The 121455-nt window shown below is 51.6% G+C and overlaps 2 protein-coding genes and 2 long non-coding RNA genes across 8 annotated transcripts; 1 reads left to right on the plus strand and 3 right to left on the minus strand.

Moving 5' to 3' along the window:
* Positions 1–4580: 4580 nt before the first annotated feature.
* Positions 4581–7723, minus strand: LOC137445797 (uncharacterized). Its single transcript, XR_010988491.1, has 3 exons — positions 7540–7723; positions 5459–5665; positions 4581–4900 (listed from the first exon to the last, which is right to left on the minus strand). It is a non-coding gene; the product is annotated as an uncharacterized lncRNA (long non-coding RNA).
* Positions 7724–12990: 5267 nt separating this feature from the next.
* On the plus strand, positions 12991–21035 carry IRF1 (interferon regulatory factor 1). 2 transcript variants are annotated; one of them, XM_068158014.1, is made up of 10 exons: positions 12991–13154; positions 14651–14737; positions 16009–16108; positions 16316–16492; positions 17122–17171; positions 17297–17432; positions 17608–17733; positions 18773–18816; positions 19375–19510; positions 19961–21035. In XM_068158014.1, exons 2-10 carry the CDS (start codon positions 14651–14653, stop codon positions 20059–20061), a joined length of 957 nt encoding a protein of 318 aa, XP_068014115.1. In that variant the 5' UTR covers positions 12991–13154; the 3' UTR covers positions 20062–21035. The 2 variants fall into 2 exon arrangements, with proteins under 2 accessions (XP_068014115.1, XP_068014107.1); XM_068158006.1 differs by having other exon boundaries at positions 13014–13154; positions 14646–14737.
* Positions 21036–40025: 18990 nt separating this feature from the next.
* Positions 40026–74639, minus strand: LOC137450973 (uncharacterized). Of its 3 annotated transcripts, none has more exons than XR_010989688.1 (3): positions 74533–74639; positions 44100–44452; positions 40026–41699 (listed from the first exon to the last, which is right to left on the minus strand). It is a non-coding gene; the product is annotated as an uncharacterized lncRNA (long non-coding RNA). The 3 variants fall into 3 exon arrangements; XR_010989689.1 differs by lacking the exon at positions 74533–74639 and adding an exon at positions 44540–46966; XR_010989690.1 differs by having other exon boundaries at positions 40027–41699; positions 44161–44452.
* A 10228-nt stretch (positions 74640–84867) lies between these two features.
* On the minus strand, positions 84868–120078 carry LOC137450980 (organic cation/carnitine transporter 2-like). 2 transcript variants are annotated; one of them, XM_068158053.1, is made up of 10 exons: positions 119454–120078; positions 106341–106444; positions 104036–104190; positions 102611–102782; positions 100169–100295; positions 94269–94369; positions 90546–90760; positions 88099–88281; positions 86658–86793; positions 84868–85669 (listed from the first exon to the last, which is right to left on the minus strand). In XM_068158053.1, the coding sequence occupies exons 1-10, from the start codon at positions 119844–119846 to the stop codon at positions 85651–85653; spliced, it is 1605 nt and encodes a 534-aa protein (XP_068014154.1). In that variant the 5' UTR covers positions 119847–120078; the 3' UTR covers positions 84868–85650. The 2 variants fall into 2 exon arrangements, with proteins under 2 accessions (XP_068014154.1, XP_068014147.1); XM_068158046.1 differs by having other exon boundaries at positions 84868–85674; positions 119454–120077.
* Between the last annotated feature and the right edge of the window lie 1377 nt (positions 120079–121455).

The following is a 121455-nucleotide window of genomic DNA, read 5'->3' on the forward strand; positions in this document are numbered from 1 at the left end:
GAGGCCTGAACTGAATGATGTCCAGAGGTCCCTTCCAGTTGCCACCATGCTGGGATTGTCTTCCTGCTACCTCTTCTTCAATGCTCTATCCTGTGAGACAGATATACTCCATTCCAGCCCTGACCCTGACAGCTCAAAGCAGAAGTCAGCAGAGTGCTTGGCTCAGTCTCTTCATCTCCAGATGTTGGACCACACCTGCCTCCACGACCAGGCATTTCCATCAGAGATGGCCGAGATGGTCCTCAATGTGGTGCCCAGGCACATCATGAGGGATGAGTCCAGCAGTTAGGTTTGTTAAAACTAAGAAGAGAAGGAGAAAGAAGGAAGAAGAGAAGGAGAAAGAAGGAAGAAGAGAAGGAGAAAGAAGGAAGAAGGGAAGGAGAAAGAAGGAAGAAGGGAAGGAGAAAGAAGGAAGAAGGGAAGGAGAAAGAAGGAAGAAGGGAAGGAGAAAGAAGGAAGAAGGGAAGGAGAAAGAAGGAAGAAGGGAAGGAGAAAGAAGGAAGAAGGGAAGGAGAAAGAAGGAAGAAGGGAAGGAGAAAGAAGGAAGAAGGGAAGGAGAAAGAAGGAAGAAGGGAAGGAGAAAGAAGGAAGAAGGGAAGGAGAAAGAAGGAAGAAGGGAAGGAGAAAGAAGGAAGAAGGGAAGGAGAAAGAAGGAAGAAGAGAAGGAGAAAGGAAGAAGAGAAGGAGAAAAGCTTTTTCGTCCTTTACCTACATTTTCATTGTATGAAAGCTTTGTGGCCCTTAACTCTAAGGACACGAGGTGCTGGAGCATGCCCAGAGAAGGGCCACAAAGCTGCTGAAGGGTCCAGAGCCCAACCATTCAGTGCTTCCATGTCCACGCTTTCCTTGTACCATCTCCTGGCCGGGGAGACAGACACACGGATCCTGCCCTGCCCACCCCCGGGTGCTTTTGCCCCCATTTCAACACCACTTTAATCTCTGAAGTAGAGCTCTGTGGGGCAAATTAGGGACTAGACCCACGTGCTGTAGACTGCAGGGTGCCAACTAACACCCTGCAATTAAGGGCAGAGCGGGGTCCGCTCCCCAGCACCAGGGGCTCGTTCGGTTGGTTGGTTTTGGGGTTGTTTGGGGCTGGGGTTTTTTTGGCTCCCCAGTACGGGGAATGGGGTGCGTGCCTCCGGATGCAGACGGGGCCAGTACCCTTCCGCACCCTCCTGGCCGCGGGGGTCACCGCACCAGCATACTGCCCCTCCGGAGGGGTTTTTCCCGGCGCGGGCGGGTTTTCCCATGGGGCGGCTGGAAGTCCCAGCGCATTCCAAACTCTGACTCATTACCGTGCTTGGGCTTCCCCTGGCCAACCCCAGGCCCCCCACCTCCCTCCGGAATCGTGACCCCCTGCGTCCTCTCTGCTCACCCCAGGCCCCTCCAAGACCCCCCAGCATCCTTCTTCCAGCACCGAGATCCCTCTGCACCCTTCTGCCTACTTCGGGATCACCCCTCCCAGGAACCCCCCCGGATCGCTCTCCCGTCCCCGGGACCTCTCCGGGACCCCTACCCTCGGGCCCGCTCTGCCCGCCGCAGGCCCCCTGCAACTTCTCCGGGACCCTCACCCTCGGGATCCCGCTGCTCGCCCCAGACCCTTGCGGGCCCCCCACCCGCTGGAATCCTTCTACCTTTCCCGAGATTCCCTCCGGGCCCACCCCCTGCAGGGACTGCCCAGGCCCCGCCCCTCACGGCTCCCCCGATTCCCGGAAGCGGCTGGTGCCGCTCGCGCCGGCGCGCCGGCGGGAAACCGAAACTCGGGGGCGGGGCGCGGCAGGACCCTCACCCGGGGGACAGCGCCGCAGCCGTGGTCCCGCGTCCAGGGGAGCGGTTCGGGGAGGGACGGTGGGGGCTGGTGCTGCGGGGGTGGAGGGAGGATGGGAGCAAAGTGAAGGGAGAATTGACAAAGGGGGGGGGGGACGCCAAAAAAAAGGGGGGGGAGGGAGGGAAGGAAGGCCAAATAAAGGCAAAAAAGGAAAAAACCCAAACAAACCAAAAAGAGGTCAAGAGGGCGAAATAAAGGCCAAAAATAGGCAAAAGTGGGGTGTTACAGTTTGAAATTGGATAATTTCAACCCACCACAGAGGTAGGAGGGGAAGGAAAGAAATTATAAAGTAAAAAAAGGCTAAAAAAACCCAAAATAGTAGGAAAAAGAAGGGGGGGGGGAATGTACAAAAAGGGGCAAGAAAAGAGCAAGGAAAAAACAGTCCTAAAGAAAAAGGAGGGGAAGAGGCAAAAAAATATAGTGGGGGAGGGAAAAAAAAAAGGGGGGGGGGGAGGAAAGAACAAACAAAAGCCCACAAAAATGGTGAAAAGGGCTGATAAGGGGGGAGGGGGAAGGGGAAAGTAGGGGACAAGAGAAAATGGGAAAAGAAAAGAAAAAAAAGACCAAAACAGGTAAGAAAATGGTGCAGCAAAATGGGGGGAAATGAAAAAAAGAAAAATAAAGGAAAGAGGAAATGAAAGGAAAAAAGAAAAGGGAATAAAAATATTTAAAAATCAAGGAAAAGGGGAGGAAAAAAAAAAAGATCATAAAAGAGACCAAAAAAAAGAGGTATAAAATGGACAAAAAGGGGATGAAAAGAGCCAGAAGGGGTGGGGGGGAGAAAAATCCAAAGAGGCAAGGGGAAAGGAAAAAAAAAAAAAAAGGTAAAAGCCTGAAGGAAAAAAGAAGGAAAAAGAAAGAGGCAAAGATGATCAAGAGAAAAGAAAAGGCTAAAAACGGGGCCCAAAAAGGAAAAATCAAAGCCAAAAAGCAAAAAGGTCCCTAAGCCCCTGCTGGTTGTGCTTCCCCAGGCAGGTTTGTATCCCGTGTGGCTGTTCCCATGCCTGCTGTCACCTGGGACAAGGGACCTTGTCCTCGGCATGGCCCTGGCTGCTGTCTCAAAAGTGCTGACTGCACACCGCCCCCACGAAAGGGCAACTTCTCCTTTCCTGCCCAGAAGCCAGCCACCAGACCCCTGGCGGTGGCAAATGTGGGCTGGGTGTCACCTGCTGCTCTCCCCAAGGTGAGGGAGGCTGTGGGGCAGGGATGGCCACCTTGCTCCGAGGTGCTTGCTGTAGAAGGGGAGGTGGTGGCCTCTAGGAGATGTTAAAAAACAAACCAAATCTGTGCTTCCTCACACCTGGCTGAGAGGGGAAGGTGACATGTTTGGAGAGGAGTCCCCTCCTCTTGGGATCCCTCCTGGCTGGCAGGTGCTGCTCAGGAGGGTCTCCTCATTCCTTCCTGGGGAGGAGGACATAAGGGATCCTTCCCCTTGTGGCAGCCCCAGCACTGTGCCTTCAGCAGCTCATCAGAACGGTGCTGTGCTCTCCAGTGCCCACCTGGGCACCTCACTTAGCTTTGCTCCTCTTCGGGGCTGCTCTTCTCACCTCTGGTCTGTTTGGACAGAGACCATAGAACCATTTTGATTGAAGAAACCTTTGAGATCATCCAGTCCAACTGTTAACCCAGCACTGCCAGGTCACCACTAAACCATGGCCCTCACCACATCTACACAGCTTTGAAACCCCTCCAGGGATGGAGACTCCACCCCTGCCCTGGGCATCCTGTGCCAGGGGGATGAAATTGTTCCTCATGTCCAACCTAAACCTCCCCTGGTACAAACTGAGGCTGTTTTCTCTCATCCTGTCACTCGTTCCTTTGGAGAACAGACCAACCCCCATATCACTCCAGCCTTCTTTTTGGATAGCTGTGGAGAGCCAGAAGGTCTCCCCTCAGCCTCCTTTTCTCCAGGCTGAATGACCCCAGTCCCCTCAGCTGCTCCTCACCAGACCCCTCACCAGCTTTGCTGCCCTTCTCTGGACATGCTCTGGCCCCTCAGTGACATCTGTGGTCTCTGCTTGAGGGTTAACAGGCAGTAAATAAGAAATAGGAACAAGACTCAGATGCTTCATTATCTGTCACTTGCAGCATGTGGTTCTCACTCATTGAACCTTGTGGGGTTCTCACTACCAGTCCCCTCCCAGCTCCTGGGACATACTAGGAGAAACTGCCCTGGCCCTAGCTCTGACTGGGTTTGAGCTGCCTTCCCAGTGCTTTCCTGCCTCTGCTGTCCTCCTCTTTGGCCCCTTAAGGCACTAACGTGACAAGCCCTGCAGTACTTGCAGGCATCTCCAAGAGCTTCCTTTTTGGCAGCCTCTTTGCTCAAAGATGCAACCAAACATTTCAAACAAAGCTGGGATTATTGATGTCCTTCCTGGGGCTGAGCAGAGGTCACTTGCACTGCAGCCTTCAGGCCAAGATGTCTTCTTCTGGAGAGCGACAGTAAGTTCCCAGGGTCTCCATGCCACCATCCTTATAGGTACACTGGCCTGCTCCAGCTGCTGGTGGGCAACAGGAGGGTGCAGGAGATGGGTGGTAGCTCTAGCAAGTCCCCAGCCTGAGAACTGCAGGACATGGGCTGGAGACACAGCACCATGGGGGCCAATGGCTTGTCCTTCCCATTCCAACATCTGGAAGTTTGACACTTTTTCTGCTCAGTCCAGGAAAGTGGAAGCCCTCCCAGCATGGAGCCAGGCAAGAGGCACCACCAGCCATGCCCAGGACATAGAATCATAGAATTGTTTTGGGGGAAAACAGCTTTAAGATGATTGAGTTCAACCATTAACCCAGCACAGCCAGGTCACCACTAAACCATGGCCCTCAGCACCACATCTACACAGCTTTGAAACCCTTCCAGGGGTGGTGGCTCCACCACTGCCCCGGGCAGCCTGGGCCAGGGCTTGACAACCCTTTTGGGGAAGAAATTGTTCCTCATGTCCAACCTAAATCTCCCTTGGGGTGACTTGAGGCCATTTCTTCTCCTGTCATGCTGCTTAGACTGCAGGCTGCAGCTGCCTTTGGTCCAGCTCCTGGTCTTCAGATGGTCAGTGAGGCAAGTGGGTTCCTTCACACCTGTGACATTCAGGTGGACGCTCTAAGGGCATGGCAAACCAAATCTTTGTTACAAAGCTCACCTTTTATTCACCTGAGGTTAGCCCCAGGTGCATTGGTGGGATGTCAGGAGCATTAAAGGAATGGACTCCCCATTTGACTTCACATGGGTCAGCTGCTGGGATGCCAGGACCCAGGCCAGCCCAGCCCAGCAGCTCGGGCAGGGTGGTTGTACCTCCCAGCTCCTGCCTCTCCCAGGTGCACTGGGAACAACCCAAGTTTCTGTGACCTTTGGCAGACAGGCTCAGGCTGCTGCACGTCTGCACCTCCATCAAGCAAACCCATCACAGCTGCCAGGTGCTGCAGCTCACGGGGTTGGTAAACTCAGGAAAGGTCCCCATCCTCCTGCAAGGCTGGAGGAAAAATCAGGAGCAGGGGAAATCCAGGGACACAAACTGAATTCTTGGAATTTCCTTTCTTTCCCCCTTCCCCCCACCTTCCTGCCTCCCTACCCATCATCCCACCCACACCCCCCCCCCCAGCCCTGAGTCTGCTTTTTGGTCGAGTTTAACATTTCACCTTCCAGTGAGGAGAACTGCCCTGATTTCAGGTCTGAGCTGAGGCTCTCCAATTCCAGGAAACCACGAGCAGCCCATCCCAGGATACGGTTGTTGTCGCCGCGGATCCCAGCGTGCTCTCTGCGATTACCTCATGCCATCTGGGCAAGGGTTTCAGCGCTGCTGGCACCATGCCCTCTCCTGCCTGTGCTTCAACCAAGCTTCCTTTCTGTAAGAGAAGCATTTATAAGAAATGGAAGCAGCTTGCAGCAAGCCCTCTCTTCTCAGGGCCACTGGCTGAGAAGCAGAGCAGGATTTTGCTGGTTTGCTGGGTTGTTATTTTTGCAGCTTTTGAGGCTGATATTCCAGATTCTGCTCCCTCGGAGTCTCCTCTGCATTAACCCTTTGCAGCCCAGAGAGCCTGTAGGAGGGGCAAGAGCTAACTTTAAATTTGAGGAGGGCAGATTTAGACTGGGTACTTGGGAAAGATTCTTTCCAGTGAGGGTGGTGAGAGGCTGGAACAGGTTGCCCAGGGAGGCTGTGGATGCCTTCTCCCTGGAGGTGTTCAAGGCCAGGCTGGATAAGGCTTTGAGCAACCTGGGCTGGTGGAGGGTGTCTCTGCCCACAGCAGGGGGGTTGGAACTGAATGCACTTAAAGGTCCCTTCCAACCCAATCCATTCTATGATACCTGGCCACAGCTGACCCAGGGTATGATAATGTGATGGTTGTTGGGTACTCATCAGTGCATTCCTCAGATGACAGTGAAGGTTCTGCACCTGTTTTGTATGGCCCAGTTAGCTGCTCCAAAAAGCAAGGCTTGCTTCTGAGTGTGATGGGGAAAGAGGGGGAAGGCAAATGGAGGAGAATAGGAGAAAGTATCTGCCTGACAGCTGATTTCTCCTAGAACAGGTAGAAAGGAGGAACAAACCTTCACAGAGCAGGGTCTGGAAGGGTTGCTGAGCTCTGATGGGCATGGAAAGGTCACAGTGCAGCGACGGAAGGAAGCAGCCAAAGCCCCGAGGAAGCAGATAAGAGGCTTTCTCTTGCCATGCTCTTGCTCTTCCCCTCCATGAACCTCTGCTCCATCCTGTGGTTTTTCACACCCTTCACCCAAATACTGTCCCCCAAATACTGTGCAGACCTCAGGCTCTGCTTCCTTCTGGGGCTTGTGGCCAGTCACCAGAGGCAGAATTCTGTGGCAGCTCCTGTCGCCACCTTCCCATCTCCTCAACTCTCCATCTACACTCGATTGAAGGAAGAAATGTTTTGCACTGAGGGTGGTGAGACCCTGTCCCAGGTTGCCCTGAGAAGTGGTAGATGTCCCATTCCTGGAACCATTCCAAGTCAGGTTGGTTGGGGCTCTGAGCAAGCTGCTCTGGTTGCAGGAGGTTGCACTAGATGTCCTTGAAAGGTTCCTCCCCACCTAAACCGTGTTCTGATTGTATGATCTTCTCATCTCCCAATCTCCTGCCACAGATTCCCCAGTGTCAACTTTCTCCCCTGGTTGGATTCAGAGTGCTAAGGAGGGAAAATCTTCCAAGCAAAACCTGCCACCAGCACTTGGTGCAGTGCTCATGCTCTTTCCCCCCAAAGACAATCAGAGATTTAAAACCTGAGAGTCATCTGCCCCATCCACACTTCATGCACAGCACCAGCTGAGCACAAGCCAATGCTCTGCCTGCTCTAAGGTACATGCCCTAAACTAGATGCTGTGGGGTAGCCCTGTCCTGCTGCACCCACACATGGTCCTGCAGCATGGCCTTCCGTGAGGGGAGGACAATCTGCTGCTTGCTCAGCTTGGAAGGGAGCCCAGGGCTGGGGAATTATCAGAGGTGATAGACTTCTATGCTGCTGCTCCAGCATGTGTGCTTATCTGGAGGTGAATGTAGATCTGGGGTTTGCAGCCAGTTCTGCAACTCTCTGTGCACCAGAGTGTGCTGGGTTTCTTCAACTTCCCAGCTCCTCAAAAAGGGGTTCAGGATGTTCTGGGTTTGCTTGGGGGTGAGGCATGGAAGGTCTTGTCTCCATGCAGGGGTAAAGCAAGAAGGGAAAAACACTGCAGAGATAAAAAGATGCTCCTCTTGTACTGCAAGAAAACCAACCTGCTCCATGCAGCCCTGGCACCAAGTTGGGTACCCACAGATGTGAAAGCCTGTGCCACTTGTCACCAGTGAGGAGACAGCAAGGCCTTCACCTGGAGGCAGCAGCTTTGGCTGGCTGGCATACAGAGCCACTGGCTGGAAGCTGCCTGTTGCATGGCATCTTGAACCATCTTGAGCTGCTCAGTGAAGCCTAGCAGTGAAGAAGGAACAAAGAACCATGTTAGAACCTGTATGCCTAGCTCATGGCCCTCACATCTTGTAGGCTCCACCAGGAGCTCTGTGGTTGACACCACACTGTTGATGCTTTCTGGCACTCCATGCAATAGACCCTTCCTAGGAGCACCTGATTCCAGGGCACCACTGACCAAGCTGGAGAGGTCCATGTTAGAGGATAACAAACACCACTTTCTGGAGCATCAGTGTGGGATATGAGGAGCAGCTGAGGGAACTGGGGTTGTCCAGCCTGGAGAAAAGGAGGCTGAAGGAAAGCCACCTGGCTCTCTATACCTCCCTGAAAGGAGGTTGGAGTGAGGTGGGGGTGGGTCTCTTCTCCCAAGTAACAAGTGACAGGATGAGAGGAAACAGCCTCAGGTTGTGCCAGGGGAGGTTTAGGTTGGACATTAGAAGAAACTTCTTCATTGAAAGGGTTCTCAAAGGCTGCCCAAGGAGGTGGTTGAATCCCCATCCCCAGAGGGGTTTCAAAGAGGCAGAGGTGTGGTGCTGAGGGCCATGGTTTAGCACCAGACTCAGTAGAGTTAGAGAATGGTTGGACTTAATGATCTTAAAGGTCTTCTCCAACTAAAATGGTTCTGTGATTTGGTTTGCTTTGAAGTGAAAAGATGAACATTTCCTCTGCCTTGGGAACTCCCTGTGTGAGGTAGCTGTGATAAAATATTTTGGGGACCTCTTTCTCTGAGCTTCAGTTTACCATTGAATGAAGAGACCTGGCATGGGGGAGAGATGGAAAAGGGGGAACACAGAGGGTGTTCAGAGCCAAAATGCCAAGCACGTGCCCAAGACTGCCCCAAAGTAAAGCCAGAGCAGGGCTGAAGCTCTCTGGAGCATCAGAAGCGTTCACAGGAGCTCTGGGTGGAGCAGAAGGGTTTTGTAACCAACCATTTATTGACTCTTAGAGGCATGTGAGTTATTTCTTCTCCATTTGACTGTATATGCCAAATTCAAGCTCGTGCTCTTGCTACATTAAGCAAGCTGCTGGGAGGATTGGTGGTGTGGTGGTGTGAATGGGAGGCAGGAGCTGGGTTTGGAAGGAGAAGGCTTTCTAACTATGGTGTGAGGAGAGCCTGACACAAAATAACATCAGGGAGAGTCAAGTTGTTATTTCCTTGTTTCAGCAGAGAGATAACAAAGCAGCAAACAAACACAAGGCATCCCAGCTCGGGCAGGTCCTGCTCCATGGAAACTGGGTGTGCAGATATGGGACAGGACACAGAGAGAAAGGTCAATCCAGTCCCACCAAGCAGGATCTGAGCAGGTTTAAACAAGAGGGAAAAACTGGAGATTCAGGGCCAGGACTCTTAAAACTTCCATCATGCATTTCTATTCAAGGTTTATATAGTTGGTGCCTGCTGCCAATTCCTGACTATGACAGGGACTAAAAATAGCCAGTGAAGATCATAAGAGTGCTGAAGTCACAACATCAAGCAACTGTCTGCTCAAAAGGTAGTCACTGAAAGTATGTCAGACACATTCAGTGACCTCACATGGTGGTCCCTCAGCCCAGAAAGCTCAGAGGTCATTTTTCTCAGAGCTAACTTGTGGGGTTCTGTAGCTTTTGCTCAAAGCTAAGCTGTGGCTGGGAGGTTAACCAATGACATGATTGCTCTCTTTGGCCAACATTTCAGTTGTAGAAGGGGTGCTGTGACTATTTTTGTAGATGACATTCACAGTGGACCCTCAAATACCTTCTGCCATCTCTTTTGGGGGCTATTTTTTATGTTACCTCTTACTACTCACAATATCTGGACATGTTCTACTGAGGAATGAACCTGCACCCTCTGACAGAGCATGAAGTATGGATGTCCTAGTGCTCTCCCTACATTGTTTCTGTACCACTCTCTTTCTCTGATTTTTTGGTTAATTTACCTGATATGTGATATCTTTACTGTGGTGAAATCTTACTGGTGAGCAGGGCCTGACCCAGCACAAAGACCCTACCAGATACAACCCCAAGTATCAAGGAGATTGAGACTTTAAGATCATCCAGTCCAATCATTCTCTAACTCTGCCAACTCTGCTGAATGTCCCTCAGCACCACATCTCTGCATCTTTTAAACACCTCCATGGATGGGGATTCAACCACCTCCCTGGGCAGCCTGTTCCAGTGGTTGAAAACCCTTTCAGTGAAGAAGTTTCTTCTGATGTCCAACCTAAACCTCCTCTGGTGCATGTTGAGGCTGTTTCCTTTCTTGTTCCTCTTGAGTATGACTTCAAAGATACCCTGAGAGGGCTGAAAAGGAAACAACTAAAAACACTCTGGTGTTCTGCTGGATTGAAGGTACTCTGAAGACACTGGGTGCAAATCTAAACTCACCATCATCCAGATCCAGTGGACTGGGGAGAAATTCTGATGTTCTCCACAGCCTGATGCTTTCCAGCAGTAGAGAAAAAGCATTCCTAGGTTTTGCAGCATGCTTGGATCGCTCTGCCTCCCACCCTTGCTGACCATGGATGGTTATGCAAGCTATCCCTCACTACAAGCTGTTGCACCACTGTGAAATCACAGCATATGTAAGGCTTGAACCCCTACTGTGAAGTGGCTGAGACTGGACCTACTGCTGGGAGCTTTATGGAGAAAACCACCAAACCCAGTCAAGGTCTGACTGTTGAAGGCTTCAAACCAAGGGCAGAGAAAGTCCAGGCAGTGTCCAGAGTATCATTTTTTACTGGGAAAATGGTGTGGAGGACAGGTGAGAACCTGTTTCACACACTGGTCCCCTAGCTCAGGTGCACTGTGGTGTGCACAGGAATTGCTCTGGTCACTCCACCAACCACCACTGAATGAATGCTCAGCCCTGGAATGCAGCAGCACACCCCTTGCATGAAAGCCCAAGCACAGAGGAGATGCTTCAGGATCATCACTCACAACCTTCACCTGTTTTCCTTTCCTACTGACCTTCTTTCTACCACCCACAAGCGTCCTTATTACTCCAGGTCCTGCTACATCCCTTCTCCAATGCCAAAGAATAAAATCTGTGTGCAGTTTTGGTCTTTCCTGTTCATTAGTCCTGCTGGCAACAGCAAAGCTGTGCCCTTTGGAGCTGGTGCCAACCTAGAGTTCCTCAGCAGTGCTCAGAGGAGCTGGGCTGCTCAGAGGTAGTCTGGGGCTGATTACTCAACACAACACCAGTGAGCTGACCGGTAGCAGCCCGACTGCTGGCCCAGCTCCCACCCAGCTCAAAATAGCCTCATCTAGACCCTGCCTTTCAGGCACTTCCTTTCCCAACTTACGAGGGTGACTGTGGCTGGTGGAAAGTCTGGGAGGCTGCAAGTAAGCTGGGATTTATGGACTCAGTGGGATAGGTGCTGGATCTCTCCATGAGGGTGGGATGCAGTTTCCTCCAAAGAATGAAGGCTGAATCTCTTGGTGGCTGGATTTCTTGGTGGGACAGGGGCTACATCCCTCCATGGGGATGGGGTATGGATCCCTTGGTGGGACAGGGGCTTGATCCCTCCCTGGGATGAAAGCTGGATCTCAGCAGTAGGACAAGTGGCTGCATCCCTCCATGGGGACAGGGGCTGCAACCCACCACAGGATGAAGGCTGGGTTTCTTTGTGGGGACAGGGACTGGATTTGCCCATGGGATGAAAGCTGTATCTTTTGGTGAAACAGGGACTGGATCCCTCCCTGGGGATAATGGCTGTCTCTCTCAGTGGGTCAGGGCTGCCTCTCTTGGTGGGTCAGGGTCAGGCTCTGTGGATGGGACAGGAGCTGTCTCTCTCAGTGGGTCAGGGTCAGGCTCTCTGGATGGGACAGGAGCTGTCTCTCACTGGGTCAGGGCTGTCTCTCTCGGTGGGTCAGGGTCAGGCTCTGTGGATGGGTCAGGAGCTGCCTGTCTCGCTGGGTCAGGAGCTGCCTGTCTCGGTGGGTCAGGGTCAGGCTCTCTGGATGGGACAAGAGCTGTCTCTCTCGGTGGGTCAGGGTCAGGCTCTGTGGATGGGTCAGGGCTGTCTCTCTCAGTGGGTCAGGGTCAGGCTCTGTGGATGGGACAGGAGCTGCCTGTCTCGCTGGGTCAGGGTCAGGCTCTCTGGATGGGACAAGAGCTGTCTCTCTCGGTGGGTCAGGGTCAGGCTCTGTGGATGGGACAGGAGTGCCTGTCTCGGTGCGTCCGGGCTGTCTCTCTCGGCCGGTCGGGAGCTGCCTGTCTCGGTGGGTCAGGGCCAGGCTTTCTGGATGGGACAGGAGCTGTCTCTCACTGGGTCAGGGCTGTCTCTCTCGGTGGGTCAGGGTCAGGCTCTGTAGATGGGTCAGGAGCTGCCTGTCTCGCTGGGTCAGGGTCAGGCTCTGTGGATGGGACAGGAGCTGTCTGTCTCGGTGCGCCCGGGCTGTCTCTCTCGGCCGGTCATGGGCTGCCTGTCTCGGTGGGTCAGGGCCAGGCTCTCTGGATGGGACAAGAGCTGTCTCTCTCGGTGGGTCAGGGCTGTGGATGGGACAGGAGCTGTCTCGCTGGGTCAGGAACTGCCTGTCTCGGTGCGTCCGGGCTGTCTTTCTCGGCCGGTCATGGGCTGCCTGTCTCGGTGGGTCAGAGTCAGGCTTTCTGGATGGGACAGGAGCTGTCTCTCTCGGTGGGTCAGGGCTGTGGATGGGACAGGAGCTGTCTCGGTGGGTCAGGAGCTGCCTGTCTCGCTGGGTCAGGGCCAGGCTGTGTGGATGGGACAAGAGCTGTCTCTCTCGGCGGGTCAGGCTCTGTGGATGGGACAGGAGCTACCTGTCTCGGTGCGCCCGGGCTGTCTCTCTCGGCCGGCCAGGGGCTGCCTGTCTCGGTGGGTCAGAGTCAGGCTTTCTGGATGGGACAGGAGCTGTCTCGCTGGGTCAGGAGCTGTCTGTCTCGCTGGGTCAGGGCCAGGCTGTGTGGATGGGACAAGAGCTGTCTCTCTCGGCGGGTCAGGCTCTGTGGATGGGACAGGAGCTACCTGTCTCGGTGCGCCCGAGCTGTCTCTCTCGGCCGGCCAGGGGCTGCCTGTCTCGGCGGGGTCGGGGCCAGGCCCCGCCCTGCCCCTCTCCCACCGCCCCTCCCTGGCGGGTCCGGCAGCCGCGGGCGGGGCGCGAGGCGGGGCGCGCGGGGCGCCTCGCGGCGGGGGGCGGCGCTCCCCCCGTGCCGCTGGTGCTACAAGAGCGTGATTTCCCCGAAGTGATGCCTGCCGGCCGGGCACCCAATGGGCGGTGCGGCCTGCGCCTCGCACGCCGCTGATTGGCTGAAGCTCAGCGGGGCGCGGGGCGGCGGGGAATCCCGGGCGCCGCTGCGTTATAACCGAGGGCGCGTACCCGTGGGCGGCAGAGGAGGGTTGGCTGGCAGCGGATATCTTCGCTCGGTTTGGTTCAGTTCGGCCCAGCCCACTGCTGCACGGACTTGCTCGGCTCTGCACGGCACAGCAAGGTGGGTCACGGTGCTTCCCGTCCCATCGCGGAGCTCGTCCCCTGCTTTGCATATCGCGGGGGCTCCGTGTGAAGCGCATCGCAGGTTCTATATGAGGGGCTCCGGGGGCACGGCGCTGCTGGTCAAGAGGCACTTTGAGGGCGCTGTCAGCCGTCGGGTGGGCATACCTCCGGACCCTTACCCGACTAACTCCCGTCCCGTTGGTCCGGGCCGGGCCAGGCTGGGCTGTGCTGTCCTCTAGCCGCACCGCGGGGCTGGGCATGTCCGGGCGCGGCTGCGGTTCTGCGGGTTCAGCCGGAGGCTTCGCTCCGCTCTTGAGCGGGTGCCAGCGCCGAGCCCCGAGGCTGGATGCCGCGGCGTAGTGGGGGAGCAAGCCCTGGCTGCCTTCCTCCTCCTGCTGTTGCTCCCCGGGGCGGGCAGGCTCCCGACCCTCGTCGCGCCGCCGTTATGCGTTGCTGGGGATAGTTAGAAACGGCTCGTTTGGAAAATCTTGGCCTGTTTGCCTTGAAAGAAAGGAAAAAAAAAATCACAACCCAAAACACAACAAGCTCGCAAACAGGAAATTATTTCTGCAGAGGAAGGGCTGGGAGGGCCGGGCCGGCTCCGCAGCGGTGCTGCCGGGGCTGGGGGTGTTGCTCATTTGGGATCCCCCTTTGCGGCAGGGCTGGGGGTCCCCCCACTTTTGCACAGTTGAATCAATAACAAACTTTTAAGAAGGAGACTCTTCACTTAGAGGCGCTTTGTGGTAGCACGGTGGGGGGACTCACACCCAGCAACACCACAGTGGGTGAGGGTCAGGGACCTTCCTGGGCTGTCCTGTGCCCCTACAAAGCTCCCTCCGTGCCCAAGCAAACAACCCAAACACCTCCAGGTTTAGAATGCGCCCCTATCATCCAGAAGCAGGTGGAGGAGACTGAAAGAGCATTCAGATCATAGAATGGTAGCGGTTGGAAGGGACCTCTGGAGATCACCTAGTCCAACTCTCCTGATAGAGCAGGGGTACCTAGAGCAGGTTGCACAGGATGATGGCCAGGCTGGCTCTGAATGACTCCAGAGAAGGAGACCTCGCCACCTCTTCGGGCAGCCTGCTCCAGGGCTCCACCATCCTCAAAGTACAGAAGTTCCTTTTCATGTTTAGATGGAACTTCTTATGTTCAAGTTTGTGCTCATTACCAATTGTGTTGTTGCTGGAGACCACTGAGAAGAGTCTGGCCCTCCCTTCCTGACACCCACCCCCTAGATATTTGTAAGCATTAATAAGATCCCCCCTCAGCCTCCTCTTCTCCATGCTGAACAGCCACAGCTCTCTCAGCCTTTCCTCATGAGAGATGTTCCAGTCCTCTAATCATCTCCAGATCCTAGAAATGTTTGAGTGATAACACCCATAATGCAGAGGAGAGGAGAGGGGAGGCGGGGAGATGGGAGGGGCTGAACTGCAGGGCGGTAAAAGTAGCGCTGAGGTTTTTTACTGACCTCTTCCTTCCTTCACAGAGAAGATGCCAGTGTCAAGACTGCGCATGAGGCCCTGGCTGGAAATGCAGATCGATTCCAATCAAATCCCTGGGCTGATATGGATTAACAAGGTGAGGGTCACTAATTACTATTATTATAATTGTTGTTCTGTCATTAACCAGCCTTAGATGACACTAAACATAAGCCAAGCTCTTGAAAGGAGGACATGGAGAAAACTTACAGTCACAGGCAAGGATGGGTTGGCAGGGACCTTTGAGGGCTATCTAGTTTGACCTCCCTGCAGCAAGCAACCCTTATGTTTCAAAGCCAGCTGGTTTTGTTTTCAGCAGAGGTAGCTCTGCTTGCTACAGAGTAGAATATCTCAAATTTTTTTCTCCCAGATGGTAAATAGAAAAAGACAATCTGAGCATGATGGAGAAACAAGACAACACCAACACCTTCTAACTCCTTCTGCCCACTTGAGCACCTCTCGTCTCAGTTGGAGTAGCTACTGTTACATTTCCAGTTTTAAGGTTTAGCCTCAAAGAAATACTGTGTTTTCTGCACCTGATGGTACATCCCTGTACCTGGGATAGCACAGGGTGAGATCACTGGGCTTGTTGCACCAGGTCTCTTTGAAGTCTCTACATCCATCCCAAGGTGATACATAAGCTAGGACAGGAACATTTTTCCCCAGGAAAACAGACATTGGAATCATCTCCCAAGGGAAGCAGTGGATCCCCTGCATTGGGCAGTTTTAAGACTCATCTTGATAGAGTGCTAGGCTAGCTCATTTCACCTCCACTATTACCTAAAAAGATGATCCTTGGGGTCCTTTCCAAGCTGGCATTCTGTGATTCTCTGATCCTATGGGCTGTGATCCCTTCAAAGAGGGATTCTCTGCCACAGTGCACCTGGAATATGTGGTAGTTTATGACATACTAATAGATTAGATTGGATGTACTTGAATGCTTTGGGATAAAATTGCCAATGGTGCTTACTTCTATTTTACCCTGTTGTTGATTTTTTTTCCAATTTTCAAAAATCATAAAGAGCCTTAAATGCTTTGATCCAAATGGATGGAACAATGGATCTTAGTTAAGATACTGGAACAAGTTGCCCAGGGATGTGGTTGAGGCCCCATCCCTGGAGATATTTGAAGTCAAACTGCCCTGAGCAAGCTGATCCAATTGGAGGAATCCCTGCTCACTGCAGGGGTGTTGCACTAGTTGGCTTTGAAAAGTCCTTCCCAACTCAAACCAGTGAGTGATTCTGTGAAGATGGAGAGCAAAGGGATTCTAACCGTTCTGAGCTGCTCCTGAGATCTCTGATTAAATCCACCCTTCCACACTCGCATGAGATGCTGCTTGTTTAATTCAAATGTCTTCTGCTTTAACTTCAGGATAAGAGAATGTTCCAAATCCCCTGGAAACACGCAGCTAAGCATGGCTGGGACATGGAGAAGGATGCCTGCCTTTTCAGGAACTGGGCCATTCATACAGGTGTGTGTGCTTTTACATTGCCATCCCTCACAGAAGATCTCAGACATTAACACCTCAAGGTATTTCCTTGTCTTGACTTGCACTCAGGTCATTGCATTAACCACTACTATATGTAGGTCAGAAGAAAGAGAAAACTGATTTTGATTTTTTTCTTGGCAAGAACTAGCACTGACAAATCTGAAGACTCACCTCATCTCTTCTTTATAGGGCGATATAAAGTAGGGGAGAAGGACCCTGATCCCAAAACCTGGAAGGCAAACTTCCGCTGCGCCATGAATTCCCTGCCTGACATCGAAGAGGTGAAGGATAAAAGCATCAACAAAGGCTCCAGTGCTGTCAGGGTGTACAGGATGTTGCCACCCTTGACAAAGGACCAGAAGAAAGGTGAGAAGTTACACAGCTTTTTCTACTGCTTCCGTTTCCTGCTTTGTCTAGGCAGAGGTGTAACAGACCTGTTGCTAGCACGGGTGCTGCTGGGGTTACTCACTGGTTATTGACATTGGTGACAAAGGATTCACAGAATCCCAGCATGGTAGGATTGGAAGGGACCTCAGTCCAACCCTCCTGCTAAAGCAGGGGCATCTACAGCAGCTTGCCCAGGATCACAATGGCCAGCTGGGTTGGGAATCTCTCCAGACAAGGAGAATCCACAACCTCTCTGGGCAGCCTGCTCCAGGGCTTCAGCACCTTCACAGAGAAATTCTTATTTATGTTTAGGTGGAGCCTCCTGGCTTCCACTTTGTGCCCCTTGCTCCTTATCCTGTTGGTGGGCACCACTGAAAGAGTCTGGCCCCATCCTCTTGTCCCCAGCCCTTTGGATACTGAACAGCTCTGATAAGATCTCCTCAGTCTGCTCTTCATTTTATCCCAAATTCTTTAAAGGTGCCTGAGGGCATCCTCAGAAGGTGACCAGGACCTCTTGACAGTGGTGGCAGAGCTTGCTGAGCAGGTGTCAAAGCTGCAGGAGCTCATGCAAACCACTTTCTCACACCAATCTTACTTTTATTTAACAGAAAGGAAGTCAAAATCTTCAAGAGAAGCAAGAAGCAGGAGCAAGAGAAAGGTCAGTGTCTGCAGAGGCAGCTGAAGAAGCTGGAGGTCTGGGTGGTTTTCATGCTGAATTATTTTGTTTATGGGGGAACTTGTGTGTTCTTGGAAATCTTTCATGCTTTGCCCTTACTTTTGTAGTTGCATGAAGATGTGAAGATAGAGGAGTCAGCAGAAACGCTAACCAACACTTCTCTGCCAGATGACCACAGCAGCTACACTGTTCATGACTACACAGGACAGGAAGTGGAGGTGGACAGCGGCTCCATCAACCTAGGTGAGACTCCGCTTTTGGGGTGGAAAGCTGCGGTGGTGCTAAACCCACAGTCCCTCTGCCTAAACAGAGACATGGCTCTTGGGGCTGGGCCTGGCCAGGCCAGCAGATGGGCAGGGGGGAGATGGAGGTGGTTGTCTCTCCTGGGGGTGCCAACTGCTCCTGGTTCATCCCACAGACCTCTCCTCGTGCGAGGTGAGCGGCTCCTTGACTGACTGGAGGCCATCGATGGAAATCACCATGGCTGACAGCACCAACGACCTCTACCACCTCCAGGTGTCTCCTCTGGCTTCGTCCTCAGAAGGTGGGCATTTCTTCTATCCTAACCTGAGCTTCTCATCCATCTGTTGGAGGCAGGTTGGAGGCCAGGCAGCAGGAGGAAGGAGTGCCTTGAGGCAACAGGAGAAACAAGAGTTGTTTTGGAGAAAGAGGTCACTGGTTCTCTATCTGATGGGTTTGGGCTACTAGAGCTACCAAATGCAAGCTGGCCAGGTTGGAGATGGGCACATGCCACCTGCAGACAGGGCAGAGGGTGATGAGTTTAAACAGAAAGAAGGGAGGATTCAGAATGGATATAAGGAAGAAAATCTTTATGATGAGGATGCTGAGACGCTGGAGCAAGTTGCCCAGAGAGGTGGGAGATGCCTCATCCCTGGAGCCATTCCAGGTCAGGTTGTTTTGGGCTCTGAACAACTTGCTCTAGTTGCACATGTCCCTGCTGACTGCAGGGGGGTTGGACTAGATAACCTTTAAAGGTCCCTTCCCACCCAAACCATTCCATGCTGATGGGTGAAAGGCTCTGAACCACCACTTGACTCTGCAGACATGGGCAAAGGGGCAAGCTTTAGCTTGCAGACTCAATGTGATCACACAGACAGGTCAGCCCATGAAGAGGAGAAATTTCTGAGCTAGGAGGGTGGGACTGGGGGTTCCTAAGGCAGCTGGAAGGAGGCAATGCCACAAGCAAGACAGAGTTGGGTACAGTAGTGAGAGTGGAGCTGGTCATGCTTCCCAGTGAGGAAAAGGAATAATTCACATGGATATAGCCAAGAGATCTCTGCTTTGAATCTTGGGGAGGTGTCAGAACTGCCTCAGAAGGGACAGTTCTTGAAGGATGAAGGGCTGTGGGGTGTCTGGGGCACAGAGCTGCTGATGGGCCTGCTCTCCTGAAACCCATGAGGCCCTTCTTGGTGTCACCCAAGAGGGGAAGGAAAAGATAGTGGTGGGTGTGACATGAGAACATGAAGCATGTTGTGTGGCGAAGAAGCAAAAGTGTGAAGGCCAACGTGCAGGAAGTTGACATCTCTGTCCTATTTCTTCTCTTTTCTGTGCTTACAAAACAGTCACAGATGAAGATGAGGAGGAAATGAAATCAGAGATCTTTCAGGTAAAACCATCTCTTCTGGTCAGAATAAATTTGGCCCAAATGGCTGTTTGCACCAGCAGAGGAAGGGAAGCAGCTGTCTCATCCAGTCTGATATGAACTGAGCAGCCAAGACCCTTTAATTAATGAGGGAGCCTGAAAAGAAATTAAATATCAAGGGGAGGCTGCTTTGGAAACATGATCTGGAGAGGACAGAGCCATGGAAATGTTTATTCCTCACGTGAAAGAGAAAGAGAAAGCTACTGAGTGCTGTTAGCAGCAGAGGTTGTTGGATTAGAGCCTGCAGAGGTTCTCCAGGCTGTTTTATTTTGCCCTTCTCTCCTCCACTGACGTCCTTAATCTGTGGTTGCAGACGTGCCACACATCCCACTGATAAGACAGGGCTTGAATCACCAGAAGTGCTCCAGCCCTCCCTGTTTCTATTAGCTTTAACTGGGGCTTAGAGAAAACTTGAAATCAAATTTGATCTTTCTTGCTTACCTGTCCCTAATGAAGGGAAAGGAATAAAATGTTGCACCCACAACAGAGAAGCAGTTTTAACCTTCTCTTCTCCTCCTACAGCTGCTTGAGCCAGCCCAAGACTGGCATGCCACCAGTGTTGGGGGGAAAGGCTTCCTCATCAACGAGCTGGGCACGCAGAGCATGTGCAGCACCTACAGCTACAAGGAGCAGGATGGGGAGATCGACACAACTTCAGGTACAGGCTCAGCCCTCACTTAGTAACATCCTTTAGTGATGCAGACAAGGGGGTTTCAGGCACAAGAGTCATTTAGAGAGAGCAAAACAAACAGAGGGATTCCCACACCCCTGTATTCTGAGATTTCCAAGCCTGTTGAAAGGTAGAAGGGATTTGTTCATGCAAGGACTGGGAGAAAGATGCCTCCAGTAAGTCTGCTACAGATTTGGCTGAGGGTTATACACATGGAAGCTCTGCCAGCTTTCAGGAGCTCCCTGCAATGCCACTGAAGAATTAGCCATAGCTGAAGTGGGACAATGCAATAATGTTTAGAGTATTTTAGCACAATATTAGTCTAAGGTATTTACTCACATCTGAGGAGTCTTTCATTTTTGGATATATTTATATCTATACACACTCCCCATTTTGCTGCTGTGCTTCAGTACTCACTCTTTGTTTTCCTTTGCTTAGGAGAGCTGGAGTTAAGGCTCCTCGACCAGAAAAACATCCTAGACTTCTCCTGGTTCGAGACAGTGAGACCTACCATGCAAGTCATTCCCTGTGGCTTGTAAAGCTTACTCCAGCCATGAACTGCTCTTAGGTAGAAACTTGGCCAAGCCTGAAGGGAATGGAGGAAGTTGTTTGTTACTGACCCAAGGAAGAAAGTAGCTTTTATGTTCCGTTTTAACTCCTATGCCTGGAAAGGTTAGGCGGAAAGAAAACTCCATTGTGAACCCAGACCAGGCCTCCCACCTCACTAGCAGGACTCCTGGCTCTGAAGATGTTCAAGCTGCACCTTGTCAGCGCTGTGGAGGTGAAGTTCTTGCTGGAAGGTTGTTACTGGGATCTGACCTGGTTGGGGTACTGCTGGATGGCATCACCTGCTGGAGATCTGAGGAGGATGATGGAGCCTTCTTCTCCTCCTCCTGCAAGATGTGATGAGCACTTTAGCCACGGAGTGCTTGGGAGAGACACGGCAGAGGAGTCTCTGTTAGTTGTGGTTGCTGCTTATCTGTGCAACACTGGTGATGTTGAGCTTGATGACTATCTTACACTTAGGAAAATTGCACTAATTGGCCCTCTCTCCTTTGATTTACTCCATCACTTAGTTCATCTTCTGACTTCAAGCCCTGTAAATACTTCAGACTAATAAAATGTGAAAATTCAGTTTAGGCTTTGCTTCCACCTTGCACACTTACCCTCTCCTGGCCTTGCCACCTCTCTTGCCTTGTGCTAGCTGAAGGGCTGCTGCCTGCCATCCTTTTTGCACTGATAGGAGCAGAGCTCTCTTCTGCTTGTACCCTGCCTTTTGGAGACCCTTCCTCACCCTCTGCCAGGACACCCCCAGTACTATACCCATCAAACTGCATGGCCCACGGGAGCCTGCCTGGGGGGGGGAGGGGGAGGGTGTGGGGTGGAAGAGGTTCTGCTCGCTGTGTAAGATGTAAGAATCAAATCACTAAGCTGTAACAGACCTATTTTCTTGTACATTTTATTTTTGTATATAACTTGTATATTTGTTTTAATAAAAGTGTTTTGTATATGACATGTTTACTTTTTCTCATGGGAGAGCTCCCGGAGCGCATTCCAGCTCCCTTGAAATTACCCAAACAGATGTGCTGCTGACAGAGACACTTGGAGGGTTGGGTTTTTTGATGAGTCTTGAAAGCATACAGACTGTAGCACAGTTTGCTGCCCTTTTTCACAGAATCACCAAGGTTGGAAGAGACCTCAAGGATCATCGAGTCCAACCTGGCACCACAGACCTCATGACTAAACCATGGCACCAAGTGCCATGTCCAATCCCCTCTTGAACACCTCCAGGGATGGTGACTCCACCACCTCCCTGGGCAGCACATTCCAAGGGCTAATGACTCTCTCAGTGAAGAGCTTTCTCCTCACCTCCAGCCTAAACTTCCCCTGGTGCAGCTTGAGACTGTGTCTGCTTGTTCTGGTGCTGGTTGCTAGAGAGAAGAGACCAACCCCTTCCTGGCTACAACCACCCTTCAGGTAGTTGTAGAGATCAATAAGGTCTCCCCTGAGCCTCCTCTTCTCCAGGCTAAACAACCCCAGCTCCCTCAGCCTCTCCTCACAGGGCTGTGCTCAAGGCCTCTCCCCAGCCTCCTTGCCCTTCTCTGGACACATTCAAGTGTCTCAATATTTCACCCCCCTCCCCCTCCACACTTCTTCCCAGTGCAGCTGATGGGTGGAATCTTGCTTGCCCAGGGAAGGAAAGCTGAGGAGCTGTGTACATGGGGGATAGCTGATTTCTATCTGCCATTATCTGCAAGGCAGGGTTGCAGGCTCATGGATTCACAGAATGGTTTGGGTTGGATTGGACCTCAAAGGTCATCTAGTTCCAACCCTGTTGAGGAATGGCTTGAATTGCAGGGACATGGTTCTATGGAACAGCTGTTTGAACAGAGTGTGTAGGCCAGACGCCATCTTGTTTACTGCTCACAGCTTAGCTGGTATGCTGATGCAGCAAGGCCACCACAGCTTTGTGACTGTGCTTGCAGATAGCACCATGTGAAATAGTTACTTAGAAGATAGTAGTATGTGATACAAAGTATTTGTGAAACAAAGAACTACTGAGAAAGGAGGTTGTGGAGTTGCACGTCGGCCTAACCGCAAGTAGGCTGGATATTATGCTGTGACCCTGGACTAATAGCCAACAGAATAATGACACTTATGCATATTTAGCTGAGATGCTTTATAAGCCGTGCTTTCAAACAATAAAGTTGAAGCTTAATTACCAATCATATTGGTTGCCTGGTCAATGCTTCCTGCACCGCGACACAACCCCTCTGCCAGGGGCAGGGGCAACTTCCACTAGTCCAGCTTGCTCAAGGCCTCATCCCACCTGGCCTTGAACATCTCCAGGGAGGGGGCATCCGCAGCCTCCCCGGGCAGCCTCTCCCAGTGTCTCCTTACTCTCAAGGTTATGTCATTAAAAAAACCCCACACAAGTCCTGCTACTGGTGTCCCTACCAGCAGCACCATCAGCTGCTTGAGCACAAGCCCTGTGAGGAGAGGCTGAGCAAGATGGGATTGTTTAGCCTGGAGAAGAGGAGGCTCAGGGGTGACCTCATTGCTCTCTACAACTACCTGAAAGGTGGTTGTAGCCAGGAAGGGTTTGGTCTCTTCTCCCAGGCAACCAGCACCAGAAAAAGGGGACACAGTCTCAAGCTGCGCCAGGGGAGGTTTAGACTCAAGGTGAGGAGGAAGTTCTTCACCCAGCGAGTCATTCATCATTGGAATGTGCTGCCCAGGGAGGTGGTGGAGTCACCATCCCTGGAGGAGTTCAAGAGGGGATTGGACGTGGCACTTCGTGCCATGGTCTAGTCATGGGGTCTGTGTTGATAGGTTGGACTCGATGATCCTTGAGGTCCTTTCCAACCTAAGTTATACTGTGATACTGTGATCATCAGCAGTGCAGACCCAGCTAAACAACTCATGTTTGCCAAAAAAGAAAGCACCTGCACAATTCAAAAGGTGAGGGGAAAGCAGGCTGGGCTTGGTGCTGGGTTGTCACTGTGTGTTTATTCATTTGCCATGCTTCTAGGCTGGAAAGGTCTGACAGAGAATCATAGAATAGTTTGGGTTGGAAAAGATCTTTCCAGTCCAGCCATTAACCCAGCACTGCCAGGTCACCACTAAACCATGGCCCTCAAGGTGCTCAAGAGGGGATTGGACGTGGCACTTGGTGCCATGGTCTAGTAGTCATGATGTCTTGGGTGACAGATTGGACTTGATGATCTTTGAGGTCTTTTCCAACCTTGCTGATTCTATGATTCAGCACCACTTCTACACAGCTTTGAAACCCCTCCAGAGATGGTCACTCCACCACTGCTCTGGGCAGCCTGGATCAGGCCTTGACAACCCTTCTGGGAAAGAAATTGTTCCTCCTGTCCAGCCTAAACTTCCGATGGTGCAACTTGAAGCTACTTCCTCTTGTCCTATTGTCTTTCCTTGGGAGGAAACCAGCCCCCACCTGGCCCAGCCAGGGAGTTGTAGAGAGCCAGGAGGTCTCCTGCCAGCCTATTCTTCTCCAGGCTGAACATCCCCAGCTCCCTCAGCTGCTCCTCACTAGATTTGTTTTCTAAACACTTCACCAGCTCCATTGCCCTTCCCCAGGACACGCTGCAGATGCTACTGCATTGTCTGGGCTGGGAGACAAGAGCCAAGTGTGGCTGACTCAATGCTGTCTCCAGCTGCAGCCACCAGCATCTGACACTGGCTGGAAAATCCCCATGCAGAATAAAGCTGTGCTGTGGTGGCCCTTGGGGAATAATTTCATTCACTGAGCAAGGGAGGACAGAGGAGAATATCAGCCTGCAGTAGAGGCAGACCAGACCCAGAGGTCTGAAACAAAGTGGACATTTCGCACTGCCTTTGGCACATGCTCTGCTGTGACTCAGCCTGCAGGCACCACGGGGACAGATGTGGGGCTTTCCAAGGGAAGAAGGGGAAAAGAAGTGCTGTAGGAAGCAGGTGCTGGTGGTGGGTCTCAAATCATTCACTCAAATCACATTTGGGTACTGCACAGCAAGCTGGATGGGCAGCCCAGAGAGGGAAAGGCTGGGTTAGTGCAGTGCCTGTTAGTCATTGACTGGCCCTGGCACTGAGACAGCCCAAAGTGGGTGTAGATAGCACCCTTCCAGGATGCACCAGGCACTCAGCAGCTTCTTACAGCCTCATCCTGGCTCTATGTGAGTGGCAGTGACCTTTCTGTCCCCCTCCTCAGCAGTCACACTCCCTGGCAGGGCATCTGGCTTGAGTTTACTCCTCCCAGGCTATGATCATGGAATCACAGAATGGTTTGGGTGTGAAAGGACCTCTAAAGCTCATCTAGCCCACCTCCTCTGCAGCCAGCAGGGACATCTGCAACTAGAGCAGGTTGTTCAGAGCCCCAGGTAACCTGGTTCCAGGGACGGGGCATCTCTCACCTCTCTGGGAAACCTGGGACATGATCTCACCACCCTCAGTGTCAAACATTTCTTCCTCCTCTGAAGTCTAAATTTCCTTCTTTGAATTTCAAACCATCTCCCCTTGTCCTGTTACATCAAGCCCTGCTCAAAAGTCTCTCCCCAGCTTTCTGAGCAGCCCTTTAAGAACTGAAAGGCCACCAGAAGGTCTCCCTGGAGCCCTCTCTTCTCCAGGCTGAACAAGCCCAACTCTCTCAGCCTGGCCTCACAGCAGAGGGCTTCCAGCCCTGCCAGCATTGCTGTGGCCTCCTCTGGTCCTGCTCCAGCAGGTCCATGTCTGTGCTGAGGACTCCAGAGCTGCTCCAGCACTGCAGGTGGGGATCTCAGCAGAGTGCAGCAGGGGGGCAGAATCCCCTCCAGCAATGAGCTGCTGGAGCAGAGACCACAGCTGCCTCTGACCACAGGCAGGTAAAATCCTGCACTTCTACCCAACACAGATATAGAGCAGGAAGATTTTATGCATGAGCCAAGAAACCCCCCTGCAGCTCAGGTCTGTGCCCTGACCTATGGGAGCCAGGGAGCCAGCACAGGGCTGGTGGATTTGGAGCCACCTCTGCACACCCAGGAAGGGTGTCACCAACATAACCAGAGGAAATGGGGGTTGTTTAGGAACTGCTGCAGCTTTGTCACACATGGGGAGGGGGGAGGGGGTTGGAAGACTTTTTCTGTGATGCAAAACGTGCTAAAAACAAGGCAGAGGTGAATTTGCCCATTCATGCAGCAACTGTGAGAAACCTGCTCCTTTCTATGCTCAGATACCAATAACCCAGCACTCACATTCTTCACAGAACAGGTTTGACCAAGATGTGAGGACAGAAGAGAACAGCAGCTAGTGCTTCACACCCAGGAACCACAGGCACACTCCAAGTTTCTTTTGACCAGGACAGAGGAGATGCTTTCCTTCATCCTCTGCCAAGGTACCTCCCCAGAGGTGTTAAAGGCCAGGTTGGACAGATCCTTGAGTGACCTGATCTAGTGGCAGGTGTCCCTGCCCATGGCAGGGGGTTGGAACCAGATGATCCTTAAGATCCCTTCCAACCCAAACCATTCTATGACTCTACCTGAGCGACCAACTGCACATTAGGTATTTTGCCAGTGAAAAGTGGTGGAGTCCCATGATGGGGTGGAATTTGTCTGGCTAGTTGCTCTGCTGGGTGAAGAACAGCCACATTCACAGTGTTTTGGTGTTGGTTTTGTTGTTTTGAACTCTTTGGAAGAGGAAAGAAAACAACCCAAACCCAACAGGGTGGAGCTCTGTGGCTGTTGAGCCTGGAGAGGAGCAGCCCCAGAGGGCATCTGATCAATGCTCAGCAAGAGAGAAAGGGTGGGGGGCAAGAGGCTGGGGCCAGTGGTTCCCAGTGACAGGGCAAGGGGCAACGAACACTAACTGGAAGCCAGGAGGCAGAGCTCTCCATCACTTACACCACACTTAAAACCATTGCTGGCTGCAGCTTGCTTGCAAACACTGAAGCCACTTTCAAACAACCCCAGATTTTTCTTATTTAGAGCTTTAGGATGTCAACAGGACGAAACCTCCTGAAAAGAACAGGACAGCCTCACAAACAGTCCCACCACCTGAACCTGGGAAAGCCCTAGAATGGCTCAGGTGGCTACATCAAGCTGGCAGAAGACCTTGGTTCATGCCCACAGAGGTGAGGATGAGGATTCATAGAATGGTTTGGATTGGAAGGCACCTCTAGTCCCAGCCCTCCCTGTCATGAGCAGGGACACTTTCCACTAGACCAGGTTGCTCAAGGGCTCATGCTGCTGAGAATATCACAGATCAAAGAGTCATAGAATAGTTTGGGCTGGAAGGGACCTCCAAAGCTCATCTAGTCCAACCCCTCATCAGTCAGCAGGGGCATCCTCAACTACAGCAGGTTGCCCAGAGCTCTGCTGAGCCTGACATTGAATATCTCCAGGGAAGAGTCCTCAGCCACCTCCATGGGCAAGCTGTTCCAGTCTTCCACCACCCTCATAGTATAGAACTCGTTCCTAACATCCAGTCTACATCTGCTCTTCAGATGGGTTAACTGAAGCTTTTTCTAGGAACCCCCTTGCCTGAGAAATCAAGAGCTGATCTCCCCTGATCTTTGTCCAAAGGGATTGTTGAGACACCCTTCCACGGATGGGAGCATGACTTCCTCCTCTGTGGTCACAGAATGTAGGGGCTGGAAGGGACCTCGAGGGATCATCCAGTCCAACCTCTCTGCCAGAGCAGGAGCACCTAGAGCAATCACACAGGAACACATCCAGGCAGGTCTTGAACATCTCCAGAGAGGGAGACTCCACAAGCCCCCTGGCAGCCTGTTCCTGTGTTGTGTCACCCTCACAGTGAAATAATTCTTCCTCCTGTTTCCATGGAACTTCCTCTGCCTCAGCTTCCACCACTGCCCCTTGTGCTGGCATTGGGCATCCCCCAGCAGAGCCTGGCACTCACCCTGCACATCTTTATCAACAGCAACGAGGTCACCCTCGGGCTCCTCTTCTCCAAGCTACAGAGCCCTCAGCTCCCTCAGGCTCTCCTCATAAGGAAGATGTTCCACTCCCTGAACCATTTTCATGGCTCTGCCCTGGACTCTCTCAAGCAGTTCCCTGAGGTCCTTCTTGAACTGAGGGGCCCAGAACTGGAAACAATATTGCAGATGTGGCCTCAGCAGGGCAGAGTAGAGAGGGAGGAGAACCTCTCTCGACCTACTGCCCACACCCTTTCTAATACACCCCAGGATACCATTGGCCATCTTGGCCACAAGAGCACGTTGCTCCTCATTGCTCATCGATGAGCTCAGAAGCCCTTTCCAACCAGAATGACTCCATGATTTAATCACTCATTAGGAGCAACGTGAGCAGCTCCAGGCTGCACTGGGGAAGCCTTTAGCTGCTGGTTCCCCAGAGCAGTGGCACCTGCAGTGAGCTTTGCCCGCCAGGCAGAGCCAGCAATTATCATCTCACCTTTATTTGCCATGGATCCTGATAGCTGGACACATTGCCAAGTAGTCACCTGATTTATGGTGTCACACCTATGATGGACAGCAGTGCTTCAGACCAAAGGTATGAATTTATAACTGCAAAGCAGAGAGTGGAGAATTTGTTTGTGGTGCAAAGGCAAACTACTGCTTAGATAGCAGCCCATGTCCTGGCCTGCTGGCATTCTCTGCCCCTGTGCTGGATCATTCCTCCCCTCTGGATCCCCAGGGGTCCATTTATTTTTCTCCCCATGTTTCTACACACAACACAAGAAACTTCTGCAGGACAGAAGCAGCTCCCAGAGGCTTTGGAAGACCAAAGGAAGAAGTGAAAAGTCAGTTTTAGAGCTCAGATGAGGAAAAAGCTTCCCCAGAAAGGCAAGAAAGTCACATTTTTCATGTACTTCTTGTGTCTAAGTTGTGTTTTCTCACACACCAAGACCTTCAGTCCACCCCATATCCCTTCCACTGCAGCACCACACTTGAGAGTTCCTTTTCCTCCCACATTTTTCCATCCCCTTCAATAGTTCTCCCACTGTTAAACTCATCCCTGTCCCCTCCCAGCCTTCCCACACACGAAGGAAAACAAGGCAACAATAAAAGAGCTCAGCATGGTGTGGCTTCCAGATAACTTTTGGCCATATTACCATCTCTAACCCTTGGTCTTATCTCTTCTGATAACATTAGGGTGCAAATTCAGCTGGAGTGGCTCCCTGCCACATGGAGTTCAGGCTTGCCACCCTAGCACAGCTCCACTGGCAGGGAAAGCGTCTCAAGACGCTGACGTTGAGTCCAGAGAAGAACGTGGAATGCAGTGCTGCCAAGATGAGCACTCACAGGCCACGTGAACCCAAGCCAGCAGAAACCATAAATCATCTAAAAACCTAGAAAGCCTGCACTTCCTGCTGGCAGAGGCTCTTGGTCACCAGCTGGAGGCAAGCAGAGGTGTCCCAGAACTGCCAGGCATGGACAATCATGCCCTCATCCCACTAACTGCCCGGCTGACCAAGGTGAAGAGCCACCAAATCACAGGCAGCAAGGCAGGAGTCCCAAGGAGGATGGAGTAGCCAGGAGGACCTGTAGCCTTGGGGCTGGGAGGTGGTGAGGGTCAGGGAGTGGGCATAGGAGGCAGATCTCATCACCCACCCATCCAAAACCACCATGGGCTGGAACTTGGGTGCTAGAAGTTACCAGGGTCTGCTTCTGCACAAAGACAAGGCAGTGAAGGCACCCCTTCTGCTACACCAGCCTGGTAAAGAAAGTCAAGACAAAGGGATGGATGGAACAGACATTGGAAAACAGTTATCAGAAGATTTCCAGGAATAAGGAATTTGCAAGGAGCAGACAGGACAGCAGACCTAGCCTCCCTCTAGGAGCCAACACAAGTGATTGGGCTCTCTTCAGCTCCTTCAGAATGATCCACCCCAGTCATTTCACTCATGATTCATAGAGAAACATCACTGTGAAGCCTGTGAAAAGCCTGACAGTGGGTACTGAGCCAGGATGGGCATGGATGTCACCTGTGACTGCAGCCACCAGCAAGGGACATCAGGGGTGAGATGCTGTCAGGGCCCATGCAGTACAGACCTGCCTCTGACAGCTCACCAGCTGCTCCTCAGATGCCAGGAACCAGCAAGTAGCAGAGGGTGCACCAAGCAGATGGAGGGAGGTTCTCCCCTTCTACTCTGCCCTAGTCAGGCCACAGATGCAGGATTTGGTCCAGTACTCCCAGTTCAAAAGAGACAGGAAACTGCTGGAGAGAACAGCAGAGGCTGTGAAGATCCTGAGGGGCTTGGAGCATCTCTGTGAAGAGGAAAGGCTGACAGCCCTGGGTGTGCTGAGCCAGGAGAAGAGCAGCCTGAGAGGAGAGCTGATCAAAGTTCAGCAAGAACTAAAGGGTGGGGGGCAAGAGCCTGGGACCAGACTCTTGCCAGTGGTGCCCAGGGACAGGACAAGGGGCAATGGGCACAAACTGGCACCCAGGAAGCTCTAGCTAAACAGGAGGGGAATATTCTTTGGTATGAGGGTGCTGGAGCCCTGGAGCAGGCTGCCCAGGGAGGTTGTGGAGTCTCCTTGTCTGGAGAGATTCCAAACCCAGCTGGCCAATGTGTTCCTGGGCAAGTTGCTGTGGGCGCCCTGCCTTAGCAGGGAGGTTGGACTGGGTGATCTCCAGAGGTCCCTTGCAACCCTCACCACACTGGGAGGGGGTGAGCAGGCTGCTGGCACATTAGGTTGCTGGGATCCCATCTTTAGCAAGCAGCAGCCAGCCCCTGGCCAGAGCAGTAGCAACAACACCTGCTGCTTATATAGCACAAGTAAGGAGCAGTGTCAATGACACTCAGGTGTCACAGATAAACCCACAGCCTGTTTGGGGATGGGTAAAGTCCCAGCTCAACCCAGAGCTGCTGCTGCCTGTGCACTGTCCCCCTTTCTCAGCTGCAGGCACCCGCCCATGGCTGCAGAGCAGAGAAACGCTGTAGCCAGATGAGATGTGAGCAGCAGCTTCTGGGGAGCTTCCAGGGGAATTCAACCTCAGCAGCTTCACACCACTGCCTTAGCAGAAGCAGCTGCCTTGCCAGGCTCTGGGAAAGGGAAAGGCTTTGTTTGCTTGCACGGAACAATGGTCAGAAAAACATAAGCAAGGGAGCGGTTAGAAGCCAGGTTCTGCTGGGAGGAGCAGGCTGGGAAGCTCCGTGCAACCAGAGGGCAGATGGAGGTTTTGCTCCTTTGAAAGCATGAGGTGGTTGAGTAGTGAGAGGACAAGGAAATGAAGGGTGGAAACCAGCATGAGGATGCTGGCCCTGGTCCAGAGGGAAGCCACCGTTGTGCAGAGTCATTGTTTGCAAGCAGGGCCATTAAATACTGAGACCCAGAGCAGCCACAGGCAGACACTGAATGGACCCAGTTTAGGATCTGCAGAGCAGGACAACATTTCACAGAGTCACACACTGGTTTGGGTGGGAAGGGACCTTTTGAGGTCATCTAGTGCACCCCCCTGCAGACAGGCTGCTCAGAGCCTGAAACAACCTGACCTGGAATGGTTCCAGGCTGGGACATCTCCCACCTCTCAGGGCAATCTGGGCCAGGGTCTCACCACCCTCAGTGTGTAAGAATTCTTCCTTCTACCCAATCTGAATCTCCATTTTGTAGTTTAAAATCATCACCCCTTGTCATCAATCATCACTCCCTGATAAAGGGTTGCCTCTCCTTCCATCTTGTAGGCACCTTCAAGTACTGAAAGGTCACAACGAGCTGCTCCTGTCTTGAGCTAAACACTGTAAAGATGTCCCAGTGCAGACAGCCCCAATATTCTCTTCAGCAACTTTATTGCTGAAGAAAGAAGGAGCAGAAGGCAGAGTGGAGTTAGACTAGATGGCCTTTGAAGGTCCCTTCCAACCCAATGCATTCTCTGATTCTAGGACTATGCTGGCCTAGTCCCAGCCTTGTAGCTGGATTTTGGGATAGTTTAAGAAAGTCCTGGAAGGATATGGCATAGGTTACCAGTAGCATTGCTTACAATCAGCAAGTGAACCATGTTAGCACATCTATACAACACAGAAACAGTAATTCAGTGCTTTCCTTAGCAGCTGCCATTGCTGCCCTGAGCAATCCTTTGCTATCATCAGCTGTGGAAGAGCCTCGCCAGGGTTCCTACAGCTCCCTGTGAAGCACCTCGTGTCAGGTGACAGAATGAGAGGAAATGGCCTGAAATTGCATCAGGGGAGGTGTGGGCTGGAGATTAGGAGTAATGTCTTTGCTGCAAGAGTGGTCAGGGATTGGAACGGGCTGCCCAGGGAGGTGGTGGAGTCCCCATCCCTGGAGGTATTCAAGAAACCTGTGGCCATGGCACTTGGGGACATGGTTTGGGGGCCATGGGTTGAAGGTTGGGTTTGATCTTAGAGGGCTTTTCAACCTTGATGATTCTCTGATTCTATGCAATGGCACTTGGGGCACAGGGCTGGAGCTTTAGTGGCCGTGATGATGTTGGGTTGATGGTGGAACTGGATGATCTTTGAGGGCTTTTCCAACCCCAACAATCCTCTGATTCTGCCTGACAACTCTGGATGCCCACAGACTTTCCCAGGGTGTACCAAGGTGACCTGCCCTAGTGTGAATGATTCAGTTCACCATCTAGTGTGGGGTGTCCCTGCCCATGGCAGGGGGGTTGGAACTGGATGATCCTTGTGGTCCCTTCCAACCCTGAATGATACTATGATACTATGATTTGCCTCCCACCTTCACCCCACAGCAAGGTCTCAGCTCACCTGGTGCAGGCTCAGTCCACAGCCAAGCTCTGCTTCATTTGCCTAATGTTCATGTGATGGCTGCATCATCTTGCATCTTGTGTGCCAAACCCAAAGCACAAGCTGAAGCATATCAAGAAGCCTGGTGCAGTTTGTATCTGCTAATGCATAACCTACATCAAGCTCATGCCAGCAATCAACAGCTGCAGCTGAACCATACCAAAAGCATCTCAGATGGTGCCTACAGAAAGCTATCAGAGCAAAACTAGAAGTGGGGAGATTCAGATTGGATGTTAGGAAGAAATTCTTCCCCATGAGGCTGGTGAGACACTGGCACAGGTTGCCCAGAGAGGTGGTGGAAGCTCCAATCCTGGAGGCTTTTAAAGCCAGGCTGGATGTGGCTCTGGGCAACCTGCGGTAGTGTGAGGTGTCCCTGCCTATGGCAGGGGAGGTTGGAACTGGATGATCCTTGAGGTCACTTCTAACCCTGACAATTCTCTGATTCTCCCTGAACCAGGAGAGCTGCAAATGTCTTACAATGGCCAGCTGCTTCCCAGCTGCTGCTCGAAATGCTACCAGCCTGGTCAAGGGGACTAGATAAGGCTCAGTGCTCCCAGACTAGATAGAAGGAAGACATTTTTAACACTGAGGGTGGTGAGGCACTGGGCTCAGGCTGCCCAGAGGCATGGTAGATGCCCCAGTCCCTGGAAGTGTTCAAAGCCTGGTTGGATGGGGCTCACCAAACCCACGCAAAGCGCTGTAGAAATGAGAAGGTCTCTGCAGCCACAGAAGATGTGAGACCATCAAGGCTCCCTGGGGCTCTTGGCTGGAAGGAGCTGCTCCACCATTGCCCTAACCTTCTCACAGGACCCTTGTAAAGGCAAGGAGGAAGATGCTGGTCATCCAGCTTGTTTCTTTTTGCTTTCAGTAGAGAACCTGGTGAGCTGTGAGACAGAGGACCTAGATGTTGTCCTTACCACGGCTCTCTCGTTACAGCCAAGGGATGGTGCAGGATGGCTACTGCTGCCCACCCAGGGCATGGGCACAGCATCTTCTCAGCAAGGCTCTGTGCTTACCTCCTGCCTTCTTGGAAAGGACCTGGGTGGAGCCTGACTTCACCCTGCTTTACAGGGCTGCTGGAGCCATGTTGGTGGCACAGTTTCACAATGAACTCACTGTGGTTCAGCAAACCACAGGCACCTTGAGTCTGAGGAACAGTAACCTCAGTGACTGAGGTCTGCCAGGACACCAGCCCAGCTCTGCAGGGAAGCAAACTCATTAAGCTGTCCAAAAACCTCAACACCACATTGGAGAACCTGGCCCTTGGGACATGTCTTCTGCTGCAGGTGCCCCAAGCTTGTGTGTGCTACCTGGGCCACACCATCATCCCTTGGCAGAGCCCAGTCCCGCTTTCTGCTCTGGCAAACCACCTCAGTAAGTCGAGAAACAGCTAGGTGAAAGACCAGTGTTGTACTTGATAACAACTTGCTGCCTGCTGCACCTCTGCTGAGCAAACCACCATTTCCTGAGCCGAGGTGTCAGGCATGAAATATTTCACAGGCTGGAACAACCACCAGCAGCTGCGAGGTGACAAACAGACCTTCAGCCCTTCCTGGTCTTGAAGACATAAATCAGGGGGGGGGGTCCTGTGTGACTGCTGGAGAGCCCAGGGCTGAACACTCCCTCTTCTACTTGGGGCAGGAAAAAGTGCTGGAAAGCCAGGGGAAATGGAGGCTGAACCATCTTCTTTCTACATTGTAGAATACATTGGCCCAAGCCAAGGAACCCTTAAAGGTCTTGTCCAGCCCCACTGCAGTCCACAGGGACTTACCCCAACTAGAGCAGGTTGTTCAGGGATGCATCAAGTTTGACCTTGAATGTCAAATGTGACCTGTTCTATTGTCTCACCACCTTCATTGTGAAGAGCTTCCTCCTAATTCCCAGCCTAAATCTACCCTGCTCCAGTTTCAAATCATTGCCCATCATCCTATCCCCACAGGCCCTTCTAACACAGTCCCTCCCCAGCCTTCCTGTAGGTCCCCTTCAGATGTTGAAATGCAGCTCTAAGGTCTCCTCAGAGCCTTCTCTTCTCCAGACTGAACAGCCTCAACTCCCCCTGTCTGTCCTTGCTGGAGAGGTGCTCCAGCACCATCATCATCATGGCCTCACTTCAAACCCACACCATTAGGTCCATGTCCTTCCTGTGTTGGAAGTCCCAGAGCTGGACACAGGACTGCTGGTGAGGTCTCACCAGAGCAGAGTGGCAGAATCCCCTCTTGACCTGCTGGCCACACATCACTTGATGCATCCCAGGGCATGACTTGCCTTCAGGGCTTCAAGTGCTACTTGCTGGCTCATGTCCAGCTTCTCATCCAGCTTCACCATGACTACCTGGAGCCTGCAGCCTACAGCTTCACTGCCATTCTTTGGACCTGCTCCAGCACCTCAATGTCCTTTTTGGAGTGAGTGGCCTGAAACTGAACCCAGCATTTGAGGTGTGGCCTCAGCAGTGCCCAGTGCAGGGGTGGTGGTGGTTATCCCTGCCCTGGTCCTGATGGTTATAAAATTCAAACTGAGCTGAAGGGCTGCAGCTGCTGGCTGTAAAATTCAAATGCAGACAGAAACAGAAAAATACTCAGAAGGTAAAGAGCAACATGTTGGAGGTCCCCAGAAGCCAGCAGCCTACAAAATGCATTACAGCAGCTCAACTTCCTATTTCCTTTTCCTTACAGCTCTGAAAATATTCACTGCAAAGGTCAGGGTTTGGGGGTTTTTTTTGGCCAGTTGCTCATTATCAGGCAGCCAAGGCTGCTGCTGCTGCAGGACCAGGCACCCTCAGGAGTCAGAACCCAAACCTCCCCTATTCTCCCCCTGACCTTTCCTGCTGGGTTCTTACCTGCTTTACCATCAGGGTGCAAAGCATGATGATGCAGAATCTGCTTTGGAAGAGAGTCTTTGGTGACAGCAAGACCTGGCAGTGAGACATGGGGATTGCCAGGGTGGGGAGGGACCAGCTTGGGTCTGAATCTGCTCCTCTCTGGTGATGTCTGATGAAGGGTCTCTTGGAAACAAGCCAATTCTTATTGGATGTTAAGGCTGGAGCAGTACCAAGGCTCCTGGCCAGCATTAACATGGAACTGTGGCAGTTTCTCCACAGACACATGATGTATAGGTATAGAAGTTGAGTATGTGCCACTGTGTGCCCAGGTGACCAAGAAGGTCAACAGCATCCTGGTCTGGATCAGTGTGGCCAGCAGGGCTAGAAAGGTGATTCTCCCTCTGTACTCAGCACTGGTGAGGCTGAAACTCAAATACTGAGATCAGTTTTGGGCCCCTCACTCCCAGAAGGACAGTGAGGTGCTGGATCAAGTCCAGAGAAGGGTAACAAAGCTGGAGAAGGGTCTGGAGAACAGGACTGGTGAGGAGCAGTTGAGTTCAGCCTGGAGAAAAGGAGGCTGAGGGGAGACCTCCTGGCTCTCTACCACTCCCTGAAAGGAGGTTGGAGTGAGGTAGAGCTTGGTCTCTTCTCCTAAGGAAGAAGTGACAGGATGAGAGGAAATAGCTTCAAGTTGCATTGGGGATGTTTAGGTTGGACATGAGGATCAGTTCCTGAACTGAAAGAGTGGATAAGCCCCGGAAGAGGCTACCCAGGGGAGCAGTGGAGTCCCCGTCCCTGGAGGAGTTTGGAAGCCATGGAGATATGGTGCTGAGGGGCATGGGTTAGTGGTGACCTGGCAGTGCTGGGTTAATGGTTGGACTGGATGATTTTACAGGCCTCTTCCCACCAAAATGGTTCACTGTTTCTGTGACTGTATTTTCAGTCTAGCAGCCTGAGGGAGATCAAGCACAAGCCCCACAGGAGCAAGAGGTACCACCCACACCCAGGTGCATGTTGCACCATCAGGAGATCCACTCTCCTCCCTCTGCACACCATTGTGCACTGTGATCCCAAAACAGCAGCACCATCATGGGTGGAAAAGGAGGCCCCTGGGCACTGTAGTGGAACCAGCACTAAGTAGATATCCACAAAGCTACAGACTGACAGAAGCAGCAGCACTGGTGATGAGATGACTGCAAGTTTCACTCAGCCAGCTCCAGCCTGAGTCACTGCAGGGACCTGAACAACTTCTTAATGGTCTGAGACAACAAATTTCTCAGGGTACAGGAAGCAGCAGGTGGTGTTGGCTTTGATTTACTATGAGACAGGGAAATGGCACGAGGTTTGACAGAAGAGAAGGCTGGCTGAAGGTCTAGCTAAAAGGAAGAGTGAGGAAAAGTCAGGTGTGGGCAAGAGGAGAGGAGGACAGAGCTTTATTTCTGGGGCCAGAGCCCTGCAGGGAGGGTGGTGTAAGTATCTTACTCAGCTTGTATTGTTCATAGTGCCAAAAGAGGGGAAAATGGAGTAGAAAGGATGCTAAGTGCCCATGGGATGACAAAGTGCAATGGGGACAATGAAGACTTCATTTAAATTAGCTAAAATAAGCCTTGGTTCTTGGCAAGCAACTTGGTGCCAAAGGGCTGAAGCCAGTGAAAGAGGCAATGTTAGGAAATGGGAACTGAGGCAACATCTACTGATGGGAAAAGGGAAGTGGCTGGGATCTTTCTCAGCTGGTTTCACATCCAGGCACCTCCTTCCATGCACAATCACTGCTGCTTCATCATGGGTGGAAAAGGGAGAGGTCCAAGCCAGGCTCTAGATTGCTGAGGGTACCAAAGTCCCCACCATGTGACTGCTTCAAGGGGAGATTCCTGCCCAAGACACCATTTTCCCAGAAGCTGCAATAGAAAAAGCAACCTCTTGGTTCCAAAGGCTGCTTCACTGCTGCCAGCCTTGACTTCCAAGCCCTGTCAGGAGTGGCTGGAAGAGCTGGGATTGTTTAGCCTGGAGAAGAGGAGGCTCAGGGGAGACCTCATTGCTGTCTACAACTACCTGAAGGGAGGTTGTAGCCAGGTGGGGGTTGGTCTCTTCTCCCAGGCAACCAGCACCAGAGCAAGAGGACACAGTCTCAAGCTGTGCCAGGGGAAGTTTAGGCTGGAGGTGAGGAGAAAGTTCTTCTCTGAGAGAGTCATTCGTCATTGGAATGTGCTGCCCAGGGAGGTGGTGGAGTCACCATCCCTAGAGGTGTTCAGAAAAGGATTGGATGTGGCACTTGGAGCCATGGTTTGGCTGTCAGGAGGTATTAGGTAATAGGTTGGACTCAATGATCTCTGAGGTCTCTTCCAACCTGGTTGATTCTATTCTATGATTCTATGACTTGGTTTCTACCCAGGAGACAAAGCACCCAAAGTGAAAGGATTTACTACTTGTGCTAGGTTTTAGGGACTGCTTTGGTGAAGTACATGAGGGCATCATTTAGAAGGAAAACTCAGACTAAAGAGCATTGCAGCTCCAGGTGACAGTGTGGTGCCCAAGCACACATGGATGCCAGGAAGAGTCACCAAAGTGCTGGGACAAATTCCCACCAAACTCCTACTCTGACATTCCTCCTAAAGCACCAGGAGCTGTTTGAGGATGTGGGCACATGGAGATCATAAGGACACCCCCAGAACAACAACCTCTCCACCACCTGGTACCCACAGGGACAGCTCTGGCCAGAGCTTTGCACTGGTGGTGGCTGTAGCATCTCCCTCAAAATACATGGCTCTGTGTGTGGGGGGGTTATTTCACAACAGCCAAGACCCCAGCAGGGGTTATGTTGTTGCTTTCTTATATTTACAGACAAATAAAACACATCAATACGTCCCAGCACCTCAACAACCAACCGGTGCAACCAGCCAGCAGACACAGCCCTGGCTGTACCCAAAGACTTGGTTGGATTTCTGCACTGTAGCTTTGCCAAACTGGGACCTCCCACTCCTTCCTCAAGGAGCTCCAGGTGAGTTATGTGGTTTAGAGGCACACATGGAGACATTGCTGTGTCGCAAGTGGTTCTTCAGCACAGATTGCACACAGTCCTAGAATGCTAGGGCTTGGAAGGGAAGGCTGGAGAGATCATCCAGCCCAACCCCCCTGCCAAAGCAGGATCACCCAGGGCAGAACACATCCAGATGGGTTTGAAAGGCTCCAGAGAAGGAGATTTCAGAACCACTCTGGGCTGCCTGCTCCAGTGCTCTGCAACCCTCACAATAAAGGTTTCTCCTTGTGTTGAGGTGGAACTCCCTGGGTTCCAGTTTGCATCCATTAGCCCTTATCCTGTCACAGGACACCACTGAAAAGAGCCTGGCCCCTTCCTCTTGCCCCCCCACCCTTCAGATATATTTATGAGCATTAATAAGATCCCCTCTCAGTCTTCTCCAGGCTGAGCAGCCCCAGGGCTCAGCCTTTGTAACTCATTGTCACATACCACCTGCTTCATCTCGAATATGCTTGTGATTTTGGCAAGGAGGAGGTGAAAGCCACACCTCTCAAAGCTTGAGAAAGGAAAAGCTCTTTGTATTTGGGAAATAAAGGGGGTTGAAGAGCAGCTGCACAATTTAGGGCCAGAAGAAGTGAGAAAAGTGAAGTACTCTTCTAGGATTCCTCAGCTCAGACCAGTCTCACACCAGTCGAACGCTGGTAGCTGACACGGTTCTGTGCACCGTGGCTGGGGACTTGCACCCAGAGCAGCATTTTATCTTTCATCAGTGAGAACTCTGGTGGCACCATGACCACTAGCTAATGCACACCACCAGGAGACCCACAGCATCAGCAGAATGTGCAGCTGTGCAACTAATTCACTCAATCCCAGAGTCCCAGTGTGATGAGGGTTGGAAGGAACCTCTGGAGATCATCCAGTGCAATGCCCCTGCTAAAGCAGGCCACCCACAGCAGCTTGCCCAGGATCATAGAATTGGAAGGGATCTTGAAAATCATCTAATTCCAACCCCCCTGCCATGGGCAGGGACACCTCCCACTAGCCCAGGTTGCTCAAGGCTTTATCCAGCCTGGCCTTGAACACTTCCAGGGAGGGGACAGAGGATCACAATGGCCAGGTGGGTTTGGAATCTCTCCAGAGAAGGAGACTCCACAACCTCTCTGGGCAGCCTGCTCCAGGGCTCCAGCACCCTCACACCAAAGAAGTTTCACAGCAGAATGCAGCAGGTTTGGAGGGGCAGAAGGGGGCAGGGAAAAGCTGAGTGTGACCCTGACACCCAGCTTGGCGCTGTGGCCCCATCTTAAACTGCACAGGCAGGATGATGCAATTTACCACAGCTCCATTTGTCACCATCTTTTCTCAGAGTCATTTAGAAAGAGCCACAGCAGCGGTGGGAGGACTGAACTCACTCTCACCTCTGAGCAGCCTGGGAAGCATTAACCACAGCCTTGAAGTGAACATATCCAAGGCCACAGGGCTTCTTCTTGTTGTGCTGGTTTTCTTTTTTTTAACCTCTTCTTTGCCCTTTTTGTTCATCCTAGCTCATCAGCCACGGCATTTTTATTGAGGCAGTTGTAACACTGCAGGAAAGGAGAACTGAAAATTCCAGAGGTGCATTTTATGCAGTCTGAAATTTGGTCTCCTCCAGTTTCAGATCTTAAATTGGGCTTTTGCTGCCTTCCAGTAGAACCCTCAGCTTGAAAGGAGCTGTGGCATGGCGGCCACGAGCAAATGGGTTACGTGCACAAAAGAGAAATGAACCTTTCCAACCTGGTTAATCCTATTCTGTTCTTTCCAACAACCACAATTGGTACCTCCAAAGATTCTTCTCCCTGAAATCTGGGTTTTTTTAAACTCCTCTTCAATACCCTTCATTTAATTTTCTGTGCAGCAGATGCTACCTACCTAAATACTTTCTAACTAATCCCAGCATGGTGGGGTTGGAATGGACCTCTGGAGATCATCCAGTCCAACCCTCCTGCCAAAGCAGGGCACCCACAGCAGCTTGCCCAGGAGCACAATGGCCAGGGGGGGTTGGAAGCTCTCCAGGGAAGGAGACTCCACAACCTCTCCAGGCAAAGAGACTCCACAACCTCTCCAGGCAGCCTGCTCCAGGCCTCCAGCACCTCCACACCAAAGAAGCTGCTCCTTAAGTTCAGGAGGAACCTCCTGGTCTCCAGTTTGTGCACACTGCCCCTTGTCCCATCAATGGAAAGGGCTCAGCCACATCTTCATGACCTCCAGCCTTCAGATTAGTGCTAGGATGACAAATATATGAGGTTGACAGAGTTGGTTGAAGATCCAATGCCTGGTGTGAGATAGTATCATAGTATCAGTCAGGGTTGGAAGGGACCGCAAGGATCATCTAGTTCCAACCCCCCTGCCATGGGCAGGGACACCCCACACTAGATCAGGCTGGACAGAGCCTCATCCAGCCTGCTCTTAAACACCCCCAGGGACGGGGCCTCGACCACCTCCCTGGACAACCCATTCCAAGGCTTCACCACTCTCATGGTGAAGAACTTCCTCCTCACATCCAGCCTGAATCTCCCCACCTCCAGCTTCATTCCATTCCCCCTAGTCCTATCACGACCTGAGGTCCTGAGAAGTCCTTCCCCAGCCTTCCTGTAGACCCCCTTCAGATACTGGAAGGCCACAATTAGGTCACCTCAGATAAACCTTTATTTAGAATAAACCAAACCAGGTTGGAAGAGACCTTCAAGATCATTGCATCCAACCCATCAACCAATCCAACCCACCTAATCAACTAACCCATGGCACCAAGCACCCCATCAAGTCTCCTCCTGAACACCTCCAATGACGGCAACTCCACCACCTCCCCGGGCAGCACATTCCAATGGGCAATCACTCTCTCTGTATAGAACTTCTTCCTAATATCCAACCTGAACCTTCACTGGTGCAGCCTGAGGAGATAACTGCTCCCTGTTTCAAATCTCCCTCAAAAAGTCTGCCAACACCAGAAGACTTGGTTATTAAGGTACCATCTGTACAGTCATTCCACCCCATCCCAACATCCCTGTGAGAATAAGAGCTCTACATTTCTAACACACTCAGAAGCCAAGTTCTCATGGACCAGGTTGTTCCAGGAAAGCAGAGACACCTCCTGAAGAGAAGGAGTAAAGTGGGATGAATTAGTTCAGCAGAGGATGGTCTTTATTTGGTGTCAGGCAGAGGAAGTCCTTGCTGGGGGGCTCCTGCTTTTGGGTATTTGGCTATTGAAATCCAAACCTGGTCTGATCGTGACCTTGGTACAGTCTGAGTGTTGTAGGAGGTTGTAGTCAGTCTCTTCTGGTACCAGGTGATGGAATGAAAGGAAATGGCCTGAAGTCGTGCCAGGGGAGATTTATGTTGGAGGTTAGGAACAATTTTTGTCCTGCAAGGGTGGTCTGGCACTGGAACAGGCTGCTCAGGGAGGTGGTGGAGTCACCATCCCTGGAGCTGTTCAAGAAACCCGTGGCCATGGCAGTTGAGGACATGGTTTGATGGTCATGGTGGTGTTCAACTGATGGTTGGCCTGGATGATTTGGAGGTTTCTTCCAGCTGAAACAATCCCATGATTTTTGTGAATATCAGTGAAAATAAATCAAGCAGCAGCAGCAGATGGAAGAGCAAGGCCAAAACTTCCAGCAGCGAGCAGATGTGAGGTGGAAATCATCCTTCATCCCCATCACAACACAACTAAGTGCCAAGGAGAGTGGCTGGTTCCTCTGAAATGAATCCACTTCTCTGGAAGTGACCTGAAAACTCACACCTAGCATGCAAGCATTCCTGAGGCTCCTCCACAGAGCAGGCAGAGGCCAAGTCCTGGCTGCAGAGAGCTCAGGAAATGCCAAAATCCAGATCTTTATCTTTACCAGTTGCAAAGCACTTGGCTGAGAACCTGAATTCAGAGTCAGAAATAACTCAACTGTCCTTCTCCCAGGTTTCCCTGTAGTGTCCTCTCGTCACATCACACACCCAACAGCTGCTGGATGGTGAGAGCTTTCCCAGGGCTATCACCCAACCACAGTCCCAGCTGCTGGCTCTGCAGGCCATCAGCTGCTGCTCCATGACATCCTCATCCCTGCTTCTAGGAGGGAGGTTTCCCGGCCTTGGCTTCATCCCGTGTCTTCTGGGTGTAGGCCATGTGTGAAGGGCTGTGAGGAAAGGGACAAAGTTAAGAGCTCCAATGTTGCTGTGTTTGTAGGTCAGCTGAGAAAAGAATCATACACTAGTCTGTGTGGGAATGGACCTTTAAAGCCCACCGGGTCCAACCTCCCCTGCAGTCAGCAGGGACATCCCCAACTAGAGCAGGTTGCTCAGAGCCCTCAAAAACCTGACCTGGATTGGTTCTAGGGATGGAGCACCTCCCACCTCTCTGGGCAACCTGGGACAGGGTCTCAACACCCTCAGTAGAAAAGATTTCTTTTTTCTCTCAAGTCTGAATCTCCCTTTTTCAGTTCAAACCATCACCCCTTGTCCTATCACAACAGGCCCTGCTCAAAAGCCTCTCCCCAGCTTTCTGATCAGCCCCTGAAGCACTGAAAGGCCACCAGAAGGTCTCCCTGGAGCCTTCTCCAGGCTGAAGAAGCCCAACTCTCTCAGCCTGGCCTCACAGCAGAGAGCTTCCAGCCCTGGCAGCATTGCTGTGGCCCTAAAGCTCAGGACAGCTGACAGGGCGTTACCTTTGCTATGTTCTCTAAATCTCTTTTCCAAACAGTGTCACTGGAGCAACCTTGGGCAGCTCTGCATACACCCTGCCAACCACCCTCCCATCTCACCACCTCATTCTGCCTGCATTCCCTTACAGCAGGAATGTGCTGTCACCTTCCTCAACCTAGAACCCATCCCATGTGAGGTGGAAAGCAGGATCTTGCACTGCCAAAAGCTTCAGCATGGCAAGAAGTGAAGCTGCAGGACAGCATTCCTCTAATGCTCCTACCCCGAAGTCACTTCCAAGGCAAAGATTCTCTCCTTGCAGTCCAACTGGAAAATGAAAACTTAGATTGAGGAACCTTGAACTGTTATAGCCCTTCACCAACAGCTGCAGGAGCCATAGGCTCATGGAATCATCAAATCATTTTGGTTGGAAGAGACCTTTAAGATCATCAAGTCCAACCTTTAACCCAGCACTGCCAGGTCACCACTAAACCACATCCCTCAGCACCACAGCTCCATGGGTTTCAAACCCCTCCAGGGATGGGGACTCCACCCCTGCCCTGAGCAGGCTGTTGTCCTGAGTCCTGGGCACAGTCTCTGCCTCCCAAAAGTTTCTCCTTTCCATCCCACCCAGCTCACCAGGAAAAAGAAATTCCCACCATCCTCACCAATCTTAATGTGCTTTGACTGTCTAAAATTTGCTTTCTTCATGACTTGAGGTAATATTTAAAAGCCTGGACAGGATTCATCATCCAGCTTGTAATGAGAACCATCTGGAAGCTATTTGACCATGCTGGGACTTGCAGGCTTTTCACTGCCTTCTCCTGAGTGATGCTTTGGAACTTCACCAAGTGACTAGGGCAGCACTTGCTGCTGGCTGGACAGAGTGAGGAGGGATCTGAAGCTCTGCCTAAGCAATGAAACTCAAGCAAGTTGTGTATGATGAGAAATATGAACCAAGATGGGGAGTTTGGTGTCACTGAAGAGCCATTGATGGCTCTGGGGATCATCCAGTCCAACCCCACTACTAGAGCAGGGTCATCCACAGCAGCTTGCCCAGGGTCACAATGGCCAGGGGGGTTGGGATCTCTGCAGAGAAGGAGACTCCACAACCTCTCTGGGCAGCCTGCTCCAGGGCTCCAGCAGCCTCACACCAAAGAAGTTTCTCCTCATGAAATAAACTGAGGGTGTCAGTGCCAAAGGGATGGAGATGGTGTCTCCCAAAGCCCAAGTCCCACCAGGAGCTGCATCTTCCCACCCCCCTGCAGCATTGTCCAAGCTCAGGACCACATCTGAACCTTCCCTTTCAAGCTCTTGAAGCAATATCTCTATCTCTAGTGTAGGAAGCAGAACCAGAGGAAAATCTGACATTTAATGGCAGAAGTCACCATAGACTGCACACTATCTACAGAGAGAAGTCTTGGCCTCAGAACAACCCCTTCTAGCACAGTCATCAAACAGCTGTGTGCCAGATCAGATGGCCTGACCTTCACGACCACAAGATCTGATCAATCACATTTCTGGTAGTCTTGCAAACGAAGGGTAATCAGTTTCAGCCTGAGCCTCCCTGCTGTCTGAGTCACTCATGCTGTCAAAACAAAATCAGCTCAGCAGTGGCCTATTTTCTTTTCTTCTCATGTAAGTGAGAATTCCTTCAAGTGATGTAATGAATCAGTGTCCAGGGAGGAAAAAAAGAACATGTCATCAGGATCCCAAGGTCTGTCCTCGTGTCATAACAAATACTGTGATGATGGATAGCTAGACCCAAACCCAGGACCCACATCTGCCCAGAAGGTAAATCACATCCTAGGCTGCATCAAAAGCTGAGCATCTTTAGAATTTCCACAGAACCTCATCTAAAGTGGTGTAGTTGCTGGAAGAAAAGCCCAGGTTCATACCTGCATCCTCTCCAGCCCATGGGACCATCAAAACAACCAGGCAGATGGACCAGCTCCTTACCAGCACTGTTCAAGAAGCTCCACACAGCCACAGATGCACCTCCTAAAACTCATTGACAGGAATCTGATGTCTGAAAGAGAAGTCCTGGTGACCCACCAGATCGTGAGGACTCAGGGAACTGGTTCCAGTATTGGCTGCTCCCTGTGACACCAGCTGAGCAGGTATGTCCCATCCCCACCATCACCAGTGGCCTCTTCTGGAGGCAGATGTCTACCAAGCTGAAAGTCAAGCTGTAGAACTGCTGGGAATTGTGCAAAGTAGTTCCTTCTCCTCTATTTCTGGCATCTTCACTCTGGAAAAGACAATGGAAATAACAAGGAGTGAGTTACATTGTGCAGGTACCAAATTCCTTGGCCAATATTAAGGAGCAACAACTCACAGAGTCACAGAATGGTAGGAGTTGGAAGGGACATCTGAAGCCAAACACCCCTGCCAAGGCAGGTTGACCTAAAGAAGGTCACAGAGGAACATGTCCAGGTGAGGTTTGAATATCTCTATCTCCAGAGCTGGAGAAGATCAGGCAGAGTAATAGAGATAAATGCAAGCACAAACTTCCTCATCTCCAGTCTCAATCTGCCCTTTGGTACTGAGGAGACCACAGTGGGTGAGCAGGGCTCAATGGAGACTCTTCTGCTGCTGTAGTTGGAAAGAGTGACTGAAAAAGTCTGCAGGTTTGGATTTTCAGTAAAGTTCATGCAAACACCTGGTGAGCCCACCTAAAACCAAGCCAGTAAACACAAGCTGACCTCCAATTGTGCAAGATGCTAAAGCAGGTGAATTCCCCAAGCCAAACCGAGTCACAGAGTCACCAAATGTTGAGGGTTGGAAGGGACCTTGAAAGCTCATCCAGTGCAACCCCCCTGCCAGGGCAGGATCACCCAGAGCAGATCACACAGGAAAGCACCCAGGAGAGTTTGGAATGTCTCCAGAGAAGGAGACTCCACCACCTCTCTGGGCAGCCTGCCCCAGTGTTTTGCACCCTCACAGTGAAAAAGTTGCTCCCATGGTGCCTCCAGCTTGCCCCTGTTGCCCCTTGCCCTGTCACTGGACATCACTGAGCAGAGCCTGGCTGTGTCCTCCCAGCACTGCCCTGCACATCTGTAGTCCTTGCCAGGAGAAGTGGCATCCTCCTCCTCCTCCTGCTGCTGCCTCCTCAGGCTTCAGCAGAAGCTCTCTGCAGCTCTGCTCCCCATGGTTTCTGCAGCTATTTTGGGCAGCAGGCACTGCAGCCAACTTCACAGGCGTGCTTGTGGGATTTTTTTCATAGCTTCCTCCAAGTAGGTCTCTCTCTTTTTTTTTTGGGTTTTTTTTTTTTTGTTTTTCCCTACTGCACTCAACATTTTTACCCTTCCTAGGTCAACCAAAAGGCAGTTTGCCTTGGCTTTGTGCCTATCTGCCTGCCCCAGTCACTGCAGCTCTTGTGCATGGTGCCAGCTCCCAAGGTGGGTGGAGCAAGCTGGGAGGGGGAAACCCCAATTTGTTTACTGAGAGCCCATCAAAAACTATCTCTGTGGAGCAGAGTCAGCCCCTTCAGAGCTCAAAGGACAGGGATTTGGGTGCTTCCCCAAGGAAAGGCAGTTCCCAGGCAGCTTCCTGCTGGGCTCACACTGTAGGGGCTGAAGGCAATGCTATTTTCCTTCCATTATTACACCCATTGTTCACCTAGTGCTGGGCTCCCCGTCCTGCTGGCGACCTCACCCAGCACCTGGTACATGCCAAAGCTCTGAGCTCCTGCCCTGCTTGAAGGTGGAGGAAATGGCAGTGGCAGGGTATTGGTGCAGAAGTGGTGGTGGAGCAGACACACTCCGGACATAGGCTGACAACATCCTGTTGAGCACAGAAAGCTCCTCGTGCTGACAGCCCTGCAGATCCCAGAATCAAACCCTCTGGTTGCCAAGGTCCACACGTCAAGAGTCTTGGATACACATCAAGTGGAGGTGTTGTGCTTACACTTGGCAGTTTGCAGCAGCAGAGAATCATTTTGAGATCTGTAAGGTCATCCAGTCCAACCATTAACCCTGCACTGCCAGCTCACCACCAAACCAGGTCCCTCAGCACCACAGCTATACAGCTTTGAAACCCCTCCAGGGACGGTCACTGCACCACTACCCCAGGCAGCTTGTTCCAGCCCTTGTACAACCCTTTTGAGGAAGAAATTCATCCTCATATCCACCCTAAACCTCCCTTGGTGCAGCTTGAGGCCACTTCCTATCATTCTGTCTCTCACTACTTGTGAGAATAGATCATCCTGCACCTAGCTCCAACCTCTTTTCAGGGAGCTGTAGAGAGCCAGAAGGTCTCTCTTCAGCCTCCTTTTCTGCAGGCTGAACAACCCCAGTGCCCTCAGCTGCTCCTCACAGCCCTGTTCTCCAGACCCTTCCCCAGCTTTGCTGCTGATACAGGCCAGGATGCTTTCACAGAATCACAGAATCCACCGAGTTGGAAGGGATCTTTAAAGGTCATCTAGTCCAACCCCCTTGCAGTCGGCAGGGACATCCTTAAAACCTATCCAATTTAAATCACCACCCTTTGTCCTGTCACAACAGGCCCTGCTAAAAGGTCTGTCCCCCTCTGTCTAGTCAGCCACTTTATGTACTGGAAGGCAGCAATAAGGTCTCCTTGGAATCTTGGGGCACTTAGTGGATGGATCAAAAAGCTCAAGAATCCCCAGCCTGGTAGCAGTCCTGGGGTATCTCCAACTTCCTAAGAGGTGCACTGGGCAGAGCTTTGGCACTCCCTGACCATCTCCTTCCAGCTCTGGGTGGCTCAGACTCAATATTCAGCCATGTAATTGAATTTTGGGCACTCAGACTCAGCCCTGGCTGAAGTCCTGCTGTCCCTTGGCAGCACTCACCAACGACTGCAAAGTCAGTGCAGGGCTGCAGGAGGGCCTGGCAGCAGCAGCAGCAGCTGCGTGAGCCCCAAGCGAGCTGAGTCAGCCCAAGGCTCTACAAACCTTTGACTCATATTTTCAGTTTCTTTTACATTCCATCAGAAACATCCCTGCTGTGCACCCACTTGGTGCAATGTCCTCCCAAGAACCCTCCCCAGATGGATTTTCTTCATTGGGAGGACACCCCATCCCCCCTGCCTTATTACCCAATGACCCCCAAACCGCTCCCTGTAGCATTTCTCAACAGCAAACACTCTTCCTGAGGCTGTGTTAGTGTGCAGATGTTGAGGAGGATGAGCTAAAGCCATTGTCCAACAGTTCTGGCAGACAGAGCATCCCACGAGCAGAGGGCCTCTGTTGTGGTTCTGAGGGACAGAAGAAAGCCAGAAGTGATTCAGAGGATCATTGCCTGGTTAGCAACGGCCAGGTGGATTTGGAATCTCTCCAGAGAAGAGAGAGCAGCCTGCTCCAGGGCACCAGCACCCTCAGAGCAATAAAATGTCTCCTCCTGTTCAGATGGAACCTCCTGGGTTCCAGTTTATGCCCATTGTTCCTTGTCCTGTGCCTGGGCACCACTGTGAAGAGTCTGTCTTTGTCCTCTTGCGCCTCCCCCCTTCCCCTTTCTCTCCTGCTGAGCATTGCCCCTCTGGGGCTGCTCTTCTCCAGGCTCAACAGCCCCAGGGCTCTCAGCCTTTCCTCCTCACAGAGATGCTCCAGTCCTTGCAGCATCTTTGTAGCCTTTGCTGGACTTTCTCCAGTAGTTCACTGTCTTGATCTGGGCAGCCCAAAAGTGGACAAAATGCTCCAGCTGTGGCATCAGTAGGACAGAGAAGAGAGACAGGAGGACCTCCCTTGACCTCACAGTAAACAAATCTCTCCTTCTGTTCAGATGGAACCTCCTGGATCCCAGTTTGTGCCCATTGCCCCTTATGCTGTCACTGGGTACCCCTGAGAAGAGTCTGGCCTCATCCTTTTGCTCCCCACCCTTTAGCTCTTGCTGAGCACTGAGAAGCATTGTCTGAGGGGTCCTGTAGGAGCCCTGCTCCATCCTGCATATCTAATGATCGCCTTCATCAAACTTTCAGTCATTCCAGCAGCTGAACAAAAGCAACAAAGAAAAACCAGGGGTATGGCCACATCCAGGCTGCCTGACTCTGCAGCTAAGTAGCTCCCACAAATTAATTCACCCAAATCAACAACATCATGAAGGTCATCAACCGTTCTGCATCAACAGGAAGCACGAAGCGACGCTCAAAGCAGGAGATTATGATCAGGAAACCTGCCACTATTTGCTTTTCCTCTCTATTCTAGGCTTTCAACATCTCCAAACCAGGAATCCTGACATTTTTCCTACCCTGCAGATGCACATTAAACCACTTGGTGAATGTTTATGGGGCAGCTGGAGAGGTTTGGATGACAGAAATCTCTGCTTGTCATAGAATCGTAGAGTGGTTTGAGTCGGAAGGAACCCTTCAGGGTCACCTAGCCTGAACCCCCTGCAGTCAGCAGGATCATCTGCAATTACATCAGGTTGCTGAGAGCCCCAAACAACCTGACCTGGAATGGTTCCAGGGATGGGGCATCTCCCACCTCTCTGGGAAACCTGGGACAGGATCCCACCACCCTCAGTGAAAAACATTTCTATGTAGTCTAAATCTCCCTCTTTTAGTTCAAACCACCATCCCTTGGCCTGTCACAACAAGCCCTGCTCAAAAGTCTGTCCCCAGCTTTCTGATCAGCCTCTTGAAGCACTGAAAGGCCACCAGAAGGTCTCCCTGCAGCCTTCTCTTCTCCAGGCTGAACAAGCCCAACTCTCTCACTCAGCCTGGCCTCACAGCAGAGGGCTTCCAGCCCTGCCAGCATTGCTGTGGCCTCCTCTGGCCCTGCTCCAGCAGGTCCCTGTCTGTGTTGTGCTGAGGACCCCAGAGCTGCCCCAGCACTGCAGGGGAGGTCTCAGCAGAGCACAGCAGAGGGACAGAATCCCCTCCCTGCCCCTGCCCACACTGCAGGGGATCAGCTCAGGACAGGCTGGGGTTGGGCTGGCAGCACTCAATGCTGGCTCACATCCAGCTTTGCACACATATTTACTGACCAGCTTCAAGTCAACATTAAAGCCAACACAGAGCACTGCTTTATCCTCATTTCCCCCCATTTATTTTTCTTTCTTCCTTTTTCTCTCCTCTTCTCTTTTCCTCTCCTTTCCTCTCCATCTCCCCTCTTTACCTCTCCTCTCTTATTTTTTTCTTGTCTTTTTTTCTTCTCTTCTATTTTTCTTTTTCCCTTTCCCTACCAAGGTGTCCTTTCCAAGATCTTACCACCACCACAGAAAGCTTCTGCTAACCCAGACATGGCCATCAGGGCTGTCTCCCTGTTGCAACACAATCAGTTCTCAGAAACAGCAGTGCTGAGAGGAAACCAGACACGTTCACAAACACGTGTCCAAACCAAACATGTCCACATTACAAGCCCTAACAGACCAAAATAAAACTTCACTTGAAAGCTCTGATCCTTCCTGCTCAGGGTCATAACACAATCATCTTCCTGGGTTCACCTTCATCAGCCTCAAAATAGCCTGAAACTCCCCAGCTCACCACAGCCCATCCCAGCGCCCAGCATGCACCAGCAGCAGCAGCCTGGCTCCCAGGGTGGGACCACACAGCACACTGGGAAGGCAAAACCCATCTTGGGGCATGCACATGGTCAGAACCATGGCTGTGAGGTCTGCAGAGTCAGCCAGCCCTCAAGATGAGTGGATTTATGAGGTGGTCTGGCACGCCTGGCTCTGCTTCTCCAGCTGTCTCCATTCAGATGGAGACATGGATGCTCCAATCCAGCCCAAATATGCAGCATCGAGTCATTAAGGTTGGAAAAGACCTCTAAGATCACCAGATTGCCTCTAAGGGGAAGCAGAGCATGGGGAAAAAGGAGACAGGGCAGTGGTGAACATCTTACTTCAAGGGTGGGTGTCAGGAGGCTGAGACCAGCCCCTTCGCCGTGGCACCCAGGTGACAGGACAAGGGGTAACGGGCACAAACTGGGACACAAGAAGTTCCATCTAAACATGAGGAGGAACTTCTTTCATTTAAGGGTGACAGAGCCTTGGAGCAGGCCCTCCAGAGAGATGATGGGGTCTCCTTCTCTGCAGACATTCAAAACCTGCCTGGACATGTTCTGGGTGACATTCTCTAGGTGAACTTGCCTTGGAGGGGCTTGGACTGGATGATCTCCAGAGGTCCCTTTCAACCCCTACCATTGTGTGGTTCTGTGATTTCTGCCTGGACATGAAGGAATCCCAGGAGCCTCACAACTCAGAGCACACAGCAAGCAGCAGCTGCAGACATGACTCCAAATTCAAAGCTCATCCATGCTCCAGCTGTATCACTGACAGAGCAAAAATTGTCTTGGCCACCAAGGTTCATTTTTTTTTCTTCTTCCCATCATATAAGGCAAGAGAACAGACATCATCCAGAGGTTTGCTGACTACAACAGAGGAAAAAAATCACACTGTTGAATGCTCACACACAGAATCAGAGGGGTTGTAAGGGATCATCCAGTCCAACCCCCCACTGCCATAGCAGGATCACCTAAGGCAGGTCACACAGGAACACACCCAGGTGGGTTTGGGTTCGGGTTCTCTGCAGAGCAGGAGACTCCACAACCTCTCTGGGCAGCCTGCTCCAGGGCTCCAGCCCCCTCACAGCAGAGAATTTTCTCCTCACATTGAGATGAAACTTCCTGTGTCACAGTTTGTATCCACTGCCCCTTATGCTATCATAGGATGTCACTGAAGAGAGCCTGGCCCCCTCTTCTTGACACCCTCCCTTCTTGGTTCTAAACAAAGGAGAAGAGACAAGATAATTTCAAGGGGAAGATGTACTTCTAGCTTTCCTTATTTGTTTTTTGCCCCCCTCCCCTCCCCTAAAACTGTCTCTGTTTATCCTGGCCAGGAGACAGCACCCTCTCCATTCTTCTCCAACATACCAAACATAACCCAAGCTAATGACTTGATTCCCGCAGTCGAGGTCACAGCCCTGGCTGAACTGGAGCCTGCAGCTGAATGTTCAACCCAGGGTGGAACTCAAACCTTCATTTCAAATGAGCTGGGGATCAACCACTGAAAAAAATCACTTTAAGAGGAGGAAAAGCACTTAGGGAATGCTTTTGTTTCAGAAGGAAAGCTGGAAAGCTTGTGGTTCCTCTCGAGTGCTTCATCTGGGGGAAGCCATGGGGTGAGCTGTGATGCTGCAGAGGTTGACTGGCAAAGCTCTTCTCCTTTGAGCTACACCCAAGGAGGAAGGAGGGGAGTTCAAAGAGAAGGGATGGCTCATTGCTCAAACCTGCAAATAAAAATGCCATTTGTCAGCTGAGGAACTCACCTGGGGCATCAGCACCTGGAAAGAGCAGCCCACAGCAGCCGCTCCCCACACACGCTAGGGATGGACTGTGGCATGTGGGCAGCTTCTCTCTGGACAAGGAAGTCACAGTGTCACAGTACCACAGTACAGCAGAGGTTGGAAGGGACCTCAAGAAATCATCCAGTCCACTCTCCCTGCCAGAGCAAGATCACCCAGGGCAGGTCACACAGGAATGCATCCAGGTGGGGTTGGAAAGGCTCCAGAGAAGGAGACTTCACAACCTCCCTGGGCAGCCTGCTCCAGGGCTCTGTCACCCTCACTGTAAAAAGTTTCTCCTCATGTTGAGCTGAAACCTTCTGTGTTCAAGCTTGAACCTGTTGTTCCTTGTCTTATTAGTGCACACCACCCAGAAGAGCTTGGCCCCCTCCACTTGACACCCACCCCTCAGATATTGATAGGTATTGATCAGATCCCCTCTCAGCCTTCTCTTCTCCAGGCTAAACAGTGCTCTCAGTCTCTCTTCATAGGGGAGATGCTCAAGTCCTCTAATCATCCTCGTGGCTCTCCATTGGACTCTCTCCAGCAGGTCGTTGTATCTCTCTTGAACTGGGGAGCCCAGAACTGGACACAGCATTCCAGGTGTGGTCTCATCAGGGCAGAGTAGAGGGGAGAAGAACCTCCCTCGCCCTGCTGGACACACTTTTCTTGCTGCACCCCAGGAGTCAGTGTGAGAGGAGGGCTTGCAGATGGGGTTGTTGACACAGGCAGACCTGCTCCAGCTGATAATTCCAGAGTTTGCTTGACACAAGAGAAAACAAACGGGATTTGACCCTGATGAGGCTCAGCAGCTTGGCTGGGATGGCTCAGGGTGTGGATGGAGGGGAGCCTGGCACCCAGGGGGTTGCACCACGGCTGCCTGGGCAACATGCAAGAGTCAGTCCTCTCCTCCTCTGCCAACCTCACACCACCGTGCCTATCAGATGGAGAGGGATGCCTGGGGCTGGCAGGAGAAGGGATGCCAGGTGAAGTGTTTGTGCTTGGCAGCAGGCAGAGGTGGTTGGCTCCTTCAGAGGGCAGCCTGCCGGCCTCAGACCAGGAAATGCAACTGGAGCTGAAGCTGCTGCAGAGAGGGAAACTTTTTCAGAGGTAAGTGGTCTTCTGCTCCTAGACCCACATTCGGCAGAGCAGCAGGACAGTCCCATCCTGAGCACTCTGCAGGACACCATGGAGGGATAGCCCCATCCTGAGTGCTTGACAGATGACAATGGAGGCTTAGTCACTCCCTGAGCACTCTGCAGAACACCATGGAGGAGAGCTCCATCCTGAACACTCTCCAGGACACCATGGAGGGATAGCCCCATCCTGAGCACTTGACAGAAGACAATGGAGGCTTAGTCTCTCCCTGAGCACTCTGCAGAACACCATGGAGGGATAGCCCCATCCTGAGCACTTGACAGAAGACAATGGAGGCTTAGTCTCTCCCTGAGCACTCTGCAGAAGATCATGGATGGGTAATGCCACCCTAAGTACCCCGCAAAAGACCACGGAGGTACCAGAGCGTTCATTGCCCCCGAGAAGCTCATTGAGAAGATGCGCTGTCGACTCTCCTCTTCAAGGCAATACCAGCGTCCGGCCCTCCAAACACCGCAGCCGGATCTGCAGGGACATGCCCCGAAGCAGGTCCGGTGGTTTGTCCAGCTCATGGCCTAAGCCCAGCACCCGGTACCTGCGCTGCCTGTGCCTGCAGCGCTCTCGGCGTGCCACCAGCTCGCTTTGTTTGCACTGCACATCTGGGATTAACCAAAGCTCCTCCAGGGACAGCTCCTGCCGAGCACCTTCCTGAGGTGAGGGACCTCCCATGTTGAGGCTTGCTAATGCCGGCTCTTTGCACAACACCACTGCCAACAACCGCAGCACTTGTCGAGAGGAAGAGGATGCAACAGCGGCATGGGAAGTGGCAGCTCCTTCATACAGTGCTGTTTGTGGTGTCAGAGAAGAGACTTTCAATGTGGAATGCTGACCTCCTCCTCATGAGGGCTTTTGGCTTTCCTGAAAGGGAGCCAAACAATACAGACTCATCAACTTGGTTTGGTTGGGGAGAGGCTTCTAGCACAGCCCTATGAGGAGAGGCTGAGGGAGCTGGGATTGTTTAGCCTGGAGAAGAGGAGGCTCAGGGCAGACCTCATTGCTCTCTACAACTACCTGAAAGGAGGTTGTAGACAGGTGGGAGATGGTTTCTTCTCCCAGGCAACCAGCACCAGAACAAGAGGACACAGTCTCAAGCTGTGTCAGAGGAAGTTTAGGCTGGAGGTGAGGAGAAAGTTCTTCACTGAGAGAGTTGTTAGCCACTGGAATGTGCTGCTCAGGGAGGTGGTGGAGTCACTGTCCCTGGAGGTGTTCAAGAGGGGATTGGACGTGGCACTTGGTGCCATGGTTTAGTCATGAGGTCTGTGGTAATGAGTTGGACTTGATGATCTTTGAGGTCTCTTCCAACCTTGGTGATTCTGTGAAAAGATTTTTAAGATCATAGAGTCCAACTGGCAACCCAGCACCACCACAGCCACTAAACCATGTCCCTAAGTGCCATGCCCACACATTTCTTGAACACCTCGAGGGATGGGGGCTCCACCACCTCCCTGGGTGACCTATTCCAATGCCTGACCACTCTAGCAGTGGCAATAGCAGAAGGCAAAAATTAGCAGCACAGCAGTGACACGGCAAAGCCAAGCAGTGCTGAACCTGACCCATGGTCCTTCTCCTCTGTACCTGCTATGGCCTCTTCTGAGGGGTGAATTCCGAGGGTTAAGTGGATGAGACAATCTTTGTCCTCTATAATCTCTGCTGCACTATCTCAGCATGAACACTGGTAGGGTTCTCCACTGCTCAGTTCAACTCTCTCAGTGGAAGTAGCCATTACAGTGCTACCAAGGGGATAAACAGGGCTGGGGGAGATGCTTCATCCTCTGCTGGAGCTGCTGATGGGGAGCAGAGCTGACACTGCCCTCCTCATGAAAGGATCACTTTGATCCATGCAAGTAGTGTACATGGAATTAAAATCGTTTTATGTAGCATCTTTCATAAGAGGCATCAGATCATACACCCATAGGATGTTTTGGGTGGGAAGAGACCAGTAAAGCTCATCCAGTCCAACTCCCTGTAGTCAACAGGGACATCTGCAGCTAGAGCCCCAAACAACCTGACCTGGAATGGCTCCAGGGATGAGGCATCTCCCACCTCTCTGGGAAACCTGGGACAGAGTCTCACTACCTTCAATATCAAACATTTCTCCAGTCTGAATCTTCCTCTTTTAGTTCAAACCACCATCCCTTGGCCTGTCACAACAGGCTCTGCTAAAGAGTCTGTCCCCAGCTTTCTGATCAGCCTCTTGAAGCACTGAAAGGCCACCAGAAGGTCTCCCTGGAGCCTTCTCTTCTCCAGGCTGAACAAGCCCAACTCTCTCACCCTGGCCTCACAGCAGAGGGCTTCCAGCCCTGCCAGCATTGCTGTGGCCTCCTCTCGTCCTGCCCCAAGAGGTCCCTGTCTGTGCTCTGCTGAGGACTCCAGAGCTGGTCCCAGCACTGCAGAGGAGGTCTCAGCAGAGCACAGCAGAGGGGCAGAATCCCCTCCCTGTCCCTGCTGCCTACACTGCTGGGGATCAGCCAGGACAGGCTGGGGCTGGGCTGGCAGCACTCGGTGCCAGCTCATGTCCAGCTTTGCACCCCCCAGTATCCCCAAGTCCTTCTCCACAGGGCTGCTCTCCAGCTCCTCATCCCCAGTCCGTGTTGATATCAGGGGTTGACCTGACCCAGATGCAGGACATTGTCCTTGGACTTGTTGGCTCACATGGGTTCACTTCTCTAGCTCATCCAGGCTCCTTTGTATACATCTTTGACCTCCAGCTAGCAGATCTTCCATCACTTGCCTCTGCTGTCTGAGGAACTACAAGTCTACCTGCTGCTGCCTCAAAGTAAAAGTAGAAACAAGCAGGAAATGAACTGCAGGAGAACTCAAGCAGAACAGCTGAGGATGGTGATGATGAGGAGGATGTTTTTTGTTCCTGCAAATTGCCCATGGGTGCCCCAGTCCTTCTCCTCAGGGCTGCTCTTAACCACAGATCATTTCAGCTCCATCAACTCCAGCCACCTCCACCCTCACTAACCTCATAGGAGCTTGCTGCACCCAACCACATTACATCAGACGTCACCAAAGGAAGGATTTCAGCCACTACAGACTGTATGGAGCAAACCAGATGCAGGTGACAAACAGTAACCCCTGGATGTGCATGAGAAGCAGGGGATCAGGGCAGCAAGCAGTGTGCTGGGCAGAGGACTGCTGTGTGACACAGCTGCAGGCACAGTGCCATGCTGGAGATGGTAGAGGGTTGGTTACCCAACGTCAAACAGTTGGTAAGGTAACATTACACAGTCTGCAGCATGACCTTTCCACTGCCCAGCTGTCTGGGAGCTTTTATCTTTTATTGCCCTCTGGGAATCATTAACTCCACATCCAGAAGTCTACATGGGCAGAAGCAGGATCACTGGGGGCTGACAGAACTCCATTTGTATAGAATCAAGCTTGGAAACAGACCTCTAAGAGCATCAGATCCAACCACCACCCCAAGACGTCCACCAAACCACGTCCCTCAGCACTGTACCTGCATGGCTTTGAAACCCTTTCAGGAAACCCTTCCAGGAATGGGCACTCCACCACCTCCCTGGCCAGCCTGGCCCAGGGCTTGACCCACTTTCTTTTAGTAAAGAAGTTTTTCCTCATATCCAACATAAACCTCCCCTGATTTCCCCAGCTTGAAGCTAAATTCAGCTTTCATCCTTCTAGTGTCCTCTCCCCAATGAAATGCTGTGGTTGCCCTTCACCCAGCAGCTGCTTAATAGCTCCTACTAGATGTAAACATCACAATTATGGTGAGCTGGCTGCAGGTGCCTGTTTGTGTCCTGCAGGTGCCTGTTTCCTGCAGGTGCCTGTGTCCTGCAGGACCTGCTGGCAGCTGGACTCAAGCTCCTGTGGACACATATTCCTACAGCATCTCACCAGGTTTTGGTCCAACCACACAAGGCTGGCTACAGCCAAAGCAATTCAGACACACTGACATAAAACACCAAATCAGAGAGTGCTAGGGGTTGGAAGGGACCTCTGGAGATCATTCAGTCAGCCCCCCCTGCCAAAACAGGACCTGCTAGGGCAGGTCACCCAGGAACACATTAATAGAATCAATAAGGTTGGAAAAGACCTCAAAGATCATCAAGTCCAACCTGGCACCAACACCTCATGACTACTAAACCATGGCACCAAGTGCCATGTCCAGTCCCCTCTTGAACACCTCCAGGGATGGGGACTCCACCACCTCCCTGGGCAGCACATTCCAATGGCTAACAACTCTCTCAGTGAAGAACTTTCTCCTCAACTCCAGCCTAAACTTCTCCTGGCACAGCTTGAGACTGTGTCCCCTTGTTCTGGTGCTGGTTGCTGGGAGAAGAGACCAACCCCATCCTGGCTACAACCTCCCTTCAGGTAGTTGTAGAGGGCAATGAGGTCACCCCTGAGCCTCCTCTTCTCCAGGCTAAACAATCCCAGCTCCCTCAGCCTCTCCTCACAGGGCTGTGCTCCAGACCCCTCCCCAGCCTCATTGCCCTTCTCTGGACATGTTCAAGTATCTCAATGTCCTTCTTAAATTGAGGGTCCCAGAACTGGACACAGGACTCAAGGTGTGGCCTAACCAATGCAGAGTACAGGGGCACAATGACTTCCCTGCTCCTGCTGGCCACACTATTCCTAATGCAGGCCAGGATGCCATTGGCCTTCTTGGCCACCTGGGCACTCTGCTGGCTCATGTTTAGGTGGCTGTCAATCAGCAGCCCCAGGTCCCTCTCTGTTTGGCAGCTCTCAGCCACTCTGACCCCAGCCTGTAGCTCTGCATGGGGTTGCTGTGGCCAAAGTGCAGCACCTGGCACTTGGACTTGTTGAATGCCATCCTGTTGGACTCTGCCCATCTGTCCAGTCAGTCGAGGTCCCTCTGCAGAGCCTTTCTGCCCTCTAACTGACCAACATCTTCTCCCAACTTGGTGTCATCTGCAAATTTACTGATGATGGACTCAATCCCCTCATCCAGATCATCCATAAAGATGTTGAACAGGCATGATATGGGCTGGATGGTACCTTCTGGAGATTGTTTCATCCAACTCCCCCACCCCTGCAGATTCACCTAGAGCAGCTTGCACAGGATGGTGTCCAGGTAGGCTCTGAATGACTCCAGAGATGGAAACTCCCCCACATCTCTGGGGAGCCTGTTCCAGTGCTCCAGCACCCTCAAAATAAAGCATTTCCTCCTCATGTCTAGGTGGAACTTCTTAGGTTCAAGTTTATGCCCACTTCCCCTTGTCCTGTCACTGGGCACTGCTGAGAAGAGTCTTGCTAAAAGAGAGTCATATTAAAGTCAAATTCATGCTTCCAGAAAGCAACATCAGACCTGCTGAGAGCTCCCCATCAGCCTCTCTAATGATGTGAGGGTGATTAGCAGGATGTCCAAGCCCACATGCTGGTGGCTGGCAGGACCATGCAGTCTGGCCAGTCTCCCAGCACCAAGGCTCAGCAGCGTTGGGGCAGAGTGAGCCCCAGGACCTTTCCATCTTTCCTTTCGAAGGCTCACAGCCACATTGCCCAGGAGGGAACCATTCTGTCACTTCTGAAGCTCACAGGAACACTGCACCCAGCCAAGTGGGGAGGTGCCCATGTTTCAATGACCCTGTGGGTGAGTGCTTTAGGTGGACAGAAGACAAGTAGTGCTACTGTGGGAAACCCAGAGGAAAGAGAGGAGAGGCTTTAAGTTTGACCCCTATGGATTCCCGCATTCTGCACCTTAGAACCACACAGTCACAGAATCACTTTGGCGGGAAAAAACCTTCAAGGCCATCAAGCCCAACTGCTAACCCCCCACTGAACCATGTCCCTCAGCACCACATCTCCATCTCTTTTCAATCCCCCCAAGGATGGGGACTCCACCACTGCTCTAGCCAAGCTATTGCAGGCCTTGACAACTCTTTCAAAGGAAAAGAGCCTTCTTCACTGAAATGATGAGGAAGAACCTTCCACCAGTGGGTGAAGCAAAGGCAAAAGCTGGTTCCTCTGCAGAGCCAAGAGCAGACAAAGCTGCTGAGTTGCATCCCTGCCACAGCAGACACCTGTGAGTCACACTATGCTGCCTTGTGAGACTCTCATATTTAAAGATCATCCCTTTCCAGTAAGAGAGTGGCAGAACTGGTTCTGCAGCCCTTGGCTGGCTCTGGTTGGCTGATGGGAAAAGAGGTGCTTGGAAAGGTGAGCAAGCAAGCAAGCTTCATTCGGCCTAATCACTGCCTTAATTAACTGTGAACCACAGCAACACCACTGAGCTGCTGTAACTGCTGTAAGAGCTCCTTGAGCAGGGGTCACCTTAAACAAGAGCCTCTCACCCTGAAACCACAGCAGCAGGTGACTCTCCTCTCAACAGCTGGTGGAGGTAAAGAAGGGAGGAGATGCTGCCCTGGGGCTGTCCATCACCAACCACTAAGATCACTGGAGGAGGCTGCCCTGAGGGGTGGTGGAGTCTCCATCTCTGGAGACCACCCTGTGCATTCTGCTCTAGGGGAGTCTGCTGGGGGGTTGGATGAAAGGATCTCCAGAGGTACCTTCTAGCCCATACCATTCTCTGATCCATAAATTCACCTGAGGGGTTTTCCTTTCTTCAGAGACAGTCTCAGCTGGGAGAGACCTATTTGGGCTCTTCAAATGAGCAGCAGATGTAGCTTAATGGGACACTGCACATGGAAAACAATCCTAGAGCAAGTCAGCTCTGAGCAGGCCATGCTGAAGATGTTCCCACTGCTTTCCTAGACAGAGGAAGGAGAAACTTCTCCATGGCTACACCAGAATGGCTGGAGGAGGAACAGACCCTGTAGTGATGACTTAGTGAGGATGGACAGGCTCCTGAGCAGGGTCACTGCATGTGCTCAGCACAGGCTCCTGAGCAGGGTCACTGCATGTGCTCAGCACAGGCTCCTGAGCAGGGTCACTGCATGTGCTCAGCACAGGCTCCTGAGCAGGGTCACTCTGTGTGCTCAGCACAGGCTCCTGAGCAGGGTCACTGCATGTGCTCAGCACAGGCTCCTGAGCAGGGTCACTGCATGTGCTCAGCACAGGCTCCTGAGCAGGGTCACTGCATGTGCTCAGCACAGGCTCCTGAGCAGGGTCACTGCATGTGCTCAGCACAGGCTCCTGAGCAGGGTCACTGCATGTGCTCAGCACAGGCTCCTGAGCAGGGTCACTGCATGTGCTCAGCACAGGCTCCTGAGCAGGGTCACTGCATGTGCTCAGCACAGGCTCCTGAGCAGGGTCACTGCATGTGCTCAGCACAGGCTCCTGAGCAGGGTCACTGCATGTGCTCAGCACAGGCTCCTGAGCAGGGTCACTGCATGTGCTCAGCACAGGCTCCTGAGCAGGGTCACTGCATGTGCTCAGCACAGGCTCCTGAGCAGGGTCACTGCATGTGCTCAGCACAGGCTCCTGAGCAGGGTCACTGCATGTGCTCAGCACAGGCTCCTGAGCAGGGTCACTGCATGTGCTCAGCACAGGCTCCTGAGCAGGATCACTGCATGTGCTCAGCACAGGCTCCTGAGCAGGGTCACTGCATGTGCTCAGCACAGGCTCCTGAGCAGGGTCACTGCATGTGCTCAGCACAGGCTCCTGAGCAGGGTCACTGCATGTGCTCAGCACAGGCTCCTGAGCAGGGTCACTGCATGTGCTCAGCACAGGCTCCTGAGCAGGGTCACTCTGTGTGCTCAGCACAGGCTCCTGAGCAGGGTCACTGCGTGTGCTCAGCACAGGCTCCTGAGCAGGGTCACTGCATGTGCTCAGCACAGGCTCCTGAGCAGGGTCACTCTGTGTGCTCAGCACAGGCTCCTGAGCAGGGTCACTCTGTGTGCTCAGCACAGGCTCCTGAGCAGGGTCACTGCATGTGCTCAGCACAGGCTCCTGAGCAGGGTCACTGCGTGTGCTCAGCACAGGCTCCTGAGCAGGGTCACTGCATGTGCTCAGCACAGGCTCCTGAGCAGGGTCACTGCATGTGCTCAGCACAGGCTCCTGAGCAGGGTCACTCTGTGTGCTCAGCACTGGCTCCTGAGCAGGGTCACTGCATGTGCTCAGCACAGGCTCCTGAGCAGGGTCACTGCATGTGCTCAGCACAGGCTCCTGAGCAGGGTCACTGCATGTGCTCAGCACAGGCTCCTGAGCAGGGTCACTCTGTGTGCTCAGCACAGGCTCCTGAGCAGGGTCACTCTGTGTGCTCAGCACAGGCTCCTGAGCAGGATCACTGCATGTGCTCAGCACAGGCTCCTGAGCAGGGTCACTGCATGTGCTCAGCACAGGCTCCTGAGCAGGGTCACTGCATGTGCTCAGCACAGGCTCCTGAGCAGGGTCACTGCATGTGCTCAGCACAGGCTCCTGAGCAGGGTCACTGCATGTGCTCAGCACAGGCTCCTGAGCAGGGTCACTTCATGTGCTCAGCACAGGCCCCTCAGCAGGGTCACTGCATGTGCTCAGCACAGGCTCCTGAGCAGGGTCACTCTGTGTGCTCAGCACAGGCTCCTGAGCAGGGTCACTGCATGTGCTCAGCACAGGCTCCTGAGCAGGGTGACTCTGTGTGCTCAGCACAGGCTCCTGAGCAGGGTCACTGCATGTGCTCAGCACAGGCTCCTCAGCAGGGTCACTGCATGTGCTCAGCACAGGCTCCTGAGCAGGGTCACTGCATGTGCTCAGCACAGGCTCCTGAGCAGGGTCACTGCATGTGCTCAGCACAGGCTCCTGAGCAGGGTCACTGCATGTGCTCAGCACAGGCTCCTGAGCAGGGTCACTGCATGTGCTCAGCACAGGCTCCTGAGCAGGGTCACTCTGTGTGCTCAGCACAGGCTCCTGAGCAGGGTCACTCCGTGTGCTCAGCACAGGCTCCTGAGCAGGGTCACTGCATGTGCTCAGCACAGGCTCCTGAGCAGGGTCACTCTGTGTGCTCAGCACAGGCTCCTGAGCAGGGTCACTGCATGTGCTCAGCACAGGCTCCTGAGCAGGGTCACTGCATGTGCTCAGCACAGGCTCCTGAGCAGGGTCACTCTGTGTGCTCAGCACAGGCTCCTGAGCAGGGTCACTGCGTGTGCTCAGCACAGGCTCCTGAGCAGGGTCACTCTGTGTGCTCAGCACAGGCTCCTGAGCAGGGTCACTCCTGCATGTGCTCAGCACAGGCTCCTGAGCAGGGTCACTGCATGTGCTCAGCACAGGCTCCTGAGCAGGGTCACTGCATGTGCTCAGCACAGGCTCCTGAGCAGGGTCACTGCATGTGCTCAGCACAGGCTCCTGAGCAGGGTCACTGCATGTGCTCAGCACAGGCTCCTGAGCAGGGTCACTGCATGTGCTCAGCACTGGCTCCTGAGCAGGGTCACTGCATGTGCTCAGCACAGGCTCCTGAGCAGGGTCACTCTGTGTGCTCAGCACAGGCTCCTGAGCAGGGTCACTGCATGTGCTCAGCACAGGCTCCTGAGCAGGGTCACTGCATGTGCTCAGCACAGGCTCCTGAGCAGGGTCACTCTGTGTGCTCAGCACAGGCTCCTGAGCAGGGTCACTGCGTGTGCTCAGCACAGGCTCCTGAGCAGGGTCACTCTGTGTGCTCAGCACAGGCTCCTGAGCAGGGTCACTCCTGCATGTGCTCAGCACAGGCTCCTGAGCAGGGTCACTGCATGTGCTCAGCACAGGCTCCTGAGCAGGGTCACTGCATGTGCTCAGCACAGGCTCCTGAGCAGGGTCACTGCATGTGCTCAGCACAGGCTCCTGAGCAGGGTCACTGCATGTGCTCAGCACAGGCTCCTGAGCAGGGTCACTCTGTGTGCTCAGCACAGGCTCCTGAGCAGGGTCACTCCGTGTGCTCAGCACAGGCTCCTGAGCAGGGTCACTGCATGTGCTCAGCACAGGCTCCTGAGCAGGGTCACTCTGTGTGCTCAGCACAGGCTCCTGAGCAGGGTCACTGCATGTGCTCAGCACAGGCTCCTGAGCAGGGTCACTGCATGTGCTCAGCACAGGCTCCTGAGCAGGGTCACTGCATGTGCTCAGCACAGGCTCCTGAGCAGGGTCACTGCATGTGCTCAGCACAGGCTCCTGAGCAGGGTCACTGCATGTGCTCAGCACAGGCTCCTGAGCAGGGTCACTCTGTGTGCTCAGCACAGGCTCCTGAGCAGGGTCACTCTGTGTGCTCAGCACTGGCTCCTGAGCAGGGTCACTGCATGTGCTCAGCACTGGCTCCTGAGCAGGGTCACTGCATGTGCTCAGCACAGGCTCCTGAGCAGGGTCACTGCATGTGCTCAGCACAGGCTCCTGAGCAGGGTCACTCTGTGTGCTCAGCACAGGCTCCTGAGCAGGGTCACTGCATGTGCTCAGCACAGGCTCCTGAGCAGGGTCACTGCATGTGCTCAGCACAGGCTCCTGAGCAGGGTCACTCCGTGTGCTCAGCACAGGCTCCTGAGCAGGGTCACTGCATGTGCTCAGCACAGGCTCCTGAGCAGGGTCACTGCATGTGCTCAGCACAGGCTCCTGAGCAGGGTCACTGCATGTGCTCAGCACAGGCTCCTGAGCAGGGTCACTGCATGTGCTCAGCACAGGCTCCTGAGCAGGGTCACTCTGTGTGCTCAGCACAGGCTCCTGAGCAGGGTCACTGCATGTGCTCAGCACAGGCTCCTGAGCAGGGTCACTGCATGTGCTCAGCACAGGCTCCTGAGCAGGGTCACTCTGTGTGCTCAGCACAGGCTCCTGAGCAGGGTCACTGCGTGTGCTCAGCACAGGCTCCTGAGCAGGGTCACTGCATGTGCTCAGCACAGGCTCCTGAGCAGGGTCACTGCATGTGCTCAGCACAGGCTCCTGAGCAGGGTCACTCTGTGTGCTCAGCACAGGCTCCTGAGCAGGGTCACTGCATGTGCTCAGCACAGGCTCCTGAGCAGGGTCACTCTGTGTGCTCAGCACAGGCTCCTGAGCAGGGTCACTGCATGTGCTCAGCACAGGCTCCTGAGCAGGGTCACTGCATGTGCTCAGCACAGGCTCCTGAGCAGGGTCACTCTGTGTGCTCAGCACAGGCTCCTGAGCAGGGTCACTGCATGTGCTCAGCACAGGCTCCTGAGCAGGGTCACTGCATGTGCTCAGCACAGGCTCCTGAGCAGGGTCACTGCATGTGCTCAGCACAGGCTCCTGAGCAGGGTCACTGCATGTACTCAGCACAGGCTCCTGAGCAGGGTCACTGCGTGTGCTCAGCACAGGCTCCTGAGCAGGGTCACTGCATGTGCTCAGCACAGGCTCCTGAGCAGGGTCACTGCATGTGCTCAGCACAGGCTCCTGAGCAGGGTCACTGCATGTGCTCAGCACAGGCTCCTGAGCAGGGTCACTGCGTGTGCTCAGCACAGGCTCCTGAGCAGGGTCACTCCGTGTGCTCAGCACTGGCTCCTGAGCAGGGTCACTGCATGTGCTCAGCACAGGCTCCTGAGCAGGGTCACTGCATGTGCTCAGCACAGGCTCCTGAGCAGGGTCACTGCATGTGCTCAGCACAGGCTCCTGAGCAGGGTCACTGCATGTGCTCAGCACAGGCTCCTGAGCAGGGTCACTCTGTGTGCTCAGCACAGGCTCCTGAGCAGGGTCACTGCATGTGCTCAGCACAGGCTCCTGAGCAGGGTCACTGCATGTGCTCAGCACAGGCTCCTGAGCAGGGTCACTGCATGTGCTCAGCACAGGCTCCTGAGCAGGGTCACTGCATGTGCTCAGCACAGGCTCCTGAGCAGGGTCACTCCGTGTGCTCAGCACAGGCTCCTGAGCAGGGTCACTGCATGTGCTCAGCACAGGCTCCTGAGCAGGGTCACTGCGTGTGCTCAGCACAGGCTCCTGAGCAGGGTCACTGCATGTGCTCAGCACAGGCTCCTGAGCAGGGTCACTGCATGTGCTCAGCACAGGCTCCTGAGCAGGGTCACTGCATGTGCTCAGCACAGGCTCCTGAGCAGGGTCACTCTGTGTGCTCAGCACAGGCTCCTCAGCAGGGTCACTGCATGTGCTCAGCACAGGCTCCTGAGCAGGGTCACTGCATGTGCTCAGCACAGGCTCCTGAGCAGGGTCACTCTGTGTGCTCAGCACAGGCTCCTGAGCAGGGTCACTCTGTGTGCTCAGCACAGGCTCCTGAGCAGGGTCACTGCATGTGCTCAGCACAGGCTCCTGAGCAGGGTCACTGCATGTGCTCAGCACAGGCTCCTGAGCAGGGTCACTCTGTGTGCTCAGCACAGGCTCCTGAGCAGGGTCACTGCATGTGCTCAGCACAGGCTCCTGAGCAGGGTCACTGCATGTGCTCAGCACAGGCTCCTGAGCAGGGTCACTGCATGTGCTCAGCACAGGCTCCTGAGCAGGGTCACTGCATGTGCTCAGCACAGGCTCCTGAGCAGGGTCACTGCATGTGCTCAGCACAGGCTCCTGAGCAGGGTCACTCTGTGTGCTCAGCACAGGCTCCTCAGCAGGGTCACTGCATGTGCTCAGCACAGGCTCCTGAGCAGGGTCACTCCGTGTGCTCAGCACAGGCTCCTCAGCAGGGTCACTGCATGTGCTCAGCACAGGCTCCTGAGCAGGGTCACTGCATGTGCTCAGCACAGGCTCCTGAGCAGGGTCACTGCATGTGCTCAGCACAGGCTCCTGAGCAGGGTCACTCTGTGTGCTCAGCACAGGCTCCTGAGCAGGATCACTGCATGTGCTCAGCACAGGCTCCTGAGCAGGGTCACTGCATGTGCTCAGCACAGGCTCCTGAGCAGGGTCACTGCATGTGCTCAGCACAGGCTCCTGAGCAGGGTCACTCTGTGTGCTCAGCACAGGCTCCTGAGCAGGGTCACTGCATGTGCTCAGCACAGGCTCCTGAGCAGGGTCACTGCATGTGCTCAGCACAGGCTCCTGAGCAGGGTCACTGCATGTGCTCAGCACAGGCTCCTGAGCAGGGTCACTGCATGTGCTCAGCACAGGCTCCTGAGCAGGGTCACTGCATGTGCTCAGCACAGGCTCCTGAGCAGGGTCACTGCATGTGCTCAGCACAGGCTCCTGAGCAGGGTCACTGCGTGTGCTCAGCACAGGCTCCTGAGCAGGATCACTGCATGTGCTCAGCACAGGCTCCTGAGCAGGGTCACTCTGTGTGCTCAGCACAGGCTCCTGAGCAGGGTCACTCTGTGTGCTCAGCACAGGCTCCTGAGCAGGGTCACTGCATGTGCTCAGCACAGGCTCCTGAGCAGGGTCACTGCATGTGCTCAGCACAGGCTCCTGAGCAGGGTCACTGCATGTGCTCAGCACAGGCTCCTGAGCAGGGTCACTGCATGTGCTCAGCACAGGCTCCTGAGCAGGGTCACTGCATGTGCTCAGCACAGGCTCCTGAGCAGGGTCACTGCATGTGCTCAGCACAGGCTCCTGAGCAGGGTCACTGCATGTGCTCAGCACAGGCTCCTGAGCAGGGTCACTCTGTGTGCTCAGCACAGGCTCCTGAGCAGGGTCACTGCGTGTGCTCAGCACAGGCTCCTGAGCAGGGTCACTGCATGTGCTCAGCACAGGCTCCTGAGCAGGGTCACTGCATGTGCTCAGCACAGGCTCCTGAGCAGGGTCACTCTGTGTGCTCAGCACAGGCTCCTGAGCAGGGTCACTCCGTGTGCTCAGCACAGGCTCCTGAGCAGGGTCACTGCATGTGCTCAGCACAGGCTCCTGAGCAGGGTCACTGCATGTGCTCAGCACAGGCTCCTGAGCAGGGTCACTCCGTGTGCTCAGCACTGGCTCCTGAGCAGGGTCACTGCATGTGCTCAGCACAGGCTCCTGAGCAGGGTCACTGCATGTGCTCAGCACAGGCTCCTGAGCAGGGTCACTGCATGTGCTCAGCACAGGCTCCTGAGCAGGGTCACTGCATGTGCTCAGCACAGGCTCCTGAGCAGGGTCACTGCATGTGCTCAGCACAGGCTCCTGAGCAGGGTCACTGCATGTGCTCAGCACAGGCTCCTGAGCAGGGTCACTGCGTGTGCTCAGCACAGGCTCCTGAGCAGGGTCACTGCATGTGCTCAGCACAGGCTCCTGAGCAGGGTCACTGCATGTGCTCAGCACAGGCTCCTGAGCAGGGTCACTGCATGTGCTCAGCACAGGCTCCTGAGCAGGGTCACTGCATGTGCTCAGCACAGGCTCCTGAGCAGGGTCACTGCGTGTGCTCAGCACAGGCTCCTGAGCAGGGTCACTGCATGTGCTCAGCACAGGCTCCTGAGCAGGGTCACTGCATGTGCTCAGCACAGGCTCCTGAGCAGGGTCACTGCATGTGCTCAGCACAGGCCCCTCAGCAGGGTCACTCTTTGTGCTCGGGAATGCAAGCTGCATGCAGCACAACATCAACTGGCAGTTGCAGGAGCTCTGCCTCGTGATGGAGTCATCTCAAAGCAGTGGTTGGATCTCATCTATGTAAATAGACCTCCCTCCCAGTGGCCTCAGATAGCAACTCAGAAGGAAGATACGGCAGAGACCCCACAAGCACAGAGGGAGGTCCCACAAGGGCAGGCAACAGCTCTGCTCGGCTGGACCTCTGCAAACTGCAGCCTTGGCAGCAAGGACTTGGTTTGGCCAGTGCCAAAGTGGAGAATGACAGCACAATGAGCACACATATGTGAGCCAGACAGGGCAGAACCTGCTCTTCCCTTCCTCAACCACTGCGTGCCAGTGAGGGCACACAGCACTTCATTTTCCTTCTTCAGTCAGACCCACCAGACCTGACCCTCTTCTGCACACCTCCCTTCTGCAAATCCCTCTTCAGCAAATAAAGCCCCTTCCAGATCTCTTCCTATCTCCCTGTGATAGAGCTCTCCCTGCATTTAGCACCCAGTGATTTCACACAATCTCAGCACAGTGGGGGTTGGAAGGGACCTCTGGAGATCATCCAGTCCAAGCCTCCTGCTAAAGCAGGGCACCCACAGCAGCTTGCCCAGGAGCACAATGGCCAGGAGGGGTTGGAATCTCTGCAGAGAAGGAGACTCCACAACCTCTCTGGGCAGCCTGCTCCAGGCCTTCAGCAGCCTCACAGCAAAGAGCTGGAGCAAGTTCAGAACTGCTGCACTTCTTTTCTGAAGCCATTGTAGCTGAGCTGGCTGCAGGCTGGGGCTGGCTGGCAGAGCTCCCTGGCTGCTGTGCAGCGATAAGTGAGGCAGCTGCAGCTACTCGAGATGAGACAGGAAAGGGTGGGATGGGTGTCAGCTCGAGAGCAAGCTGTGACAAACAGCAGGCAGGAGGCTGAAACTCCTGACCTACCGGAGATGCTCAGAAGGTCACCACAGACCTCCTGGGCCATGAAGAAAAGGAAGCCCCCCCGAGCTGCCTGCTCTGGGTCCCAGAGTGGCACAGAGTCAAAGGTGCTTAGTGTTTCTCATAGGGTGCCGTGGGTTGGAAGCAACCTTAATGATCATCTTGCCCCATCTCCCCTGGGACATCTTTCACAAGCCCAGGTTGCTCAGAGCCCAGTCAAACCTGGCCTTGAACAGAGCATCCACAACCTCTCTGAGCAACCTGTTCCAGTGCCTCACCACTCTCACAGGGAAGAAATTCTTCCTAATAGCCCACCTGGAAATCCTCTCATCCAACCCAAACCCATCACCCCTTGTCCTATCACAGAATCATAGAATTGTTTCATCTGGCAAAGATCATCAGCTCCAACTGTCAGCCTAAGACCACCATGGCCATTAAACCATGTCCCTAAGAGCCATGGCCACACTTCTCTCAAACACCTCCAGGGAGGTGCTCACTGCTGGCCCTCCCCATGTTTCTGTACACCCTCCTCTCCTGCCATGCTGCAGAGAGAATGCAAAAGCTCTTTGATGTCACACCATGGACTTGAACTTGACCTCTAGCCCTGGGGATGAATTCAACATGGGGATGAAGCCAATGACGTCTGCAGAAGGGTGCCAAGACAACTACAGGAGGTGCTGGAGGCTGACTTTGGCTTCCAGGAGATTAAAAATAGACAGAAACCAAACAGAACCATGCTCAGGCTTTGTGAACTGGGAGCTGGCAGCTGGAGGTTTGGGTCTCAAGGACACCCAGAAGGGCAGAAAAGGGCAAAGAGATTGGCAGCCAGCCAGCTGCTCTTTCAAGAGCTGGAGGCAAAGCTCTGGCTCAAGGTTTTGATCACAGGCTGGTAAGACTAAACTTGGTGCATTCAAATCTCCCCAACCTCTCAGACAGGACCAGCATCTCTCTACCCTCAACAATGAGATGCTCCTCCAAAACCTCTCTGAGCATCTGGAAGCTGTTCAGAGTGCCCAGGTGCCCCACATGCAGCAAGTGTTGGTATCTCCTAGCTGCCCCTCTCTTTCAAACCCTCCTCCAGATGCAGATGAAGAGCCTGCTCCGAAGTATCAGATCACAGAATCTTAGAATTTAGGCTGGAAAAGACCTTTAAGATCATCAGGTCCAACCATCAACCCAGCACTACCAAGTCTACTACTAAATGATGGTGGATGTTTCCAAGGGCTGAGACCACAGGGGCTGCAGGACCACAGGGGCTGCAGGACAGGACCACAGGGGCTGCAGGACCACAGGGGCTGCAGGACCACAGGGGCTGCAGGACAGGACCACAGGGGCTGCAGGACCACAGGGGCTGCAGGACCACAGGGGCTGCAGGACAGGACCACAGGGGCTGCAGGACCACAGGGGCTGCAGGACCACAGGGGCTGCAGGACCACAGGGGCTGCAGGGCAGGACCACAGGGGCTGCAGGACAGGACCACAGGGGCTGCAGGACAGGACCACAGGGGCTGCAGGACCACATGGACCACAGGGCTTCCCTGGCTGCAGTTTGAGCATCTCTGTAGGTGCTCTGCAACCTGCCTCTGGGAGACTCCTTCCAATCAGAGCTGGCTGCAGTAATCTCGCTGGGGGATGGAGAGAGAAGACAAGAGGGACAAGAGCACTTGGCTCACATCACCCCTTGAGCAATACTGCCCTTGGCTATGGCTGTCCCTCCCAGCTGTAGCCATCTGGTTCTGTTCACCACCAGAGCAGGAATATTTAGGTGGTGGTCAGTGTGTCTTGTCTTGAGTTTCATGCTTGGGAGAGACGGCAGCCCAGAGGCTGGGACATCAGCCACCACTGACCCACCATCACAGGAGGCCTTGCAGAGTGAGGCCCTCCAGCTGGAAAGATGGAGCCCAGCAAGTAATGCAGAGAGCAGGAGCAGCCCAGGGGTCCACCCAGCCTGTCAGGAGCTCCAGGTGCTCCTCCAGCAACACCCAGGGCCACTCATGCTTCTCATGGGTGCCACTGCCCTCTGCAGTCCTTAGAGCAACACACAGCCAAGACAGCTCTCTGCCATCCTCTCCTTTCAGCCTCACCCCACTTGGGCTTCCCTGTGAAGTCTCAGCCCAGCCAACAATTCATCTGTTCCCAGTGGGAGCATTGAAAATGGTACTGGAGGGAAGCAAGGTCCCTGAGCCACTCATCCTGGCATCACTCCAAAGGTGAACTCCCCAACCAAGCTGTGGCTCCTGAGGAATGGCCAAACCCCAGAGCAGAGCCTGGGTTATCCCACACTCATCCCTCCATGCCTGTCCTTGTGCAGGAAAGTGACACCCAGCAACAGAGCAAGGGGCAACAGGCACAGACTGGAACCCAGGAGGTTCCATCTGAACAGGAGGAGAAAATTCCTTGGTGTGAGGGTGCTGGAGCCCTGGAGCAGGCTGCCCAGAGAGGTTGTGGAGTCTTCTTCTCTGGAGAATTTCCAGCGCCCCCTGGCCATTGTGCTCCTGGGCAAGCTGCTGTGGGTGCTCTGCTTTAGCAAGGGGGTTGGACTGGATGACCTTCAGAGGTCCCTTCCAACCCACACCATGCTGGGATTGTGTGAAACCTCCTCTCTCACAGCCCATCCCAAGAATGCAGCTGAATGTTCCCCACACATCCAAGAGCAGAACCATGGCCAGGTGCTGCCTTTGGTCATGCAGTTTGGAGCACACCTGAGCCCCTGCAGATGTCTCAGCCTAAACTGGCTCCTTAAGGCTGCTTATGGTCAGCAGAGACTCACTCAGTGGAGTGCAAGGCCCTCAGCTTGAGCTGGAAGTGGAAGTTGAAGCAGTTGAGACAGAGAGCAGCACCAGGAAGGGACATGCTGCAGAGGACAAGAGCTTGGGCAGCTGGCATAAAAGGTCCTTGTTGGAGGTTTCTAGGCTGCTGAGACCTGCCTGGGGCAGGATCAGGGCAGGACAGAGACAGCTCTGAGGGAGCCAGCATTTCTTCAGCCAGCCATGGAGCAGAGAGTGGGTGAGCAATGGGGACACCTCTGCAGTCCTTGTTCTTCCCCAGGCTGCAGGAAAAATCCCCAAGGAGTCTGCTGGCTGCAGGGGACTAAGTTTGGAGGTGTCTAAGGCACTGCCCTCATTCCAACCCAGCCTGAAGCAGCTGCCCAGCCACCTTGGACCTTGATCTGAGCACCGTGGCCAGGTTGGTGTGCTAGCAGCTATGGTTTTGAATAATCATTTCTGCTTTGAGGGCTTTTCTTGGTGAGCCACGCAGGTTATTGCATTTAAAATGCACATCTTCAGGCAAAGAAGTCAAGGTGGAGCCTCTTGTTGGATGTCTGTGAGCACAAGTACTGAGCAGAGTCTGCCTGGGAGCAGAATCTGCCTGGGAGCAGAAGGTCTCTCATGGGAGCAATCTGAACTGTGGCTTGTTTGCAAAATGGCAAGCAGAAGATAAGGAAGGGCACCCTGTGCCCTAGACTCTGGCACCTGCCTACTTTTGACCTGGCTCCAACCCAGGCTGACAACATCCACCTCATGTGCCCCCAGGGCCCCACCTCCAGCCCTGTGCCCCAAGTGCCACTGCATAGAATCAGAGAATTGTTGAGGCTGAAAAAGACCTCTAAGGACATCAAGCCAAACCTTCAACCCAACACCACTAAAATACGTCCCCAAGTGCCATGGCCACACATTTCCTGAGCACCTTCAGGGATGGGGACTCCACCACCTCCCTGGGCAGCCTGTTCCAACCCCTGACTACCCTTGCAGCAAAGAAATTGTTCCTAATCTCCAGCTTAAACCTCCCCGGCACAATTTCAGGCCATTGCCTCTTGTTCTGTCACCTGATACTAGGGAGAAGAGACCAACCCCCACCTGGCTCCAACCTCCTTTCAGGGAGCTGTAGAGAGCAATGAGGTCTTCCCTCAGCCTGCTCCAGGCTGAACAGCCCCAGGTCCCTCAGCTGCTCCTCACCAGCCCTGTTGTCCAGACTCTTCATCAGCTTCTGGACCCACCCCAGCCCCTCAATATCCTTCTTGGAGTTAGGGGCCCAAAACTGAACCCAGTATTCGAATTTCAGCCTCAGCAGTGCAGAGTACAGGGGGACAAACACTGCTGAGGTCCTGCTGGCCACACCATTGCTGAGCCAGGCGATTTTCAAGACCCAATAAGCTACCCAGCACTTAGTGGTGTCAGAGCTCAGCTCTAGCAGTGATGAATTTATCTCTTCAGGTACAGAATCATAACAGATTTGAGCAGGAGCAATGATTTGATTGAGAAACAATGGGACCACAATCACACTCTCACACTCTGAACACTGACACTTCCCAGCTTGCATTGTGGCAAGACACTTGGGCAACATCAATGGGGCTGTGCTGTGCCCTGTGCCCATCCCTGCAGCAGATAAACAGAGCTGACTCTCCACATGCTGCTTCTCCACACTGCTCCAGCCTGGTATTCTCTGTGTGCTGGTAAAACCCTGCTCTGAGGACAAACCACACCATCACAGAGTTGTGAGGTTGGAAAGCACCTCAAAGATCATCCAGTTCCAAACCCCCTGCCATGGGCAGGGACACCTCCCACTAGATCAGGTTGCCCAGAGCCACATCCAGCCTGGTCTTGAAAACCTCCAGGGCTGAGGCTTCCACCACCTCACTCCATCTCAGCAGCTCATCAAGGTTCACTTTGCTCATGGTGCAATTCCAGAGCCTGGCCTCATGGTCCCACATCCTGGGCTGAGGCAGAGGAGTGCCCATAACGCTGTCATTCTGCTGCCCACAACACTGTCATTCTGGTGCCCAGCCTACCCTGCCATCTGTCAAGGGATGCCAACAGCCATCCCAAGCTCATCTTCCTCTCCATCCTGTGGCTGCTCTGAGCACTCAGTGCTTCTGGAAGAGCCTCTTCTCAGCTGCACCATCACCACCAACCACCCTGCCAGCAGGGCTCTAGAGACAGCTGCTTCTGGCAGTGTTAACTCCCTGAGCTCCCTCCATCCGAGCTCCCAGCCACGGCTCCCAGAGCTGTCCCACCTCCCAGCTCCTGGTGCACCTCTCAGAGGGAAGCTCATCACCCACCTACATCTCAGCTGAAGAAAGGCAAGACCTGAGCATGGCCTAAGCTGGTGAGGGCTCAAGGGGAGACTGGGCAGAGGAACAAACTGAATTTCATCTGCCAAAGACAGGGTTAAAGTCTGAGGCACTTAGATCCTACCAGTAAGGGGACCCTCTCCCCACTGCTCTCCAGCCTCAGCAGCTCTCCAGCCTCAACCCTACCAGCTCACACAGTTCCATCATCTCCTCTAAATCCATATTTATTCTCCACCCTTTCCAGGTTCCTGACCTGCACCACCAGCAGCAGCACCTACCACAGCTACAAACCACAGCTGACACAGGACAGGAAGAAATTCAGCTCAGAATTCCTTATCATTTCTGCAAGTCAGCTTCTACTTGGGCAACACAGCTCTGCAAAAATCTCTTCTCCCTTCCCAGATGGAAATTCCTTGCTGGGAGCAGAGGGAAACTGGGTGGGCAGTGCTGCACCCAGCAAAGGTCACCAGAACTGTGGTCATCTGAGAGGCAAGGATCAATTCTTGCCTCCCTCTTGGCTGGGATGTAGCAAATAAAGAGAGAAACGAAACCCAGGCTGGGGCAGATATCCAGAAGGGAACATTTTCAGCTCCAACAACTGAAGTTGGCAGAGTTAGATGCAAATGGAAACCAGAATCCAGGCGGGAAATTGCAGTGGGATCAAGGCAAGTGACGGGCAGCTGTGCTAGTCTCACCCACAGCCCATGGAGACCTGGGATCTCCTGAGGGTCACACAGAGGAAAGAAACTCCCCAGATGATAGAATCATAGAATTGTTTTGGTTGAAGAAGCTCTCTAAGATCATAGAATCCAACCATCAACCTCACACCACTGTGACTGCAAAACCATGTCCCCAAGTGCCATGGCCACAGGTTTCTTGAACACCTCTAGGGATGGTAACTCCACCACCTCCCTGGGCAGCCTGTTCCAGTGCCTGACCACTCCTGCAGCAAAGAAATTGTTCCTTATTTCGAACCTAACCCTCCCCTAGCACAATTTCAGGCCATTTCCTCTCCTTCTATCACCTGACGCTAGGAAGAAGAGACCACCCCCCACCTGGCTCCAACCTCCTTTCAGGGACCTGTGGACAGCCAAAAGGTCTCCCCTCAGCCTCCTCTTCTGCAGGGTGAGCAACCCCAGCTCCCTCAGCTGCTCCTCACTGGACCTGTTTGCCAGACCCTTTGCCATCTTTGTTGCCCTTTTCGGGAGCCACTCCAGCCCCTCCAATGCCTTCATGGAGGGAGGGGTCTTTATGGTTTAAATGTCAGACTTTTACTGGTGCCAGATTTCATAGGAGCTCCCAGCAATCAAAAAAATCAGGCCCTTGGGGTGCAAGGAGCCTCTGGGACCCCGGTGAGCAGCTGGAGAGAGGTAGCAGGGAGAGAAGGACAGAGGAGCCTTTCTCTTCGATTTATTTACGCAACCAGGCGCTTATTTCCCCCAAACTCGCAAGCACAGGAGGAGAGCACCGAGAAGCCACGACAGGAACCAAAGCCAGCAGCTCCCCTCTGCCCCCCGCAGCAAAACCCGCCCGGCCCCGGCTCCCAGCGCTGATACCTAGAGATCCATCTATAGATATATCCACGCTGCCTTCCCCAGCCTCTTCCCGGAGCATCCTGACCCCTCTGCTCCCCGCTACCTCGGCTCTTTTCTCCCCTGATCCCCTGGGGGATGCCCGGGCACCGGTGCCACTCACCTGCTGCCTCCAAGGATGCTCCAGGGAAGGATGCTCCGGTGAGGACCAACCTAGGGGGATGCTCAGGGAGATGCTCCGGGAGGGATGTTCCGGAGGCTACCGCGGTCCCAGCCAAGCACCCGCCGACCCCCAGCCCCAGCCCTAGCCCCAGTCCCGTCCCCGCTCCGCGGAGACAGCGCAGCGCTTTCACTTTCCCTTTCCCTTTCCCTCCGAGCAGAAGGGGCGGCCCCGGTTGCCGGCCGCCCTTCGGGGAAGGGGCTGGGGGTGGAGGGGACGACCACACACGCTCGTGGCGCGGCCCCCCCACCTGGCTGGGGAAATCCCCGGGGGGACCTGACCTGGAGCTGGGGGGTGGGGTGGGAAACGGGACGGGACCACCTACAATCGATGGTGAAAGTGCTTCCTCACTTGCGTGTCACAAAGGCAGTTTTTCTGCCTTACTTATTTTTCTTTCCTGCCTCCTTTCTCCCTCAGCCTGACGTTTCCCATGGCTTTGAGCAAAGAGTTCCCTCAGCTCTTCACCAGCCAGACCAGGAAGGACCCTGAAGGAGTTGGGGCTGTTCAGTCTGCAGAAGAGAAGGCTCCGAGGTGACCTAATTGTGGCCTTCCAGTATCTGAAGGGGGCCTACAGGAAGGCTGGGGAAGGACTTCTCAGGATCTCAGGTAGTGATAGGACTAGGGGGAATGGAATGAAGCTGGAGGTGGGGAGATTCAGGCTGGATGTGAGGAGGAGGTTCTTCCCCATGAGAGTGGTGAAACCCTGGAATGGGTTGTCCAGGGAGGTGGTCGAGGCCCCATCCCTGGGGGTGTTTAAGCCCAGGCTGGATGAGGCTCTGGCCAGGCTGATCTAGTGTGGGGTGTCCCTGCCCATGGCAGGGGGGTTGGAACCTAGATGATCCTTGTGGTCCCTTCCAACCCTGACTGATACTATGATGATACTATGATGACCCCAGGAGATACAGCATTTGGGACTTGAAGTAAAGATGCCTGAGATGTAGGGAATGACCGAGCAAGTCTCTTTCTGACCAACCCCCCTGCAGCTGTCAGCAGGAGCTGTAGGAGCTCTGCTAGTTTGAAACAAGCCACCCCAGCCACAAGATTTCTCATGACCGAAGACAATTAATGAATACATCAAAGGACATCAACTTTGTTGATACCAAGGTCAGAGAACCCTCCAGCTGGTCACAATTAAGATGCCTGAAGTAGACATGGAGTCAACAGAGGACAGAGCTTCCTCACCCTGCCATGGTCAAGGAAGGGGAGGAGAGCTGGGGCTTTGGTGAGCAATTAGCAGGAACAACATCCTCCTCCTACTCAGCCGTTCTGCTTGAGTCCTCCCGCAGTTACATGATGTTCTTGGGCATTCCCTGCTCATTGCTCTTTTTACCTTGAAGGAGCAGCAGTTCTTCAGAAGGCAGAGGCAAGGGATGGAAGATCTTGCCTAGCTGGGAGGTCACAGATATGTCGAGAAGAACCTGGATAAGCTGGAGAAATGACCCCATGGAAGCCTCATGAGGCTGGACAAGGCCAAGTTCAAGGTCCTGCATCTGGATCAGGTCAACCCCTGCTATCAACACAGGCTGGGGGGGGATAAAGGGCTGAAGAGCAGCCCTGAGGAGAAGGACTGGGGGGTGCTGGGGGGGTGTGAAGCTGGACAAGAGCTGGCACCAAGCACTGGCAGCCCAGCCCCACCCCAGCTGTGTCCTCAAACCAGCCCTGGAGCCCTCAGGTTTGGTACAGCATCCCATGGACTACCCAGTGCTTGAGTCACCTGGGGACCCAGGGCACCGCTTCCAAGGTGGCTTGGTACCTTGAACTCTGCCTGCTGAGGTGAGCTGCTGCCAAACTCCACTTCCCCAGCCGGTGTTGGAAATGTGGGTCACAGGGACCAGCCCCCCAGCCGCGCAGGCTGCCCCCTGCTGCTGCGGCGCCGGGAGCTGCGCACTGCGGGGCTGGCCTTGGCCCTGCCGCTTGCGTTTTGTGAAGTTACAAACCCCGAGCCGAGGACTGCTCCTGGCTGTCCAAAGATCTCCTGGTGACACCTGCTGCACAGCTCAGATTGCTGCATCTCCACAAGGCTGCTTCAGCTCTTACCTCTGACAGAACTGAAAGGAAAAGTAGGGGCCTTGGGAAGAATCATTGAGGCTGATGGATGGATGGAGAGGGGGAAATGTGTGTTTCATGGTGTGGTTGTAAGCTCCTGCAAAAACCTGGAGTGCTGCTTTACCTGAGTGGTGGATCTGAACTTCTCCAAGTGTAGGAGAACAAAGCATGCTATCAGGGCTGCTCAGGACAGCCTCTCCCTCACCAGAGAGACACAGCTGAGGACGTGCATCTCACTACACAGAGACACTTCCAGAGACCCCTCTGGAATAAGGCAGATGTCTTCTGCAGGGTAGCAGCTTTGTCTTGCAGGTAGCCATTTGCCTTTACACCTCAAGGACTCCACCACCACCCTGGGCAGCCTGGTTCAGGCCTTGACAACCCTTTTGGGGAAGAAACTGTTCATGTCCAACCTAAACCTCCCTGCTGCAACTGGAGGATGTTTCCTATTGTCCTGTTGCTCATTCCTTAGAGGAACAGCCCAACCCCACCTGGCTTCAGCCTCCTTTCAGGGAGCTGTAGAGAGCAATGAGGTCTCCCCTCAGCCTCTTCTTCTTCAGGCTGAACAACCCCAAGTCCCTCAGCTGCTCCTCACAAGACCTGTGCCTTGGCAGTCCCTGCAGACAAAGGTGCACTTCTTGAAGACAAACTAGGAAGCAGCTCTCCAGCTGACTTCTTGCTGGATCAAGGCATCTCCTCCTCTCTTTCTGCTGACCTCCTATGCAGCCCTCCCTGGAGGATTAAAGTTAGCAATTCAGGCTGCAGATGACAGAGGTTTATTTCTAGTCAGGCAGCCAAGCATTCAGTTCTGTAAACATCTTAAATAAATTCCTGCTGCCCCATTATCTCCTCTCCAAACTTCCTCACTGGGTTACTGCATTTATTTAAAAGGAAATACAGAAATATGTTAGAAGAAAAAGAAAGGACCCAGCTTTTAAAGAGAGTTTGTGGAGGTTGGTCCAAACTCAGAGGAGGTGTTTCTTCATGAGATAGGCAAAGAGCTCTACAAGTAAACCAGACCCACCTGCAAGATGAGGAGAAACTTCATTCTGAGGGTGCTGGAGCCCTGGAGCAGCCTGCTCAGAGAGGCTGTGGAGTCTTCTTGTCTGGAGACATTCCTAATCCCCCTTGTGATGCCCTGCTTTAGCAGGGGGGGTTGGACTGGATGATCTCCAGAGATCCCTTCCAACCCCCACCATGGGGTTGTGTGAAGATGGACCAGATGCTAAGTATTCAGAAAGGAAAACCAGGCAAGAATAAGCAAAGTCCTTAAATAGTTTCTTAAACCTCCTATTGGATCAAGCTCAGAGGACCTCACTGGTGGCCCTCTGCTTGCCCACAAGCATACAGCTTCATGCAGCTGTGTGTGGGAACCCCAGTGATTGTTTGTATGACTTTTTGCCTTGGGCCATGTGAAGAGTCCCACGCAGTTCTGCTACCAACACTTCAGTAGCACCTTAAAAAAAACTACTCAGGATTTTTCTCTGGGTTGCTTAATGCCTGGGAAATGCTCCAGAACAGGGCCCAACAGAAGAGCCTTCAGCAGGTGACTTTCTCCAGGGAGGAGAGGAAGCAAGTGCCCACACTGCTGCTTCAGCACCCACTTCCCATCACCTCTTCCTCAGCCAGCAACCACAGCCAGTGCTCAGGCTATGAATCACAGAATTGTTTTAGTTGGAGACCATTAAGGTCATGCAGCCCAACCCTTCTCTAACTCTGGTGCTAAACCATGGCCCTCAGCACCACATCTCTGCCTCTTGGAAACACTCATGCTCTGTCCCCAAACTTGTGCTCAGGAAGCAACTGCTTCAGTGCCTTTCCCTTGTGGTGTCTCCCTGCTTCTCCCCCAAGCTGTCCATGTTTTCTGGCTCTCTCCATAGCCTGTCCCCTTTTCCTACCTGTCCTCTCCAGCAGCTGGTATCAGCCAGGAATCCATTCTGGAGGTGCATGAAGAATCACAGAATTGCTTTAGTTGGAGAAGACCTTTCAGATCACTGAGTCCAGCCATCCTCTAACTCTGCCGAGTCTGGTGCTAAACCATGGCCCTCAGCACCACATCTCTGCCTTTCTGAAACCCCTGCCTTTCAGAACCCTTTCAGTGATGAATTTTCTACTAATCTCCAACCTAAACCTTCCCTGGTGAGACTTGAGGCCACTTCCTCTTGTCCTTTCACTTGTTCCTTGTGAGAAGAGACCAACCCCCCCCCCCCCCCCCACACACACACACCTCCAACCTCCTTTCAGGGAGCTGTAGGCTGAACAACCACAGCTCCCTCAGAGAGGAACCAATTTGCTTAGAACAAATATTGAAGAACAACCACCACCACCACCCACAAAACCAAACCAAAACAAACCCCCCACACACCAAACACAACCAAACAAAACCCAAACAAATGCAAGTAATTTATACACAATAAAATTAATCAAAGTAAAGCCTACAAGGCCACAACAAAGAAAAACCAACTATGGCACTTGAGAACATAGTTTGATGTCTGGAGCACAGCCCTGTGAGGAGAGGCTGAGGGAGCTGGGGTTGTTTAGCCTGGAGGAGGCTCAGGGGAGACCTTATTGCTCTCCACAGCTACCTGAAAGGAGTTTGTAGACAGGTGGGGGATGGTTTCTTCTCCCAGGCACCCAGCACCAGCACAAGAGGACACAGTCTCAAGCTGTGCCAGGGGAAGTTTAGACTGGAGGTGAGGAGAAAGTTCTTCACTGAGAGAGTTGTTCACCATTGGAATGTGCTGCCCATGGAGTTGGTGGAGTCACCATCCCTGGAGGTGTTCAGAGAAGGAGTGGATGTGGCACTTGGTGCCATGGTTTAGTTGTCAGGAGGTGTAAGGTATTGGGTAATAGGTTGGACTTGATCTCTGAGGTCTTTTCCAACCTGGCTGATTCTGTGATTCTATGTCTACAGTGGCCTTAAGTTGATGGTTGGACTCCATGACCTTAGAGGCCTTTCCCACTCAAAACAATGCTAAGATTCTCCACAAGTAACACCTCAGACCTTGAAGAGGAAAGAAAAAGCAATGAGAAGCCTTCATGTGAAAGATAATTCCAGGTATGATTTTATTCTGGATTTTACAAATGGGGGAAAACAAAACAAAAGCAAACCCCACCCCACCCCCCCAAACAAAAACCAACACAACCCCCTCCCCCCCATACCAACTAGGGTGAGAATCAATTAATTACAGCCAGGAATATTTACACCCTTAAAAGACATTTCTGCAGCTCTCTCTATATACAAGACTGTGGCCATCACTACATACACTCAAAGGCATTTGTAAGGAAGGCATTAAGGTGCCTGAGCTGATTCTATGCTGGAAGGAAACCATTCCTAACTGCCAGGATTTCAGGTTTTATTCTAGAGAGAGTGAAATTGGGGATGATTTCCAGGTCCATTCCTTTCCTCATCTGCTTAAGGTGCTTCTTTCAAAAGAAGAGGCTCTATAATGGAACCAGTTGTAAGGCAGAGCTGGGTCTCACTCAGTTAATCTCCAGTTCCATGAGACAGGAGCTCAAACCCAACCCAAACCTCACTCGATGGCAGGCTGAACATGAGCCTGCAGTATGCCCAGGCAGCCAAGAAGGCCAAGGGCATCCTGGCCTGCGTCAGGAACAGTATGGTCAGCAAGAAGAGGGAGATCATTGTGCCCCTGTACACTGCACTGGTTAGGCCACACCTCGAGTCCTGTGTCCAGTTCTGGGCCCCTCAGTTTAGGAAGGAGGTTGACTTGCTGGAACAAGTCCAGAGAAGGGCAACAAAGTTGGGGAGGGGTTTGGAGCACAGCCCTATGAGGAGAGGCTGAGGGAGCTGGGGTTGCTTAGCCTGGAGAGGAGGAGACTCAGGGGTGACCTTATTGCTCTCTACAACTACCTGAAGGGAGGTTGTAGACAGGCAGAGGTTGGTCTCTTCTCTCAGGCAATCAGCACCAGAACAAGAGGACACAGTCTCAAGCTGCACCAGGGGAGGTTTAGGTTGGATGTTAGGAAGAAGTTCTATACAGAGAGAGTGACTGCCCATTGGAATGGGTTGCCCAGGGAGGTGGTGGAGTGACCATCATTGGAGGTGGGCAGGAGGAGACTTGATGGGGTGCTTGGTGCCATGGGTTAGTTGATTAGGTGGATTGGATTGGTTGAGAGGTTGGATGTGATGATCTTGAAGGTCTCTTCCAACATGGTCTGTTCTATTCTTACAGTGCAGTGATAGGCACAGTAGAAATCTTCAGTACTACCTCACAGGAAGCTCCATGCAGGGAGTTGTGCAATTAAAAAAACAAGATTCAGCAGTCCAAAACAAAAATGATGAACTCAACCCTTGCTGGATTGATTGCAGTCCACTTCCCTGCCACAAACCTCCTCCAGCTTTCTGCTTCCAAATGGTTATGTGAGAATGGGGGAGAACAGGCAGCTGGGGGAGGAGGGTAATGTGGAAGCAGGTCAGTAACATCCTCCTCTTAACAAAAATAGCATCAAAAAGCATCTGGAAGATGACATACTAAGTGGTGCTCATGTGGGAATTGCTTTCACCATCAGGAGAGTCAGAGAAGCTAACAAATGCAGGCTGTGGAGCATGAACAGCACGAGAAACTGTGGCCCCTTTGGAGTTCATGGCTATCTCTGCATGCAAGCAAAGCAACTGAGCTCCCAGGATTATGCAACATGCCCTGGATGATGAAAGGAGTCAGTCCAAGAGCTGGAAAAGAAGGGATCCTAGTTTCCAGCCCCAGACCACATGCTGTGTTCCTTGGTGAAGAGATTGTAGTGTGCTTTGTTCTCTAGGCACAGGGAATTTTGCCTCAACAGGTCATTTTGTATAGCCTGGACTACAGGTTATAGGCACAAAACCAGGTCATGAGCACAAACAAAGTCATGTTACAGGCAACCAAAACCACATTATGGGCATCAAGACCAGGCTAAGGACACCAAGACAAAGTTATGGGCAACCAAAACAACATTATGGGCACCAAGGCCCTGCACTGTTTTCCAGTTTAAGGTCAGCCTGAATGTCAAAGACTGCATTATCTTCCTCCACAGTGGCAAGAGCTCATAGGTTTGTCACAACTCCTCTTTCAAAGGCAAATCTTGTCCGCTTTCCCCTTACAAGGTGTCCTTAGATTATCTAGTTTCAGCCCCCCTGCCATGGGCAGAGACACCTTCCACTAGACCAGGCTGCTCCAGGCCCAACCTAGCCTTGAGCACCTGCAGGGAGGGGGCATCCACAGCCCCCCTGGGCAACCTGTTCCAGTGTCTCCCCACCCTCTCTGGAATTTCTTCCTAATCTGCAATCCAATTCTCCCCTCCTCCAGCTTCAATCCATTCCCCCTCATCCTATCACTGCAAGCCCTTGTAAAAAGTCCTTCCACAGCTTTCTTGTAGGATCCCTTCAGGTATTGGAAGGCTGCTCTAAGGTCTCCCTGGAGCCTTCCCTTCTCCAGTCTGAACAACCCTAGCTCCCTAAGCCTGTCCCCATAGGGGAGGTTCTATCTATATCCATTTCTATTTCACCTATATATCCCTGGAAGTGCTCAAGGCCAGGTTGGATGGGTCTTGGAGCAACCTGCTGCAGTGGAAGACATCCCTGCTTACTGCAGGGAGTTGGCACTAGATGATCTTTAAGGTCACTCCCAAGCTAAACCATTCCATGATTCTAGGATTAAAATACTCTCTCAGTTTCTTAGCAGCTGGATTCTGCCTACCCACTAGAAAAAGCTTTTTTGTTTTGGAGAGAGACATGAGAAGAGAGAGATGAAAGACAAAACAAGAGCAAACAAAAGAAGCCTGTGTGCTTTGTTAAATATATTCTGCCTTCCTGACTCATACTCTTTGCTGTTAGAAAGATAAGCAAGGCAAAACAGAGAGTGTTTTGGATTTGAAGAGATTGCCATTGTGTTCTGTGGTAGGAAATTACCCAACCTGGATTAAAAAATAACCAGCAAGAAAAACAAACCCAAACAAACCCAACTGAAATAAACACTGGAGGATTAGAATGCTCAAGAACAGGAGTCTGACTGTCAAGGCCCAGACCTGGGTGAAGCAGTGGGTAAGAAATGATGCCCGAAGTTGGATGTGAAGTGGACCCTCTAGCTCAGGGCAGGAATTTCCATGCTCAGTTGTGAGCCAGGCAAGCTCACATCCTACACTGCAGGATGCTTTGGGGGAGTTTACAGGAAGGGACTTATGAGACATGGTTGTTTACATTGGCAAATTCATTACAAGGAAGCTGCAGCAGCTAAAAGAGCTTTGCCTCAAATTCCTGTGGTCACCAGATAATGCTTCTACACCAGGGAGAGCAGAGGCTGCCTCTCAGCCTCCCAGTTCCTAGAAATAAGGTTTACAAAGACAATGCCCCTGCCAAGCTCCAGAACAGGCTCTTGGGTTTGCAATGTGCATTGCAGAGAGGTGAGCAGCCTGACAGATCTGATCATGTCTGCTTCAGGGCAAGGCAGACTGGCTGCTACATGCTCCCTCCTGACAGCTGTTTGCTCATGCCCAGGGTGTTAGGGTGGTGTGCAGCAAGGTTTCCAAAATCCCAGCTTTTGCACTAGCTTCAAGTTATAGCCAGCTTGCCTTTGAAACCCAGCTGTCAAGGGCTTCTCACAGCTTCACAGGATGTTAGGGGTTGGAAGGGACCTCTGGAGATCTTCCAGCCCAACCCCCTGCCAGAGCAGGGCTATAGAATCCAGCACAGGTCACACAGGAACACATCCAGACAGGGCTGGAAAGGCTCCAGAGAAGGAGACTCCACAACCATTCTGGGCAGCCTGTTCCAGTGCTCTGTGAGCCCCACAGTGAAGGAGTTCCTCCTTGTGTTGAGGTGGAACCTCCTCTGCTGGAGTTTATATCCATTGCCCTTGCCCTAACCCTCTCAGTCTCTGGAACAGGAGCGACACTGAACCTGCCCAAACTTTGTGCTTCTTTCCCTGGAAGAGCTGAAGTTATCACAAAACTATGTTTAGGAAGAAAGTCTCTGCAGTGAGGGTGGTGTGGATGTCCTTTCCCTGAAGGCATTCAAGGCCAGGTGGGATGAGACCTTCAGCAACCTGGTCTAGTGGGAGATGTCCCTGCCTATGGCAGGGGGGTTGGAAATAGATGATCTTTAAGGTCCCTTCCAGCCCAAGCCATCCTATGATGATTCTGTTTCTTGGTGTCATTCTCTGACCTTGTAAGGTTGACCAATTTCCTGCTGCATCCAGAAATCAAAACACTAAATGAGCAGATGAGGAAGTACAGAGAGAAATGCAAAAGCAAGGAGAAAAATGCAAGAGCAACGATGAAAATGCAACAAGAAAACCCAGACAGGGGTAGGAAGAACTTCAATGAACCAACCCTCTCTAGTTTCAATGAAAGAAATCCCTACAGCTGAAGCAAGCCAAACCACAATAGTTTAAATCAAACCAACCCCTGCAGTGTCAATAACAGGAGCTATAGTTAGACAAAATAAACCCCTACAGTCTGTACAGTGCTTTCTCCTTGTCTCTATGATCAGCAGGCTGATGGGCAAAGACCAGGCCCACTGCTGAAGCTCAGGACAGAAAAAGGGATCTTAGTTAACAGAAGACTGAAATCAGTGATGGCACCTGTTTCAGTCCAGCAGGAAAATGCAACACTTCCACCACCAGCTGCTGCAGCAGAGGAAAGCCCCCACAGCTTTGGCTGCAAAAGTTTAGGTTCTGTTTATGAAGTCTCTAACAAGGCAGAACACAACACAAAGAAAGTGCCAGGAGGGAGGAAATCCTTCAGCTCTCACCTCTGGCAGTAGAAGCAGAGTCTCACAGACAAGACTGGGGGTAATACCAAGGGAGCTTCCACCACCCCAGGAGCAATTCCTTGGCAGACTGTCAAAAGATTTCCTGGTTTGAGGGCTCTTTTATATAAACAGTTTGGAAACAATTCACTGATGAAAACAATTTAAGTGAAACAGACCTGACAGCACAGCTCCTGCACTTGGCACTTGAGGATTGAAAAGCAGCAGTCAGAAAGAGATTCTGAAGTTTGTTCTCAGCACATTGCCACCATGAGGTTGATGCAGAGGTGTAAACGAGCACAAAATTTACCTCTAGTTCTATTGATTGTCTGCCTGCTTGTGTGAAAAGCACAGAGCAAAGACCAGGAGGATTCTTTCCAGCACCTTAAAAAAACAGAGGAAGAAGCCACAAACTCAAAACTGCTCCCTCCACACACAGATGAAACCTTTTACATCGCTGTAAGACAAAGAAGAGCCTGGAAACAGGGTCAGATGTAAACAACTTCATCACACAGGTAACAGCTGAAAACCAGCAATGGCAACCAAGTGGATTTTGTGAGCAGAACTTCAGTGTTACAAATTCTTTTAGTGCAAGAAAAATGCTTCCCCAGCCATGCTGAGTTCAAACAGAGCAGGTTAAAACTAATTCTCAAAGTCTTCCTTTTGCGCCTTCCTCAATCTGGGAACAAATCCAGCAGGTGCAAAATCATTTGGGGAAGATCACAGAGGCGTCTTCTCAGAACCATCCCTAGGAAAAACAAACTTTCCTGTCCAGAGCCAGAAATCAAGGAATCAAACCCAATTTTTCCCCTCTTAATGTGCAATTTTTCCCTCTTGAAGTGCAACTTTTACCTCTTGATTTGCTCTGGATGAGGTTCACCGAGGAATCCAGGTACCCTGGCAGGCCTTGAACTCAGTTTCAAGTATCTTTCAGCTGAACTATACACTTAGAAGTCACAAAGAATTGATCAGATACCGTCCCGTGGCACTGTGGCATCCAAACAACCCTGGCTGAACCATCTCACTGAAGGCTTTACAGTGGTTTATGGTCATGTAAAAAGAGAATGCATGGAACACAGTGGTTTAATTAATAAATAAGGTTAAAATTACAGGAAACAAAGTGCTGCCACTAGCCCTTCCTAGAATGAATTTTTAGAAGAGAAGTCCATTTCACTCTCAGTCCCCCAGGAAGCACACAGGAGTTCCATCAGAAAGCTGTGCTTTTATAAATCTCTGGATGGTCTTCTTCCTCCTTGGACTCCCTCTTGCTGCTAGATGCAGGTCTGTATTCTAATCTAGGCAGGAAAAAGAGAAAAGCACTTAAAAAAAATGGATGAGAGAACAGAGAAAAAGAAACTTGGCTCTCCTGAGCCATCTTTGACATTAATAGCCTCCTGATTTAGTATCCTGTTGACTTCAGCTGGACAGGTCTCTTACACCAGGTGTATGTATGCTTCTGTGGCATCTTCAGTCAGAGCTGGGGCAATGACCAAATGCTCTCAACATCTTTTTTGGGTCAGCCGAGGTAAACTGGAAGAGTTCAGCTCTTCCCCATTACTTGGATGACTTTCAGAACCAACAATGATAGGTTATGACCTACAAAGAGTACCTAGAACTTCCTCCCACCCTGAAGTGTTCAGGGCCAGGCTGGATGAGACCTTGAGCACCCTGGTCTAGTGGGAGGTGTCCCTGCCCATGGCAGAGGGTTGGAATTAGATCTTTAAGGTCCCTTCCAACCTAAGCCATTCTATGATAACTTTATAAATCAACACACTGTTACAAATGCATTTGGGGCACAAAATGCATTTAGTGATTCTGGGGAACTGGAACCCAGGAGGTTCCATCTGAAGAGGAGGAGAAAATTCTCTGGTGTGAGTGCTGGAGGCCTGGAACGGGCTTCCCAGAGCGGCTGTAGTGTCTCCTCTGGAGAGCTTCCAAACCCCCATGAGCATTGTGATCCTGAGCAAGCTGCTGTGTGTGCCCCTGGTTTAGCAAGGGGGGTGGGACTGGATGACCTCCAGAGGTCCCTTCCAACCCTCACCATGCTGGGATTCTGGGATATGGGCTTTTATTCAGTTCTTAAGTGTAAGCTGAGAAATTTGGAGCTGGAAGGTATACACACAAACACTTGGGAATGGTTGGCTAGGATTCCAGCCAAGCTCTTATCTTCAAGCCCTAACTACACCACCAAAATCATCCCCTCCCTCTGACAATACCTGGGCAAGCCCCCTCCTCAGAACAGAGAACAGATGTGGCAAGATCAAGATGTGACACTTACCCTTTCACCAACAGCATCTGATCAATGGTGTCTGGCAGAGGCATACCATAGCTTTCTGGCAGAAATAGAGTCAGAATTCCTGAGAGCACAGTCAGGCTCCCCATCAGGATGTAAGGCAGGAATCGGTCGTAGGCACCTAGCAGAACACAGAAGAACGATGCTAGCAGCAGCTCAAAGCCTCTGATGATGTCTGTGCCTACATACAGGGCTTTGTGCATGCAAGCTTGGTGAAGGGTCTGGAGAACAGGTCTGGTGAGCAGCAGCTGAGGGAACTGGGGTTGTTTAGTTTGGAGAAGAGGCTGAGGGAAGACCTCATTGCTCTCTACAGCTCCCTGAAAGGTGCTGTCGGTCTCTTCTCCCTAATGTCAGGTGACAGAGAGGAAATAGCCTGAAATTGCACCAGGGGAGGTTTAGTTTGGAGATCAGGAACAATTTCTTTGCTGCAAGAGTGGTCAGGGATTGGCACAGGCTGCCCAGGGAGGTGGTGGAGTCCCCACCCCTGGAGGTGTTCAAGAAATCTGTGGCCGTGGCACCTGGGGACACGGTTTAGTGGACATGGCAGTGTTGGTTTGATGATCTTGGAAGTCTCTTCCAATTGAAACATTTCTATGATTCTATAAATATTTGTGCTTTCAGTAAAAACCAACCAAACAAAACAGTCTCATGGCCTAGCATTCAGAGCTGTTCTAAATGTGGTTTGAGGAACACAAGAGACTGGGGAGCAACAGCTGTAAGAGCTGTCCCTGTTGAGCCAGTACCGTTTTGAGTCTTCAGAACATCTCTTCCACAGGACACACTCCATCAGGTCAACTCTGACCATTCCTCAGAGATGGTGAGACCCCATTTTTACCTGCAGTTTCACTAGTTTCAAGCAACCTGGGTTACTTAGTCTGGAGAACAGCAGACTGAGAGGTGATCTTAACTACTGTTTACAACTATCTGAAGGGTGGGTGTCAAGGAGAAGGGGTCAGGCTCTTTTCAGTGGTGTCCTGTGAGAGGGCAATGTATTGAAACTGGAAGAGAGGAAGTTCCACCTCAACATGAGGAGAAGCTTCTTTGGTGTGAGAGTGCTGGAGCCCTGGAGCAAGCTGCCCAGAGAGATTTTGGAGTCTCCTTCTCTGGAGACTTTCAAGACCCATCTGGATCTGCTCCTGTATGACCTGCCCTTGGCAGGGGGGTTGGACTCGATCTCCAGAGGTCCCTTCCAATCCCTACCGTCGATGATTCTGTGATTCTATAGGTTTAGCACCAGCCTTGGTAGAGCTAGATAATGGTTGGACTTGATGATCTTAAAGGTCTTTTCCAACCAAAACAATTCTATGATTCTAAGGCACCTGGATCTGGAAGCAGAGAGCTGCAGAAAAGCTCAAAGCCCCACAGAGGCAGGAGCCTGATCTTGCCCTTCACCCACCAGCATCTCCCCACAGAGTGATTAGCTTACCGAGGTAAACAAAGTAAGGTGAAAGGATGCTGCCCAGCCTGGAGGCCATGGAACTTGCTCCAACTCCCATGTTTCTCACCACTGTTGGGTAGAGCTCAGCTGTGTAAACATAAACCATTGAAAAGGCAGAGGTGATCCCGAATTTCCCCATCATCACCAGCAGAATGGAGACTGCACGCACATCTGAAAGCGAGAGACAAGAAAGGGCTTCCATACAGCTCTGACAGCTCATGGCATCTCCTAATTTCATGACTTTGGGTAACTCCTGCCTAATCCACTCCAGTACCTGGTGTTTTCCCCTCCCCCCCCACCTAAGTCTACAACCATGGACAGTATTTTTTCTTTTAGAGTAGAATTAACCAGGTTGGAAAAGACCTTTGAGATCACTGAGTCCAACCTATCATCCAACACCATCTAATCAACTAAACCATGGCACCAAGCGCCCCATCTTCCTAAACACCTCCAGGGATAGTGACTCCACCACCTCCCTGGGCAGCCCATCCCAATGGCCAATCTCTCTTTCTATGAAGAGCTTCTTCCTAACATCCAGCCTAAACCTCCCCTGGCACAGCTTGAGACTGTGTCCTCTTGTTCTGGTGCTGGCCACCTGGGAGAAGAGACCAACCCCCACCTGGCTACAGCCTCCCTTCAGGTAGTTGTAAAGAGCAATAAGGTCTCCTCTGAGCCTCCTCTTCTCCAGGCTAACCAACCCCAGCTCCCTCAGCATCTCTTCATAGGGCTGTGCTCCAGACCCCTCCCCAGCTTTGTTGCCCTTCTCTGGACACCTTCCAGCAACTCAACATCTTTCCTAAACTGAGGGCCCCAGAGCTGGACACTAGGACCCAACATTTCCATTTCCTCCTAAGCATGAAGCTTCTTGCCAAGGGAAAAAATAAGCAGAACTGAGCAGGAACTGGAGAGATCCTCTCAGATTTAAGGGCCAGAGCTCTGTAGTCTGCTCTGGTACTGTACACAGTGCCATAAATCAGTTTATAAGCAAAAGAACAAAGTGAAAGATTTGAAACAAGTTCTTTTTGGTTTGCTGCTCTGGTTTCTCATTCAGCATTCCTCGCTCCAAGCCAGTCATTGCATTATGGGGAACTGGCTGGACTTGAACTGGGACAGTCAGGTTTAGGAAAATCAAACCAGATCCTATCAGTGTCCACTCAAAGGGCATGTGTCTTACCTGGATGAAACAAGTTAAGTTCTTGCACATTCTCTTGTATTTATTTTTTGACTTGTAGGTAAGTGCTAAGCAACAGCACTGCCCTCCTCATATTCAACATCATTATCAGCAAGGGGTCCAGGAAATGAAGGCATGGTTTGACATGGAGGCATGGCTTGACATGGCCTGACATATGGTTTGACATCCAGTGAATGCAATCCTGTCCTCCTTTCCACTTGCCAGCCATGATTTTAACTGTCAACACTAACTGACTACAACCCTCCCTGCTCATCAAAAATCACAGTATCACCAAGGTTGGAAGAGGCCTCAAAGATCATCGAGTCCAACCTGGCACCACAGACCTCATGACTAAACCATGGCACCAAGTGCCACATCCAATCCCCTCTTGAACACCTCCAGGGATGGTGACTCCACCACCTCCCCAGGCAGCACATTCCAATGACGAATGACTCTCTCAGAGAAGAACTTTCTCCTCACCTCCAGCCTAAAATTCCCCTGGCACAGCTTGAGACTGTGTCCTCTTGTTCTGGTGCTGGTTGCTAGAGAGACGAGACCAACCCCTTCCTGGCTACAACCACCCTTCAGGTAGTTGTAGAGATCAATAAGGGTCTCCCCTGAGCCTCCTCTTCTCCAGGCTGAACAACCCCAGCTCCCTCAGCCTCTCCTCACAGGGCTGTGCTCAAGGCCTCTTCCCAGCCTCGCTGCCCTTCTCTGGACACATTCAAGTGTCTCAATGTCCTTCTTAAACAGAGGGGCCCAGAACTGGACACAGTTCTTAAATGCTTCCACAAGAACTGCTTAGAGAAGCCACAGAGAACCCAGTGGCTGAGAGCTGTCCAGGTGTTCAAAAAGGGATTGGACAGGGCACTTGAAGCCACAGTTTAGTAGTCATGAGGTGTTGGGTGACAGGTTGGACTTGATGATCTCTGAGGTCTTCTCCAACCTTATTGATTCTATGAAATAAATTCTGCAGCCTCTTGGTAACCTCCACTTAGCAATTTCTGCTTCTTCTAGTCCTGGTTTTAGACTTGGACCTTGCCAGAACCATCCATTAAAGACAAGAATGCCAACCCAAGAGCTCACAAAGCCAGCGTCGCGGATCTGAGCCGCCGCATTGTGTGAGCTCCTTGGGCGGCAGCGCTGCGGAACCCAAGAGGGGCACAGGCAGGAAGCCAGCCCTCGGGACGCTTTGTGCTCCACACCTGCCCAGTTCTGCCCTTCACCTGTGCTAGACGTTTGAGATCAACTAACGATTGCATACGTGAAGGCACCAGCTGAATGAAGAGCAGAACACAGCCTCCCAAGAATAGCGCAGCAGCCATTGAGTACCGTCGCGGCAGGTGCTGGAGCAGCAGCCACGAGATGATGTAGGCTGGCACCTCGATCACTGCCGAGAGGAAGCAGTTCAGGTAGACATCTCCATGCAGGTTAGGGGTGTCAAGAGAAAGTCCAAAGTAACCCACAGAGATTATCATCCTGAGAAAAACAGAAGAGCAGAATCAGACCAATGTATCTGGGCCCTGAGGTTGGTGTGAAGCTCTCTGTTAAGGACCAAAATCCGTGTAGGACAAACTGAACATCTGCCAGACCCCTTCCCTTCTGCAGCAGCTGAAAGTGCTGACTCCAGATGCAGCAAGGTAACAGTTAAACAGGGCTGATGCCTTTCAGTCTTCCAAGTTACTCTTGGATTCAAAGAATATAACAAATTTGTTTTATTCAATTCAATTCAAATATTCTATTTAGAACCTCAGCACCAGGATAGGGCCCTGCTGGAGTGGGACCAGAGGAGGCCACAGCAATGCTGGCAGGGCTGGAAGCCCTCTGCTGTGAGGCCAGGCTGAGAGAGTTGGGTTTGCTCAGCCTGGAGAAGAGAAGGCTCCAGGGAGACCTTCTGGTGGCCTTTCAGTGCTTCCAGGGCTGATCAGAAAGCTAGGGAGAGACTTTTGGGCAGGGCCTGCTGTGACAGGACAAGGGGTGATGGTTTGAACTAAGATTCAGACTGGACAGAGGGAAATTTTTTTTTCCCACTGAGACCCCGTCCCAGGTTGCCCAGAGAGGTGGGGAGATGCCCCATCCCTGGAACCATTCCAGGTACGGATATCTAGGGCCCTGAGCAACCTGCTCTAGTTGCAGATGTCCCTGCTGACTGCAGGGGGGTTGGACTGGATGAGCTTAAGAGGTCCCTGCCAAGCTAAAGCATTCCATGAGGATTGTAGGTAACTCCAGAGCAGCTGCTTGCTTTGCTGCTGGCTTTGCTGAGTCACAGGCTGATGAGCCCATGGTCCACAGGTGCAGGACGGTCCTGCAGCTATGAGGTCATACTCCTTTCCTGCTGCCACTGCATGACTTTGCAACTATCCCTTACACTCTCATTCAAAGCCTGCCAGGAAGTTCTGGGTGCCTGTCACTTTGAAACAGCTCGTGTGTCTCTGCTAGCTGTGCTGATGAAAAGGATCTGACTACTCCTCACCACTGCCTCTTGTGCATGGCCAGGCCACCCTTGGGAGTTAAGGAATGACCATACACAATGCAGTGATTCAGCAGCTCTGAACTACTGAACTTTGCTGCTGAGGCCTACAGCAGCTTTCAATTATATTTACTAGGGAGCTCTGAGTGGAGAACATTTTGTCTGGATCATTACCCTCCATGCTTTGGGTATAAAGTCAGAGAGGAGAGCTGTAGCATCCTGGTAACACCCAAACAACCCGGGATTTTCTCTGCTGTGCCCCAAGCTGGCTGGGCTGCATCCAAGTCACATTTCCATGGCTGGGTGCCTGAGCTGGTCAGTGCACCAGGACAGAGCCTGGGGGCCAGGAACTCTGTGATCTTAATTGTGCTGCTGCCAGGTGAGAGCTGGCGTCAAGAGAAGCCACAACTGGCCCTGGAAACAAATCCTGTCTTGAAAGATGCTGGGAGGCCTACAAGAAAGCTGGGGAGGGACTTTTTACAAGGGCCTGTTGTGACAGAATGAGGGGCAATGGCTTTGAGCTGGAAGAAGGAACATTTAGACTGAAGATTAGGAAGAAATTCTTTCCAGTGAGAGTTGTGAGACACTGGAGCAGGTTGCTCAAGGAGGTTGTGTATGCCCCCTCCCTGGAGGTGTTCCAGGCCAGGTTGGATGAGGCCTTGAGCAACCTGGGCTGCTGGGAGGTGTCCCTGCCCATGACAGGGAGGATGGAGCTGGATGATCTTTAAGGTCTCTTCCAACCCAACCCATTCTATGACTCTAAGAGAACGTTCTGCTTCACTACCAGGTAACACATGGGAAATAATGAGCTCTGGATCAGCACGTGTCCAGGTGCAATGGTGAGGGATGGAGCACTGAGCATTAATCTCCTCCAGCATCTATGCTAGAACAGAACCTGGAGCAAAGTGATGGTTGGAGTCAATGATCTTAAGAGGTGTTTTCTAACCAAAACAATTCTATGATCCTATGAAAATCACTGCACAGCATGAAGTGAGTCACTGATAAAAGCCTGCCTCCTCCTCCTCAACTTCACATGGGAAGAACCTTCATGCTCCACTTGCTTAGAATAAACTGCCCACTGTACCTGGGAAGGGCTGAAGTCACCCAGCTGCAGGTGCCCTGCCAGCTGAAGCTATTCTTCTCAGAGGTAGTTACATGCTGTTCTCCACGGTGCTGTGCAACACGCCCAGGGCTCTGCTCCCAGGAGCTGTTTTTCCATACAATAAACTCTCAGCTTACAATAAATTCACTTTCAGCAGCAGCTTGCCTCAGCTTATCACACTGACAAGCCTTGATGCAGTTAGACATTTTCTAGGAAATCTTTAGGGATATTTGCACATCCCAGAGTGAGGAGAAGCCAAGCTTCCTCCTCCCTCAGGCAAAGCCTGCAAAGGGATTAGTTTAAAGGGCAGCCACTTACTCAAATCTACCAAAACACCCAGCAGTATGTAAAGGTGACGTACTGCTGGCTGCAGCCAGCCTCTCCTTTCAGCAGATCTTTCAATTCATAATGCAGAATAAACCAGCAGGATGCTATGGGGTGGAATGCTAGGAGTCAGCACAAGATGCTTTGCCTTTGGGGACATTAATTAGAAGGAGGTTAAGCAACTGACATGCAAGGTAAGAACAGTGGAAATACCGCAGAATCATTTGGGTTGGAGAATCACTCCAAGATCATCCAGTCCAAGCATTAACCCAGCACTGCCAGGTTACCACTAAACCATCTCTCTCAGCATTACATCTCCATGGCTTTGAAACCCCTCCAGGGAAGGGGACTCCACCACTGCCCTGTGCAGCCTGGTCCAGGCCTTGACAACCCTTTTGGGGAAGAAATTGTTCCTCCTGTCTGATCCAAACCTCCCCTGGCACAGCCTTAGGTCTTTAAGTCTTGCCCTATCACTTGTTCCTTGGGAGAAGAGACCAACCCTACCTGATTCCAATCTTGTTTCAGGGAGTTTAATTACAGTGAACATAACAAATGGCTTCAGCTAGAGCTATACCAAGCTAGGGATGGCAGGCAGACAGAGTAGCCGGCGAGAAAGTCTAGGGAAACCTCAGCTCTCCAAAAGGCAGTTTTATCCCTTCAAGAAACAATACATAGGAGACAGGAAGATTCTCCCCAAGTCAGGCATGGCTGTGTTCAGACTCTGAGCAGCAGTTCTCTGACCAGGAGACAGGGCATGACTCACTCTTCTAAGAAGACTTTGTTAGTCAGATGAGGATTCCCCAAGGCCCAAGATCAGGCAGGATTCTCACACACCACTGCCAGCTGATCTGATTCTTGCTTAGTCCAGGACATGTTTGACTGCTTCAGAAAGAAATAACAACCCAGATGTGTTTCTAGATTGTTACTGAGATGAAGAACAGATGTAACCAGAATTTTGTTGCTGCAGTCTGGGAGGTACTTGGGTTTTGACCTGGCTTTGTCCATCTCTCTTCAGAATACCTTAGTGTTCCACAAGCAAGTTCTGAATGGTTTGGCTGCTTTTTGTGCTTAAATACTCCACATTTACTTACCAGAGGAGAATTGACATGATTGTGATGGTTAGGATGTTTCGGGTTCTCATTAGATCCAGAATGGTGTAGGACTGCTGCCTCTGGGAATCCACATCCTGCAGCTGGAATCAAACAAAGTGGGGGGGGGAGAACAAAAAACAACCACCATGGGAACATGAACTTCCTGCAAGCAGAATTGTTGTGAGAATAAACCCTGCCCCCAACTTATACATCACTATTTTGATGTGCTGCAGAGCTGAGGCAGGCGCGTCGCTCTTAACCAAACACATCGATGCTGTTAGAGCCTGTGGCAATGGTTGCTCCTCCTACTTAAAGTCACTTAAAACTCAGGCTGAAGTTAGCACTCATTTCCTCTGCCTGAGGCTTCATGCTACTTTTAGAGTCAATTATAAAGCAGCAGCACTATTTCATGATTTAGATGTCACTACTGGAGTTTTTACACCCAGTTTTAAGCAATGCACTGTGAGGTTCATGACAATCAATCAACTGCACCCAGACAGGAAGAGAGCACCAGGGAGGAGGAGACATCTGACAAACATGACCTGTAAAAGTAGAGGGTTTGTTTAGTCTAAGGGCCAGGAGATCAAGGATGTCTTAAAATAATCACAGAATCCCAGCAGGGTGAGGGTTGGAAGGGACCTCTGGAGAACAGCCAGTCCAATGCAGGGGCACCCACAGCAGCTTGCCCAGGATCACAATGGCCAGGTGGGGTTGAATCTCCCTGGGAAGCCTGCTCCAGATCAAGAATGGTCTTCAAAGACCAGAAAAATTAAGTGACTAACTGTCCCCTACATCCATGGCATGAACTAACGTGATTAAAATGCAGCAGGAGTGTTTCAGTAACTGACTCCTCATGCTGGACTTAACAGGAGTGCATTTACACTGTAACAAACTGGCTGAAGAGTCCCCACCATTATGTAGCCTGGTTTGGAGAATCCATCTAGGAACATAAGCAAAAAAAGAAAGCAAACTTCTTCTCTCTGCCCCATGAAACTTTCCAGCTCCTCAAAATAAAACCACTTCCATGTAAACAATGCAGAGATACTCATCTATGAAGCATGCAAACCAGTTTTGTGCTTGATAAGGTTGTAAAAAAGGAGACAATTTAAGGGGCTTTGTAAAAATGTTGACCCCTACAAGGGGCAGAGTTTTCAAAGTATGGAAGAGATGGTTTAAGTGGACAAGTTGTATTGATTAAGACTCCCAGCTCTGCTAAAGCAAGGCTGTGTGGCTGAGGAACCCCAGTTCTCTGCCATGTCTTTATGATGGCAAAAGGTGGTGTTTCCAGGATTGATCAGAGTCCCTAGTCACTACTTTAATGATCTTTTTAACTGCCTGACAGGAAGAACATGAACAAGATTTTGAACTTCATCTTCCACAGAGATTCTGTTTTCTGTTAGCACATTTTCTATCTATCTGAATTTGTAACTCTATCAACAGTTTGGCATCTAACCAAGAAATGAAAAGCCAAGCATCCAGCCTCAATAGCTCAAAATCATGGTGGGGAGACACTGGAACAGGTTGCCCAGTGAGGTTGTGGATGTCCCCTCACTGGAGGTATTCAAGGCCAAGCTGGATGAGGCCTTGAGCAACTTGGGCCGGTGGGAGGTGTCCCTGCCCATGGCAGGGGGTTGGAACTGGATGATCTCTAAGGTCCCTTTCAACCCAAACCATTCTATGAATCTGTGACTAATCAGGTGAGAAAAAGAGCTAACACTGAAATAGAGGACGCTGAAATTGAGGACACAGTCTCAAACTGCACCAGGGGAAGTTTAGGCTCAAGGTGAGGAGAAAGTTCTTCACTGAGAGAGTTGTTAGCCATTGGAATGGGCTGCCCAGGGAGGTGGTGGAGTCACCATCCCTGGAGGTGTTCAAGAGGGGATTGGACGTGGCACTTGGTGCCATGGTTTAGTCATGAGGTCTGTGGTGACAGGTTGGACTCGATGACCTTTGAGGTCTCTTCCAACCTTGGTGATTCTGTGATTCTTAATTTTGTCGCTTTGGGAATCATAAACTGCCAAGACATCTAAAAATATTTACTGAGAACTTCTTTTTCCACAACAAAATGACTCACTCTTGCCTGACAGGCCTCCATTATGTGCAAACACAATAAACTGTATACACAGATTACTTCCTCCCTTGATTTTTCAAGTCAGTGTGACCTGGGAATGTCAAATTGAAATATTATATGTTTGAAGACTGCAGGCCTTTTGTTTGCACTATGGACTCCTTCATGGGATGTGCCAATGGCTTTCAGTAAAAGTAAACTGTGATTTCAGCTTCAAAACAGCCCACCTGAAAGTGAGATTCATAGAATCACTAAGGCTGGAAAAGACCTTTAAGATCATTGAGTCCAACCACAACCCAACTGCCATGACCAGTAAGTCATGTCCTGGAGTGCCTACAAGCTTCTTGAACTCCTCCAGGGGTGGTGACTCCACCACCAATCTGGGCAGCCTGTTCCAGTGCCTGACCACTCTTTCATGGAAGAAGTTTTTCCTAATATCCAAGCTAATCCTCCCCTGGCACAGCTTAAACCAATCTCCTCAATCTATTCCTGAGAGTCCAAGGGAGAGCTATAAGGATGATTGAGGGATGGGAGCACTGCCCTGTGAGGAGAGGCTGAGAGATCTGGGGCTGGGGCTTTTGAAGAGAAGATTGTGAGGGGATTTAATGAATGTTTAAATAAATATCTGAGGGCTGGGGGTCAAGAGGGAGGGGACAGGCTCTGCTCAGTTAGGGATAGGACAAGGGGCAATGGATAGAAACTCCAGCACAGGAGGTTCCACCTCAACATGAGGAGGAACTTCTTCACTTCTTCACAGAGCATTGGAATGGGCTCCCCAGAGAGGTTGTAGAATCTCCTTCTCTGGAGACTCTCAAGCCCTGTCTGGATGCATTCCTTTGTGACCTGTGCTAGATTCCATGGTCCTGCTCTGGCAGGGAGGTTGGACTTGATCTCTGGAGGTCCTTTCCAACCCCTGACATCCTGTGAGCCTCTGATCCTCCCCTCCTATCGCTGGTTACTTGGGAGAAGAGATCAACACCACCTCACTCCAACCTTCTTTCAGGTAGGCAGCAATAACAACTTCCCTAGCCTTTTCTTCTCCAGATTCAACAACCTCTGAACTCTTTCTACCTGGTGTAATATTACTCTATATTAACTCAGGTTACAACACTTTTCTCCCCTTAAACCCTCACTCTGGTCCAGCAGAAGTAGCTGGATTTCCAAACACAACACACAAAAGCACCCATTAATTTAACTGAATTCCTCATCAACCTCTCTTCCATATTCAGTTAGTGATGCTTTGGGATTTTTTTTTCAGCCAGATAGTTCCTGGACGCTGATCTGGGACCTTTAAATCTTGTCTCTCACCTCAAAAATATTCCTTATCTCCTTAATGCCTTTCAAGCTGTATCTGAGCTAACAGGAACATGAACTTTATGTAACCCCTGCAGTCAGGTGAAAGAATCCTGAGTGACATTTTCCTCTGAAGACCGGGGGGATAAAATACAGGTCTGATATAGCTGCAACCTCCAGTGAATTTGCTTTCATAAATCTTCATTTTTCTACCAAACAGCTCTTTACATTTGCTAGCTCTCATTCTGCCTGCAGCCAATCCTCCCACCACCCAGACGGCAGCAGCTCTAGGGCCCACAGCCCTTTCTCATAAATCACATGATCTTTCCTAAGCATTCTCCAGCTCTGCCACTCCTTGTTGCCGAGAAACCAGCAAACAGGAAACAAACTAGGGGAAAAAAAAAGAGAATAACCAAATAAACCACAAAACAAAAACCAGGAACAGTAAAATTCAGAGCTGATGAGAAAAAAGGACTCTGCCTTTTAGGAGCTGGATTAAACAGACAACATAATCCTTAACATAACAAGGTAGCACAAGAAGCTATGGCAAGGGCAGGGAGGGCAAACAGATGATTGGAAATTAAACCTATCATCCAAACATGGGATAATTCAGTCAAGCAGCCCCTGTTTGTGCTCTGTAGCTTGTTTGTGACCAGTCAACCTGCTGGATCCCAACTGGTTTGGGAGTCTTTGAAGCCTAAATGTTGCAGGTGTTAGTGCGCAGCTGCAAAGGTTCGAGGAATACCACTGCTCCTCCATCCAGAGTTCACATTCCAGCTGCAGGAGGGCTGAGGGCCAGCTGGATTTCTGAGAACCTCTCTGAAGGGTAAACATGCTTCTGAACAACTGGAGAGGGGCTGTGAGCTTTTGCTTTACAGCTCCTCCAAAAGCAGCTACGAGAACGGTGTAAACAGGCTGCGGACAAAGAGAAGTTTTGCACAGATTTTGTGGTCACAGCACAACTCTGACTTGAAAAAGCAAAGACAAAAAGGTGACCAGGAGTTCTGCATTTAAACAGCATGTGCTCCTCAAGCTCCTTTTGCCAGGAGTGTCAGAATGTCAGCCTGCTCCTGAAAGGTGCAAGGAGTGATCTGTAAAGCAGCGCTGTGCACTCCAGCCCACCCGGCTGCAGGAATTGTTTCTCTGGGGCAACTTCCCTGCTTCTGACCCTGTCTGCTGCTGCTGCTGCAGAATCCAGCCCCATTCAGAGATGCAAACAGATCAGCATTTCTTTCTAAGAAGGAGATGTAAAGCATTCCAGGGACAGTGACCTTAAGCAGATGTTGGATCCAAAGCTTATTTTCTGTGCAGTGCTGCAGTGCTGGCAATGGATGAGTTTTCATGCCTGCAGCATGAGAAGGAAGGAGAAAATAGAAGTGCAGTTGAATGAAAATTCAGGGCAAAAGCTATCTTAAGAAGGTCTGAGGCTTCTTAGCATTTTCTCTCTGTTCCAGCAAGACCAGAATGTCTGTCCTACTACCTATAAACTAGTCTGGCCAAACAGGTTTGTTTGCATCTCAGCTAACAAACCTAAGTGAAGTTGTTTCAATCTCAACAGCAAACACTGCAGTTTAATGGCAAACCACCTCCCTAAGCTCTTGTAAAGCAAGTGAGCATACAAGGGACTGTCATATAAATCACAATGTCAATTGTCAACCAGAAAATAACTGGGCAAGTGCCCAGACAGACTTGAGAGACCTGCCTAGACAGATGCCCATTCTCCTGGGTCAGGCAAACAGTTTGTCTGTCTGACCTCTGGAGGTCATGTTTAAACGAGTGTGGAACTGCTTTCACACCTTTGGTTCACCAGACAGGTCAGACAAAGGGGAGATACCTAGAGGAAACAAGGAAATAAGTGGGGAAGGAAAGATACTGGCAGCTACTCAACCCTAAAAGGGGTTCAAACTTTGCTTTCCTTAATGTGGAAAAGAAATTGGAGTTGAATATGAACTAGACTAACATTCTTTCCAGTGCCACTGGAAGCAGTCCTGTGTTAGGCTTTCATAGAACTATATTAGACTCTGTGAGCATAAAATCTCTTTGGTGCCAAACAGAGAGGAACAGGTACCTCAAATTCATAGAATCATAGAACTGTTTGAGTTAGAAGAGACCTTTAAGCTGATCCAGTCCAACCTTCAACCTAACACCACTCCAGCTGTTAAACCATGTCCCCAGGTGCCATGTCCACACGTTTCTTGGACACCTCCAGGGATGGTGACTCTACCACCTCCCTGGGTAACCTATTCTAATGACTGACCAAACTTCATTACCTTCTCCCAAAACTAAGAGTTTAAAAGGAAGAGGATGTTTGCATTAGAATGCACATTGCCATCCCCACTGGAATGAGACAGCAAGGGCTGTGCAAATCCTAATGAAGAGTGGAAAGGGCTGATCTGCTTTCCAGGAAGAGGACAACCTTTGCACCCCTGGAGAAGTGCCTGATACACTGCAGGCAGCAACCAACTCCCATCTCTGGAAATTAATTACTTGACATGATCATTAACAGGTCCAGCCAAGTGCAGTGCTAAATGAATCTTACCTCACTAGGGTCAAGTATGACATCTGGGGCTCTAATGCCATTAATTCTTGCAGCCTTGCGGAGGATGTCTTCTGCCTCTTGAAACCTTCCCTGGGAGATCAGCCACCGTGGAGACTCGGGAATCACCCTGCAGAAAAAGTTCACAGTAACAAGCCTGCATTTCCAGGGAAAGCATTGCCCCAGGCATCAATACACATTGTTCCAGGCACAAAGAGTTCAAAACTTGCCCCATCTTGTAGAAATTAAAACAAGGACCACAAAAATGAGCTTAGGGAGCAGATTAGCACACTGACAAGAACAGAATGAGATGATCAGGGGGCTGGAGCCGCCTCTCCTGTGAGGACAGACTGAAGGGATTGGGGTTGTTCAGCCTGGAGAAGGGAAGGCTCCAGGGAGACCTCAGAGCTGCATTCCAATATCTGAAGGGCACCTACAGGAAGGCTGGGGAGGGACTGTTTAGAAGGCCCTGTGGGGATAGGATGAGAGGCAATGGTCTGAAACTGGAGCAGGGGAGATGTAGGTTGGACATCAGGAGGATGTTCTTCACAATGAGGGTGGTGAAATACTGCAACAGGTTGCCCAGAGATCTGGTTGAGGCCCCATCCCTGAAGACACTGAAGTTCAAACTCAGTGTGGCCCTGAGCAACCTGATCTAGTTGGGGATGTCCCTGCTGACTGCAGGGGGCTTGGACAAGATGACTTTTGAGGGCCCCTTCCAACCTGATGCAACGTGTGAATACGCCTTTGTGGGCTGTAGAAGCACTAAAGAAATGAGCAGTAAGTCAGATAAAAAGAGCAACCCAAACCTTCTAAGTATGGGAAAAGAGGAAAGCAACTCAGAAATGGGAACACAGAAGCAGCACGCTGTGCACGCAGAGGCACATCCTGAGAGAGTAACACAGAGAAAAGTAGTAACTGTAAATGCTGTGACAGAAAGGAAGGTTAGAGAGTAGCAACTGCTTGAGTCATCCGCTGCGTAAGAAACTGGATAGAATCACACACGTGCAAACTGGTGTATGGTGGAAGTGAAGAAACACCACCACCATGTGGACTGTGCAAACTTTACAAGCCACCTCCAAGCATGTCATCAATTCGGGAAGAAAACGAGGAAGCCTCACAGATCAGAATCACAGGGCAGGTTCACCCATAGCAGGTGGCACAGGATGGTGTCCAGGTGGGTTGTTGGTGATTCTAGAGACAGAGACTCCACCACCTCCCTAGGGAGCCTGCTCCAGGGCTCTACCACCCTCAAAGTTAGGAAGTTCCTCCTCATGTTCAGATGGAACTTCCTATGCTCAAGTTGGTGCCCATTACCCATTATCCTGTCACGGGGAACCACTGATAAAGGCCTCGTCCCGCCCTCCTGACACCCACCCTTTAAGTATTGATCAGCATTGATCAGATCCCCTCTCAGTCTGCTCTTTTCAGACTAAATACTCCCAGGTCTCTCAGACTTTCCTCACAAGGGAGAAGTTCTAGTCCCCTCATCATCTCTGTAGCCCTTTGCTGTACCCTCTCAAGCAGTTCCCTGTCATTCTTCAACTGGGGAGCCCAGAACTGGAGCTGGTACTCCAGACGAGGTCTCACCAGGGTGGAGTAGAGTGGAAGGAGAATCTCCTTCAACCTGCTGGCATCCCAGGATGCCTTTGGCCTTGGCCACACGGGCACATTGCTGGTTCATGGTCATCCTGTGGTCCAGCAGGACCCCCAGGTCCTTTTCACCAGAGCTGCAAATACAGATGTGCAAGTACTGCTTTGTAGCTTGTCTTATCTTTGTCAACCCTAGCACTGGCCAGCTTCCCAAATGAAGGTTTTTCCTGCTGTGCTTAGTTCAGGCCTACTCTTCAAAGCTCAGGATTTCAATTGGTGCAGAAGGAGGAGTTTTACAGACTCTGATCTTTGCACATTACTTCATTTTATACAAGCCTACAGAAAATGAAGAACAGGGTTTTCAAGCATGAGCTGGATCATTTGAAAGGTCTAGACCTGCAGATAAATCATCAATTCACAGAATGGGTTGAATTGGAAGGGACCTCAAAGATCATCCACCTCCAACCCCCTTCCATGGGCAGGGATACCTCACATTAGCCCAGGTTGCTCAAGGCCTCATCCAACTTGGCTTTGAACACAGGGTGGGGGCATCCACAACCTCCCTGGGCAACCTGTGACAGTGTCTCCCCACCCTCACTGGAAAGAATGTCTTCCTAATCTCCAATCTAAGTCTCCCCTCTTCCAGCTTCAATGTATTTCCTCTCATCCTAGCACTACAAACCCTTGTAAAAAATATCCCTTCCCAACAGCCCCAGTGACTGGGATGAGCAGAGAACACAGTGCTCACTTTTGACCTGTCCAATTTCACTGGAATAGGCTGGGAGTCTGCATCTTAAAAGCACAGAGATGAACTTCCAAAGACTCAGTTCTTGGAGCTGAAGTTGTACTTACCACCAGAGTGGGATGAAGAGGAGCCCAGGTAAGGTGAGTGCCAGCAGCAGCATCCTCCAGTCTCTGATAAAGTAAGCAAAGAGTGGCAGCAACATGTAGCCAAATGCATAAAATATGCAAACACCCAGAGTGGAGAACTGCACACGAATGGATTTGCCAAGAATTTCTGTGCCTGTTCAGAACAACAGAGTGAGGATTAGGATTTTAATTCAGGAGCAACCAACTTAGCAAAAATAGCTCTATCAGCTGGCTTTGACACATGCCACACTGGGCAGCTACAGCATTTACCACCCTCTGGCAATCAGGAGGGACTACAGATTTGCTTCATGCAGTGATCCTCAACCAACCCAGGTAATTGCTTGCATAAAAGGAAGGGAATTGGGCCACACAGTGTTTCTGTAGCTTAAAATGACTAATACTTCCATAATTTATCCTCTTAGAACCTCACAGCTTTACTTGAGGAACTAAGCCCATCCAACATACTACAAAACATTCCCAGAAGTTAACTTCAGGTTGAGCTCTTTAGGTTCTTCTGCAGCTAATAGAGAGCAGCTGCTCTGAAAGATAAAACTCAGAGAACCTAAATTAGGTTCCTGACCTCTATCACCCTCTAAAAGACTATTTAACTACTAGCCAAATAACCTTTCTGTGTGGAGTTCATGGTGGGTCACCAACCAAGGCCAGAGCTAGCAGTGGAATTAAGTGCACAAAAAAAAAGGGGTCAAGGCTCCCCTTTAAAATGCTTTGGGATCTGCAAATCAAGAGGCATAAGAAGAAATAATATCTCCCTCATTTCCATAGAAATGAAAGACTACAGAAGGGCAGCAGTGTGTCTGCTCTCACAGCCACATTACCCTGCTTTGGCCCAGAGAAAGGCTTTCTTGCCAACATTTGGTGGTTTGGACAGTGAGGTCACTGGAACTCACATCAATAGAAGAGAGAATGTTTGTGCAATCTCAGATTCATTAGGTAATTTACATTCCCATGATGAAATAAAGCCTTAACTCAAGAATAATTATACCATTTAAATCTCTACTATGGGCTGCTTGAAGGAGATTTTGTAACTCTTACTCTTCCCCCCAGCCCTGCAAGTTTTAAACTCAAACAGGCTCAAAGTGGACAGCAGAAATCCCTGAAAAAATCATGCCTTACAGGTCTGATCTCTCCAACTACAAGATGGACTTTGTTTTGACTCCTCAGTTTCTGTCTTTTTCCTTTTAGGATGGTAAGGCACAGAACTCATTCAGATTGCATCTCTATCAAATAGGAATTTCTAAGGAGAGGAAGATACATCCATGCACAGTGAGGGGACACTCTTTAACAGTGTTGGTTGGCAAACCAGATCAAGCCTAAGCTAGTAGTGAAACAGAGCAGGAAAAGCACAAGGCAAAAGAACACATACTGTGCCCAGCAGGACTTTCATACCCAGAACAAATGCTGCCACGTAGTTGGAGATCTGTCCCATGCCAACCAGCATGAATAGCACTGAAAACATCTCCCAGCTGGTAGAGAAGACCTGTATGAAGCTGAAGCCAGTCTGCATTGCCAGAGTTGCAAACAGCACATTCTTCCTGCCAAACCTTCCATGGAGAGATTGAATAAACGCAAAAGAAAACAAAAAACAGAGAGATGATTACATGACAGCATGAACAAACCTTCAGAAACAGAAAGGTTTAAGGAGATACAAAGCAGCTGCAAAGAGCTTCAGGAAGGGTGACACAGGCACAATTATTCTGAGTAGATTAAAACCAAAATCCATTGGTCAAGAGAAAATAACATGCCAAGGGGCTGCTAGTTAAGTGTTCCTTTCACACAGATAGGAGGAGCAGGGAGACAAATATTGAGGAGAAAATGGTATAAAATGTAAGAGTATTAGATGGTCCTTCTCATCTAAAGAGCACAGTCTTCTGTGGTCCTTCGTGACCACAGAGCAGCATGGTAAAGGAAAGAGAAAAATAAGGAAAGCTGCTGGAAGAAAGGTGAAGCCCTGCTTTGTAAGATGCTGTTATCAGTAAGTGATCCCATGCTGCAATCTTCATCCCACTTGGAGAAAATGAATGAACCAATTTAAGGTTCTAGGAAAGCAAGGGAGGAGAAGGGAGGAGAGGCGGAAAGCAAGGGAGGGGAAGGGAGGAGAGGCCGAAAGCAAGGGAGGAGAAGGGAGGAGAGGCCGAAAGCAAGGGAGGAGAAGGGAGGAGAGGCCGAAAGCAAGGGAGGAGAAGGGAGGAGAGGCCGAAAGCAAGGGAGGAGAAGGGAGGAGAGGCCGAAAGCAAGGGAGGGGAAGGGAGGAGAGGCCGAAAGCAAGGGAGGAGAAGGGAGGAGAGGTGGAAAGGGGGGAGAAAATTAAACCCAACCCATTGAGCTGTTTGAAGTTAACGGCTGGACTGGATGATCTCAAAAGTCTCTTCAAACTAACAGTGAGTGATTCTAAGAGTCAGTGCTGACATCTTGGCTTGGGCAGCCCCATACCATCAGAAGGCTTTGTTGCCTGTGACAGGACACACCAGTGTGCGCCCAGGTGGCCAGGAAGGCCAACAGCATCCTGCCTTGGATCAGCAATAGTGTGGCCAGCAGGACCAGGGAAGTGATTGGTCTCCCTGTACTCGGTACTGGTGAGGCTGAAACTCAAATAATGGGCTCAGTTTTGGGCCCCTCACTCCAAGAAGGACATTGAGGGTCTGGAGCAGGTCCAGAGAAGGGCAATGAAGCTGGTGAAGGGTCTGGAGAACAGGGCTGGTGAGGAGTTGCTGAGGGAACTGGGGTTGTTCAGCCTGGAGAAAAGGAGGCTGAGGGGAGACCTGCTGGAGGGGTGACCTGAAAGGAGGTTGGAGTGAAGTAGGGTTGGTCTCTTCTCCCAAAGAACAAGTGATAGGACAAGGTGCAATGGCCTGAATGATGTTACAAGACTTGGGGCATGGGAATTATGTTCCAAAGAAACAAAATCAACAAGCAAATCCAGACATTAGAGAGACATAGTTTCCTTTGGGAACCAGGAAGAGAGCACACTGTGCACAGCAAATCCTAGGGAATTAGAAACACTGAGCTTTAAAATACCCAAAGCAAGCAACATCATACAAATTAATGGTGTCTGGCTTTTTGTTTCATGTCTGCACTGATAAAGAAGGAGGCCTTACTTCCCTGGAATGCTCTGCAGGTTCCACAAATGCAAATCATCAGACTTAATGCTGCATTTGGTGATGAGGCCTTGACCAGCCTGGTCTAGTGAAAGGTATCCCTGCCCATAGCAGGGGGGTTGGAACTGGATGATCTTTCAAGGTCCCTTCCAACCCAGACCATTCTATGAATCCATGAGGAGGAGAAGCTATGGGTGTTTATCATAAGAGAATGACCTCAAAAAAAGAGGAAAACAAGCCAAAGAGATCTCTCTGCACATAGTCCAAAGTCATTAGAAGAGAATGTCATTGACCTATGTTTTTACCAGATGATACTTATCTCCTACACCTGTTTTCTGGCATAAACCCAGCTTGTTCCAGAAGTGATTTTGCTGAAAAAATAAACAGGTAGAGATAACCCCAACCAACAAACTTTGCAATGTTCTGTCCTAGCTCAGGTTTACTCTGCACACTCTGTGTAGGTTCAGCTCAGCCACAGAGCAAAGAGATGGCAGATAGCAGGTGCAGAAGGACACCCAGAGCAAACTTCACCCCTAAGAATTGCTTAGAACCCAACACCAAACATAGAGCCAGCAGCTCTGGGGTATATACTTTACTTGTCTGAGAGCTGTCCTGATGCGAAAGAGCCCAGCAGGACACCCACAAAGAACAGGGAAGTGCTCAAGGGTCCCTTCCAGTCGTTGTCACAGACGAGATTCCACTGCAGAGAGAGAGAGAGAGAGAGCATGAAAAGTCTTCCAATAAACAGGACTTCCTCTTCTAAACATCTTGGCTAAGTCTGGATGAAAATGTAGCCTTTGGACAGAAGGCCTCCACAAGAGGCATTAATAACTAACCCACGGCACTGATGCAGCTCCGTGAAGACGTCAGGAAGGGACGTGGAGAGCAGAAGCAAAGGCCACATGCCACAGGCCACGTTGGAAGGGTCCTGCTGAGGCTCCAACACTGCCTTCTGAAGTGGCCTGTGTGGCTTTCTTGACACAGAATCACAGAACAGCAGGGATTGGAAGTGACCTCTGGATATCATCCTGTCCAAGCCTCCTGCTAAAGCAGGGCACCCACAGCAGCTTGCCCAGGAGCACAGTGTCCAGGTGGGCTTAGAATCTCTCCAAAGGAGACACCACAACCTCTCTGGACAGCCTGCTCCAGGGCTCCAGCACCCTCACACAAAAGAATTTTCTCCTCCTGCTCAGATGGAACATCTTGGGCTCCAGTTTGTACCCCTTGTCCTGTCACTGGGCATCACTGGCAAGACTCTTGCACCCCTGCCCTCTTTACCTCTTGCTGGGCATTACTCAGATCCCCTCTGGGGCTGCTCTTCTCCAAGCTCAACAGCCCAAGGGCTCTCAGCCTTTCCTCCTCACAGAGATGCTTCAGGCCCCTCATTTTCCTAGCCCTCCACTGGACTGTCCCTGGTAGCTCCCTGTCTCTTGAACTGGGAGCCCAGAACTGGACACAATACTCCAGATGTAGCCTCACTAGGGCAGAGTAGAGGCGGGAGGAGAACCTCCCTCAGCCTGCTAGCCACACTCTTCATGCACCCCAGGATGCCATTGGCTTTCTTGGCCACAAGCACATTGCTGGTTCATAGTGAGCTACTTGTCCATCAGCACTCCTAGGTCCTTCTCTGCAGAGCTGCCTTCCCTCAATCAATCCCTCACCTGTACTGGTGCAGAAGGTTCTTCCTCCCCAGATGCAGGACTCCAGTCTTGCCCTTGTCAGCCTTTATGATATTCTGCCCAACTCTCCAGGCTGCCCAGGTCTGGCTAAATGGCAGCACAGCCTGAGGGGGTGCCAGCCACTCCTCCCAGTCTGGTACCATCAAAACTGCTGGCTGTGGTATCTCCCTGACATGTATGGGTGACAGCAACTCATCATTCCATACTGCACTTTGTCCAGGTCCCTTTCAAAGGCTCACAGTATCACAGTATCGCCAAGGTTGGAAGAGACCTCAAAGATCATCAAGTCCAACCTGTCACCACAGACCTCATGACTAAACCATGGCACCAAGTGCCACATCCAGTCCCCTTTTGAACACCTCCAGGGATGGTGACTCCACCACCTCCCTGGGCAGCACATTCCAATGACGAATGACTCGCTCGGTGAAGAACTTTCTCCTCACCTCGAGCCTAAACTTCCCCTGGCGCAGCTTGAGACTGTGTCCTCTTGTTCTGGTGCTGGTTGCCTGGGAGAAGAGACCAGCCCCTTCCTGGCTACAACCACCTTTCAGGTAGTTGTAGAGGGCAATGAGGTCACCCCTGAGCCTCCTCTTCTCCAGGCTAAACAATCCCAGCTCCCTCAGCCTCTCCTCAGAGGGCTGTGCTCAAGGCCTCTCCCCAGCCTTGTTGCCCTTCAACAAGGGCTCTGCAGCACCTTAAACTGCTGCTGGTTTTGGAAGGAGGGAGAACTTGATTTCCCTGCACATGCCATTAAAGATTCACATTTCTAATTGAAGAGAAATTGAGGGAAGAGAAAAGAAAGGAAAAAAAAATCCTCTCCTAATTCATTTTAATTTGGTTTTGAGAGAGACTGGAGCCTGTTCACTCCTCCCTGGCAACACAACCCATGCCAATTATAATATTTGGAACACAAATTGAAATGTACACCAAAGCAAACCAAGCTTTCCAAAATGGAAGCAACAACAGACCAAAAACAAAAAAGAAGAGGAAGAAAAATAAGAACCATTAAATGAAGACTGCAAGAGTTTCCAGCCTGGTGTTTCTGAAGCAACCCTCATGTTGTTTTTGTGTCTACACCAACAGCTATTATTGAAAGAGTCTTTGTTTTATTTTGGTTTTCTGGGGAGAAATTAAAGTCTGCAAACATAAGAGGAAAGAACAAAACCCAGTGGGGAGGCCTCGTCCCCTACCTTGCTGCTATGCTGTAACTGGAGATGTTCCCAGAGCTCTGCCCTGGCAGAGGGCAGGAGGTGCTGCAGCAGCCCCATGGGAGAAGAATTTGGAGGCAGCCAATGCTTCTGATGTGAGGCCAAACCCTCCTGAGCTCAGTTATTCAAACAGCTCCTGCAGGGCTGTTTCCAAGAGATGGAAACTTTGAGATTTTAATCTGTATTTAGAAAGTTGAAAACATTCACCCTGACCCAAATAACTAAAGCCCCTTGCTCCCCAGTTACAAATAATTAGTGTGTTTCCCTCTTAGCTGTTTTGGATTTGTACTGAAGCTCTAAGATCTGGTCCTGCATGTTCCAGCTCCACCCTCCCAACTTGGTGGTGGTGCCACAGGTAGGAACATCAGCATTGTGCTGTCTGCCATTCCCATCTCATAGAATCACAGAACTCTTTCAGCTGGGAAAGACCCCGAGGATGATTGAGTCCAGCCATCAACCTAACCCCACCATGGCCACTAAACCATGTCCCCACGTGCCATGGCCACAGGCTTCCTGAACACCATCAGGGATAGTGACTCTACCACCACCTCCCTGGGCAGCCTGCTCCAATGCCTGACCACTCTTGCAGGAAAGCAATTGTTCCTAATCTCCAATCTAAAGCTCCCCTGGCCCAATCTCAGGCGATTTCCTCTCCTTCTATCCCCTGATACCAGGGAGAAGAGACCAACCCCCACCCGACTCCAACCTCCCACAGAGGGTGATGAGGTCTCCCCTCTGCCTCCCTTTCTCCAGACTAAACAACCCCACTTGTCTCAGCTGCTCCTCCCCAGCCCTCTTCTCCAGATCCTTCACCAGCTTTGTTGCCCTTCTCTGGGCATGCTCCAGCACCACAAGGTCTTTCCTGTAGTGGGAGGACCAGTAGCCCCTTGACTCCTGGATTCTCACATCTGATAACAGTTCCCACCACAACTACACCCTGGTGCATGTTTTAAGTTTGGAAGATAACTAAAAACCATGCAGTGAAGATATAATCCCAGCAATGGCTTTCCACTCCCAGATACCTGTGGCAAAACTCAACTGAGCCAGCCCTTATTGCAGGTAAGTTCACCTAGTTTGGAATTTGGACTGGAATCACAGGCTCACAGAATGGTAGGGGTGGGAAGGGACCTCTGGAGATCACCAAGTCTAACATCCCTGCCAAGGCAGGTTGCAGAGAGAGTCACACAGGAACCAGGTGGGTCTGGAATGTCTCGGGAGATGGAGACTCCAGCACCTCTCTGGACACCCTGCTCCAGGGCTCCAGCACCCTGAAACTAAAGAAGTTCCTCCTCATGTTCTGACAGAACCTCTTATGTTCAAGTTTGGCCACAACCCTTGTCCTGTCACTGGGCAGCACTGAAAAAAGCCTGATTCCATCCTCCTGACATCCACCTTTCAAGTATTGATCAGCACTGATGAGATGCCCCTCAGTCTGCTCTTCTCCAGACTAAACATCCCCAATTCCCTCAGTCTTTCCTCACAAGAAAGATGCTCCACTCCCCTCACCATCTTTGTAGCCCTTTGCCGTACCCTCTCCAGCAAGTCTCTGTCCTTCTTGAACTGAGGAGCCCGGAACTGGACACAGTACTCCAGATGTGGCCTCACCAGGATGCAGTAGATGGGAAGGAGAATCTCCCTCGAAGGTGCAGAGCTCACTGATACAGGCCACAGGCATTTGTGTAACTTCAGCTATCAACCCTTACATGATCGCATGAACTTACCATCATCATTTTTAAAGGTCATGGGAGAAACAAAGTGCACCTCTTCCCAACTTGTAACCATCTTCAAGTCACTTTTTAACCCTTCCTTGGATAACTCGGGCTGTGGTTTGACGTCTGAACCACTAAACCATGTCCCTCAGTACCACAGCTGAGTGATGTGGCCGTGTGGCTATTCAATCCCTCCAGGTATGGGGACTCCACCACTGCCATGGGCAGCCTGTGCCAAGGCTTTACAACCCTTTTGGGGAAGAAATTGTTTCTCATGTCTAACCTAAACCTCCCCTGCTGTAACCTGAGGGTGCTTCTGCTTCCTCTATGACTTGTTATGACTTGGGAGAAGAGACCAACCCCTACCTGGCTCCAACCTCCTTTCAGCGAGCTGTAGAGAGCCAGAAGGTCTCCCCTCAGCCTCTTTTTCTCCATGCTGAACAACCCCAGTTCCCTCAGCTGCTCCTCACAAGAGCTATGCTCTGGATCCTTCACCAGCTTTGTTCCTCTTCTCATTGTCCAAGAAGTCACTGAAGCATCACTGCTGGACCAACGTGGCAGTGAGTGTCACAGGAGCAGTTAGTGATTAAGCTCTGCTGTTGGGACACAGCATGGCATGACCCAGTGCTCTAAATTCCTGCTGTTTTCACTTCTTGGTATCCTTTGAGCTGGCTGCTAGCTGGACTGGCCTTTGCCCCAGTGGAACAAGATAAGGTTAACGTCAGCAAGGGAGCAGGGAAGAGGAGAACAACACCGCAGCTTTGTTTGCGCCAGCAGCTCCTGCGGTTGGGAATCGTGGAGCCCCTCTCCACTGACACCCAGAGCTCATGGCACAGCATGGAGCACTCTCACTCAGCTTTAGCACAGCTCTAGAAGAGCCACACATCCTGCTGCTGGACTTCTCTTGATGTTCTTATTCAGACTCCAGATACTTTGGGCTACAGTTACTGCCCAAACAGGTTGGGGTCACGTTTGCTGCAGCAGCCTCACACCTAACAGCAATAATCACTTCTGCATAAAGGGCACTCAGCAGTGGGGAGGCTACACCTTGAGTACTGGGTTCAGTTGTAGGGCCCTCACTGCAAGAAGGAGATTTGAGGGGCTGGAGCAGGTCCAGAGAAGGACAACAAAGCTGGTGAAGGGTCTGGAGAACAGGGCTGGTGTGGAGCAGCTGCAGGAGCTTGGGTTGTTCAGCATGGAGAAAGGAAGCCTGAGGTGAGACCTCATTGCTCCCTACAGTTCCCTGAAAAAAGCCTGGAGCCAGGTAGGGGTTGCTCTCTTCTCACAAGGAACAGGTGAAAGGACAAGAGGAAGCGGCCTCAAATTTCACCAGGGAAGGTTTAGGTTGGACATGAGGAACAATTTTTTTTCCCCTGAAAGGGTTCTCAAACACTGGCACAGGCTGCCTAGGGAGGTGGTTGAATCCCCATCCCTGAAGGGGTTTCAGAAAGGCAGAGATGTGGTGCTGAGGGCCATGGTTTAGCACCAGACTCGGCAGAGTTAGAGGATGGCTGGACTCAGTGATCTGAAAGGTCTTCTCCAACTAAAGCAATTCTGTGATTCTTCATGCACCTCCAGAATGGATTCCTGGCTGATACCAGCTGCTGAAGAGGACAGGTAGGAAAAGGGGACAGGCTATGGAGAGAGCCAGAAAACATGGACAGCTTGGGGGAGAAGCAGGGAGACACCACAAGGGAAAGGCACTGATGCAGATGCTTCCTGAGCACAAGCTTGGGGCCAGAGTATGAAATGGTCCTGGGGATTTAGAGCCATCACTGCAACTCCTCTTCGGAAAGCACTTTCCATGTTCTGATTCATCTTTTACAAGGAGCTACATCTCCAAAACCCTCCCTATAGAGCAAGCCTAGGTACAGAAGTGAGAATACAAACTCTGAATCCTCAGATCTCCTCCCTCCCCTGAACACAAGGCCCTCCCCACCCACATTTTGTTACTTTCCAGCCTTTTTTATCACAGCACAACCCAAACAAGCTGGGTTATTGGAGGTTTAGCTGGTCTCACTCTACTCAGCACAGGCAGAAGTGTGTCAGCCTTCAGGACTGCCATCTCCTGTAGGTTATCTCACACCTTTCCAGTGATAAACTCAACACTGCTGCAACTGCTCTACCCAAAAAGAAAGTTCCCCCACAATTTCCACACAAAGCAGAAAGAAATGCAGATTTCAAGATGAAATACCTGAATTCTTTAAACTGCTACCTGTGGAAAAACCTTCAAATTAAAACTGCAAGGTGAGTGCAGCAAAGAGGATGCTACAGGTCCAGCTGAAGACATTGCCAACCACAAGTACTATATATCAATCCTCCAAGTTCTCTGAAACCTCAAAGGCTAAATTCCTGTGTCCAGGCTCCTCATCCACCCCATGAGATACAGGATACCACTTGCTTCCAAAGAGAGCTGGCTCTTCATGAGTTTCCATCAGTGCAGGCAGTGGATTTCATCCAGACAAGGATGCAGATCCCTCCTCCTGCTTCTTTCACTGCAATTATATCACACAGGAGTTGGAAAGGACCTCTGGAGGTTCATAGATCCATAGAATGGGTTGGGTTGGAAGGGACATTAAAGATCATCCATTTCCAATCCTCCTTGGGCAGGGACACCTCCCACTAGCCCAGGTTGCTCAAAGGCTCAACCAACCTGGCCTTGAACACCTCCAGAGAGGAGACATCCACAGCCTCCCTGGGCAACCTGTTCCAGTGTCTCCCTGCCCTCACTGGGAAGAATTTTTTCCTAATCTCCAGTCTAAATCTACCCTCTCCCAGCCTCAATCCATTCCCCCTCATCCTATTGATACAAGCCCTTGTAGAAAGGGCCCAGCTTTCTTGTAGCCCATTTCAGGTACTGGAAGGCTGCTCTAAGGTCTCCCCAAAGTCTTCTCTTCTCCAGACTGAACAGCCCCAGCTCTTGGAGTCTGTCCCCCGTATCAATCATTCCAACCTTCCTGCCAGAACAGATTAATCTAGAGCAAGAGATGACATAGAGGAGGTAACAAAATTCTAGCTGCTAACAAGATTCCCTGTCCTACTGAAGCACAAGGTTTGCCCAATGTTTCTTAATGTATCATAACATGGAAATTGCAAGTCTAAGTACAGGGGAGCTCCTGAGAACACCTAAAGCTCTTGGGATAGAGCATCACAGCAAACAATCACACACCACCATCAAACAGGTTTGGGAAGCCACAGGAGTAGCTGCAAGGCCAGCAACAAGGTCATTTAGGACCTCACTTAAAACAAGCCTGTTTCTCAGATGATACATATCTGTCCCACCACAGGAGGGCTTGTATTTGCCTGATGCCATCCCCCGAACCCAAACCAAAGATGATTTCTGACAAATACAAACGCTTTGAGAGCCTCACTCTGCTACATCCCTTTTGTATAAAGAAGCATATGAAGGAAAGGGATTTTTACAGCTATGCTGTAGCTCAACACCATGGAATTGTTTTGATTGGAAAAGGCATTTAAGATCAAGTCCAAATGTTAATCAAACACTTTGCCATCTCACTCAGCACCACATCTACACAGACTTTAAATACCTCCTGGGATGAGGACTCCACCACTGTCTTGGGCAGCCGGTTCCAGAGCTTGACAACTCTTTTGGGGAAGCAATTGTTCCTCAAGTCCACCCTAAACCTCTCCTGGTGCAAGCTGAGGCTATTTTCTCTCATCCTGTTACTTGCTATTTGAGGGAAGAGAACAACCTCCACCTGACTTCAACTTCCTTTCAGGGAGTTGCAGAGAGCCATGAGGTCTTCCCCCTGCCTCCTTTTCTCCATGCTGAACAACCCCAGCTCCCTCAGCTGCTCCTCACCAGCCCTGTTCTCCACACCCTCCCCCAGCTTTGTTGCCCTTCTCAGGACCTGCTCCAGCCCCTCAATGTCCTTCTTGGAGTGAAGGCCTCAAAAATGAGCCCAGCACTCAAGGTGTGGCCTCAGCAGTGCCCAGCAAAATCACTTCCCTAGGCCTTCTGGCCACACTATTGCTGATCCAAGCCAGGGTGTTGTTGACCCTTCTTGGGCAACACCATATTTTCCCACTCCTTTATTTGCTTTTGTTGAACTGTTTTCCTCTCTCTGTGGATAACATGCATGACTGAAAAGTGAAGTGGGATAGTCCCATGTGCTAATATTTTCTTTTTCTTTGAAAATCAACATGTGAGCAAGAATTTTTGAAGCCAATCCAACATACTGTACCCTTCTCTTACCACTTGTTTTTCTCTGCAGGTTGAGGCGGGCTCTTCAGATGACTCCTGCAGTCTCACGACTGAGTACTTAGAACCTTCAATTCTGAGTCTGATCTTGTTTACATCCATAGAAACAGCCTCTGCTTAGTGGAGAGCTGTGTTATTAAACACCCTTTCCTCTGAAAAGATATTTGTACATTCCAAATACTGGGAAGTTCTACCTTAAAGATCATTATCTAAATGTAAACAGAAGGCTGGATCTCCAAACCCCACATTCTGTTCAGTTTCTCTCCTTGTAGTTGGCTGCTTTGTTTTTTCCTCACAGAGGTAAAGCTCACATAGAACAGGAAGGAAAGTGCCAAATACTTTGTAATTCTGGTACATAAACCTAACTCTGCCCCCCACACACCACATTTTTGAGGTGGCTGGAGGAAAGGGAAACAAGGGAGTGACACCAGACACTGAGAAACATGAGCTGAGCAGTAATCTAAAAGTCAAGAATGTGCTGTGGGGGACATCACCCTGTCATTAATACTCCACAGCACCTCTAGAAGGGCACTGGTTCCATGTTAACCATGTCAACTTTAATAACACTAACCCTATTTTATGTTGCAAGGTCACAAATCACAGAATGGTAGGGGTTAGAAGGGACCTCTAGAGATGATCAAGTCCAACCCCCCTGCCAAAGCAGGATCACCCAGGGCAGGTCACTCAAGGAGGGCTTGGAATCAGTCCATAGAAGAAGACTCCACAACCTCTCTGGGCAGCTTGCTGCAGGCCTCCAGCACCCTCACAGTAAGAAGTAGCTCCTTATGTTGGGGTGAAACTTCCTGGGTTCCAGTCTGTATCCATTGCCCCATCACAGGACACCACAGAAAAGAGCCTGGCCCCTTCTTCTTGACACCCACCCTTCAGATATTTACAGCCATTGATAAGATCCCCCCTCAGCCTTCTCCTCTGCACACTATAGAGCCCTGCATGATGTGCTGCTTTGACAGGCTGAGAGCGCTGGTGGTGTGGGGCCTGGAGAAGGCTCCATGGAGACCTTCTGGTGGCCTTTCAGTATTTGAAGGCAGCTACAGGAGAGCTGGAGAGGGACTCTCTACAAAGGCATGGAGCGTCAGGATGAGGAGTGATGGCTTCAAACTGGAAGAGGCTGGATTTAGATAAGACATTAGGAAGAAATACTTCCCTATGAGGGTGGGGAGGCACTGAACAGGTTACCTAGAGATGTGGAGGCTCCAAGCCTGGAAGTGCTCAAAACCAGGTTACACAGGACCTTGAGCAACCTGGTCTACGCAGAGGTGTCTAGCTGGGGTTGGAACTAGATGATCTATAAGGTCCCTTCCAACCAAACCCAGCCCGTCATCCATATGATTCTTGAACCACAGCATGAAAACCTCATTGGTTTAGAGCTACTTTGGCACCTCTGTCAGACATTCATGTGTACTTAGTAAATGACAACTTGATTTTATTTTTCCTTCTTCTGAGAAGCCTATTAATATTTTGTACCTGCAAAGCACCTAAAGGTCTTTCCAAAGCTTTATCAGCTCCTGGGGCTGAGAAGTTGTCAATAGGAACTTAAGCCAGGAAACCAAGCTGGTGTTAGCCTACAGCAAGAGAGAAGATGGCCCAGTTTTAGAAGATGAGGAATAATGAAGGTGACTAACATGAATGAAGAGCTGAACCTGGATTATCTAGTGCTAAGGGACATGGTTTAGTGGTGACCTGGTAGTGCTGGGTTAATGTTTGGACTTGATGGTCTTAAAGGTCTCTTCCAACTAATACAACTCTGTGATTCTGCAACATGAACTTGATCAACCTTTCATCTGCTGCCTCCACTCTTACAAAAGCCTGTGGTAATAACAACCACAGAATCATAGAGTGGTAGGGGCTGGAAGGGACATGGAGATCACTGAATCCAACCACTCTGCCAAAGCAGGATCACCTAGGGCAAGTCACAGAAGACATACGCCCAGATGGGTCTTGCAAGTCTCTAGAGGAGACGACTCCACAATATCTCTGGGCAGCCTGCTCCAGGGCTACAGCATCCTCACAGTAAAGAAGTATTTTTCTTCCCCTTGAGGTGGAACCTCCTGTGTACCAGTTTGTATCCATTGCCCCCTGACCAGTGAAAACATACTGGCACCTTCTTCCGTGTCTAGCACGAGGTTGTGGTTTTTCTCTGCTAAAGCCAAACCATACATCCCTCTGCCTTCCAGCTAAGGGTGAACATCCAAACCTCGAGTTTGACAGCTACACTGCACCACAGTGCCCACTCCCACGGAACTGCCACAGTCTCTGCTTGCTTCCTGATGGTCTGGCACAACCACTGATCTCACAGTAGGACACTTGAAACCTTGATATGCCAGGAACACAAACCTCTAGGCCATCATATCTGGCCACAACTTTCATTCCCTGCCCATCTGTACAGGACACAGAGCCAGCCCCATGCCAAGCTTCAGGACACTGGGCAAATCCCACCACATCCATCCTTCCTCTGCCAAAGCCAAACAGTCCCTGAAGCTTGTTAAGAGCACAGCAGGTAAAAACCATGCAGCTCTGGAGCTCACCCCTTGCCCTGAGCTGATTTCAAACTGATGAACAACACAGAACATTTTTAGAGGTTGAGGATGAATGTGTGTGTACAAAAGTTGGTGTCTATTTGTGTTTTGATATGTAAGAATTGATCCTTTATGGACTAAAAAGTTTTGGCTGCTCTATCACCTAACATCTCATGATATCATATTTCTGGTCCACTCACACTCTTGACTCCACTGCTCAAGTCTACTCCCAGTTCCTCAGTACAGCCCCATAAAGATATGAATGGCAGAAGAGCTTGGCCTTTTCCCTTAATTACCCTTGGCTTCATTCCTTTTACTACCACAGATGAACTTTTACTACTCCTACATTCTTTCTTTATGGGACTTAGGGAGGAACAAGAAAGCCACAGATGGCTTCTTGAGCCAGAGCAAAGCTTTTCTTATTCTCCATTTCAAAAAATAAAAGAGAGAAAGGGATTTTATTACAGGGGAGTTGGTGAAATACTGCAGACTGGTTAATGACAACCTTCTGTTGTTAGTCCCTGTGAGAAAAGGAAGTCTGTAAAACCACTGAGTTCCCTCTCATTTGAAGCCTCCCTTGGAAAGCAGAACCATAAACAAGGACTTTCTCTAGAGTCATGAGAGATCCAGCAGAAAAGCTTTCTTAAGACAAATAAATAAATAAATCCCCCCTTCCCCCTCCCAGTGCCTAGGAAATCTGGGACAAAGGTCCTCATGATTATTCAACGAGTTAGAGATACACAACTAAACACAAGATTAGTGAATCATAGAAGGAGCAGCAGGCCAAGAAATTAAACAAGTGTAGCACTGAAAGCCTGCAAGCATGTGAAAGGCCACAGCTTCTTGCAAAACTGCCTCAGAAGGATTAACATGAAAGGGGAAAGAAAAAAAAAATGCTGCCTCTGTGCATGATGTCTGGGCAGACAAACATTTACCTCCCACAGACACAAAACCTCTGCCAACCCCTACAGCCGACAGGCCAGAGCTGCTCAGCACGTTAACAGCTCCTGCTTCTTAGAGATTATCAAACTCCTGGATCATATTCTGACGGCCCAAGACATTTTCATTTATACCAAGCCAAAGCTCAGCAATGAAGCTCAAGACAAAGTACTGTTTGAAGGCATGGCTAAACCAGGTCACCTATTATAGTAAGGCACAAAGAACAAAACTTGTATGTTCACCCTGAGAAAATGTCCTAAGGACACCTCTGCCTTCCACAGGTACATTTCAGCTATGACCAGGGTCTAGTAGTTCAGAGGTGCTTTCTTCTCCAGGATGAGAGCTCTTGCAAAATAAATGAGGCAATGCCTTGTGCTTGTCACAACCACTCACACCCCTGCTGCTGTGTGATCAAGGGAAGTTTCCAACAACTCCAGTGCCACCACTTCCATGCCACTCTGTGCCACCATGGCTCCTCTCCCATGCTCCCTTCCTCAACCCAGTCCTCTCTCCTGAGAGAGATTTCTGTGCTCAGAACAGCTTACAGTCGTCAAGTACTCACATTCACTATCCAAACACCCATCACAACCCATTCTGCAAATACAGTTCCAGCTCTGTCAGACCGGGTCATAGGCACAACGAGGCCACAGGACTGTGCAAACAGCTTGTCACCCTCCTGAAAAACCTTATTCTGAAACCCAGGTATTCCTCAAAATCCATTTCCTTGTGTCTTAAGACAACCAGCACCCGCGGGCCATCTAAAACAAGAGGGACAACCAGCAGAGCTTCAAACTTTGCTTGGTTGTCCTGACCAGAGATTTGACTTGCAGGGTGTTTCTGAGCAGACAGAACGTGACCTGTCCCAGCACATGACTGAGGACACCAAAGCAGTGGACATGGCCAAAAGAGATGCATCATGTACAAACAGCAAAGCTCAAGGTCCTTTTGGACACAGCATCAGGGCTCCCTGACTACCTGCATCTTGCACATCTCAGGGCGACTTCTACCACCTTTTTGCATAAGGGAAACAAACCATTTTGATCTCCTGAGTTCAAAGAGACATCTCCGAACCACCGAGAGAGCCAAAACCCTGGTCCTTGCGCCATCCCTTGCTCCAAGCCACCTGTAGATACCTATGAACCCCTTTAAGTAGTTACCGGCCACACACCACACTGGTTTAGGAAAGGAGCTGCGCTTGGAGACCACTTTTGCTAGTGGAAGCAAACAGATGTCAAATTTAGCCTGGCAGGATGAGCAGGAGGGCGATGCTCTGACAAACGCCCTAAGCCAAGGGAAACTCACACCGGTGCCACCATAACCACACTCTTCTCCTTGGCACTCCCGGAGCATCCTGCCCGCATCTCTTGCTGCGGAAGAGCCCCACTCCCGCCGCCGCCCCCTCCGAGCCTCCGCACCTCGGTGACGATGGTGGAGTGGTAGACGTCGCGGCTGTACTCCCAGCCGTCCAGGCACGGCTCCTGCTCCAGCGAGCTCAGCTCCACGTCGGAGCCGGGCCGGAGCCCCAGCGCCGAGAAGTTGCGGAGCGCGGCCAGGCGGTAGCGGCGGCAGTGGCTCGGAGCCGCCTGCCCGCCCTGCGTCTCCAGCGGGATGCTGGCGTTGAGCCACTCGGCGCTCAGGTTGGCGCCGGGGGGCACGGCGCAGTGGTGCTCGGGGGTCCCGGCCATGAAAACGATGGAGAGGCCGTTGAAGCCGTTGGGGATGATGCTGGCGCTGAGGAGGAAGAAGACGAGGCGTTGGAAGCGGCCCCACTCGCCCAGGAAGGCGGTGGCGGCATCGTAGTCACGCATGGCGCGGCCGAGCTGCGGCCGCCGCTACCTGCGGGCCCGTCTGGTGCGGGCAGGAAGCGGCCGCCCCGAGCCGCGGCGCAGCCCGCCGAGCTCCTCGCCATGGGCCGGGCCTCGCCGGCGGGGGAGCGGCCGGGGGTGGGGTTTGCAGGCGGAGGCGCCTCAGGTGGAGCGGGCTGCCGGAGCCGCGGGGGTGCCCGGAGTCGCCGGGAAGTCACCACGGCCCGGCCCGGCTCAGCCCAGCCCAGCCCAGCCCCGCGCGGCCGCCCCACCGCCGGCTCCCGGCATGCCCTCGGCCCGCGTGCGCAGGAGGCGCGGCGGGGGCTCGGCCGCTGCGCTGAGGGCTCGGCCGTTACGGCGAGACTGCGCCGGCCGCCGGCCGCGGGGGAGGCTGCCTTGGCCAGGCCTCGCCTCGCTTCCCCGGCAAGCTGTGGCGGCCTGGCGAACCCTGAGGGACGGGGGCAGTGCCTCGGGCTGGTGTTGGCAGCCAGGGCAGGAGGAGGCGGCCCGGGGAGAGGCCGGGCAGCGCACAGGCGCTTTGCCCGCCCAAGCAGGGCTCGGCTGCGGAGCGCGGGCAGGCACCGCTTTGGCCCTGATCCGGAGTCACTTAACGTCTCGCAAAGCACCCGGCCCAGGCCTAGCTTGATGGCTTGTCCCTTGCCCTCTGGGGACTCCTTGTCAGAGGCGTCCCATTAATCCGGGTGTCACGTCCATTATTTACTGCCCAAAGGGTTAAGAAATGGGGCTTGAGATGGATCAAACCTGCTGCCTGCCTGCTCAGGGGCTCCTCACCTCTGTTCCATCTCCAGCAGCATCTTCCCACAACTTCCACCTACCCCTCAGCAGGATTGTGGCTGTGAAAAGGTTTTGCTGACCACAACACTTTTCTGAGGGAACATGTAACAAACACTTGACAGATCATAAGTTTAATACATTGTATTCTTTAGAACAGAAAATAAAACCTTTGCTGTGAGGGCACTGGAGAAGTTAGGAGTTTCCTCTGGAGAGATCCCAAACCTAGCTGGAGATTGTGACCCTGGGCAAGCTGCTGCAGGTGACCTTACTTTAACAAGGGGGTTGACCTGGATCATCTCCAGAGGTTCCTTCCAACCCCCACCAAAATGGGATTCTTAGGCCAAACTCCCCAGCTCCTTGTGGCACCATCAGGAAGATCACATCTCCTACAGAGCTCAGTTAGGAAGCTGCAGAAGCTGGCCTTGCTCTCCACGTTTCCAACTGGGTTTTTTTTTGCTCCTATTTTCTTCACCTCTAATTGATAAAAGCCAAACATATACCTTCTACATCGTTTTGGAATGCTTGCCTTTAAAAAAAGGCTTTGATTCCATATGAAAAATCTCAAAGGTAGGGGGGAAAAAAAGTAGAGGTTTAGCCTCAAAATCATCCTCGAACATGCCCAGGGTTTGCATTAGGGGCTTTGTAGAATTGAAGAGTTGGGATTGAACCATTTAAAAGCCAGAAAAGCTACTACACCATGACAGCTTTCCTTTGTGGAAGAGATTATATGTGGGAGAGCTTATTCTAAGGCTTTGTTTGCATACTTCATTCACAGAATCATAGAACTATTTCAGTTGGAAAAGACCTTCAAGATCAA

The sequence above is a fragment of the Melanerpes formicivorus genome, unplaced genomic scaffold, assembly GCF_026170545.1.
Source record: "Melanerpes formicivorus ecotype bairdi unplaced genomic scaffold, bMelFor1.0.p_v2 SCAF_2, whole genome shotgun sequence".
Classification (NCBI taxonomy): domain Eukaryota; kingdom Metazoa; phylum Chordata; class Aves; order Piciformes; family Picidae; genus Melanerpes; species Melanerpes formicivorus.

Bases quoted from the DNA above. Each gene is read 5' to 3' on its own strand.
- LOC137450980 (XM_068158046.1), bottom strand. From the start codon at position 119,846: ATGCGTGACTACGATGCCGCCACCGCCTTCCTGGGCGAGTGGGGCCGC. The intron at 102,783-104,035 runs GTATGAAAGTCC...TGTTCTGAACAG, and splicing joins CGTGGCAGCATTTGTTCTGG to GCACAGAAATTCTTGGCAAA. The intron at 88,282-90,545 runs GTATGCAATCGT...TCTCGCTTTCAG, and splicing joins CATTCAGCTGGTGCCTTCAC to ATGTGCGTGCAGTCTCCATT.
- IRF1 (XM_068158014.1), top strand. From the start codon at position 14,651: ATGCCAGTGTCAAGACTGCGCATGAGGCCCTGGCTGGAAATGCAGATC. The intron at 17,734-18,772 runs GTGGGCATTTCT...CTTACAAAACAG, and splicing joins TCTGGCTTCGTCCTCAGAAG to TCACAGATGAAGATGAGGAG. The intron at 18,817-19,374 runs GTAAAACCATCT...CTCCTCCTACAG, and splicing joins TGAAATCAGAGATCTTTCAG to CTGCTTGAGCCAGCCCAAGA.